The 105,746-nt window shown below is 36.7% G+C and overlaps 2 protein-coding genes across 2 annotated transcripts; both read right to left on the bottom strand.

Annotated features, from left to right (window-relative positions):
• Nucleotides 1-256: 256 nt before the first annotated feature.
• Nucleotides 257-53,632, bottom strand: tmem164 (transmembrane protein 164). Its single transcript, XM_088648964.1, has 6 exons — nt 52,419-53,632; nt 34,004-34,053; nt 29,248-29,314; nt 18,453-18,531; nt 2,392-2,492; nt 257-1,718 (listed from the first exon to the last, which is right to left on the bottom strand). Exons 1-6 carry the CDS (start codon nt 52,854-52,856, stop codon nt 1,512-1,514), a joined length of 942 nt encoding a protein of 313 aa, XP_088505090.1. The 5' UTR covers nt 52,857-53,632; the 3' UTR covers nt 257-1,511.
• Nucleotides 53,633-62,554: 8,922 nt separating this feature from the next.
• f8 (coagulation factor VIII, procoagulant component) lies at nt 62,555-92,612 on the bottom strand. Its single transcript, XM_088648966.1, has 25 exons — nt 92,327-92,612; nt 90,563-90,678; nt 89,807-89,929; nt 88,459-88,671; nt 87,301-87,483; nt 85,948-86,169; nt 83,803-84,052; nt 82,497-82,668; nt 82,075-82,168; nt 80,949-81,160; nt 80,603-80,753; nt 79,570-79,779; nt 77,608-79,159; nt 76,726-76,891; nt 72,853-73,074; nt 72,172-72,400; nt 70,554-70,736; nt 70,211-70,327; nt 69,893-69,964; nt 69,402-69,487; nt 68,927-69,082; nt 67,954-68,098; nt 67,380-67,528; nt 65,233-65,415; nt 62,555-63,413 (listed from the first exon to the last, which is right to left on the bottom strand). Exons 1-25 carry the CDS (start codon nt 92,497-92,499, stop codon nt 63,264-63,266), a joined length of 5,529 nt encoding a protein of 1,842 aa, XP_088505092.1. The 5' UTR covers nt 92,500-92,612; the 3' UTR covers nt 62,555-63,263.
• Between the last annotated feature and the right edge of the window lie 13,134 nt (nt 92,613-105,746).

Below are 105,746 nucleotides of genomic sequence, written 5' to 3' on the forward strand. Positions count from 1 at the left end.
TTACAAAATGTTCAGCTCTTGCCTAGTTCAGAGAAAGTGAAAATGACAGTTCTTTTAATTGTTTTTCAAGGTTGCATATGAAGAAATATAAAGAAAAGACCTCTGGGAAATCATCATCATCTGGGAAAAATATAAAAGCTTTTAGAATTTCAATTCAAGTGAAAACAGTGTGTTCTTCAGCAAGGCCATCAGAATGAGTTGATGAGCAGAGGGCAGGCTTTTGTAAAGGAAGAAGTGTAAACAGAACTGCACCATATTAGAAAAAAAATCAAAACACCACATTTTAATAGCATTTCATTACAGCAGCATACAGATTCACTTGATGTACAAACAAATTGCCATCTTAATTTTTTTTTGTAAACAAGCTGTATATACTGTTCCACTAGCAAAATCTCTTACCCTTTTCAAAAGATTTGTTTTAAAAATACCAAATGGATAACAGGTATTATGTTCACAATGTATTAAAAAGAAAATTGGAGAGCCCTGAGTTTGACCTTTGACACTTTTAACTTGGGATTTTGGTCTGGTTGAACACTCAAGTAAATGCAGCTTTCAATGGGCTGAAATAACAGCTCAATGGCAGTGGATTCAGTCACTTCTCCTTTTTTACATCCATTTCCTTTCAAAGACAGTAGTAGAAATAACCGGATGTGCTTTCTTCCACCTTGGCTTTTGCAATTACTTCATTAAATCAACATTTTCACTTCCTTGGTCAAAATAAATGTCTTTTCCAGGAATGTAGCAGTTGTTTTATTTGAAGTGACCTGTAAACCTTACGTGTGACATTGAGAACCAGGTCAGGACATTGGTGACCTATTAGGGAAACTCAGCTGCAGACAGGCTGCTTCACGGCCATTCATTAAAATCAGCAAGCCTTCAAACTCTCTCAGTAAATAAGATTATCTAATACAGTACATATAAAACAACTTCTTGTCAACACTAAATGTTACAGACATCTCATTTTGTACAAATTTCAAAAACTGGCTCTGACAGCATTTCCTTTTTTTCTTCCTTTCATTTTTTTTAAATAACTCCAATAGACAAGCTGGACAAAGAGCATTATTTACAGTAACAAAAATGCAAGTATATATATATATCGCCTAAAAGCTAGGTTGGCCCCCTTTTCATTGCCTGGTACAAGAAACTAATAAATTATAGGCTTCCTGAGATGTGAGGAGCCATTTCTTTTGTCTTCAATGAAATTCACTAAAGGAAACAAAAACTGCACAGTCGGTTCCTATTTTATCCCTTTTTCTATTGGATTAAAAATACCTGCCTTACTATTGCACCACCCACAATTCCTACAACTCCCACGTAAAACAAGTACATCTTCAAGTGTCACACCTGTGTTTGTCCACTACAACACTACAGGCATTTACGCATTAACTTTATTGATCCTGAAATAAATTAGAAATAAATAAGAACTAAAGTAATATGTTAGAATTCAAATAAATAAACAGAGATCGAGGGTTAAATGGTGGTTTTTTGTTTTCCTGTTTGCAGCTGATCGCTCAGTCGACTTTCTTTGTTCGCAGTCGGGCCAAGTCCAGGATGTACTTGCAGGTGGGGACAGCAGTGTAGAACAGAAGAGTGAGCAGTTTGCCGTGCGCCATCGTCAGCAGGGTCTGGTGGCCGGTTGCCCACACACGGTACCAGGGCCCATAGAAAGGATCCGACACCGCTGGGCACAGCATGTTGTTGAGATTCACCTCTGTGACCTGCAGGTGACACCAGAAGCGTCTGGATTAGACTGTGAGAGATACTGGACTTTCTACAACTCCGAAGGGACAAAAGCAAAACGGTTTCCAGCATTAAAGCATTCTGTCACAGCTTACCATTTTCCAACATAATTATTCTATTCCAGCATCATTTCATTTTGAAAGATCTCAGCCTATTAACTGAAACAACATGGCTTGTTCATTTTTACAGACATCAATTATTCACGGTCTAAAAGGTTTTTGTGTCAAACATTAGATTATAGCTCTGACATGGAGGTAATATACCGTGTAGCAGATCCTCCAGTCAGGTGATGTATTTTGGAGGACCTACTGTTCATACATTCACCGTATTACTTTCTATTTATGGGAAATTAAGAGTTTAGGTTGGAACAACCCAATATTAATTTCCCTAACCTTCCTGATTTTGGTTTGTCTACCTACAGCTATTTTCTAGTTATTGTGTCTTATTCAATTCCTGGTTTGGCCCGAGGTCTAGACTTAACCTTGGTTATTAGACTCTGACACAGTAATCATCTTTCCATGTTGGACATTCATGGAGAGCACTAAGCATCAGATTTTTTTTGCAAGCCAAGTCTGTTGCTGAGTTTTAAGGGACATTTGTGCTAGGTTGGAGTATGATGATGAAGTGTTCTAAATTGATCAATGGTCTTACCAGTCCCAGTGCCTGAAGAAAGGTGAAATGATAGAAGAACAGGATGCCAGTGGAGAGAAGAGCCCACCAGAAATCCCCCAAAGGCTCTGGCGTGTAGACACCTGTAAGAGATTAAAGCACATGCATATACAGTATGAATGTGTATTTATAGGTACATACTGAGCCAGCAAATATACACAAACATACTCTCATGTGTCACAAGTATAAACTCTCAAAGCTTTCAGTGGTCTCAGTAGTTTTTATTAAGGTAATTGTCTTTGTGTCCTATACACAAAATCCCCATACCTTTGCTGCAACCAGGGAGTTTTCACATAACCAGCCTCTCCTGGGAATTATACTGTATATGCTTGTATTCAAAGCACTTTGGCACATTATTTTTCTATGGGGATTAAATTACCCAAGTGTGTGGAATATAGGGCTCAAAGTTGTCATTGAGGACACTGCCTTAAAAACACACACACAAAGCAAAAGTAAAACTATTACCCTAGACCAAAGAAAGAGTATTATTTAAATTTCAAACATCTAACAAAAGGAACAAATATTTAATATGTCATTCTTCTGTCTTCCACTCAGTGTCTCTCATGCCTCATGCTTTGCAGCTACACATTATGAATGCAGGGATGATAAAACAGGGAAATATTAATGTGACAGATAATGGCGATAGACTAGAAAAACAGTGGATGGAAAGCAATGGAGAATATTCTGTAAAATTGTTCTCTATTTCTTCTGCACTTTTTACACTCATTGTTACATGCAAACATTCCAAATTGTAAAACACTGTTTCACTGTCTGCCCAGTATTCATTTGGAGAAAGCTTTTATCTCAACAATTCATGAGTAGGGATACAGAATAAAAATAATGCAAGATCATACAGCTGTATTTTACTAAATTACTCTATCAACAAGTACATCTGAAAAATATTACATATATACTACAGTACATACAATACCACAACAACTTCAATTATGTGATTTCCAGAACTGTGTATAAATTAAATCATGTATAGTTTATTGACATATAAAAATTTTAATGCACTGATGATGGATTCAGATCTGACTGATTTTATCACACCTTTTAATTTTCCAAGTTTCAGACTTTTGTTAACCAAGGATTTGATCAACTCCAAATTTCCATTGATGGCAGAGACATTGATATGACATGTGATATGTGAAAAATATTTCAAAATTTTCCTCTTAGGAAACTATATCAGTAAATAGATTTAATTGTTACTACGATAGTTTTTTATGTCCACATCACATCATAAAAGTCTTATTGAGATACGGCCTGTTTTGCAAACCGCTCTTGTTCAAATACAGTTTGGCAAGTTAACTCAAAACTTGTTAGGCTTCAAGGATATTGAAGTAACAGAATACAATTTAAATATATTGAAATGGGGTTCCTGTATAGACATACTGTAGAGATGGCTGCTTGCCTTCCATTTTCTTCCCAAACAAAATATTTTGAAGCTACTGCTAGGGCAAATAACATTGCACCAACATCAACCTAGTGCCCTGAGCTGCATTTTCAAAAACATGTCAAACTTTTACTACTTCAGAAGGACTAAACCATGTATTTAAAACTTCATCAGTGTGGCTCAGCATTAGATGTTGTGAAAAATTTGAAATTAACTGCAACATCAGAGTGATTTTCACTATGGGCTAGTTTGTTCTGTTATCCGATGAAAAGCCCAAAGAACTGTAAAACAATAAAAAAAACAAAGGTCGTGGGAATTCAGGAGAAACTAGCAGCAGTAAAGCAGCATCAAGGACACTAGTACACTCAAAATTGAGTGATTAAAAGATTTCTAAAAAATGCTTTCCAATAGCCATAAAACACAAATTCACTTTTCCAGTTTCTAACTGTTGAAGTGTTACATTACTACAGTATTGTCTACAGATCTTTATTTGAACCAAATTCTGACTAAAACATTGATAAGGTCCTTAGCGATTCTATTTTTCCCCTGCAGCATCAATGTAGACTTCGTCTTTTGCCAAACTGACAAATTGCATTGCTCAAGGGTTCCAAAGCTATATACAGTAGTGTCTCAACATTCATAAGGGTTTGTCACAGAGAACAATTGTGAACAGCCAAATTTGCAAATAATCAAATCCACCCCTATAACATTGCGTAATATAATTTAATATAGTCTACAGTACAGTATGTATGGTTAAAATACATAAGTAACATTCCCTTATATGATAATTAAAGTACTAATGCACTGGCTTTATATCAATTAAAATAACTAAAACACACAACAGTAATCACAATCTTATAGTAATCATTTAAAGTAAACAACATGAATCCCTTCTCTGCGTCCAGCGGATGCCTGCACTTTCTCAGTCTTCCCTGCTCCATGTTTAGTATGCCCCACTGTAATGGAAAGGGCAATAACTCTGTCAGCAAGCCTATAAACTGATTTCCAGTCTGTTATTGCCTACACCACTGAGACAACAGAGAGCCTTTGTTACAATACAAAAACAAGACCACACTGAGATATGGATGCTGAGTAGACAGGGGACTCAGGGGACAGGGAGAAGCTCATTCATTTGCTAGATTTACCTCACGATTCCAATCTGTTGCGCAAATAATTTGAAAGGTTTGCTTATTTGAAAGGTGCGTTTTGGCTCAGTTTCATCCCCCATTGTTCTTCTTCTACACAAAACCCCCTCTACCAGACTGAATTGCAAAAAATTTGCTAATGTAAAATCTGGTGATGTTAAGATTCTAATGTATATTATTTCAATATGACTTTCTGCTACCATGCTCAGCCAATAGTATGTTTCTTTCCATATAAGGCATGCTTTGTGTATGACTATACATACTGCATTGATAATCTCAACAGTTGTAGCTGCCAGTGTTACTCTGAGTTGAGTATACTTCTTAACCAAAAACACCCACTAATTGTACCGGGAGCTTTATTTAATTGTTGTACGTGGGTAGCAACATCCTTTAAACATTAGCATTACTTTTAAAATTGACAAGGTTAGGGAAAACTTATTTTTTTTAAATGATCAGTTGCATTGACTTACTGTACACAACTTTAAAGGTTGCTTTTGAAAAAATAACTTTCCCCCTAACACTGGTTATAGGACCTACAGTAAAGTACTTTGCAACCTCAGAGGTTTTAGGTTTTGATTCATACTCCAGAAGGAATTTTTAAACACTGATTAAAAACTCACTGACTACTACATTCTTGGATTTTCATAACTGGCTTAACAGAATTCTAATTTAAGGTTTACAACTGATTATTCCCAACATGCTACCCATGTTTTTGGATATATACTGTACAGTGCTCTTGAAAGATATTGGGACAACAAAGTCAAAACTGTTATTTTTGCTTTACAGGTACACAAGTGTTATTTGTGATTATTACATCAATATGAATGATAATTAAAGTATATGTTTTATTATATGATGTCAATGATGAGTTAATGAGGGCAGCAGCAGAATATGTTATGATGCTTGCAGAAACATTTTGTCTGTTTATGTAGAAGAAAAGGTCGGTACAACAGTACAGTGGTTAGCACTGCTGGGGCTCTGGGTTCGATTCAGGACCTGGAGTGCTATCTGCATGGAGTTAGCGGGAAAAAAAAGCGGAAAAGGTTAGACTACCCAAGTAAATCACCAAATTTAAATCCAATTGAGCATACATTTTACATGCTGGAAAAAATAAAGGCAGAACTCCCCAAAAACAAGCAGGAAAGTGGTTAAGGCAAAGCCTTGGTGAAGTATCTCAAAATATTACATAAAGATTTTAGTGAGCTCAGTGGGTCACAGACTTCATGCAGCTATTTTCTCAGAGGGATATGCAACCTAATATTGTTATAGTCTGTAATTTACTTAAATCACATGTTTCCCCATACTTACAGAGCAGTCTTGTGAAATCACTACATAGAACACAAAGTATTGTATTGTATTTGACATTCATATTAATCGCAAAAATCACAATGACAAATTCCTTGATTATCAAGCACAGAACAGTTTTGACTACTGTTCTCATATTTTTGGAGGGCATTTTATATGACAAATACTGGTGATCAAGTGGAAACAACTTAAAAAACCAACAAATTGAAATTAACGGATTTAAAATGTCCCCATAATTTTTAGTTATTTTAAAAGAATTTACAGTTTGGAGAAAGACTCCAAGCAAATACCCTAGCAGAACACTTCACATACAGGGGGACACTCTGATCTCATCATTGAATTTACAATGAAAAGTCAGGAGTATATAACACATTTATTGAAACATTTAAAAAATCTATCCTCATTAGGTATATAACTACCTTCTCAGGTGGGTAGCTATCCACCTGAACTACTACAGCCTACACCTGCTGCGACCCACTATGTCTTCCTCCAAATCTTTTTCTAGATCTCTTCATCATACCTTTTCTTCCTCCCTGGGCCACTTGCCCCCTTCTCTCACTAAACCAACATTCCGTCTCTTCACAGCTATCTGTTCCAAGACCAGGCTTTCTAACCACCTTCTATTCCTTTACAGATGTTGTCAACATAATATCATATCATCCCTAAAGGATTTTGCCTGAAATTTAATACCTTTTCTTTTGATTCTGATACCACCCAGAGTAACACTCAGAGACTTCTAAAACAATTTTCTAGGAAACTAATGCTTTCTACCATTTTCTCCTTCAAAAAACAGATTATCCTTTCCGACAACAACATCAAAGAGGCTAAGGAATTTTTACGGTAGACAGCTTCACATCATCTTCCTTTTTCAACTAACCTCATTATATCTCTCAACTCTACCAGTTTCTCACTACAGAGAAGGACAAAAAACTCAGTCATCTTCTACACCCCAAACACCTTCACTAATCCTAACCTTGTTGTCACTATACCTTCTGATCTTTCCCTTTCACAGGATGAGTGATCCCTCCTCAGCAAAGGCCTCAGTTTTGTACCAGTTCCCAGGAAGCTTGACATCCCCCAGACCAATGTCGACCTTAATCGCTTGTACCGCAGGACCCATCTCAGAGCACAATTTGCTGACAATTCCTCTTCACAGGCAGCTGACAACAATCCGGTTATTGATGTTATTAACAACATTAATCACAAACAGAGCTGTTGGACTCCCCCCTCTGGCCGTTTTTCACCAGTCGATTATTCCATTAACCAATGCACCAGTCAAGCTCCCAAGACACTCTATACCCAGTAAACACAGGTCCAACCTCACCCAAGGAGAAATTCAGGTGCTCCAGTCTCTCCGCAACAGAGATGATATCGTCATCAAACCAGCGGACAAAGGAGGCGCTGTTGTGGTGTGGCGTAAGGACCTATATATCTTTGAAGCCTCTAGACAACTAACTGACACTTCTGTCTACCTCCCTCTTCAACAGGACCATACCACTGACTATCAAAAGGAAGTGGTATCCACCATCTCCCTTCTTATCAGCAGTAAGGAGCTCCCCCAGGAGGCGAACCATCTCATTATTGAACATCCGCAGGTATCTCAATTTTACCTCCTCCCCAAAATCCACAAATCGGAACACCCCTGGACGCCTCATCGTATCAGCAAGCAACTGTCTGACTACTTACATCTCGGCCTTTCTCGACAGCCTCATGAGACTGCTGGTTGAAGGTCTTCCCTCATACATCAAGGATACCAACCACGCGCTCCAACTTTTTAATGATTTCCAATTTCAGGGAACATCACATCTCTTTACACCGTCATACCCTATAATGACGGCCTTACAGCCCTCAAGTACACACTGGGCAAACGCACAGTGCTTGATCCACCCACCCACACCCTGGTACACCCTGCAGAATTGGTCCTCACACTGAATGCATTCTCATTTACCAACAGGTGAGTGGAGTTGCCATGGGCACCAGAATGGGACCCAGCTATGCCAATATTTTTGTCGGCTCGGTAGAAGAACACTTCTTTGCTTCCTACACTGGCTATGTCCCTGACCTCTACAAGTGATACATTGACGACTGCGTCGGTGTTGCCACATGCTCCAACGACCAGCTTGAGTGCATCATTTCACCAACTTCCACCCGTCCCTCAAATATACGGTTAACATATCTTCCACTACTCTTTTGTTTCTAGACGTCAACTTCTCCATCAACTAACCCCGACTCTCCACTTCGGTTTATTACAAATCCACGGATTCACACAACTATCTCCTGTTTAGCTCATTTCACCCCAAACACACTAAAAACTCTCTCTCTTTTTCGCAGTTCCTTCGGCTACAACGATTATGCAGCGACAACATCGACTTCCAGAACCAAGCCCTCAAAATGTACTCCTTTTTCATCAACCGAGGATACCCCAGCAGTGTTACTGACAGTGCCCTTGCCCGAGCCAAAAACACCCCTCGGACCAATAACTCAATCAGGAACCCCCACCATTACAACTGCATTCCTTTGGTGCTTCCCTACCACCCCAACACACTTCCTATCCCCAGGACTATTAACGACAACTTTTCCATCCTACAGGATGATCCCTCCATCGGGGCCCTCTTTTCTGACCGCCCCATCATCTCATGTCGCCGACCACCTAATCTGCGCAACCTTCTTGTTCACAGCTCCCTTGACCGCCCTCAGCAACCATCCACACCAGGCACTTTCCCTTGCAACAGAGCTCGCTGTATCACCTGCAAGTACACATCTAACACCACACTCATTCAAGGCTCCTCAGGACAATTCCGGATCACCCAGATGGCATCCTGTACCTCCAGCAACCTTATTTACTGTATCTCTTGCAGTAAATGCCCAGCCATCTACATTGGAGAAACAGGAAGGAGACTCGGAGACCGCTTCAGAGAACATGTTAGGGCTGTGAAGATTAAAGATCTCTCCAAGCCCATTGTTTCCCATTTCACCTCTGACGGCCATGACCACTCTAATCTCTCCGTCTGTGTTCTCAAAGATGGTTTTCCGCACTCATACATCAGAAAGACTACAGAAACCAAAATGATCCTGCAGCTAGGATCACACCTTCTAAATTTCTTCTACATTTTCTCCATTCATTGGAGGTTTCATTTTACACCACTCTACACCTATTCTGACTTCACACCTCTTGATTGGCCTCTCTTTCTGTCTTCTGCTCCCGCCTCTCGCTCCTCCTCTCTCCCAGCCTTTGTTCTTCTGCTACATTACCTTTGCTTACTGCCTTGTCTTTCTCACACCAGAAGAAGGCTCCACGGACGAAATGTGTTTTCTTTCTTCTTTTTTTCAGCATGGAATAAACCTATTACTTGTTCCTTTGCTAACTACCTTCTCTATTATTTCTCATACAATTAATCTAGTTACTCCAAAATAATAGGAAAAGTTGCAGATTGATCTCGCACAATATAAGGTTTTCAAAACTCTGTAGTACTCATTAAAGAAATGTAAGTCATGATTTAGAAAATAGTTGTTTTTTAAGAATAACTAAGCTTCCTTACATCAGGAAGGGAAAGACGGGGCAATTGTTTGATGCAATAATATTTACAAAATATTTACTAATCCTGCTCTACTGATCTATTTATTTCTTTAAATATCCAAATAAATTTGCTTATGTTGATAAAATGAGTCATACTACTGAACAATGCAGTAGTAAGCATAAAAGAAGATAAAACTTAAGTTTTTCATTCATAATACTATTTCACTTAAATAGTTAATAATTAACTTAATAATCCACTTTGTGGATTTGGGTGGTAGTATTTCATTAATGCATTTTATTGATATTCAGCATAATAAAGCACCTTTAAGATGAGGTTACAGATAAACAGTAATTCTGTGATGTTTTATAAAGGCACTTAAAGTGTAAAACACAAGATTTATTTTTCATAGTCTAGCTAAGTTGTAATTAATTGATAACAGTGAAGCAATATTAGCATTTGCTGTAAATCAATCATAACTGGTTTCTTGCAAAGGATGATAATGCGCCCTTTTACTTGCTAACAAGATAACGGAGATAATTAAAATAAAATGCTTTATTAAAAAGTAAAGATGCAATTTTACTTTATCAATGTTACTTTTGTGAATAATTGTATTTACTGCTGACCATATTTGTGCGCATGGTAATTGTTTCTGTTATCATCTTTAGAATAAGTCCTGAGGTAAATATAGATAGAACAGAAAGGTTAATATAATTACTGGTACATCTTAGTACCTCATAGACTTGTATAAATCAATTTTAAAAACTAATTGCACTTTGGGAATGGAATGAATTATCCTGTTAATCCTCATTTGGTGGTTTTTGATTACTGTGGTAACAGATTATAATATATTTGTTACTGTAAGCTAGGAAATATGGAAAAGGAGCCACTCTGGGTTGTGAATTATTTTTATTGCTCTTTGAAGTTCATTTGTATCTCACATGTTACAGCTTCAGGATGTACTTTACTACTTTTTTCTGTTACAAAGAGCTAAAAGTAGGCGTGTCATGGCTAGCAAGATTGGACTACCTTAATAACTCTTAAGAATCAATCTGTACTAGTGTGAGTGAGTTAATCTTTTGTTCATTGTTCTGGGATTTTACAGTGGTGCTTATACACTCAGAGATACCTTCACACCTAGGCTGCCATATGTGTTGATTTAACCTCAAAGATTCCAAGGTAAGATGTTAGCTTTATTTGATTGAATTTGTATAACACATGGACACTCAAAGGACTCCAAAGCTTCACATATAGGGAATCACCCACTTTACACCCATAATGACCCTGCAATGTCACCACAGTTCAGGTATAGAACTTAGCAACTGCTTCACCAACCCAATTCAATCAAGGGGGACTTTAGTTAGCTCATATTGTATAATACCAGACTGGAATGTAACCAGGCTACTGGGATGTTGAAAAGTGCCATGGAATATTTAATGATCAAACAGTCAAGACCTTGGTTTGACATCTTATCTGAAGAACAGCACCACAAACAGCACTACGTCCCTTAGTCAGCAAACTGGAAAGCTGTTTTTTTGTTTTGAAAAAGTTCTGGTCCAGAGGTAAGACTTACTAATCTTGCAGAGGGAAATTTTTCTTGGAGCTCTCACACCCCAGTACTGACCAGGCTTAGCTTCTTAAATTTGACAAGATCCAGCTACAAAGTAGCTACAAACTTTCAGATTGAACATTGATAATTACAGTATAAAGTTACAGATCTTAAGCTCCTAATATTTTTTATTGCTTTTAATAAACTATTAAACCACTTCCAGAAACTGAATTTAGATTATTATAGAACAAAAATACAATTCATAACTAATTTTTAATAGTAATTAGAAGAAAACATCCAACAAGGGGTCAAACTACCAGCCCAGTGTTGGTGTGGAGGATGCGATCATCTACATGCTGCAAAGGGCCTACTCACACCTGGACAGGGCTGGCAACACTGTAAGGATCATGTTTTTCGACTTCTCCAGTGCCTTCAATACCATCCAGCCCTTACTTCTAAGGAGGAAGCTGGAGGAGATGCAAGTCGATGCCTCCACGACCTCGTGGATCACTGACTACCTGACAGGCAGACCACAGTCTGTGAGACTTCAGAACTGTGTGTCTGAACAGGAAGTGAGTAACACAGGGGCACCTCAAGGGACAGTTCTTTCTCCATTCCTCTTCACCCTCTATACTTCGGACTTTAAGTACAACTCAAAGTCATGCCACCTGCAGAAGTTCTCAGATGACTCTGCAATTGTGGGATGTATCAAGGGTGAGCAGGAGGAGGAGTACAGAGGACTGGTCAGCAGCTTTGTGGAGTGGTGTGGGGTGAACCACTTGGGACTGAATGTTACAAAGACAAAGGAACTGGTGGTAGATTTCAGGAGGAAAAAGGTCAAACCTACTCCTGTCTACATCCATGGGAGTGGCGTGGAGATGGTGGACTCGTACAAGTACCTGGGAGTGCACATCGACGATAGACTGGAATGGTCTAAGAACATCGAGGCCATCTATAAGAAGGGACAGAGCCGACTTTACTTCTTGAGGAGGCTCAGGTCCTTCAATGTGTGCAGTAAGATGCTACACATGTTTTATCAGTCGGTGGTAGCGAGTGCCATTTCCTACGCAGTGGTGTGCTGGGGCTCTGGGATTAGAGCAGTAGATTCCAAAAGACTGAACAAGCTCATCAGGAGAGCAAGCTCTGTCATTGGGTCTGACCTGGACCCCTTGGAGGTAGTGGCTGAGAGGAGAATGATGTCCAAACTAGAGGCCATCATGGACAACTTCTCCCATCCCCTCTATGACAGGCTTGCAGGAATGAAGAGCACGTTCAGCAATAGACTGATTCATCCACGGTGCGACAGGGAGCACTACAGGAGGTCATTCTTGCCGTCTGCCATAAGACTGTACAACGCATCCACCTTGCGTCTTGGCAGAGGCAACATCGACAGTGACCTGTTTCTGGACTAAACGCATATACACATCTACTGCTACATCTGTTCTCTTTCTTTTTCTTTTTCCCGTTTACAACCACTTTTGTGCAATATATGCCAGGGACCTGTGCAATACATTTATATTTATATCTATGGTTACATCTTGTCACGGAACCGATACGTGGAATAGAAGGATCCTTGTGCGTGACCGGAATCCCACAGGACACAGAGTAGCAAAGGGACAAACCAAAAGACGAAATCCAAAGGCTGGGTCGATAAGGGAGGCAGAGGGTCCGGTAACGAGAGAAATCCAAAACAATTCAAAGGCAAAATCCAGAAGGCGAGGTCAAGAGGCAGAAGCAGAAGATTCGTAACAGGAGATCAGTCAAAAGGTTTGGAAACGCGCACTGGAGAATACTAAGAAAGGCTTCTCAATAGTGAGCGTGGGAAGGTGTGCGAAGGGGGTTTAAATACCGAAAGGAAAGGGGTGTGATTGGATGATTGGTTAGGGAGTGAGAATTTGAGGAATCTGATGCATGTGAGAATGTGCTGGGTTCAATCAGGGATGAGATTGGGAAGCAGAGGTTCCGGGAATGTAACGTCGTTTGCGAGGGAGAGTGTGGGGCGTGACACATCTATATTTATATTCATATGTGTGATACGATTTTTCTGTGTACTGTTCTGTTCTAGTTTGCTCTTGTGTGTCCGGACTGTGAGTAACTCTTGTATTGTATTGTATGTATTGTACTATTATTATATAATTCGTTACACTGTGGCTGTGTTGTGTGTGTTAAGCTGCTGTTGCACTGCAATTTCCCTCACGGGATCAATAAAGTATCTATCTATCTAACTTGAATTCTTTAGATTATGAAGCAAGGGCAATACTGAAAGAGCCACTGCCTTGTACAATACTGATAGAGCAACCTTTATCATGTGCAATACTGAAAGCTATCTTTTACAATGCACAATACTAACAGAGCTTTCTACTGCCTTGTGTAATACCGATAGTGCTATCTTTTACCATGTGCAATACTGTCAGAGCTATCTTCTGCCATGTGCAATACTGATAGTGCAGTCTTTTATCACATGCAATACAGACAAAGCTATCTACTGCCATGTGCAATACTGATAGTGCAGTCTTTTATCACATGCAATACAGACAAAGCTATCTTTTACCCTGTGCAATACTAACAGAGCTTTCTACTGCCTTGTGTAATACTGTCAGGGCTATCTTCTGCCATGTGCAATACTGTCAGGGCTATCTTCTGCCATGTGCAATACTGTCAGGGCTATCTTCTGCCATGTGCAATACTGATAGAGCTATCTATTGCCATGTGCAATACTGATAGAGCTATCTATTGCCATGTGCAATACTGATAGTACTATACTTTATCATGTGCAATACTGACAGAGCTATCTACTGCCATGTGCAACATCTCCCACTCACTTAAAAGAAGGTGTATCTGTGATCAAATTGTCAAAGTCATCAAAGTCCGTGTATAGTTACTAATAATCAGAAAATCTGTGATGATTTAGATTTAGGAAAAAATGTTCATGGTGTATACTGGGTTCCCTTTATTTTTTTGTGAGCACAACAATAGCACACCAAGATAAGTATTCATATTTAACTAGCTCCTATACAAAGCACCATCCAAAATGCATGTACTGTAGGAGTTGAGTCTGTTGAATTTTTACAACAATCTGTGACTTTGGATATGTACCAGTACTACCCGTAGCAAGGGAACATCATAGGTAGAAAGATGTACTTTCTGTTCTCTGCCTTAAATGCTTCTTAATTTCTGGTAAGTCCTTAGTGCCTTTTTTTACTGCTAGACCTCAAGCAGTCCACTAAGCTGGCTCTGCAAACAATTTTTAGGAATCTGAATGTCAGACAAAACTCTTGTGTTAACTCAGCAGTTTGTAATCAAGCAGACAGGATACTGAATTTGTGTTTTGTACTCTGGGATAACTTTCTAAAGTTGTAATTTATAAAGCATTTTATTAAGTTAAATAAATGCTTTTTATGTGTGTCACTACAAAAGCACCTTCTGTGTCACCCTGATGTACTGTACGCCTTTATTTAGCTTACTTCATATTTGAAGCACTTCTACATTTTCTCATGCTTACCTGCAAAATCACACTTGTTTAATACTTGGAAGCAGTTAATTCCAGTTATAATACAGTATATAGCAGTGAAAATAATAATGAATCTTCCTTAAAGTTTATTCTAATACATCAATGGCAAACAACATGAGTTTCATTTTCCATTTCTTAGGCCTTTCTTTTCCATAATTATGTATGAGTAGCCCTTTAATGACAACTTGCGGTGGTTAATGTTTCTAAATTATATTTAATGCATCTGAGATCGATACTTAATCACTAGAATAGAGAAACAAATGCAACCTATCATGCTGTACAAAATAACTGCTCACTGCAAGATAGCTTGACACACCTACTAAATCAGATAACTCCCTATGGTACAGCACTTACTAAAAGGATGGGGAAAATCTATTAACTAGTGCCTCTTTTTCAATAATCAAGACAAACAGGACATTACATTCCATATAAATGTCTGCTATAATTGTCACATAAATGAAACATCAGGCAGTCCCAAATATATACGGCTATTAACATTACAAAATTATTCCTTTATGGTGACCTACAGCCGCATATTCAACAGAATAAGTAGATACATAAAATAGAAAAGAAAATACAGTGAATCACAAATTATGATGTTAAAAATACAGAAACAAGTACAGTTGGTTAATGGTAGGGTAAATAAATGCACTGGGTAGAAGAGGAACAGGTGAAAAGTGGATAAAAACATTCAGGACAGCAACAACATGCCTTTCCTTTGTGTCCAAAATAACCGACCTCACTGCAACGAGACTTGGTTCTAGGTTTGGGTTATTAAGCCCACTGTACATGTGTATTTTTGTCCATGTGTCCATCCATTTATTTTCTAACTGCTTCTTCCAATTCAGGGTCGCAAGGGAGCCAGAGCCTATCCCAGCCGGCAATGGGTTCAAGGCAGGGTGCAGTATACCTTGGACAGGACACCGGTCACACACACTAGGGCCAATTTTCTAAGAAGCCAATTATCCTACCAGTCTTTGGACTGTGGGAGGAAACCAGAGCACCCAGAGGAAACCCATGCGTATCCTTTACAAATATGCAAAGAACACTGCGTCACTTTGTATCAATCAATCGTAACAATATTAGCAAGTCTTAATATTTTCTATATTTTACTTATCTTTTACTTTATCTTATTTTACTTAGTAATAGCTATTCTTATTTTAGAAAACTGTTTTCTGTGGCAGTATTAGATTTTCTCTGGTAGTTTCCCCATATAAAGAGTTCTTTATCTTAATATAAGATTGAAAATCAAAAAGTCATTAATATTGCAGTTGATGTGCATATAGTAAACTATTAAGTACACTCAAATAACTCAGCCCTAATATTCAAACTTGACTTTCTCCTAGGTTTTGCTTTGTTTTATGTCCCGAAATATCTCTACTATGAATTCCAAAAATAACAAAAATACATTTTGCATCTTCACATTTGTGATGAATTTGTGATTTCTAGATGTACATACCTATAGGATACAGAGCATTCAAATACTTTCATTTAAAATACTTTGAAACACAGCATGCAACCTAAACTTACAGGTGGCACTGAATTTACAGACGAACAGGCAAATGCCTTGAATAATCTGTGTTTCTCCTCTTGTGGAGAAACAGTTGCACACCGCCAGTCACACATAAAAATCATGACAGATTGTGATCTTAATCATGGAGACCAAGACAACTATAGGCCTTTTTCTACTGCAGGCCTTTGTTATTCTCAGTCATCAAACATGTGGCAGTCAGATTCTTGTTTGCTGAGTATGGAAGATGCAGGAACCCTTACAGGCCTTCATGGTAACTGAAGAGTCTCAGACTGAAGGTGTCTGTGACAGACCCTACCCTTAAATAAGATGGCTCTGAACACATACAGAAACATAAAGGTGACACTGTGCACTCTCTTACAAGTTTTTATATACATTTTCATCAGAAAGGACTCTAAAGAAGCCCTCGCAAATACTACTAATCACTAAGCTACCAGCTACCACAGTGAAACCCTTTGTATATCCAAACATACCACTAATTAACCCCATGTGAGAATGTGAAATTAAGCATCACCAATAATCCAATTCATTGACTAAGTGTCATCCAGTGTGTCTATTGATAGAAGCCTTTGTCAACCTCTAGAGGCAGGTCTGCTGTTATGACAGTCTCTTCAAAGACCGGCTTGCCAGAGAGTTCTTTCATACTTCACCTTGTCAATGCAAACCCCACATTCATCAGATACTCACTACCCGAGTCTATGGAAACTGAGAAAACTAGCTGTGAGATGATAGGATCCGTCAGAGTACTGAAGAAAATATGGCCTTTTCATAAAGCTATTAAGGAAGTTATACTGCACGTGGTACTGTAGATATTGACTACAGATGTCTGGAACTAGGAGAGAATGATAAAAAGACCACTTTGGAAGTTGTTGACCAAGAGGCTCACAGGCAGACAAAGGAGCCAGTGATAAGGCATTGACTGGCAGCTGGCAGGCAGTGCAGCTGGAATGGGAGGTGTATTTAGCTGTGAGGAAGACAGCGAGTTTAAGCAGAATAGCAGAGAAAATGCCTCACTTTTCTAATTGTCAAAGCATAAGAGGCTAGCTAAGGAAACAGAGCTAAGGGAAATCAAAGAAGAGATAAAAAAAAACATCACCCTAAGAAATACTTAACATCCTAAGAAATCCTAAGAAGAGATGGCTAAGATTTTGCTTAACCCTAATTTCCCTAAACTACAAAAATTGTTTTCAAACTTTATGCCTAAAGTTTTTATAACTTACAAATCGGGACATGAACGTATTCACACCTCATAATAACAGACTGAGCTACACTTTATGATAGCTAATAGTACATAACATTCAGGTTTTTTTGGTGTTTGAGCTAACATATATAAAAAAATAAGGTCAGGCAGGACTGTGAATGTTTTCAGGATTATTTTCTCATGTCCTCATTTTAATACTGTGCTCTGAGAATTCAGTATTTAACTATTGAAGAAGACATTCCCAAAGAGACTTTTAAAAAGACAGAAATTAACAGGAATGCCTTGGATTCAAATCCCAGATGAGGCTCTGCTGTTGTATCCTTGAGCAAGGAATTTCACTCAGACTGCTGCAGTAAAATGCCCAGCTGTGTAAACAGTTAAAAAAGCAGCTTTGGATAAAAGCACCAGTTAAATACATCAATAACAGTAAATAAAGTAAAAAAAAATAAATTACTGAAATAACTCATCAAAAGTGAAAACTGGCAGGCAACATAGATAACTAAGTCTTTGACACACCTTTTACACTAGATGGCAGCACTGTATCATATTTTATTGATATAGTATAAAGAACACCACACAGCGAAGAGATTTTCAATCCAAGTGTGTTTTACTACTGTAGATCTATTGTTTACCGCATACACTCAAAATGAATCTCATTATATCAGCAAAAATACCTCTTTGGACTTCACCTAAGCAGGTAATGATTTGGCATGTTCACCATTAAATGTGGATTTAAGTGATCAACGATTAGTTAAAAAAAAGATGGATATTTGAGCAGTGATGTCCTAGGAGTAACAATTAGGCTTGAGCTACTCTTTTACACTTCTATGACCAATTACATATAGAGTTAAGCTGGGCACATGACACAAGCAGAAGAAGAATAGACGTACCTCCTTTTCTAAACAGGTAGATGGGAACCATATAAAGTATGATGTGCTGGATATAGTAGACCTCCATTTCAAAGGGGAGCTGTAAGGAGACAAGAAAAAGAAGCATTTTACTAAAGAGTGAAGTGACAACTACTTCTTGAAAAGTTACTACTGGTGCACTACAATTGTAGTGAATGTTGGAGCCAGTAACACACATTGAACATGCAATCAAAAAACTCCCAAGTGCCCAAGGCCTACCGAGGTATTGTAAGCCTTTTATATTGCTTCATTTGAGGCATTATTTTGTATATAATGGGTTTACTGCTTCACTTTGCATCAAGGGCATGCGTCTCTAAATTTCTCCTAGAGCAACTACTGAAGTGATTTTGGACAAGACCTAGGCTCTTGACCATCAGCAGTGAACAAACTGGGATGTAACCAGAGAGTACAAGTCATTGACAAATGCAAAGAAAATGTAACACATATTAATTAGCAACATGTCAAATAAATATCCAATTTTACAACATACATCCTGTGTCACCAGTATGGATAATGAAAGAGGGAAAAGGTCTAGAATATCATTACTTCAGAACTTAACGTAATGTGTGATAAGCTGTATAAAACAAAAGGGATATTGCATGCAATGTGATTTTAAGAAAGAAATCATCTGTGGTAAAAAGGATTGCTTTTTTCCTGGGACTTCAGTTTGAAACATCAGTGTGTCGTTTGAAATGGCAGATTTACTAATCTCTTGCATGTCACAACCGAAAGCAGAGTGAAGCAGCCTAGCACAGATACAGAAGACCGTGCTTTATTTTGACTTAAATGATAAATAGTGGCTCCTCTCCTCAGCCACAAAGAAAATTATTACAATTTGATAAAGGCAAACACAAGAACCAGGAGGTGGGTTATGTTCTGAGAAAAGAAGAAACTCTGGTGAAAACTAAATAAACATCCCGTGGTTTTAATTTCCTAACCACCTCCCAAAAAGAAATCATTGTTGCTTAATGCAATGAGCAAAAAAAACATTGTCAGCAATCGTAAAAGGTATAAAATATTAATTAAATGAGATACAGAGAAATTAAATAAAACATTCAACATGGAGGTTCCTACAGTACATTGAACAATTCCTTATTATGAAAAAAAATGCTTCATTTATTTTAATTTGTATTTGTTATTGGCATAAAGATGAATGGTAGCTCTGTAGCTGTTAATTTTATGTTTACCTTTAAAAATCTTTACAAATTATCAAAAAAATTCAGTTAATAACTGCAAATAATGAATTTATTTGTACAATTGAGTGCACATGAAACACAATAAAAATACAGTACATCACTGTCCTAAGATGTACAAAAACAAGTGATTGAGTACATGGAGCAGTCAATCAAGTGTACAATGTGACAATTTGCTCTGAACCACTGTATTATTAGATGAAACAATAATTAGTAATAATTCCTATTAAAAAGCTTGTTGGCTTCTAACATTTAGATTTTTATTGCATACAGTATAACACAATACAACACAGAAGAAAACTTTGAAACCTGTTGATTGCTTTGTTGGTCTGATTGGGTGGTGGGAAGATGGTGTTAATTGCTGATTTTGTTTTCTAAATTATGAAAATTTAAACTGCTTGAAATAACTTCGCTATTTCACAATGAGAATGTTTTTTAAAATATGTAACTATACAAGATTTAGTGCATGATAGTTATGTTTTTAAAAGGTTGAAGACTTTAAATAGTTAAGCTCAGGTTCTGGCAAAACACATGTAAAAAGTAAGTAATCTTGCTTATTATTTTCTACCTGTTCCTGCAATGTTTAAATTTTATTTAACTTAAGATTGAGAAAGAAAGTGCACCAAAAAATGATTCTACAATCCATTCTCAGTCCATGTTTTGAGCACGAACACTGTAAAACTAATTTGGCGATCAAAGCTGTGGCATTTACTTCCTTCTCATTTTGCTTTAGATATCACGCATTTCTGGTTTAATGGAAATGACTCAGCAGAGTCATTCTTTTTTGTCTGGCTGTTTTCCTCTGCAAATGGTTCTGCAAACTATGAACTGTTAATTCGAATAAACTGACAAAGATCTATAACTCACCACCAACAAATGGGAGTTTGATTGTGTACTCAGATGAGAAAACATTCTTTAATGTCTTTACACAAGATAGCTTGTTAACAGCAGAAATTCTGAAATAAACAAATGAAACCCTACATTGGAAAAAAAGTCTAAGCTATTGTTTAACTGCATGTATTTTTTTCCTCTCTTGGATGGAGTTCCACTAAATAAACTTTAGACATGAACATGACACAAATGATGAACAGACGGACCATTAAACCACAAACCCAAATGACTCAAAAGCAAGAAAATACTGCCACAAGGAGTCAACTCAACTATACAAGATATCAAGCATAAAATGGAGCAGACCTTGTACATTAAGAAGTGCTTAAAAGAGAAAATGATGTAGAAGGCAGATATTTAATCCACGGAAATGGAGGATAATTTCATAACATTTGGACATGCTTATTTTAATTTCTTTATTAGAAAACACACAGATTGTATAATAGAAAAGAACAAGAGAAGGACATTCCAAATTTGACTGTTTGGTTGTTAGCTATTTGATTTAGCTACTGTAGTTGAGCCGAGGATTTTCTGAACGAAGCCAGAGCATTGGCTTTGACAACATATCTGGGAAGCTTGTTTCATGCTCCCACAACCCTTTGTGTGAAACCATGCCTCCTCTTTCCCATTTTAAATGGCCTTCTGTTAATGTCAATTGGTGCCTGCTGGCTCACATTTTCCCATGGATTCTGAAGAAGTCCATTAGATTGACCTTATAAACTTCCTTCGAAGGTTTTTAGTACAAGGTCCCTCACATAATTCTATTTCACAAATTTAAATAAAAAAACAGACATAAACCTCTCCTTAGTAGCAATATAAACACTAAAACCTTAACTTAAGAGAAATAAAAGAGCATATACAGGTACATACTTCAATAATGGCAGTAATTTACTAGCATTGTCTTGATATAGAAACCACAGGCGTCTGCTCGGCATGGTGCTGTGTTCTACACTTGATGTGTCTGGCACAATACAAGAAGATTATCCAGCACAAGGGCCCAGTCTGTATAACAAGACTGATAAACAGCTCATCTTTGTTTCCAGTGTAAGAGGCCATTCATCTATTACTACTATGGCTGTTGACATCTCAGCTGGAGTAAACACCTTAACTTGTTCCTTCTCTGCTACATGTTGTTTAACGATCTTAGTACTGTCAGAAATATTTTCTTTCTGAAATTCAAAAAAACATACCCAGAAATAATGCATCATCACCTTAACCATGAAATAGGTCTATAAGGACTATCTGAAACTTTTAAATTCCCTGAGCCACTTTTGTGTGAAACTAACAAATCATATCTTCATTACCATCTGAGACAAGAAATCTGTTTTTTTTTATTGCTGCAAATATTACAACGGAAACAAAATAACGTTTGTGGTAAGGGATCTATTAATGCATACCTCAGACATCCTCCATTAAAAACTGAATTCTCCTTGTTTTTTAAATTGTGTTGCTAAAGCCTTTCATGGCAGCTGAACTCTTTTTAAGGTCTATTACATCTTCACTATAAAAAAAGTTTCTGCAGTAAAACTTTTCTCATTAGTGGCTTGGGCAGCAGGTTCATATTGTGACAAGAAAAGGATGATTTGAATTACTTTTTGTTTTAAAAAAATGTTATTTGTTTGGCAAGCCTTCCTCCTCTACCAAGTGCTGTTTCTTCAGTGAATCCATGAAATATTCATCATCCCCTTGCTGGAACACTTGGGTGAAGACATGCTGAAGCCTTGGCTGCTGAGTCTGATCACCTGCACATGACAGGCAGCTAATTCAGAAGGGGGGATAATTGGAGCATGAACACCAAAATGAAACATATCAGGCCCGTGAAAGACTGAAAGGAAGAAAACTTTTAGAGATGCCACTGGGATGCCAGTGTAAGTGATTGGTTGTATATACGGGCATATAGTACTGGAATAAGTGGCACACTTTCCATCCAGAAAAAAAAATCTAACTTCATCTTCACCAAGAAACTGCAGAGCAGGAGTAAATTAGTCATTTTAAAATATTTTTTAAAAAATTAAAAACAGAACAACGACAGCAAAGAGTAGCTGTTTCACTGTTGTGTTGTTTTCAATGTCATATAGCTGAAAGGCTGCTTACCTTCACATGGTAAGGATCTGACAATCTCTTCAACCCTTCAAGTGAGTGATGCCACAGCAACCACAAACTTTGAACACTGAGTCTGCTTTCAAAATCAAAGCGGATCTAAGACACACAGGCCTCTTCCAGGGCTTGTTTCAGCAGTTCATGAGTTTAAACATTGTAAAATAGCTTCAACTTTATGTCCTTCATCATAAAAAGTGGAAATAAATCCAACAATAAATGCAGAATTGTTGTTAATTTTGCTAACTTAAATCATCATCTCCTTTGTCACGAACACAACCTGGTTTGTATCCGTCTTCTCGTGTGACGCAGCTGCCAGAATATCAGGTTTCAGGAAAGAGATGAAAGCACAATCTAAATCTCTGGAGGTGTAATAAAAACAGACAGCACTGCACCTGCAGTTTGCTTATGATCCGGCTGCAGATGGATATATATTAGAAGATAAGTTTCAGACGGTGAAACACAATTAATCTGTAGCCAAGCACCTATTAATAAAGGGCTCAACACATATGAGACACAGCATACTGTTTTTTGAAAGTAAAACATAAGGTGAATGCAGAAATGAAACGACATTTTCTGGAGATGCTTTTCAAACCAAGGTTTATCCTTGTAAACCTGTCCATCTCCAATAGTGGACTGGGGCAGCTAAGCTGAGGAAGCACAATTAAAACCCATTTTGGGAATCAGTTAGATGTAAAAGGAAAAAAATCCAAATTTTAACATTTCATCTTCAGTGAATTGTGTAATAGAACAGGGGAAGTAACCTTACTCTTCAAAGGAGTTTGTTGCTGCTGTTCAGTGTCCAAACAAAGTGTTTAATTACATAACCTAAAAGCCTCCTTCTTACTCCCACCGCTTTTTCCCTTACAGTTTTAGGCCCACATATTCGTAGCTTCCTTGTTGTAAAGAAGCCACAAGGAGTTGGGCCATAGTGATTGTAATGCAACTGCAATTTTGTGTTAATGCTGAACACTGGAAACTAGGAGGAAAGTCAGTTTAAGCTGAGAATCAAAGACATACTGTCTTCTAAAGTACTCATTCTCTCAGCAACTGCAAATATTATTTTATTGTGACCAGAATACCTAATTAAATCATTTATTTTCTCACAAAATACATAAGAAATTAAAGGGGCAAAAGTATTTTTATTATGTAATAAAAAATTATGAAAACTGAAATGTCTTGTTTAATGAAGCATTCACCTCTCTGAGTTAATAATTTGTATAATCATCTTTTGCTGCAATTACAGTCCTGAGACTGGGAATTCTTGGGAATGTCTGTACCAGCTTTTTGTGGGATTTTTGTACATTCCTCCTTGAAGATTTGCTAAAGCTCTGGTCAAGCTGGATGGGAAGAGTCGGTGAATCTTTGTGTCCATCCTCAGATTCTTAATGGGATTCGAGTTTGGGCTTTGAGCCTCTCAAGCACATTCACCTTCTTATTCTGAAGCCACTCTAGTGTCGCTTCAACTGTACGCTTCGGCTCAATAGCCTGTTGGAATATGAATCTTTTCCCCAGTCTTAGGTCTTTTGCCAACTGAAGCAGATTTTCCTCAAGGTTTTACCTGTATTTGTCTCCATTCATTTTTCACTCTATCCTGACAAGTTCCCCACTTCTGAAAAGCATCCCCCATAAGATGATACTACCACAGTGTGATTCATGGTAGGGATGATGTTACACGAATGATCAGCTGTGTTTAGCTTGCACCAGCCGTAGCACTGCCAAACTCAACTTTTGTTCAACAGACCAGACAATCTTTTGCCACATGGTCTAAGGGTCTACCATTTGTCTTTCTAAACTCTAGGCATGCTATTAGCTTCTGTCTAGCCAATCGACCATAGTAATGCCTCAGAGACTGTTGTGCTCTGGAATGGTTCTTAAATATTAGTCATGGAACTCTGTAGCTCACAAACAGGTGTTTTTCTTCTGAAATCCATCAATCCATTAATTTTCCAACTGCTTCACCCAATTTAGGGACATGAGTGAGCTGGAGCCTATCCCGGCAAGCAACAGAAGTAAGTCTGGAAACACCCTGGACAAGATGCCTGTCCATCGCAGGGACACACTCACACTCACACCTACGAGAACGTTTCCCAAAAGCCACTTAACCTACCAACCTATGTATTTGGACAGTGGAAGGAAACTCACACAAACACAGGAAGAACATACAAACCACATGCAGAACACATGCCACTGAGCCACCCTGCTCTGAAATCATATCAATCTATTGAACTGGCCACATGTATGGTCAGGTTTTAGATTTAGCTCACAAGGAAATAAGATGTACTGTACCTGGGCTCAATTTGCAAATTAAGTGAATACTTATCAAGTGAAAAGATTTCAGTGTTCTCTTTTAAATTATGTGCAAAAAGAATTCCAGAACCCTTGTACCTTTGACATTATAGATTTTTTTTTGCCAACCAGTGACAAAAAAAATCCCATATAAATGTATTTCTATTTGAGTCTGTAACATAAACTGTAAACAAATCCAAGGGGATGAATACTTTCTGAAGGCACGGTAATTTTTTCACTGGGTGTCATCGTAGGCTACATTGCAGAGCACACCACACTCACTGTTCAAGAACTGTCACACAACGTTCTCACTGTAACACTTGTGTTATATAGCACATTTTGCTACCTGCCCTTTCACATGTTTAATTTGATTACTCAGACTCCTGAAAAGTACAGATAAATAAACATCTAACTGAAATGACTATTTCAAGTTCCATAATAATGTGAGGACCAAAACATATCAATAAATTGTTGGAAAAGCACCAAAAAGGACCCCTCTACTTTGGTAAAATTATATTATCACTTCTACACCATTTTTAAATCACCCTGCAAGACAGTTTATATGCAAATACCACTGCTCCTTGAAAACAGAAAAACAAAAGCCTTCCTTACTCAAGAGAAACAAAAAAGACCTGAGTGGTATGTCAGATTCATGCCTGGTTAATGATACAAACATCTGAATCATGGCTGACCGCACTTTTCCCTCCTGCTGGAAAACTCAGTAACTAATTTGAGGGTCACATGCTACTGTGCACCAAAGAAGACTATGCCACTAAAAATGCAATAATTAAATAATTGACCAGGACCATAAACTAACTGGAAACCTACATCTATTCTGTGAACTGTTACAATTAATAATATCTGGTTCTGTAGGCATTTTCTCAGGGAATAATTTTGTTAAGGTTTCTTTTTACACAAGAGAGGTGTCCATGTCTACTACAGAAATATTTTGTCAGAGCAACAGAAACATAGCTTTTGATTGCATTTTCTCTCAACTGCTTTGAAGAACCATAGTTTTACCTAATCAACATGGGCTACTGAAGACAACACCACACAGTGTTTATCCAGAAAATAGTATACCTAAAAATGCTTGACCTACAAATACTGGATACAATAGAATATAGTGTGTGTGAGTTGTGTGTATCGTTCTTGATTGGCAATTGCAATTAATGTTACCTACTTAGCCAAAAGAAGAGAAAAAAATTTCTCACTTCAAAATGTACTAAATGTTGTCCTCAATCAGACCAGCCACAGGACAGAAAATTGCAGGTTTCTGTAATTTGCCACCTACATATACAGTGCCTTGCGAAAGTATTCGGCCCCCTTGAACTTTTCAACCTTTTGCCACATTTCAGGCTTCAAACATAAAGATATAAATTTTTTATTTTATGTGAAGAATCACCAACAAGTGGGACACAATTGTGAAGTGGAACGAAATCTATTGGATTTTTGAAACTTTTTTAACTAATAAAAAAATGAAAAGTGGGGCGTGCAAAATTATTCGGCCCCCTTGCGTTAATACTTTGTAGAGCCACCTTTTGCTGCGATTACAGCTGCAAGTCGCTTGGGGTATGTCTCTATCAGTTTTGCACATCGAGAGACTGAAATTCTTGCCCATTCTTCCTTGCAAAACAGCTCGAGCTCAGTGAGGTTGGATGGAGAGCGTTTGTGAACAGCAGTTTTCAGCTCTTTCCACAGATTCTCGATTGGATTCAGGTCTGGACTTTGACTTGGCCATTCAAACACCTGGATACGTTTATTTGTGAACCATTCCTTTGTAGATTTTGCTGTATGTTTGGGATCATTGTCTTGTTGGAAGATAAATCTCCGTCCCAGTTTCAGGTCTTTTGCAGACTCCAACAGGTTTTCATCCAGAATGGTCCTGTATTTGGCTGCATCCATCTTCCCCTCAATTTTAACCATCTTCCCTGTCCCTGCTGAAGAAAAGCAGGCCCAAACCATGATGCTGCCACCACCATGTTTGACAGTGGGGATGGTGTGTTGAGGGTGATGAGCTGTGTTGCTTTTACGCCAAACATATCGTTTTGCATTGTGGCCAAAAAGTTCGATTTTGGTTTCATCTGACCAGAGCACCTTCTTCCACATGTTTGGGGTGTCTCCCAGGTGGCTTGTGGCAAACTTTAGACGAGACTTTTTATGGATATCTTTGAGAAATGGCTTTCTTCTTGCCACTCTTCCATAAAGGCCAGAGTTGTGCAGTGTAAGACTGATTGTTGTCCTATGGACAGACTCTCCCACCTCAGCTGTAGTTCTCTGCAGTTCATCCATCTGATCAGTCTGCATCTCTGATCAGTCTTCTCCTTGTCTGAGCTGAAAGTTTAGAGGGACGGCCAGGTCTTGGTAGATTTGCAGTGGTCTGATACTCCTTCCATTTCAAGATGATCGCTTGCACAGTGCTCCTTGGGATGTTTGAAGCTTGGGAAATCTTTTTGTATCCAAATCCGGCTTTAAACTTCTCCACAACAGTATTACGGACCTGCCTGGTGTGTTCCTTGGTCTTCATGATGCTCTCTGCGCTTTCAACAGAACCTTGAGACTATCACAGAGCAGGTGCATTTATACAGAGACTTGATTACACACAGGTGGATTCTATTTATCACCATCAGTCATTTAGGACAACATTGGATCATTCAGAGATCCTCGCTGAACTTCTGGAGTGAGTTTGCTGCACTGAAAGTAAAGGGGCCGAATAATTTTGCACGCCCCACTTTTCATTTTTTTATTAGTTAAAAAAGTTTCAAAAATCCAATAGATTTCGTTCCACTTCACAATTGTGTCCCACTTGTTGGTGATTCTTCACATAAAATAAAAAATTTATATCTTTATGTTTGAAGCCTGAAATGTGGCAAAAGGTTGAAAAGTTCAAGGGGGCCGAATACTTTCGCAAGGCACTGTATAACAATCTTAACTATCCCAGCTAAGAAAATATTTAGTGTAATAAAATAATTATGAGCTCTACTGGCAAGACTAGAGTTTGCCAAGACTTTTGTAGTGGATCTTTGGCAGGCTGCTATTATTACTACTGGTGCTGTAAGAACCTCAAATACTGTTCTTCAAATTTTACTGTTCTTGACCTTAGTACTACTAAGAACATGACATTTTAAGTGACACCATGAGCTCTGAACATTTTTTATGTTCATATTACTGTAAACTTACAAACTGGATGTGCCTTCTCTTAAATTCCTAGTCACTAGTTTTATTACTTGTGGTTTGACAATGACTTGGCAAAATTCTTTCTTGTGTACTGTTACCACCAGGAACAGCCAATCACAATTTAGATAGTCAGCAAGTGGTTTATTTTCACAGCTACAAAAATGATGTTGCAAGTTTAGTTAAGGAAGCTAGGTTGTGTGTATTTCCTTTACACAATTATCTCAGCTTCTCAAAATCACCTTCCCAGCAGTACATGTAACTGTGATATTTTCTCTAATCAAACTACAACTTGTTTTTTCATTTCAGGACTTTCACAATACTAGAATGATAATGCAGCTGCCTAGTGTTTAAATTCTGATAAAACTTCCCATGCTTTCAATATTTATACAATTAGGTAGGGCACTGAAATGAAAAAATATTCTGTATAACTTATTCTGCTAGTTACATGTTGACTGTAAATGTAATTTTTATATGTGCTATCCTTTAATGTTTCTTTGCTTTTTGCAATTTTTTTTAAAACAAATAGCACTGAAGCATTTGCACTGCATGATTTCATGGACAACAATTAACAACAATAAGCAATAAACCACTTATGATTTAAACCACTCACTGAAATCTCATCAGAGCCTAAAACAAATTTGATGAACTCTGCTTTGGTTCATATTACTGTATATTTACTGTTACGAGGGAACTAGTACTATGAATTATAATCTGTACATATAATTAACATTTAACAGTATTTTTTATTTGCAAAACTAATATCATCACAAAAAAAGATAAGTAAGCCATGACTATCAGACAGTAGAATTCATTATCTATACTTTCCTTTATGGATCGGTCTCAGGAGGTTTAAAATGACCTTCAGCAACGTAGAAGAAAACAAAGTCTTTCTGTACACTTCAGTAGTTCTTTTTCTCATATACAGATTTATTTTTAGAATTTTAGGATTTTGTGACTGAATTTCTCTTACATTCATAAACAGCCATGTGTCTAGCTGAACAACTAAAGTACAGATGAATGGGGCGGGTTTTGTGACCTGTGACAAAGAATCTAGCGCACGTAAAAAGACAGCCTATCTTGGGTTCCATTCAACATGCTGAGTTTAGTAAATGCCCGTGAACTGAGGGAATACTCACCAGCCGGGTGTTGACAACAGGGAAGAGCAACGCCAACAGGGCCCCATTCAGCATGTGAACCTGCAGCCTGGATACCAAAGAAAAGAAGAACAGGTCAAGGTCAACCCAAACCACACAGCCACTACATGTTTTTAATGGCTTTTGGCCTCACTCACAGCCTCTGGTCATTAAGGGGTTTCCAGTATTACCTGTATATTGTTCACTCTCTGTCTATAATAGGGACTCCCAGCTTGGATTCTGGGTTCCAGTAGGTTTTCTATGTCTGGTTAATTTGTCAACAGCTCAAGTATGAGAAATGCTCTTTTCCATTCAAAGTATACTATCCTCTTTGGTGAAGAGCTGTTGGTCCCCAAGGACCAAGCTGAGAACCAGTGGTGTACAGTTACAAGTCTAGTGTCAGAAATTTGGAATTACCTGTGGTCATAACTAAGTTCTTGTCAAGGACTTCTCAGAGCCCCTGCAACATCAGAACAAATTAATAGCTCAGGATAACACTTTATTGCTCTTTTTAAGTTCCATTCCATGTATAACATACTCACTGAGGCTAACCTATTGAGCTTAAATAGCAATTTGAAACCAACTTAAAGAACTAAACTCAAAACCTAAAGAACTGCTTTAACATACACACCTAAAAAGTAGATAAATTTGGATTCAGTTTCGATGTGTAGGTCAATATGAAATATGAAAAATACGGTAATTTCTTCAGAAAGAAACTATTTAAATGCACTTTTTAGTTGTAAAAAGGTCCAAAAGTGACAGGTGATTTTAATTTCGACCTGCAATTAGTGACTAAGTGAAGTTTTAAATTGATATGATCTCTGTTATGGCTTTCAAAATAGTATTTATTATTTGAATGCAAAAAACCTTCTAACAATAAAATTTGTCATATTTGTTACATTATTTTAAAGCATGCAGGTTATATCTCTTGGAAGGTAGTAAGAAAACTACTTCTGTTTCCCTGATCTCTAGTTATGCAAACATTACTCACTTCAAGCTTGTTATTAGGTTAGAAATGTGACACCATCACTAGATGTGCAAGTGGAAATTTATATTTATATTTCCAGAAAACACCACTCAGCAGATGTAAAACTGGGAGGAGCTGACACCACACCCTAAGAGAATCCACCAGATTACACTGCCCTGTGCACTGCCAAAGTAAAAGTCAGACATCAATACAAACAACAGACCTCTTAAGAGGATTAGAATAGCTACATTACTTTTAATGAACAATTACCCGTTTCCCCTGCTGTTTCTGATTATTTTATTTTTTACCTTTGAACATGCTGTTTTCATGCCAAGCTTATGATTTTGTCCTTATTGAACTGACTGGAATGTTCTGTCGACAGCATTAGAGTACATGACTATTTTCAACTCTAGCATGTTCACACTGTTACTTGATAATTATTCTAGCACAGACATGAAACGTGTAATCATTCCAGAATATCTTTTTGAGGTGAAACATATCCAGAAAAACAAAACCTCTTTTTGTATGAATTTAAATGATCATGCTAATGTACGTGACCACGTTGGGGGGGAAGTGTAGAATAGGCGGTCTGTCTCTGGACTCAAACTAGTGGGTTCTGGGTGAGTCAACATTGCAGACTTTGTGATGGACTGATGTCTCATTCAGATGGTGAATCTTGTGCTCTCTGTTTGCTTAACAGCATAGAAAACAGAATAAGCTCTGGACCGATGGACCATTGTGGCTGGAATGCCATTCTCATTACGAGAAACAAAACATCTTTGACTGAAATTAAAAACATGATCATAATAGCCATAAGCATCACAGACAGGTATACAACATATACAAACAGGTATAACCTCTGTCAGGTCTGTAAACGCTTATTACTGTATATTGGTTGTGAAAGCCATGTAGGAACATTATTATATTTTTTTCATCCTCAGAGTGAGAATTGTAACTTGTGAATTACTTCATATTGCAATCTGTTGTCTTTATTTTTTATTGATTTTATTGTACTTTTCATATTATTTTTCAATATAAATTAATTATATGAATTATAATTCATATTTTTTCAACCTCATATAAAGCTGAATACAATTCTGTTTTTAGTTAACAGAATGCATTTGAGGTTAGTCTGGTTTCAAAGACATGCTGGTCCGTCTTATGATAAAGTTTTGTTTTCTTTTGATGGCATTGTCTTGAGCTCTTTTTCAGCCAAACCCAGTCTCCAATTGAGAAGACAACATTGGGAAACTTTCTCGCATACACTTTTTCTTTCAAACTGAAACTCACCAAAGAAGTAGTGTTTCTATTTCAATTACCATCTTCCTTACTCCATAATAAACTTTGTTAAAATCTGTTGCATGATTCTTGTCTATTGGGCGTGACTATCATGACCAACGACTATCCACAGAGCTTTTTTAATGTCCAAGACTAGAATCAAAACAGTTAATCTGTAACCTCCTAAATAAAAGATATATACTGTAGAAACATTATTTCAAGACATGGGTACCCTTATAAAAGGGTATGTTGGTAAAGGAGGCACAAAACACCTTGCAGTGAGGAAGCTATCCCGGTAGGTAAAAATACTGATAAACACAAAAGAAAAAGCTCATTAACTTTCAGTCAACAGACTGAAGCACTTTTACAGGTAATAACTAGGAGAGTGTACTGTACGATAAGCTATAAAAAATTAAACATTTATGATTTTTGAGCCATGTACTGTCTGATGGGGTAGGAACAGAGGCTTTTCCTCTCTTTGAAGATAGTTTAATTCAGTTCCCCAAAGAAAAGGACCAGCTGCTGGTTTTCATTATTTATAGCATACTGTGTATTCATGTGAGGCCACATTTCTCCTGGAACGCATAATAACTAGGAAACTAGAAAAATCTTCTGAACAATTTCAGGAGGGGATCAAGCAAATTAGTGAACAGCTTTGAATGCAGAAAAACAGATATGAATTTTGTGGTGAAAAGTGGGCTAGTTTTAAAAACAAAACCTGAAAATAAAGATACAGTATGGAGCATTAAAATCCCACAGATATATCCAGCAAGTAGCTAGATACATGTTTTTTCAGAGCTTGTTCAGCGCAATGTTCAATGGTGTTGAAATGAGATACTATGCATGCAAACCTTCTCAAGGAGAAAACAGTCCTACCAGTTGTTTTAAAGTTTAGTATTAGAAACGTCACACATAGTGGTTACAACTGAAAAACCTTAGCCTGAGAATAAAAATAACAACTGCATGTAGAACTTCATGACAAATAAAGGAATAAAAAAGGGAAGTCACATTAAATCACATTTGACCTACATGCTGGTCTATTCAAAGAGATTTACATCTAAACCTTTTAGTATTTATACTGCACAATGAGGTCAGGTTCTAAATACAGCTTGTCACAGAGAATCTGATTGGCCAACATTTCCTCTCAATACACTTATGTGTTCAAGCCAAACTGGCAAAATGTCACAAGAATTAATTATAACACGAATTAATTAACATAACTGCATATATTCCATTTTCATTTTTTAATCTTACTCTTTTTGTGTCATTTAAAGTCAGGTTTTTAAGATTTTGTAATAAGTCACTGTCAATGTCCAGTTAAATTTTGAATAAGATTATAGTCCAGCAATAGCTGGAACCTGTACATAAATTCTTAAGGAAGACAGAAGCTGGATTTCACACATTAGCGATACCTAGATGAGATTTTTATACTCGGCAAATTGTCACTGAACAGTGTGTGGAGTAACAATGTCGAGAAGGAGTTTGACAGTCTTCACAGGGACAGTCTGTAAAGGAACATACAGTATGGGTTGCTACTCTGCATCTGAATAGTAACAGTTTTTAACCCATCTTCTTTTGTAGTGTTGGTCTGGGTGACTTGAGCTTTAAAGTTATGGCAGCCATCCTTCTGAATATTGCCACTGACTAGGTAATGTAACGCACAATAAAGGACATGCAAAGAATAGTGAGAGGGTTTCTCTTCTATACACTTCACAATTGAACTTGCGGTCCTGTCACACTTCTTAGAATTCATGGGAAAAGAATTGAAATGCCTTTGGCTAGCAAACTAGATTAATGGTTCATGATGTTTCGTCCCCATCATCTATCTACAGACTGACAGACAGACTGTTGGTAACTGACTGAACAAAGCTTGAATTCCTTCATGAACTTGAAAGTCAGCCCAGTGCAATACTGAAAGAAAGCTTTGAATCCATAACAGCTGTGTGCCCTTATAAATCAGAGTGCTGGTAGATGAGTGAGCATGACCACAGAACTGTACTCCTTCCATACATCCAGTCTTAGAAAACAAATATCCTGGCCAAGATCCAACCCTCTAACCAAGAGACTCACTCAGAATGATCAAGACTTCATTCACACCATCATTAAAAGGGGCAGAAGGTTAGAGGAATGAAAGAGTCATCACAAAGACAACATGCTCAGTATGCCTGAGGGTGAAAAAAGATTATGTTTAACATAGCATAGAATCGAATGTCATCGAAAACCTGGAGAGACACATCAAACATCTTCATTCAGTAGCTGCCCTTAATGCCAATTGACATAAGAGGAGGTACTGTAAGTAAACAATTTCACAAGAAAAAAAAATGTCTCAGCGTTTGCTGTAAAGGCCAAAGTAAACAGACACCGTTTACAGTACATAAAACAGACAAAAATACTTAATATATCATCCTCAAGCATTGTTTTCACTGTGAAGATCACAGGCTCTACACAACCAAAAATAACGTTTCTTCAGACCTCCTTTGGCATTGTACTATTTCAAATTCTGCACTTACTCACCTGAAGATGATCATTGCAGTTTTACACGGTGGACAAGCGAGGAGGAAGATCTGTGAGGAGATAAAGGACAAGTTAAGGGAATGTGTCAGAGATGGAACTTAAATAAAAGGAATGATTCTGATAACAAACTGTCATGTTTGCTCCTGCTCGAGCACTGCGGAGCGAGCTAGCATCACTGCAGGAACTGGCAAAGCCTCTACTCACCTGTTCATCAGCCAGTTGCTGTGAGTATGGGCTCAGGTGTGACATCCATTCCACCTGTGCATAAGTTACCAACACACCTGTCTCAGCAGGAACACACTATATAAGATCTGCCTTGGAAGTGTCCTGTGCTCTTTTGTAGGGTTGTGCTCTGAGCCTACTTGTTCCCTTCCAAGTTCCCACTTGTTCTCGTGTTCCTTGCTTTGTGTTTTATCTGGATTCACAACTCTAGCTTCATCCTGACCTCGTCTACTGGATTTAGCCTTTGTGCCTTGAACTACTCGGCTGTGGACTTTGCTTGACCACAGATTTAGACCGTCAATCCTGGTTGTTTTTCTTCCATGCCTGGCTGTGCCTGCTCTCTTGTGTGCTCCTCTATACATGACCCACAGACATAAGCTGTGACAATACACAAACTACCCAAGGTTGTGAACAAATGTTCTGTGTGCTGCAGGTTTCCCAGCAAAACTAATCAATACTATCAAGGCAGGCCGCAAAGTACAGTAGGTCTGAATATTACTTTAAGCATGACAATTGTGTTTCCTCTTGTTCTTTAACCAGGGCACAAAGAAAGTGAAAGATAGTGACTCTTACTTTATTTCCTTTCTCTCAATATTGTTACAATATGTCCATATTTCTCCTCCAACAAAAATAATCTGAAAAGGACACAAATCTTTTAAAACTTACAATTACTTCTGAACTCATTTAAATCTAATTTTTACACATTTTCGCTGTACTGTCGTCTTATATTACATAGTATAAGTCTTAACGCAATTTTAATTAATTCAACTAAAGCAATACAACTAGCAAATACAACTAAGTCATTGTTAAAGTTTTCAGCAAGTTGTGGTAAAAGATACATAAAATATGGGATGTAAAATAACTTGATGTGCTATTACTACATTCAATAGTACCAAATTCGAGCAGAAATGTGTAAAATAAAAGTTTTTATGTGTCTTTCTAACTTCTACACTAGTTTATAAATAGTAATTATAGTCTAATACTGTTTAAGGTAACTGACAGAAAATAGTTTAGCAAATGTATTGTGGGTTTGAGATAGATTTGTAGTAGGTATACAATTACTTCCTTCTTAAGGACACTGCTAATTTCTTATCCTATATTTAATATTACAAAAACACATTCAATGTACATTTATCAAAACAAAGAGTTCACCAGTTTCAGAGACCATTATCTCAAGAATTTGACTAAAATACACTAAGACGTCAAGCTGCGTGAACACTATTCACTGTGTCAACAACACTCAACACTTGAACAGACACTGAAACATGTATGAACCAAAAATAAATGAAACAGCGGCAGACTTCTTCTTGAGTTTACCACATTCAAACATTACATTTTCAAGAAGAAATGTAGAAACAATACAAGAGCTATGTTTAAATACCAAGAGGTGACTAACTTCTAACACTGATCTCCGTTAACTGTTTTTTCTCAGCTGGAAAATTTTGCTGTCCTTCCCCTGGGTCTTAGTGTGAAGTCTTTAATCTGACAACTCACAGAGGATGTCATTGCATGACACAATCAAGCAAAACTTTAGTTGTCCATTTGTAGCTGCTGTCAGCACCAATGAATTAAGCCACGTGCAAGGCATTCTGTGAGCCAAAAGTAGCTACTGGCTCAATGGTACTTGGCAGGCCTTCACAAATGACCTTGTGAGCCCTACCCTTTTCCCATAAGGGGGATTTTGAGCCTTAATTGAGCACAATTAAAACAGTGTACATCTTAACCTAACAGCCCACTGGACACGTTCCAGTAATATTACTTGCATTTTAAATAGTGAGCAGACAGGTTTGCTAATCATTAGATTAGTACTCTTCCATGAAATGAGAGAATACTGAGTACAGGTTATGCGATTTCATACAAATAAAATGTATGTCTCCATTTGGTATTTGAACTGAGTCAATATGGCCAAAATTAATTGATTAAGTTCTTTTACAAATACATTTCTTTTTAAATTGCCTGCATTTTAATTCATATTTCACACACACACACAAAAGAACATACATAAACACCGAGACAGCTTATTACAGAAACAGGCCAGACAAAGGGGGCAACGAGAAATAAAAGAAAAAAGAACAAAGGAAAAAGAAAGGTGGAAGAAGGGCTCTAGGGAGATGAGGCTCCTGGAGCTAAGATTAGACTACTGAACACAAAAACTGCAGACATCCATTATAATGGCAGGAGCTTGGTGCAGTGCACTGTGGACTTATACAAAGCAATAATATCCACATGAAAGACTAGAAACTGTGAGGCCAAGGCAACAACTGTATAGTCCACTCTCCACCCAGTCCATCATAACAGAAAAAGATATGGTTTTAATTAAAGGAAGAACAGCAAAAGATATGATCGTCACTGCTTGAGTGAGAAAGATCACATGGCTGTCATCAGCATTATTGAGGACATACGTTGCATGGGGGATGAAACACTATGCAGTCAGATATCAGCCCAATTAAATCAGCTCTGTGAGAAACACGACCCATTGTGAAAGGCAAGAGGGCACTAGCCCCATCAATCCATTCTGAGCCATTGTTATAATCCTTTTTGGATCTCGGCATCTACGGCATCAGAATTTCCAGAAAGAAATATCTGTTGCATTAGCAGAATAAACGCAGCTTGACGTCTGCATGGAAATAATCAGCAGGCCCAGTAACCATTCAGAGTTAGCATGTTAACAGCTGAGAGATTATCGCCATCTTCTAAGGGCCAAAAATATCTGAGGTGGGGGCAGAGAGAGTGGTGGGGTGGATTTTGTCACTGTTGAATGACATTTTTCCTTTGACAGAACTGATGGAAGACCATGTTGTGATGTTGTAGTATATTAATGGTTGTGTTGCCCATGCCAACTGGTGGGGTTGTGGAATGCATGGAAAGGAATCTACCTTTAATATCAGAACGCCATTGGTGAGCGATACTATTCCGCATTATATTGACAATTACAAGCCATTACAGAAAAGTTTATTTTTCAGTAGAACAATATGCAGACTTTACAATGCAAAACCACACAGTACTAGTATTACAAATAGTTAGACTTCTCAAAAATAATATAATGGTCTTACCATGGCCAGCTTTTACTTCTGACCTAATTCCAATAGAACGGATAGAACGGAACGGAACTGTGATAATACCTAGGGAGATCATACCTGAAACTAACTCTGAATTTCATTTCATGATTAATATTTAACCTTACAATGATTCCTTGATCTGTATTTTGCACATTTATTCCACACTCCTAGGACAATACTTGATTAAAATTCCCAAGTCTCTAGTACTTTCCCAAGTCACCAGGAAACAATGAAAGTCTTGTTACTAATCAATTTAGCTGTAGTAAACTACCTACAGAAACCCATAATTTAGACTTTCAATGACTAATAACATGTTCTTTCAAGACAGACTAAGAAAAAATATTTCCCTTATGAGGAGGTGAACGGATTGGAATAATGTCAGTGTATGGAAATAGCACTCCGCATCACAGCTGGAGCTATTCCAGATTTGAAATAGAAGTACACTCACGCTTCTGTGTGTCTTTATTTATTAAGACCTGAAAAGCCTGTAAATGTAATACTATGCAATTAAAGCTTTTTTCCCCACTCATTAAGTTCTTCTTTAGCTCCATTTAAACAAGTATCCTAGTCAGGGTAAACAAGAATAAACCTTGAGGTGAGCATCAGTATTTCAGATCTTTGCATGATTTGCCTTTAGTATAAAATTGCAGTTAGACCATTTAATTTCAATATTTTAAAATAACTCCATTTTAGGTGCATTATTCTTGTGTATAGTTATAATAACTTACCACAAAACTAGAGAACACCTCTAGCACAATCCAGCCCTAGCTGTAATGATTACCTGCACCCCCACATATTAATGTTTGAATACATGTTCAGCGATGACTTGAGATACAGGAGCACGACATGCTCTTCTCACAAGACATCAAATCAAGCCATCTGTCCCTTTAGTTCAATAATTCCATGCAGTCTGAATTTATTTCCTGTTGGTGTTTTCTGTCTATAAACCCCTAAGACTCAATATGCCCCAGTGAAGCATGCAGAAAAACATGTACCTGAAGCATGCAGAGAAACATTTCAACACTTATGTTTTCCTTTACATCATCATTCTTTCTAACATTACAGCAGACTGAGTCTGATCTGCAAGTTCTTTACACATAGTATTCATGTGATTTGAAGTCTGGGTTACATTATTGTACATCTACTGCGTCCATAAAAGACAACTCAATCAAAAACTTAAATTCTAACATGCTATCAATTTTAGATGCTTCACAAATCAACAATAAGTCGGACATTTAGTAAGATAGACAGACAGATAGATAGATAAAACTGTATTAATCCCGTAGGGAAATTGATGTGTTACAGCAGTCCAGCCCAAGACAAGCAAAAACAGACATCAAAATAGTTATAAAACAAAAGACAACAAAATAAATATAAAATAAATACATAGGTGTGTGCAAAATGTGATGATCATAGTCACTGTAAAAACAATAAAATATGTGCAAAATGTGTATAGGTTTATACAGACTGATTGTCCAAAAAGTACAATGGAGCAAACATGCTGTCCATAGACGAGCAAATGAAGGGCAAATAGACGAGCTTGCTGAAGCAAGCACAGTGATGCCTTAATTGGTGCTTATCAGTGGGGTGTAGCTCTTGTATCTATTTTGTCTTTGGTGTGAACTGGCAGTTCCATTTCACAAAAGATGGTGTGAGATTGTAATCATAAACTATTTTAAATACTACGCCCAAAATGACTGCAGAACATACACCTAATATATTTTAATCTCAATTATAATATCAGGCTAGAGTAATGGCTTAACTGTTAAGCTTTAATGTTAAAAAAATAACTATTATGCAAGTATTTTCTTCTTAGGTCTCTGGATCTGTAATTACACACATAACTTAACACCCACAAAACATAGATTTTCAAATACTACACAAATGTTATAGTACATAAAAGACTTCCATTATTTCTGCTGCACACAGCCAACAACCAATTGCCAGATATTTGTGTGAAGTTTACATTTGTTTAAATAATAATTCTGTGAGCACATTAGCACTTCATAAGAAACAGGATGTTGACCAATATCGCTCTGCTATTTGTTCACAGTGCGGCCTGTTATTTCTTGTTTGGATTTGTAAATGCAAATTTTAAGCAGCTGAATCACAAAGCTTACTGTTCAGGTATAAAACAAAGCCAAACAAAATAGTTCATGAAGAAGCTTTAAAAACATGCACATGGTGCCTTGCAAAAGTATTCTTCAGACATTTCCTATGATGTCCCATTTGGTGAAAGTACAAAATGATGCAAAGTCTGAATACATACTTGTAAGACTTGTAAGAGTAAGAAACGTTACAGTAAATGTCAGCAAAACCCAAATATGTTGACTGCCTGTGAACTCAAAATGTGTGTAATCACATTTCGCGGTAAATTACAGCCACGAGTCTTTTAAGTCTCTATCAACTGCACACTGGCTTCATGCACTTGTTGCCCATTCTACTTGGCAGATTTGTTCAAGCTCTCTCAAGGTGTTTGGGGGATGCTTATGAAAAGCAGTTTTTCTCTCATATTCTCAGGATTCAAGTCGTGATTTTTACTGGGCCAGTCAAGGACAATCACTTTCTTAGTCTTAGGTACTCCTGTGTAGCTTTGGGATCATTGTTCAGCTGCAAGGAGAATTTTTGTCCCAGTTCAAGGCATGAAGCAGTTTATTCTCTAAGATTTGCCAGTAGTTTGCTCCATCTATGATCCCATGAGTATTGACAAGTATCCCATTCCCTGCCAATAAGAAGCAAAACTATAACATAATGCTGCCAGCAGCCATATCACCCTGCACCTCACAACTGACAACCCACTGAAGCTAAGCAGGTGTAAGCCTGGTCAGTCCCTGGATGGGACACTTCCTGGGAAAAACTAACTTTGTTGCTGGAAGAGGTGTTAGTGGGGCCAGCAAGGGGTGCTCACCCTGTGATCTACATGGGTTCTAATGCCCCAGTATAGTGAAGGACACTATACTGTAAAAAGGTGGCATCCTTTGGATGAGACGTAAAACCGAGGTCCTGACTCTCTGTGGTCATTAAAAATCTCAGGGCATTTCTCGAAAACAGTAAGGGTGTAACCCCGGCGTCCTGGCCAAATTTCCCATTGGCCCTTACCAATCATGGCCTCCTAATAATCCCCATCTATGAATTGGCTTCATTACTCTGTTCTCCTCCCCACCAATAGCTGATGTGTGGTGAGCATTCTGGCGCACTATAGATGCCGTCGCATCATCCAGGTGGATGCTGCACATTGGTGGTAGTGGAGGGGAGTCCCCATTACCTGTAAAGCACTTTGAGTGGAGTGTCTATATAAGTGTAAGCAATTAATTAGCACCATGCTTGATAGCACGAATGGTGCTGAGTGAGTGATGCACGATCCTGGGTTTGTGTTAGATTTAACACTTTGCATTCAGACCAAAAAGTTTCACTTACAGTATGTCTTGTCTGACCACAGAACCTTTTGCCACATGTTTGCAGTGCCACCTACTGTAGGTGCTTCATTGCAAACCCCATGTAAGATTTATGCTATTTTTTTCAGTTCCATACAAGCCCCAATAATGTAGAGACCAGGATATTGTTGATCCTTAGATGTTTTCTCCCATCTCAGCCATTGAACTGTTACTTTGTAACTTGTCATAAGAATGATACTTTGCATCCTTAACCATTTTTCTTCTTGTCCAGCTGCTCCATTTGGAGGGACAGCCTGATCAAGGCAGTGTCTGGGTACTCTTCACTTCTTAATAATCTTCACCATGCTAAAAAAACCACTTAGGATCTTTGAAATGTTTGTTTTTACCCCTTTTTCTGATCTGTGCCTTTTTACAACTCTAACGTTGATTTGTTTCAAAAACTGCCTGGCGTTCATAGTTGTATCTTTGACTGAAATTCACTACCTGAGTGAAGGACCTTCCAAAGATAGGTATCTAGAGATACTGTAGGTAAATTATGTGAACCACTATTATTGCACACAGACAGAGGCCACTCAACTAATTGTGTAACTAGTCAAATGAACTGAAAAAAAAATGAAATAACAAAGAAAATTAATACTTAAGCAGTCAAAATATTTTTTTTGTAGACTTTAATTTGCACATAGTCTTTAATTTACACTAAATTTCTTCAAGACATAAAAGTGTTCGGACAGTGAATTCGTGTTTTCAATAAAAATATTCATTTGAAAGATGTGTATACATCATTTATAATTTGGCACAGTGGGACATCATGGTATGGGGCTATATACTTTTGCAAAGCATTACAGGTGCATGTGACCATGAGCGGATCAAATACGTGTATTGAATTTAATATTGATACTTCTTAGAAATACATTAAATAGTAAAATCCAAGAAAAAAGGAAAGCCCGACTTATTTATCAAAGGGTGTTTATTTAGTTGTTTGAGCTTTACTTCAACAGACTGTCAGCGGGTGGTTCAGTCTGTGGTGGTTGTAATTTAATCTGGCTGGTTATGAACTTGCAGTGAGATGAAACAGGATTCTTTCTACAGAACCTCTTGCCAAGCCACTACAAAAGAATGCAGTCATTTGCAAGAGATACTTCTGTGCATCTAAAACCAGGTACAAGGGAAATGGTTTCAATTTAGTTTTAGCTTATAAAAATTACCACACCTATCCAAGTGGTATATATATATACATATTTTGTAATTATGGGATTAGCATGAGCTCAATTGCTAACAATTTTATTGATGGTGAAAAAGGCTTAAAAGGCTTATTTTCCATATATTCTTCCAACTAATATTTACTAAAGGTATACATATACAAAAAATATACTTTCTAGTACATCAAACCCTATTTAATACAGGTAAACTTTTCAGAATTAAAAAAAATAATTTATTATGTTGCTTTCCAGGTGGTTCACATGATACATCCCCCCCCGTATGAAAGCCGATTTCTATGCTACTCTACGGCAAAGAATAGCTTGCAGATACAGCATCCCAGGTACATAATGTGATTTTCATTAAGTAGCACTTCAACTTCTATGTCCTGTATAATCAGGACAACATGGCCCAGTTCTTAGTTTTTCACAGTAAAATGGGTCACCAGCTCATGGTCTATTTACCTTATGATCAAGGAAGCACAGGCAGTTCTTCTAGAAAAGGGATACAAGTACAGTACATTTTCCTTAAATAACAAAAAAACAATAAAGCTTTCAAAGAGAAAAGGTCTTTGGCAAATTGACAGAGGGAAAACACAACAGAATAAGAACACCTGAAAAATACTGCAGTTATTCCAAGAAACTTTTTAGTGTTACACATTTTCTTAAAAACAAAAACCAAAGAACTATAAACAAAAATTATACAAGATTGAAACAGTCCACATACCTGGAAATTGCTACTATAAATACCTTCATTTAAGACTGGATAGTTAAAACTATTTAAGGATGTAGTCAGGTGGCTTCTAATAAATGTTCTTCACCATGCACAAAGGCACTGCTTGCACCTATGAAATTTTAAATTATTCATCATATCCAACATCACAATCACAATTCTCACAAATGGAAAAAAGAATAAAAAGTGAGTGGGAGGAAAAAAGTACTGTATGCAAGGAGGTCTTGTATCTAAGATATTTTGGAGAACTGTCTGGCATCTACTATGTCAGCTTCAAATCCTTCATAAATTATTCTGAAGTGCTCCCAATGGAAGACTTTGAATTCAAAGCAGGATTATGCCTAAAAGGAGGTTTCACACTAACTCAGTGACTAACTCATAAAGAGGATATTATGAATTATGACAGCTGTTGGAGGAAGGTAAATGCTAATGACCTTACATACAGTATCTGTAAAAATGCAGCTTTGGAAATATATCACTGTTTTACTTATGTTTTAAATAATTGATATTCAATAAAAAAAACACATCTTAAGTTATAAACACCGCAGACTTATTTTTATTAAACAGCCAGGCCTGTTTTTTTGTTGTTGTGGTTCACTCCCATTCATTGTCAGAAATTATTCTCATTTGTTACTCCTAAAACACAAACCATTCACCAACCATTTACAGATGAGAGGAGGCCATGATCCAGAAACCACATGAAGACTCTACTCAAAATACTCCCAGTGGCTCACACTGGACAGTTTGTTCCACACACCCATAACCCCATGACCTTCTGAGGAAATGAGTTCCTCCTGTTCTCAGAATGTCCTTTCACTTCCATGAATTTACAATTATAACTCTCAGCTCTCATCCTTTTGAAATTTATGAGTCCGCTTTTGATTCATGAACAGCTCAAAATGCTCTTTCTTGGGCATTTTACAATCTGCAAACGCCAAGACTTGTCATTAGAATGATACTCAACAACTTGGAACTTTATTTTGTCTCACTTGTCAGCACTGAGATGGATGACTTTTAAGGAAAACCATGTTGGTGCTGTATGTGTTTTGGTGGGCTAGATGCTGACACTCCTTCCTTCCTTCTGGACAGCAGTTTTTATACCAATGCCACAGTATGACAGGGCAAATACTGTTGTAGGATACAAGCCACCAGATGAAATGTTAAACTGAGGTTCCGATTACTTGGTCATTATAGATCCCATGACAGAATGTGCAGAATACAAGAGGGGGTATTAAAACTGGCGTCCTAGCTAAATTCCACTTTAGCTCCCTTACTTCAATTTGCGAAGTAATTTCTCACTTCTCCACATACATACCCTATGTAGTGGGACTGTTGGACTTGCTTTCTTTGCTAAAACTACGCATTGTGAGACCATCAGTGTGTTGTCTTATAATTAATTTGGGATACTTTCAAATAAACAAATGCATTTCTTCTGGCCAACTCACAAGGTTACTTCTTCAATTCTTTAGTTTTAATTACTAAACCACACAGATTAACAAACTATTCATCCATCCATTTTCTAAGTGCTTCATCCACATTAGGGCTGCAGTGGAGCTGGAGAGTGTCCTGGCAAGCAATTGGTGCAAGGCAAGATACACCCTGGATGGGACGTCAGTCCACTGAAAGGAAAACCCACAAACACGCACATACTCACACCTACTGTACGGTTCATAAAATGCTGAGTTTAACTGATCATAATTTTCCCTCCAGTTTACATTTAAGCTCCACTGTATTGGCCTTCAATCTGCAGAAATTCTCTCCAATTCCCCCACAGATCAGACCTCTTTGTAACCCTACCTGCCTGGATTTCTCAATAAAAGTGTCAGAGGAAGTAAAGAGAAACGGCAAACTCGCAGTATCTCTGACCCACATCCTAAGGCCACATAAGGCTACTCTTGCAGCTCACTTGGAGAAGTCATGCCTTAGACACAAGCTTACCGCATAGCAAGAGATTTGACTTGATACAATACTTCAAGAAGCTGGTGGGTTTTTTTTTGCTTTCTCTAGTTTCCATTTGCATTATTAAAATGTTTTGAGATACCAGATAAATATATTTTTGCATATTAAACAAAGTCAAGTACAGGCAGCTTCATAAACACAGTTAATAACTGTAAACAAAAGGAAAAATAAAGGGATATTTGTGTATATTGTTACAAGAATAGAAATCGTGTTTCACTTTTAATTGCTCTGTCACCTCTCTGGTGGTAATTAGTAAATCACTAACACTTTGTAAGTCACCACTCTGTCAGCCATTTCTGTTCAGAAGGATTAAGAGAAAAAATATAATTTCCAGGCAGCTCCAGTGCCAGACAACAGCATAATTCTTAATCACTATGCCCCTACTAAAATTGCTTTAATTTCCAAAAATCAATTCAAAGCTCCAAGAAATTGCCAAGTACATTTCCAAGAACACTGATGTCTACTTGCCTCAAAACAATCTGCTTTATTAAAACTAGATTTCTAGATAAGATTACAGTGCATTATGAGACTGTAAAAAATGTTTTCTGATTACTTCCTTAAATATGCAGAAGAAGCCTTCCTGGACTACATGAAATTATTTGAGCAAACTATAAGTAGTTGCAACAGTCATGTTCTGATGTACAAGAAAAAATTCTTTCAAAACAAAATAGCACCCTCCCAACAGAGTGCTCTACTGTGGTTAGTTCTGTAGGTTTTTAAACTATTTCTATTAAACCAGCTTTTTATAATCTGATGTTTAGGTTCACCTGCCTTACAATTACTTAAAATACAGTGCTCAATTCAGTTTTAAAAAATTCAGCATCCCATCCAGTGTGTATCCTGCCTTGAACCATACAGTATAGGCTCTGGCTTCCTCACTACCTTGTAGTGGATAGAGTATTTAGAAAATGGATGGATATCATCTTAAAGCACTCATTAAAACAAGAATTATCGCTATATTTTTAAAGAAGTCTCTGGTTTCCTTCATTAAGGACTTCAACTCACCTAAAGATCAGGTATGTCATTTTATTTTTTTAAAACACTTTTTTAACAATGACAAATTGACAAATTATTTGTTACATCCAAAGGCCCAATTTAAAACCTATGTTTTGAAACAGTGCCAGAGCCATTGTTCCCATTCAGAAAAGGTCTTTAAATTACATTTAGCAAAAAAACAAATTCCATTAGCTATTGACCTGCACTAGACAAGCATCCGTTATTGAGTACCCATAGCCATCGGGAGCACTTCCAATCTGGAAACAGCAGGAAATACCATTTTAAAAAGTCAATTTGACTTCACCATATCTGCTCAGCAAGCCTGGGTAAAAAGATTAAAAACATATTTTAAAATGTAAGCCCTCAGTGAAATTTCAGACAACGTTCCTTTTATTTTTTATACTATATAATTATCTGGTCACTACACATTACCCACACCGAAACATTAATTATCCGTTTGTCATTGAAACAGTAGATTAAAAGTTTTCATTGACCCTTCATTTCACGTTCTTTGGCATTAACGCTGGTAACAACACATTTTGCGTACTGTTCCCATTGTGAGAGTCTAGCACGTAAATGTTTCCCCACTTCATTAGGTTGATGATAAAAATAAACTCTGAAAACATTAAGAGACTCAGGATGTGCTGGGTTTATTAAGCCGTTTTCGCTTTTTAAGTAGATGACAGTGATCAACTTGAGAACAAAAGCATATTGTGCTGCATCATTCACAGAAAAACCCATCAAAGCTTTCCACTAAGGAATTTTTGCCAGACTGAGTTCATAAGTAGTGTCAAGAATTTATATGCAATTGTTCAACTATTCCTTATTCCTGAAGGTCTGAACTTGAGCATTCTATTCTCACTGGGCGAGGTTCTGCATTTTGCAGCAACATGTCCCAGAAATAGCACAGATTACAACACAATTTGTGCAAGTACAGGATTTTCCCATGCCTCCTCTTGCATTTTCACTGAAAACGCAGTGTTTAATTTTAAACAAAACATACAAATACAGTGCTGAACTGCAGAGGAAGATACAGGCTTTTCTAAAAAGGTATACAGAGAGACATTAAAAATGCAACAAATGTGACTGAATTCAATACTCATTTGCTGTATTCTTAATGCTTCTCTGTATATTATCCAGAATGCAGACATTAGATCATAAAATGTGATATAGAGTGGGGCGACACTTAGCGCAGAAGACACACACGCATGCAAACTTTGTTATGCAGAACATAATTTAACCAAAACAAAAGCCTTAACTCTTATCTGAGCTATAAATGATTACTTCCAGCCTCTCCGTATCAACCACAGCAGCTAAGATGTTTACTGGTCCACATAATAAACAACAGAAACAACTCACAATCAAAACAGTTAAACCGAATGCTTCGCCAAGGTGCAATGCTAAACCTGTTCTCCAAAGTTAATTAATTATCCATGTGTCTTTGCCCACTAACACTCATTCTAGCTCCCAGTCCCTCTCTTGCTGTGGTGAAGCTCTGCTCCCTTTTCTAGAAAGCAGGTACAGATCTCTTACTCACCTGCCCAATTATTGTAATTGTGCTGGTCAGATGACAGCTCATCACCAGTGGTCATGCTGGTGAATGCGGTAGAGGAAAAGAGGAAAATTTCTTGCTCCCTCTTTCCAGATATACAAGATATGCAAGATATACTGAGCTTCAAAAGAACCTTATCGTTTATGACTGCAGTTATGAAAGCTATTTTGAAAATTACAGTAATAGTAGATGCACTGACATTTTTATTGTCCATTTACATCTGGTAAACTCATTACGTTGATTAACCTTCGTTATCAACATAAGCGATCAACTGAGGATTTACTATGAAAGTCACAAACTAGTAGACTTGCGTTGCCTCAGCTGGAAACAACTATACATCAGTGAAACATAATTTGCACAAGGCTGGAGATAAAATTCTGTTCCAATTCTCTTATGAGAAGCATGTATTATAAGAGCAGCATAAGGACTTGGTGGAATGTTGGAGTGAGCTCCCAAGACTCGATCCATGTAGCAGAACAGTGTATGTAATCACTCCAGAAGCAAAAGAAATGTCAGTGCACATTCTGCACATGATAGTGAGAAACCAGAAGACCCTGCGTTTGGCTGTAACACCATGCCGAGTTAGAAACTGCTGGCTGTGAACACCCCAGTCAGACAGCAAGAGAGCAAGCAGTGTGCGTTCACTCAGTCCAACATGCCATTGAGTTGTTCTCTTTTATAATCAAAATGACACCAAAAATGTTTAAATAAAACATTAAAAAAAACATTTTATTTTTAAATGTATTTAAAATCTATACTTTAATATTCAAAGAAAAGAAAATGTCTAAATAGCAAGAATGTACTTTTGATTCACTGGTCTATGAGCCATAGATGCCACTGTTATCCCAGCTCATCCCACAAATGTTTGATGAAAAGCAATTCTAGTACAATAATTAGGCTTTCCATAGGCTTATTTTGATTTGATTATTATAAAGAAGGTCTCATCGGTTCAATTGAATTTGAGGCAACAGAGCTGTATCTATGTAAATATATCATAATCCCCCAAATAACTTTATCTATTGGACCCTATCTTTTTTACATTTTAATTTAAAACAAATAGACTCAAAAAACAGCTCTAATATCTTGATCACTTGCAGCTTTAAGGAAGGAACTGAAAGAATGATAAGGTCTTCAAATGATACTTACACTACACATAGAGAGGTGTTTTGTTAGATAAACAACTGATTACACTCCTCCATGAACTGATTAGACTTGCACTGTGATATAGATAACATAAGATCAGCAACAGAGCCAGGCCCCATAACACAGTCACATCACTTAATCACTAGCTATTTTTTCTTGCAAAACCAATTCCAATACAATCTGATATATGCTGATGCAATTTCCACATCACTACTGTATGTCAAAGTATCTTGCACATGTACAGTTACAGCACATTGTGCTATATTGGAACTTCCATCTTTGTCATGTTCACTTGTATCCTTAAACAGTTAAACATTAACAACAGTCAATTTTATCGGCACCACATTAATTGAGCTAAACAGGAAGCAAAGACGCAGAAAAATTAAAAAAGCATGGAAAGAATAAGGCCTACTACACTACAATTTGAAATAAAGGGTTCCTATGAGAAGTAACCAATGGAAAAATCAAAATCTGAAATCAGTGTGCATCTGCTTTTGTTGGACATTATGTTTAGGCTAACTGTTATTGCTTTATACCACATTGATGCAGTCTACACTGGCAGTTCACAACAGAACAGCAATGCAGCTATGCAAATATGAGTGAGCTGCCACTTTCTACAAATTGTTGGCCTGTGCTCAGTTTACACACACCACCCACACCTTGTAGGTGGCTGCCATTAAACAAGACATCATTGTAAACCGAGCAGTTGGCCTGCAGTGAGGTCTGAGCTAGAAACCAAGATTCTGTACAACAGTCTGGCTAATATTAATATCTTTGTTCCAGATGTCTTTTAAAATCTTTTGAGTTTTTCTCAGCAAACACAAATTAGTTGCCTAATTGTATTTTATCTGATGAAAATCATCAAATTGAAATTTAGCTCTAGGCGGAGCAATATCACTTTTCTAAAGGTTTATGTAATCAACCAATTGCATTCACACTGTATCAAAAATGCATTATTCACATATTATAAGTGTAATCAATAATTCAGTAGGTTCTTTTGATATGCCAAAACACATTAAAACTGATGTCCTTTTACCATTACATAAACTACAGAACAGTATCACAAAGGTGTAGACATAATTTTAAATAATATAAAAGAGAAAAGTCAATTAATCTTAACATTTGTAGATTACGTTTTCCCCAAATGTATTCCTTGCTTTTAAAGAAGTAGAAAAAACACACTGAGGTTAATAGCTGATAGTATCTTAATTTAATACTTGAGGTACTGAAAACGTAAAATGTTACATGCAACCATGTGCAACTATGTATACAGTATTTGTACTGTAATACTGCTTATAAAGCAATTTTATTTTGTATTCTAAAAAAATCTTAAGAAAACAGAAAATGAGAGTTTAAATGTAAAGCAACCTTACCTACTTCTACTGTAGCTTGAGCTCATCAGACCTCAGACGCTAACTGAGGCTGGGTCTTCTCACTAGTGGGATAAACTGGAGACCTCTAAGGAAAACCAGGCTGCTTCTGTGGGTACTGTTGGTTGACCAGTTGGTGCCACTCTCCCCCACCCCAGAACGGAGTTTTCCTAAACCCCATTATAGTGCACAGAGGACAACAGCATGGTCATTAAAGATCCCAAGGCACTGTTTGTGGGAGAAGGTATTTCAGCTCTGGAGTCCTGGCTAAATTAGAATGACTGCCATGAGTCACCTGGATAGGGGTGAACAAAGTGAGTCCCTTCCTGTACAGAAAGGGCTTTGGGATCATTTGGGATGAAAAGCATTACATAAAGCAATCAAGAAATTAATTCCTCTTCAAGACAAGTCAATCAAGGCTACTTTTACCACACAACAACAGAACTCTGGCCTTTTTTCAGTTTCCAACACAAGACTCTGAACACTGCGATACGAGGCTGTAAGTGATCTCCCAGCCTAAATAATCTTTCAAACCCCATCTTAAAACATTTAGGCTCTAGTTTTTAAATTATTTACTGTATTAATTTAGGTACAGTGTAGTACCTCTCTCTTTGGTTTTATAATTTTATTGCAAAGTGCCTAGAAATAATGTACCATGAAAGTCACTACAAATTATTTTATTATTATTATTAAGTTATTATTACTTTCGCACAATTAAAATTTATTTTCCGTCATTTACTAACCAGGTCCACAGAAGGCTGGTAGCATGATCCAGTGTGCTATACGTGATTAGTACGCTATCATGATCTAAAAATAAAGAACTAACAATAACAATCCTGTCTTTGACTGATTAAAATAGTTCTGCTTGCTGTAAGGGCACACTGCTGCGACAGTGATAACTGCTCACTGGATTAAAAGGTAACAGAGGTAAAGCAAATTGAAGTCATATCCCATTTCCCATATTTGGTTGGGTTAGTTGCAATATTCCAGATCTTCAATGCAAGCCTTTTAAAAGCAGCTCTGATCTCTAAATTCATATGGTTTTTCAGATTCATGCTTTTTTATTAAGTGTGGTCAACCCCATATTCAAACTGCTTATTAATTCATTCACTGTTTCACACAGTTTCATAGTCACTTAATTTGTACAGTGTGTAAAAGGCAACTGCTGTTCACAAATGGCTCTGGGAAGTAAACCTTTTGCAAAAGCATTTATAATAAGTAAATATAATATATATTGCCATCTTTTTTATTCACATTAAAAGCATTTTTTTCCCTGATTATCTTGCACAACTTTTAAACGTGTTTGGATTACAGATTACATTCTTTTTCAGTTTTCACACATACTGAAGTGCTCCCTATATAATAAACCCAGACTAATAGCTACAGTATATAATGAATCCTTGAAACTGCTGTTCTTACTGCTTCTGTTTACTTTTGTATTAAAGGTTTTGTGGAAGGCTTGAGTAATGAACAGGTCATATGACTGCACAATATGCAACAAATGCCTTAGAATGCCAGAGTATTTTAATGGATCACTAGTATATGTGATAGAATAATACAATTAAGCCAATTAATGGATACTTGATAGCAGGAAAATGTTATTTATGCCTGCAAGTATTTATTTGGAAATAGAAGTAAAAACTGAGAGATCTTTCTTTTGCTGCTTAGTTGATTTACGGAATGTGGTTTCAAAATGTAACCAAATGCTCTGATTCAAAGCCAAGGAGATGTACCAGTGTGATCAAAAGAATCTAAAAGTAGTACAACTGATGGGAAAAAAAACCCTAATCTTTGACAGCAACTATTCAGGTTTGTTTTTTATTATGAATGTGTGCAGCACCGTTCCTCCAGAAAGAATCCCTAAAATGTAAGACAAACAAATGTAATGACATTCAGTAAAATTAGGGTGTGAAAGGAATACTACATAAGTACTCTATATTACTCATTCTTCCCATCTTCTGTAACAAAACAACTTTGATCTTGTCACCTAAGTAGATTTTTAAATACATTTTGCCGATTTATTCCGCAGTATTTGGAACTGTTCACATATTTCTATATTTCTATATTTTTCCATCTAAACCGAATATAACGTGAATTTGTGAAAGGTGTAGCAGCTTTGTGGGGGGTGTGGGATGTGGAGTGGCAAAGACACCTTTAACCAAATTTCTGTAGGTTGCTTTATTGGCAAACTCACAAAGCCTGAAATTTTACAAGTGTAGCCAACTAAATGCATACAGTACACAGCATACTTATTCTGTTATAGTCTAAAATGTTAAACAACTCAAGTACTTTAAACTTTCCTTAAATAATTGTTTCACTAACATATGGGCAACCTTGCTGTAAATTATGCTAAATTCAGTCTTTAACTCAACGTAATGCATAACGCTTTTAAAGAACACAAGCACTTGAAACTTCACCATCAAGAGCTATTGAATGTAACGTCAGTCACACGCAGTGGCACATCCTTCAAACATTGACCGTTTTTTTTAGATTACAATAGTAGTTGTAAGTAGGTTATTGGAAACCTTTATGAAAGTCACATCCGTAGAAATTCTATAGTCAAGAAATACTTTCAATAGTAATTATATGCTTAATTAATACTTTTATTCCAGCTATTCACGACACTTTACTGGACTAAACGCTTGTTGAAAACGGACGAATGGATTACGTCACGGGACAACTGGTCGTAAGCAATTGTTAACTTCAAATAAAACACGGCGAAATACACATTAACCTCCTGAAGATCGCCAAAATTAAACTGGGATAGAATAACACTGTTTATTACCATACCTGTATCACAGTGACAACATGACAGGGGTTGAGGAGATAGATGACCGTCTTGGTCGCAAACTTGAACCCGACCTCCACTCCGAAAGTCAGACACAGAGCTACGAGCAACAGGTTCTTGCCCCAACTGTCCTCCTTCATCTTCTCGCCTCTCTTTGCGATCTCCTTCAGTTCTTTCGAAAGGCTGATTTTCCTTAGAGCCACAGTAATTTCTATAATGGACACCAGAATAATTACCAAGCTCTCTCCCAGGCGCTGTTTCGGGGAGAGAAACGCCGCGCATTCGGGGCCCCCGTTGCCCTCAAATTTCGGGTCCACCCCACCGTAAATCCAGTCAAGGAGGCTGTATATGTTATACCTCGACATGTTCCGCTTATCGTATTGGAAAAGGTACGAACAAGACGGGATGAAAGCTAATACATTGACTTCTTGGCGAAACATCAAAAGCAAAGTTTCCTCTGTAAAAAAAGATTTTTAATTCCCAGTCAATATCACAACTGAGAAAAGAAGCTACAGGTGGAACGAAGTCAAAAGCTATACAACTGGGCAACCATCTAGTTCCGATTTAAATTTCATTGGTGACGACACAAAACGTGAGCAACTGCAGGGTTAATACTAGGTGTATCCTAATCCAAACGAATGCCACGACTAGCACTGCTCTTTATAGTAAATGACGATAGATTACGACATACGAACTCAGATTCATTTCCTTTTAAAAAATGCTCCAAAATATGCAAATGTGTATGTATAAGCAAAACAGTGAGAAAAATATCCAAGTGACTGAATAAAATCCTGCCAAATCGGTAAATAGCCGGTTTGTCGTAGAAATCTGCAGACCTGGCAAGAAAGCGTGTGCCACCGCGCAACCTGTCCGAGTCCCAAATTTAAAAAATGATGCTTCGAAACTCCAAAGCGGCTTTTTTATTTCACGAGCAACAGACAAAACAGGGGCCCTGCGAGTGAAATCCGATCGGAACCAGCAGGCAGCAGTTTATGTGCAACGAGGACCAGCGTGGAATTATGAGATCCAATTTAAAATGAAGAAATGGCCAACTGCAGTAAAAAAAAATAAAAATAAAAGAATGATTGAAGTTCAGTCTTTGTGATGCCCTGAAATCATTTTACATGTATCTCGGATTAACATGTAGACCATTTCCATTTGTCTTGACTACCGGAACACAATTTTCTGTTCAGTTTCTCTCTATCCATATTCATGAGCATCTCGGTCATGCCAAAAAGGACTCACTAGATTGGTTTACACCAGAGAGTGAATCCGCCCCTTTAAAACGTATTAACCCTTCAAACCCGAGTTTTACTGCCACTCGAGAAAGTGAAAGGGTTGTTCTTTTAATCTAGTTTGTGTGTCATGTGTTGCAATAGCTGGCTAGTACGATCAATTCTCTATGTGTGCACTGATATAATAAATTGAAAAAACCCTAAAAAGATTTAGGATTAGTTACACTTCACATGCCATATTTTCGTCATTTATTTTATTATCGCAAGCAATTCGTTTATCTTAAAAAAATATATTTAAAAAATCAGTAAAATGGTAAGTACTGCAAATTGTAAACAGTATTTGAACCATGTGATCATATAGCTATAGGAATGGTTTTACAGGTTTGATGAAGGAACGGTTTGCAGAAAAAAACAGGTTTATTTAATGAGATTTGTTTCACGTTATGAAAGTGAATTGATATCCAAACATTACTAAATTGATGATAGTCTTGACATCACTAATTTAACACAAACCTGTTGTCTTATTATACAACAGACAACGTTGACATTAGGAAACAGACAACTGGGGCCCTCTTTTCTGACCACCCCATCACCTCATATCGCTGACCATCTAATCTGCGTAACCTTCTTGTTCACAGTTCCCTTGACTGCCCTCAATAATTATCCACACTTTCCCCTGCAACAGAGCCTGCTATATCACCCGCAAATGCATATATAACGCCACACTCATTCAAGGCCCCTCAGGACAATTTCAGATCACCCAGGCGACCTCTTGTACCTCCAGTTACCTCATTTACTGTATCTCTTGCAGGAAATGCCCAGCTATCTACGTTGGAGAAACTGGAAGGAGACTCGGAGACCGCTTCAGAGAGCATGTTAGGGCTGTGAAGATCAAAGATTTCTCCAAGCCTATAGTTTCTCATTTCACCTCAGACGGCCATGATCACACTGGTCTCTCCATCTGCGTTCTCAAAGAAGGGTTTCTCAACTCCCATAGCAGAAAGACATCAGAAACAAAAAATATCCTGAAACTTGGTTCACACCTTCCCCCATCTCTCAATGACAGACTTGTTTTGTGTCATCTTCTCTGTTCACATGGAGGTTTCGACTTCACACCTCTCTTCACCTCTCTCCACTTCGCACCACCTGAGTGGCCTCTCTGCTTCTCCCCTGCTCCCGCCTCCTCCACTCTCCCAGATTTTGTTCTCCTACACTATTTAATCTTCGCTGTCTGCCCTGTCTCTCTCCTATTGTGTTTTCTTTCTTCTCTTTCAGCATGGAATAAACCTATTGCTTGTGTCTTATTAGAATGTTGATCAGAAGGTCAGCTGTCGCTGGCGAGTTGCGAAATGAATGTGTTTTTCACAAGGAAAAGTTAAATGACATAGAACCTACTATTGTGACTGCTATCTTTTCTTTAAAATGTCCACTGAAGTAACCTTTTTGCAAAAGCAGTGTAACCCCTTACTAAATGCCCCACCTTGACTGTTAAAGAAGGAGATTATTAAATGTCATTAATACAAGTAGCACACTGACTATATTTATACCGGATGCACCACTTTGACAGAGTGGAAAATAAGGACTATAATTCTAAAATGAGCCTTGGTTGTGAAGTGTTTTATAGCCATTCATCCAAGAACATGTGTACTAAACATTTTCTTCATTGTTTATAAAATGTATTACATAAAGGTAGAATAAAGTAGGTCATTCCCAGATTCACTAAAACAAAATCTTCAGTGTATATGTATCTCAGAAAAATTTAGCTGATATTTCTGTCCTATATCATCTGGAGATACTCTTAGCAGGAAAGCTAGGACAGCTGTAGAATTATGAAATATGTCTGTTTTGGAAACCATAGCTCATAATTAAATTTTCCAAATCCATTTGTTTGTTTTTCAAGTCCATCTTAATGACTGGTATTTATGTACTGCATTCAGTTTACAGAAAAACATGAAAGTGTTGATGAAGATGATGATGCTAGGTAAATAGGAAAAAGATAAGGTGTGAGGAGTTTTTTGCAATGGAATCTTGCGTATCAATTTATAGCATTGGCGCCGAACATTTTTTTGTAATTGGAAACAAATCTCTCATATACAAATTTGCAAGTGTTGGGTATAACACACTGCAGTTGACAATTGATTAATTGGTTTTATTAGGTTTAAATGATAATGATTTCTTGATAGAGTTTCCTTCCTTTCTGAGGCAGCAGACGGAAACAAGGTGTTTTCATGTCCTGGGAGACAGACAAGTGAACGAAGTTGAACAGATGTACTCACACACTAGTGTGTCCCCTTGTCTGAAGCAGATACCAAGTTATTTAATTGCCTCTGCAAGGATTGTTTAAATAATTTATAGCTTATGCTTAGGTGAAATATCATGTGGCTATAATGTAGACTATACCAAATGTCCAGATGTCATAACACACTCATTTGCTTCAGACACAGAAGAGCAGTTCCTTTTTGATTCATTCGTTCATTCAATCCTAAGTATTCACACTGAGTCCTAGATAGATGGGAAGTGCAATTTAAGTCTTTAATTAGGCTTCAGGCTGGAAAAACAAGGTAATCTGCTACCCTGACAATCTGTTTGATGTTGGGACCATGGAATTGAGCAACGTTATTATAATTTCAGACATGGCCGAAAGAAAATACGGAGGAATCCCACTTCTGTCAAAACATTTATTTAGATTTTAAATAAATGTGGGTGAAGAAGAAATGTTGAGAAAGATAGTTTTATAATATTACAAAAGTGCTGCTTTTCTAACGTCTGCAGTGAACAGGTTGAGTTGTGAAGCTCTGAAGTTGTCTTCATGTATATGTTAAGGGTTATGACAACTGCACCACCTGGTGATGAATCTTCAGTAAAGCTACTATTCCACAAAATTCCAGAATGAGCAATTAAGCAGCTAAATTGACTTACAATGACTGAATTTACAACACTGGCAATTGCTAAGAGCTTATTTGAGAAAAGATTCCCTCGCAAAAATGTCCAGACTTTACAGTTTATGTTTGGTTCTAAGAAATAATGAAAAAGAAAAGAGATGGCCACCCTGTATTAATTAACATTTTTAATTATATATAAACATGTACATAATTCTCTATTCATTTACAGGTTTCGACTTCACACCTCTCTTCACGTCTTTCATCTTTGCACCACCTGAGTGCCCACTCTGCTTCCTCCTGCTCCTGCCTGCTTCCCGCCTCCTCTACACTCCCAGCTTTTGTTCTCCAGTGCTATCAGCTGCTGACTTCCCTCTCTCTCACACCCAAAAAAGGCTCCACAGCCAAAACGTTGTGTTTCTTTTCTTCTCTTTTCAGCATGGAATGAATCTGTACTTGTTCCTTTGCAGCCTTCGCATGCTGACGTAGTTAACTACTTGAACAATGTATAAACATGGTTAACATTTTTAACAATATGCTTATTATTTTTCCTTTTCCTTTTTTCTGAAGCAAACTGACAAGTCAGGCAATGTGTACTGGTTTGAATGAGAAACGTGGATTCTGGTAGATGTGAGTTGTTCTTCACATATGATATGAAGACAAAAACATGTGTGAGTGGGAATTAGCAATTAATTCATTTGAAAGTTTGAAGAAAACAGTTTTGTAGAATGTGGTAGATTAAAATTAGAACTGAAGTAAAAGGGTTTTATCAATGAGGTCAATTCAACAGCCCTACACCGTTTGTGACACCTACTGTGGTGAGAGTGATTCTTCATTTGAAGAGCAATAATTGAGAGATCACTCTCTTCTGGTCCATGGGTTCTATTTTTATCCTTTTAGATCTGGAGATATTCAAGCTAAAGCCCAAACAGTTAAGTCTTTGTGTAAACAGAGAAAAATCAAGTGCAGCACATCAGGTATATTAGGCGGACAGAATCTTTGTTTCATCTACTAAATAATTCAGACAACTATTTTTCTAATGTTATTAGTGCGTGCCTTGCACTCCTTTTTTATTACAGGGATTAGTGTTTTTGGCTCCATCTGTTGGTTTGTTTTAATCTAAGTTAAAAATATAATACAATTGCAAAGCTTAAATAGGGCACAAGCCAGTGTATTGGGTCACAATAGCTCAGATCCTGTTACGGAAGGTGATGTCAGCCCCATGGAATGTAGATAGCACTGAAAAGCCATGTGGAGAGAAACCCATGACAGTTTGCATAGATTAACTATGACAATTTCCACCAGTTCTATGCTCAAAATATTCTGAATGTTTAAAATACATGGAACAAAAGAATTTAAGAGAATTCCCCAAAGGTTGAAGACTGAAATAGACTACTTAAGTATTTCCCCTAAGCTAGTTAAGGTTGCATAAAATAGCTTAAGGGGAAACTTAAATGAAATCACTTACAGGTTCACCTGATATCCTTCAGACCCTGTAAAAAAACAAAACAAAGACCTATGCTTCTTTAGCAGCGGCAGTGCTTAAATTTAAGAGCAGAATGGCGTCACACTTCATTAAAGGAGCTTCAGAAACAGAGAAAATCATCTGGGTACAATGGATTATGAGATATACAATACAATGAAATCATATTAGCACATATTTTTGTAATAATTAGAGAATAAAAGTAAAACAAATTCCTGGGAATGAAATATGTTTTATTGAAGAGAAGTTCTTTTATCTAGGAAGTAATTTGACTCTTAATAGTTTTGCAAGTCCAAAGAACAGCATCAAATCGCTCCTTATGTGACTGAAACTGAAGCATAGCCTTAGTTCGGTGGTCTGTCAAACAAGAACCTAACCAAAGAAAAAGGAGAACATATGTCATTACAAGATTTAAGACAAAACTGAAAGCAATATTAGCTCTCATAAAATGGCAACACAAAGACTTATAAGTAGTATAATTATTAGTGACTACTACTACTCAGTACTAGGCTATTACAAAATACTTATATATGAAGGTGAGTTAATAATTACTATAAATTTGTGTTTACAGTAATAAATTATCCATAAATATACTTCAAATGCCGGAAATACAGCCTTCTTCTGTATTTGTGAAGTGTATGAGTCAGAAAATTTATTGACTTGCACTCGTTCAATTATTTGTACAACTGCATGGTGATAAATGTGCACCCTGCAAAGTTTAAATTTGGTAAAGAGAAGTTCAAGGTTAGTTCTATGCTGAAAAGGTAAAAGAAAGAATAAAGAACCATATTTCTGTTCAGGTGCCATTTCAAGTGTGTGGAGGCAGGAGGGCGAGAGTAGGAATGTCAGAGCTGTGGAGTAAGAAGACAAAATAAAGAAAGTTTTAAAAAGGGCTAGGTTAGGTGATACTTTATCCATAAAGTATGGATACGAATGAAAACATTGTTAACGTTGCCGTGCAGTAACACCAGAGGGCACTAACAACACTGGTGTCTTGCACGTTTTCTATACTAGAAGGTACAGTGATACAATGCTTTCTGGTGTGTTTCATTTCATACCTAAACATAGCACCCTGAATAGTGCATATACTGTATGTATAAAATCAGAAAATCTGATGAAGGACAGCAAGATTCACGCAACATATTGATCCATATTTCAAAGTATGAGGGCACGACTGCAAATATGATAAAAAGCCCATTTTACTACAATACAAGTGGAGGGAAGATAGTGGGATCGTCAAGTATTGGCTTAATGCTTAATTGCTTCATATATCAAAAAAGGATTAGCACTGATGGGCTGAGTGGCTTGTCTTTGTCATTAACATTTCTTTAATGTTCTTAAAAAAATTGAAGTCTTGAAAAAAAGTCCTAATTTTTGGTCCTCAGATGATAACAATATTTACACAGCACAAAATACAATTTATAGATTCATACTAGATATGTATTAACCGTGTTTATGATGGTGGTTGCATCTTGCCTTATGTTTGTAAGTGTTTGCTCAACCGTATAAGTTTAAGAGGATTCTAAAGTATTCCAAAGCAAATTGAAAGGGCTCTGGAATTTCCTACAAAATAGACTACAGCTATTAGCTCCACCCTAAGTGCTCCTGGAAACCCATAATAAACAAATTTAGTACAAAGCTTCCGGATCTAAAGCCAAGGTCCACACTGGATCAAAACAAAACTGGGAATGAGAGGATTAACGAGTGTTCTTTTATATTATAGTGGAAATTGTACCACATTCCCACTGGACTTGTATCTTTGTTATGAGCTAGTACAAAAGTATTCAAAAATAAGGTGATAAAACAGGTCTGTTTTGACAGATATCATGCTGGTAAAAAAAACACATTTTAATTCATCACAAAAAAACCCCAATGGGAACAAGCTGTGAAAACATTGTCCAAAACTTTGACAGCGAGCAGAGTGGAAAAAAGAAATCACAAAAACAAGGCTGCTGCCAAATTCAATATACTCTCAAAATGTACTGTATAACGGTACACAAAGAACTCGTCTGGTTTTTGTGTAAGGAAACATCAGGCTTCTCCTTTTGGTGAAAGAGATGCTCAGTAAAGTAAATATTGACCTCTTAGCGAAGGGGAAAGTGGAGCTCACTGGTTCAACTAAAATAGTGAATATGCACATTGACATCTTGACATGATTCCCCATTAATTTTTATATTACACTTAAAACAGATTTGAATTTCAACTATTCTGTAACCACAAAATTAGGGAACCTAGTGTGTTTGGAACTGCATTGAGTTGATGTTGGCCAATTAATGTTGTCTGGAAAAGAGAAAGCAATAAAACAGTAGTCCTTAATGTTTTGTGCCAAAACAGCCAGAGAGTGCTTTAAAAAATTATATAGCAGACACAAGGGAAATCTAGTAAGGACAGATACTTTTAAGTATATTAACACAAATTGGTTCTCTTTCTCACATTTATATTGGTTCTGTAAATGCTTATTTTAGGCCAGCCGGAGCATGATGCTGACCACATCACCTCCACTTCCAGTGTCGGATGGTCAAGAAAAATGGTGGCCCTTGCCCCCCATTCACCATGGGCCTTCATGACCTGAAATGGGACCTACCTACCTAAATGCTTATTTTAATTTGACAAAAGTTATATAGACAGCATTTAGAGAATCCCCATTTCACTTAAAAAATGTAAAAATATTATCATGGTCAGCATTGAATAGTTACCACTTACGTTAGGCAGCATAGCCCTGTGATTACTACGAAGTAGACTGGAACTGCAAAAACAGCAGCTCGTGGAATATGAAGACGAAAATGATTAAACATGTCAACCAGGAATTCTGTTAGTCCCCTTTTCTGTCTGTGATGATGAGCTAGCAAAAAATAAAGGTAAAAAATGAAAAATAAATCACACTTGTCCGCTACCTTTAACAATTCACTCTTCATTGTGTTAAAATGAAGGTAATTAATCTGATTTGGTATACATTTCCCAGTGTAGATTGAAATTAATTAATGGAGATTTTTCTTTTCACTTGAGTTGCGTCTTGGTGTCAATTCTGTCTTGAAGTCACTGTGTGTGTGTGAAGTTTAAATGTTTTAACTACAGACAGACCCCATTCTTACATCCAAGAAGGTGGCTCCAGAAATGTGAAACATAAAATTGCTGTACAGAATAATACAGAAGGCTTTATTTCAGAGAACCTATAGAACTTTAGTACAAGTAGGCTATTCAGAAACCTCCCTCCAATTAATTAACTAAATAGTACCCAGTGTGTCTCTTAATAAATGATAGAGGCATGATAGCTCTGAACAGTCCCATTAAAGACCCGGACTGCTACACTGGGTCTGTGTGGGTTTTAACCTGGTGTCCCAGCTTCCTGCCACCTCCCAAAGACATTCAGGTTAGGAGGTCCTGGCGATTCAAACTTGATTGCCTCTTTTCATTGGTGACCTTTCTGATGTTCTATATAATATACATTAAATAATACAATAAGTGAGTTTGTATGTTCTCCCAGTGTTTGTGTGGGTTTCCTCAAGGAGCTCCAGTTTCCTTATAATCTCACGGTCCAAAGACTGTCCAAATACTGGGAGGTTAATTGGCTTCTGGAAAAATTGGTCATGGTGTGAGTTTGTCTGTGTCCGTGTGTGCCCTGTGATAGACTTGCGTCCCAGTGTCTCCTGCCTTGTGTGGATTGATTACCAGGCTAGGCTCCAGTTCATCTGTGACCCTGATTTAATAAAGCGGTTAGAAAATGGATGGACAATAATAATTAAGGTCTGTGTCCCTGCCTTACCTGAGCGTTGACTATCGTTGTTTATGCCCTCATTAATGAAGTGAAATTTTTCTCCTGAAGCTACCTGTGCTGTTATCCCAGGTCCCTCTGCCTGTGAGGCTGTGCAGAGGATGGCATTCCGCTTGGACACATTTTCATCTCTTCTTAAGGCCAACAGTTTTGGAAGGAAACAGGGTTTTGAAAAGTGCTTTTTAAGCAAGCCTTCAGGCCTTGAGCATTCAGCAACAGGTAGTGTTAAAAGGGCAATAAGCCACAGAAATCTTCCAAAATAATGCATTTTTAAAAAATGTCTTGAAACTCTGATTGTCAGAAAAATACTTGATTAGCTTTGTTAAGAAGAAATAGAAAAAGACAGTCTTAACATAATACCGACACAAAGCTGTAGTTTTTGTATTATGCAGAATTTGCATAATAGATTTCCAGTTTGTGACATCAGCAGTTTGATTTGTGACATCATTTACTTTGGAATGCAATAAACATACTCTATCCTGTGGCCAGTTGCATTAGCCACTTCCTGTATTAATCTACTGTAAGCTTCTCAATTTAATCTCTCTTTAGCACCTGAAAGCATACAATTAAAACATTCAAATGTACTTTTTAATTAATTATATACAATTATTATCATTAATAATATGTAGTGAAGCCATAGCATCTACTGGTTTCAAATTCATTTAAATTCCCTGCATACATATGCTTTATTTAAGCTGGTGATACTACACAGGATATACCTGTAGATCTAAATGTAGTTATCCCCCTATGAAATGAAGATTAGAAGCAATGCATTTTTAGTTTTTCATTTACTGAGTGCAGCAGGTTATAAAATATGTACTTAATACAGCCAAACTTGTAAAAATGCTCAAGAAATATTCCCCACTATATGAACAAAACCATTTTAAGAAGAAGGAAAGAAATTACAAAGGATCCAATAGCCGAAGAACATGTTTGTGTCACTTTACATATTAACATATTGTTGCTCATACAGCAGAAAGCAGCTGGGAGTTTGGCTAAAAATGTTCTTCTGAGTATATTGTTTATAAATTAAATAAAATATGAAAAACAGAAACCTGTTCTTAAGCCCGTCTATTATCAAATACAACATTCAGCTTAATGAACAAATACTAGGAGATCAAAATGGAAAAAAACAAACAAACAAACAAACAAACAAACAAACAAACAAACAAACAAACAAACAAACACATTATTGAATTAAAGCATTGTGAAAATAAACAGATACACAAATATATCAATATATGGGCAACATTTTCCTTGAAGTAAACCTTTGTAACACACTAATGTTTTGTCATAGAAAATGATATTTTTGGAGGTTTTAGCTTTCTTTTTGTGAAGAACAAGAAGATTATTTGTTTCTTCCATTATAACATTGATCTGACAGATCTGAGCAGTACTGTGTTAAGTTATAAAGATTGTACACTAGATAGTATGCAGCTTCAAAAAACATGTTTTCGTTGTTGTAGTAAATGAAAAAGTCACTGTTGTGTGTCACATCCCAGGAACTCCACTCTTAAGGCAATATCATTATACCAGCCTTTAGGATGAATCCTTATGTATCTGGTAAACAATGGGGGATCGAAAGTGTTCAGGACTTTATCTTGGTTTTTGGTATTCCCTTGGAACACCTAGACAAAAAAACAGAAAGAAGCACACAATATTATATCACTCAGCAGCTACTCTGATTACAAATTTCACCCTTTTAAATATAAAATATAGGACACAGATCTCTGACATAATCCTGTATCAAATGTACATTAGGGAAAAATTACTTTCCTCAAGTTCATTCGATTCATACTCTTCTGCAACTTTACAATGTTTGTATTACCATTAGAACACTGAATCTACATTTCACAATCATTCAAAACTCCCCAAACCAAACAATTCTTATTCCTCCTAAGCAGAATATAACATTATAGAATTAAAATGACATTTTAAAAAAATGCCCTGCTTCCTGAGAATCAGCCTCTAGGATCTGATTGGTGAAGATTTGTTAATTCCAAGATTAGATTCCCCTAGTTTACCTATAATCCAATTACACATTGCTTTATTTGTGTTTTTTCATTACGGGAAAGACATAGTTTGACAAATGGAACTGTGTTTTTACGAGAAAGACTGTCATTGTTTCCTTGTGATAAACGTGACTGGTAGCTGTTTCTCTTTCTCCATTTATGGTGCTGATAAAAAAGCATATCTACAGACATGAGCTGTCAATGTCTGATTCAAATCGTGAAAAGGAAACAGACCATTCCAACACAATTCAAAATGATGGAAAAGGCAGCAGGAGAACTATCTTATATTAGCAAGATTTTTTTAACATGCTCTATGTTGTTTTAATTGATATCACACAGGCTAAAAATTGCAAGTGTCAAAGCAAATCCCAGCACTGTGATATGATTGGTGCAGAGCTAATCTTTGCCAAATTGCATACGTATTTGAGTCTTATACCACTGGAGGTGTCATGAGTATCACAGGAATTGTGAGGAATAGAAATTTGATTTAGTAATCGAGTAGACACAGAGAAACAGACACTGCACTCTTCTAAACAGAATAGACAAAAATACAACAGGTTGCATTATCTGTATGGATTATATACTTTATAATTACATTAATGTAAATGTTTTATTTATTCAAATTAGTTTTTTATTTACATGAATGTTGTCTACAGGCTAATGGACTCCAGAACACAGAGTTATGAGAAAAGTACAAAGATATAATAAATAAAGCAGGATAGTTTATCTACATGTGGCCATTATAACCTGTATTCTGTTTTTCAGTTACACTGTTCTGGTTGCAATTACTAGTGCTAGTCAGGCTTTCTAAATCAATAGTTCTTTCCCACAGGCTTATGTTTAATGTACATATGAAATGAATAAAAACCACAAAAAAACAGAAATTCAATTCAAGTTGCCAAATGTTGAAATCTGGGGAATAGTTCTGAAAAGCAACTACTTAGAAAAGACAACTATTTGTTTTTCTAACAAAAACAAATTGTTTAAACATATCTGATGGGGTAGTGGAAGCCTAGTTAATTGAATAATTACTGTACATACAGTATATGGGGGCGGAGCGATGGCACTATGGCTAAGGATCTACTGGCAGGTTGCCAGTTCAAATCCCACGGCCAGCCAGAGGAATCCTACTCTGTTGGGCCCCTGAGCAAGGCCTTTAACCTCAGCTGCTCCAGGGGTGCTGTACAATGACTGACCCTGCTCTCTGACCCCAAGCTACTCTCCCTGTCTGTGTGTCTCATAAAGAGAGCAAGCTGGGGTATGCGAAAAGACGAATTCCTAATGCAAGAAATTGTATATGACCAATTATCTTATATGTTATTGTATAAGTTACACACCTTTGTGGATATATACAAATATCTCATATAAGGGGATGTTATATACTGTATATATAAAACACATGTAGTAGAAGAAGCTAGGGACTGGATAACAGCACCTTTTCTTTTGAGCTCATCTCTTCCTGAACAGCCGACCAGGCTGCCCCATCCAAACTGATTGAAATCGTGAACTCCGTCACCATCATGTGGCTTAAAAAAGACTTGGCCCCCTGGGTGATGATTCCTGTGATCCTCTTCATCTCAGCAAAGTCCACCTGCAGCCATTCGTGTGGGTTATTGGCCTGTTTCAAAGACATATTCTGTGTTACTGAAACAACTGGAACAGCATACTCTGTGTTCCTGTAAGTAAACAAACGATCACAGAGATATCTGATGGACATCAGCCATCAAAGGAGTAAGGGCCACACGGCTTCCTGCTGTTTGTAAGCTAAAAAGCTAGGAAGCGATTTTTTTTAATAAAAGGGCTCCTGGGTATTATATCAGACCACTTTAAATACAAACTAACCACTATTTCTTTATATGTAATGACACAATGATTCTGTATGTAATGATATCTAGTACCACTTGTTTGCTTTATTGCTATCTATATCTCAGTTTTGAATGTATAGTATTTTGTTTGTATAGCACATCGTATGTTCAATGATTCAATTCAATTCAGTGATTAGGAATACTATTCCTAATACTACACCTGTAAATAATAACACAGAGCACTAAGTGGTTCACTAAGTGAGCGTTTTAGATTTTATTCGTCCATCCATTTTCTAACCACTACATCCCAGTCGGGGTGGTGGGGGAGCAGGAACCTATCCCAGCAAGCAATGGGTGCAAAGCAGGATACAAACTGGAAGGGGCGTCAGTCCTTCACAGGGAGCACACACACACACACACACACACACACACACACACACACACACACACACACACACACACACACACACACACACCAGGGCCACGTTTTCTAGAAGCCAGCATATCTACCAGTATGTCTGTGGACTGTGGGAATAAACCAGAGCACCCGGCAAAAAGCCCCTTGAACATGGGGAGCACATACTCCATGAAGACAGCACTCACACCAGGGCACATTTTTACAGAAGTCAATTAACCTACCAGTATGACTTTGGATTTGTCCTCGGTAACAGGGCAGTTGGATGTGGAGTGTCAGATAATGGGGTTAAGCCGCCAGAGGGCGGTGGTGAGACACTTCAGATACAGGCAGAAATGATCAAATACGCAAGACGATATGAGGAGATTGGTGTCGTCTGCATGTGAAGCCAGTGTTCTGTATTTAAGTGTTTAGTGAGCGAACAGTCCTGGTTGGCTAAGGGGAGCTAGACCCTCGCTGTTAGGTGTGGCAGCAAGACAAAAAGATCAAACTGGTTCCAGCAGCAGCTCTGGAGGGGAATGAGAAATTGTATCACTTAATAAGCATATCACTATAATGAGAGATTATATCTCTCTGAGGGAGAGAGAGAACAGGGCTGTCTGAGTCAAATGTCTCTATCTGGTATCTTCTCTGGATTAAGTGAGCCAGCCAGTGGTGTTTCAGGGAAAACTCAATCTCACTGTGAGACATTATTTAGTAGCGAAAGGCTCCATGGTTATGGAGGAAGTAGTCTAGGAGCAGGGAATCTCCTAGACAAAATGGTTAATCAGAAGAGGGAAGTCTCTCACAGAGCAGCAGCTCTCTGGAAAGAAGGAAGACAGGTAGGGCTGACTGGCCTCAATGAGATTGACCAGGTGAGGTATTCCACTGGTACTCATTTTTAAGATATAACAGAGTTAAGGGAGGCATGGAGTAATGGCCATATTTAGCATAAAAATGGTTAAATACAGCAATAGTGGTTTGGGAGCTGCCTTATTAAGGTAAACACAGGGGTTAGTTGCAGATTCCCCATGCTTGGCTACCATCCAAGGGGATCTGTCACAGGATGGAGAACACACAAACTCCAACTCAGAAACTGACCCCAGAACTTCAGCACTGAGAGGCAGTAATGATAAACAGTGTGTTACCAGCTGAAATAGTTGGGATTTGGTTTCCAATGGTCAGTACTCTGGAAACTACCCTCTAAGGGTAAGTCAGGGAGTAAGCCAAAAGTGGACGAACAGGAGTCAATTTTGTTTTGCCAGTAGCTCTTTTGGCCAGCAACACACATGCAGATCTGACAGAGTAAAGAGCAGCTGGCAGTGTATTGTGAAGAAAAGACGAAACAGCCGAGATGGTAATAAAAACAAAGAAATATAGTACCTTGGGTCTCCAAGCATTGACTCTTGCATTTAAATTCAAACGAGCCAAAGAAGGCTTCCAAGATGAAAATGTGGCATCTAAAAATGACGAAGCAGTGATTTGATTTGCAGGAATCAGGCCTTTCTCCATCCCCAAGGGCAATGAACAGCCTAATGAAGTAAAAAAAAGACATGATGTCCACCTCTCTCAGACACACAAAATAAAATACTGCTAAATGTGCTGTATAACAAAACCTTTGGTAGAAAGCAGACAAATAACAACAACAACACTGCATTTAAAGGAAAAAAACAAGTATGAATTATTCTTGTAATTAGTGAGAAAATTTCATTTCACTCACAAAATGGGACCTAAAATCGGCAGTAGATTACCAAGAACAGAACTCCCTAATTTCAGAAATGCAAATATATTTAGAAATTAAAATAGAGTGAAAAGTGTATTGGCTACCATGACACACTTGAACCTGAGGCAGCAAGTAGATAAGTATGTTGTCCTTTCAACTCAAGAAGCAATTACGGCTTTAAGTAAATATTCTTTACAACTCTTCCATCTTTGCAGAGTTATTTTCAGGTCTTACTGTTCAGGTCACAGCCAATTAATTCCATGCGAAGTGTGGGACGCTTCTGAAAGTTCACAGGATGCAGTTTGATAAAGCGGCCTATTATAGGAGGGGAAAAATAGTTCTCCTTTATACTTGAGGAATCAAAATTTCCTCCAAATATCTGAAAGAAGCACACAAAAATGAGGAATTACAAAAAAGGAGGGAGTTTGACAGCTGCATACTTGATGTTTCTTGTTATGCTTTAAAAGGCTACTGACCTCTTTATATTTAACCTATTTCTGTTATTTTTTTGGACTCACAAAGAGGAATTCACAGTTCACATGCTGCACATGCATAGAGAGAGTTAGTTCTGAGAGCGTTAAAATGCCGTGTACACAATTTTGTGTTCTGAGTGTGATATCGCGGAAGAAGGCAAACCCTGCTTCACATACAGTCTCTACACATTTCTATATTTCTATATGACTAAAAACTGAATACTCAAATGTGATAAAGTGAGGAAATGGCAAAAGAAATTAACACTAACAAGGAAATGGTGTTCATTAAAAAGTGTTCATTGTTATTCATTGAAAAATCACTGCCTGTGATTTAAGAATCATGTGTCACATTTATGTGTTTGTTTCATTTACGTACACTTTCTTTGTTAAATATGCACATTATATGCTTTTAGTAGAGACTAGGTTATAAGCACCAGAAACTGCAGTTTATCTTTACATTAAACATTAAAGAACAGCTTTAAATTAAAAGGATAAATATAAATATACAGTATACTGTATACCATAAATACAAGAGTGCAATATAAAAACTAAATGTACATTACATAAGACACATGCCACATAAAACATACTTAATTTACCAATTATTTTAGAACAATAACTAAATGTGGAAGTATGAACACATTTATATACCTCTTCAAAATTTGAATCTGGGTCTGTTCCTTCACAGAATATCATGCATGAACTGTGTGTACATTGCCTTTTGGAAAATTCACCTGTTCTGAAATTGTGCTGTTCCCTTTGTAGGTTTTCCACACTTCACCATCCAAGCTGTGAGATATGACAAACTGAGAAATGAAACTCTCTGAGAAACGTTGTCTTGCACCCTGGGTTCTGATTCCATGTATTATTGTTGGTTTCAAGAGGTCAACCTAAAATGACAGTAATAAATTTAAACATTCGATTTGCATAAACTGGGCTTTTCCATCATGTTTCAGTAGCCAGATCACTTGAATAGTAGAGACTCCATATTCTAAGGTGATGAATTTCTTTCCTTTCTACTAATCATTTTCATTCTGATGCTTGCTGTTGTTTCTTATACTGCTTGAAAGAAACTAAAGTTACATATTGTAATTATGTTTGCTTCAAGGTTTCTGTTAGAAAAAAAAGTCTGATGAATGGGCATAGCTTTATTTTTCTTAATTTGTCATACTGATTTTAAAGAAGATCTTCTCTCTTTTACTGCTTTACCTGAATCCATGACGTCTTGTCCACTCCACTCCAAGCATTAACCGAGCCAGACAATTCCAGTCTCGCCAACCCGGGCTTCCAATCATCTGTAAGAATCGAAATGAAAGGCACTTACAAAAATTTAAGAGGCTAATTATTGTGTAAGATCTCATAGTCTGTAAGCCTTCAAATTAAGTAATTTCTTATTACTTAAGATTTAGGGAAAAATCTTAAGACGAATCTAGGGAAGACTTCAACAAAACACAACTTGTTCTACAAAACAACTTTTTGGAATGTGCACTTCATTCTGTTGACAGATTTGTATGCTTGCCACATAACTATTGCTGCATTATATGTCCTTTACAAAAAGTCAAAATATTAATTACTTTATATGAAAAACCCACTGGAAAAATCAAGAGGAGCTTCCTGCTTTCTTAAGATGTGTTCCAGAACACCGATGCACATCCTTTCTCTGTGCTTATCTCCCCTGTGACCTGATCAACTACCCCTACCATAATTTCCAGAGGAGATGATCTGAGAGTCAGTTATCCTCCTGGTCTCCATCCCCAGAGGTTGGGCACATCCTGAAGCGAGACACCTTCAGGTAAACCTTGGAAGAAACTGCCTCAACAACAGTATATTTTGTCTTACAATGTCATTTTAAAAATCCAATTACAAATACAATTACCCTGCAGATGGAATTTAAAGCAAAATACAATCTCCCTTCAGCCAACTCTTTCAAAATACTATGATTATCCCCTTTCTTAATTTACTACCCTTATTTCACAGGAATGTGGAAACACATGGGAGTTATAGCAAGGATTACATACTTGGATTGTAGACAAGGACCTTTGCTCTCATTCCTGACAGCTGGTATTCACCAATCATGCACTCTACCAGCCAGGTTCCCACCATTGCTGGCCTCATTTCGATTGTTCCAAAGACACCTGGGAAGAAAAAGGCATTCTGAGATAAAGCATGAGTTGAGTCTGACTCTGGTTTCCAATCCATACTTATACACAAATGGAATGAATGAAACATTAGCTGTAAGTAGTACAAGTTCAATAACATAAAAAAAGATGCAGAATATTAAATTGAATCACAATCGTGATTAATTTATATATTTCCATTCTTACTTTAATGTACTTCTATTTTTTGTGAAAGTATCCTCACCAGGATATAGGGTGTAGACTCCCATCCTGTGTTCCTGGTCAGTTCGTTCTGTGAAGGGGTTCCCGTGAAAGTGTACAGCATGAACTTCACCACTGCTGCCCATGTTAAGCAGATGCCAACGGACAGTGTGATACTGTGCCACTACGAGGCCTGGGAGAGTCTCTGCAACATACCCATTGATCGCTGAGGGAAGAGGATTGGATTGACAGATTGGATTTGGTCAGTGAAGATCAGACAAAAAATCCACCCCCTTAAACCATTATATTTCTGTGTATGATTAATATTAACACAAAGGGTAATTATTTTTAGATTAAACTAAAAGCACAAAAGAGTGCTTGGTTCTAGTCAATGCCTTATTGACACATGAAAGGTATTTTTTACAGCCTTTATATCTGAGAACAGGAGCCACCTGTTGGTTGAGGCAATCTGGAATAAGTTGCTCAGCCATGTTGTCAAAGTTCATACTTCTTTTCTCAGGAAATGTCTGGATGAGATCCTCAGATCAATTAGCAACTAGTAACCAAAAGAGTTACATTGCCCATTGTTGTTTTGCACTTTGCCTGTTGTCTCTGTCTTTCTTTTCTTATACAATTGTATTGTTTTTTTTGTACTACTTACTGTCTCAGAGCTAGCTAAATAGCATTTGGTTATACCATATACCTGTGTATGAGTATAATGACAATAAACTTGAACTTGATATGGGCCAAATAATCTCTCATTTACAAACTTCATATTAATGATGTAATTAATAATTTACCAAAGGCTAATAAGAATCTAGTCAACATTCATAGAGGGATTGTTCGGTGTTCAGTGCCAGTATGCTGTTCATGCCTAACATTCTTTAGAGGAATTTCCTATTCTAAAAGGTAAGCTAAAATACTTTAATTTAGACATATATTCAACAAACTGCAACAGACTCTACATTATAACTGATGGCACCAGGTGTCTGATCACATAAAAACTAACAATGACATTACTGGGCAGTGCAGGAGGCTTTATTGAAGATCTGCAAGTCCTTACTGCAAAAAAAACCTAGCAGCCTGCTACTTAACCAAAAACAATCACCAGCTATTACTCTAAGGCCCTTCATATTCCCAAACATACCAATAATTAACCCCATGTAAGAATGTGGAATTAAACACCACCAATGATCAAACATGAACTAATTACAACCCTGTGTGTCTATGTAATAAAGGACATGAGTCTTTGGCTGCCTCTAGCAGGTCGACAGGTCTGTTGTACTCATCCAAATAAGTAATAAAAGGTCATAAATATTTCCTATATTGATCACTCTTGATCGATTACTTCCTTTGATCTCCATATTTTAAAGCTGTAATATACAAATGACTTGTATAGAACGGTACCAGTTAACTAAGCCTGAATGAAACCTTACAATAAGAATGTTGTTTTATTTTTCCTCATGTAAATTGAATCTACTAATGTAAATAAAAAATGTTGGAATACATTTTCCTACATTGGTGGGAATTGGTGAAAAACATAGTTTCTTTTTAAAACTCTGACACAAAAACCTTCCGATATAAAACTGCCTTCTGCATTGTGAACCATTCATCTCGCTGAAATTAGGCTTTTACTGTAATGACTGTAACTATCATCTTACCAGAAAATGTGTTGGTCTTTTGAAAAAGGGGATCGTTTCTTTTAGCCTTGCAGGGTGGCAAACAGAAATTCTTGATGTTCTCATCCATGTACCAGCTCTTGGTTTCATCGAACATAGTGAAGAGAAGGGTGAACTCCTGAATACCTAGTTGACGCTCATAAACCCTGCTGAGGGTATTGGGTTTGCAGATCAACAGAGGACCAATCAGGCCAGAGTTGATATCTTTCTCCTGTCACACAAAAATACACAAGTATATGGGTGCCAGAAAACCAACTCCAAAACCAACAATATCTTTCAAATCAACTTCAGAGCTTTATGGTCGTCCAATTCAGGGTTTGGGATGGGGGGCAGCTGGAGCTTTGTGAAGTTTCCAGAGTTTCCAAAGAGTCAAAAGTTTTATCATTAATCATATTTTCTATTCCAGATTATTTTTATTTTGTCTTCAGAAAACAGAGCCTAGTGTTTTATAAATGTGGTAAAATAAAAAAGGATAAAGCTTCAAAGGCTAATGGAAAGCAAAACAATTATTCCCATTTTGAAATTTCTGAAGAAGGCTCCCCTAGAACATATGTAATTTTGGCCAGAAAATCTTGAACAACTTCTTTCAATGTTTAGGACATCATGGTTTCCATGGTCTAGCCATGTTCTTCGATACTTGGAAAAAGCCGTAAGCAAACCTACCATATTGAGGTTGGAGTAATATGCCCAGGCTTTGCAGTCAAACTCCTTTGCAGAAGGACCCTGTGTCCTGGTGACTTTCCAGCTGTATGTTTGTATCTCATTCGGCTGCACAGCCTCTTCATTGTCTCCTCCAGCCTTCCCATGAAGCTCATTTTGCATTTTATCATAAACACCATGAAGATGGAAAGAATAGGGTCTGGAAGCCAGATTCTTAAACGTGACCTTAAAAAAACAATATCTAAAATAAAAAGCTGAAACTTCATGCTGGTAAATGCAAAGGTGTGTATACATGCTATACACTGTAGCCCTACAGTATTTTGCCGAAACTGAATCTCATAGAAATGTTGTGAGTTGGCTTTATTGGTTGCTGCTGCAGCAAGGAAGTCAAGTTCAATAGATGAACATAAAGTACAGCTTTGATGAATGTGAAAAGACCCACATGACCTATGTGTTTGATCAGTGCTAATGCTTTCATAAAAGTCAGTAAGAATAATAATAACAGTAAGCTGTCTTAAAATTTATTTTAAGGAAATCGATTGTGCAATTGCTTATGTAGGGCCAACGTTACAGAGGGGTGACAGCCCAAGGTCTATAACCAGGGGGGCACAGAGTTCAAGAGGGTGTGTACCCAACCTTCTATTATCAGAAAGCCTCTTACTCCAAAATAGAGTAGAGGCAACCTGGAGACTATCCTGGAAGCATAGGGGTGGACTACACCCTGGACACAAACACACAGAAGGACAATATAGAGACATCAGTTAACCAAACCAGCACATCTATGGATGGAAATTGGAGCACCAGGTAAACAAAGAGAGAGGATGTAGACTCCGCAGAGAAGGTGCCCTGGTTCGTGTTCGAAAAGAGGGGCAATTAATGAAAAACAAATCTTGGGAAGAGGTGAAGAACGCCAGTCCATCTCTGATAATTTGGCTTTACATCAAATTATCAGTCGGTAAACAGGAATGCAAAGAATAAATAGGTCTGGAGTAGAAACATCCTGTTTAGGAGATACAGGCAGTCCTCAATTTAAATGCACAGATGCCGAAAGATGCCATGTAACTGAAAAATGAGAAAATTCTAAACTAATTTCCCATAAGAATGTATGTTAATAGAGTGTATTTGTTAAAGTTTCACTCTCAACTGGAGACTTAAAATCCCCCCAAAATTAGACATTTTTAAACATGTCAAATGTTTATATATTTGTAGTTTTTAGACACATAAATGCGAGTTAATGTTTACCAATTTTATGTAAAATGTGAAAGGAAAATTGCTGTTAGTGGTGGGTAGTGCACAGTGTGGAAAATGCATGAGTCATGTTCCCATAGACGCAACTGAACTGCAGTAAATTGTGTTCCTTTGACTTTTTTCCTTATTTAGATTTCCTGATGGTTATTCATTGTACAGTGTTTTGTTTAATTGGTTAATTTATTCATTGTTATGGCTGACAGATTTTTGGCTTCATTGTTGTTTTGTTGTTTCTTTGTTTTTTAAATGACATTAAATTAACAGCATTTTATTTACAAATTCAATGCATTGAAAATTCATTTTAAAGATTTTTCTTCACTCATTAATTTACCTGTACGGTTTAACAGATTTTTATTTGAGATTTTCTAGAATAAAAATATAAGGTACAGACTAGACAATAAAGTCTCTAATTACTGCCAAAGATGCTTCCACCAGTGTTAAGTTAATGGGTTTCCATACTTATGAAATCAACATATTTAAGTTTTAGCTCTGTAGTTTTACCCTTAGAAATCTTCAGTTTGAGCAGTCAGGTTTGAATAAAATATTAAGTTTAAAAAATGTGTATGCATCATTTTGTAATGTCACAAAACAGGACACCATGGGAGAGGAATATTTTGCAAGACACTATATTTTGTTAATATAATCATAATATTTATCTATTTCCAGCTTGAGTTTTACAACTGGTATTGTATGTATATTACTTTTTTTAATATACATTACAAACTGGATTGAGGTGTAAATATCAACTTGAAATTCTGGAAACAGTTGGAAGGTTGCATTTTAAGTCATAAATATGATTAGATTATGAAAATATTCATAAAAGTATAAAGTATTCACAAAAACAAACTAGCAAATATAATTGAATTTGCATCGTAGTCTGGGCTTGCTCTAGGGAAGAGCTCTATCTCCTCTTTCTGTGAGCACTAACAGGCCTTGGGCTAAATAATAATAATAATAATAATAATAATAATAATAATAATAATAATAATAATAATAATAATGATTATGTAATTTTTTAAGTCTGGAAAGTGTACATCAAGAAATTAGGGAAAGAAAATGCAGTCGTGATCAGTGCTGCTTTGCAGTGTTGGAACCCTGTCATCAATTCTGGACCTGGGGTGCTATCTGTGTGGAGTTTGCATGTTCTCCCCTATGTTAGTGTGGGTTGTTTGCCCAGTGCTCTAGCTTCCTCCCACAGCCCAAAGCTTTACTGGTAGGTTAATTGGATTCTGGGAAAACTGGCCCTGGTGTGAGCATGTGCATATCTGTGTTCTGTCTGCCCTGCAATGGAATGGAGTCCAACTTTGTACACTGATTTGGTGCAATCCTTTTTGGCAGATTTCCTTAAGTTGCCTCACATTGCTCATTGACAGCAGTTTTCATGTCTTTCCTCAGATTCTCAGTAGGACTCAGGTAAGGACTTTGACTTGGCCACTCAAGGACAATCACTGTCCAGTTCTTAAGCACTTCTTTGACTCTGTGCTTTGGGTCATTGTCCTGATGAAAGGTAAATTTTGTCCCAGTTTTAGGTCTGAAGAGGTTTTCCTCTAACATTACTAGCATCTAACCTCTAACATTAGTCTACCTATTCTCCCATTAGTTTTGACAAACATCCCAGGCCCTGATGATGAGAAGCATAACTATAATATAATGCTGCCACCACCACACTTGACAGCAAGGATGGTGTGGAGTGAGTGATGCACTATGTTGGGATTGCATCAGATGTAATGCTTTGACAAAAAAGCTCTGATTTGGTTTGGTCTGACCACAAAACCCTTTGCCACATGGATCATTTGCAGTATCATTTAAGTGCTTGGTTGGAAACTCCAAGAGGGGCTTGTAGTTGGTTTTCCACTCTTCTACACAGGCAAGCTTTGTAGAGTAACAGTGATATTGTTGACTGATCCGCATTTTCTCCCATCTCTGCCATTGAACTATCTTTCAGAGCTCTTTCAAAGCCACCACTGGTCTCATAGTTTCATCCCTCACCTGTTTCCTCCTTGGGTGTTCAGTTTGGAAGGACAATCTGATCTTGTTGGTGCTTGGCTATTATAATACACCTTCCAATTCTTAATTATTGACTTCATGGTGCTCAAAGGGATGTTTAGTTTGCCCATATTTTGATCTGTGCCAACTTTATCCCTGAGTTATATTGAAAACCCCGTAGTCTTCATTGATTCTTTGCTTGAAATTCACTGCCTTGTTGATGGAACTTATAGAGACAGATGTATTTATTCTGAAATCATGTGAACAATTATTATTACTGTGGCTCATTAAGGTAAATTTGTGCATTTAAATTAATTGAAATTTACAACAGCCAAGGGTTTGAATACTTATGTAATTATAATTATATAGTTTCTTATTTTTGTCTTTTTGTTTTTAATGAGTGGAGTAGATTGTGTATATAACAATTATCAGTACTTTAAAGTGTCAAGACTTTTTGTTTAAAACAACAAACATGTCCAGGATTATTGCTAATCTTGTTGTGTGAGTCCATTCTTAGGAGCTTATTATCAAGAGATTTGTTAAATATTTTGCTTTTGTTTTTGTTTTCTGACAAAAAGTCAGATGTCTTGCAGTGATTTCCCAATGTACTTTCTTCTGGCTTAACATATTATCTGTACTTACAGTTATGATGTCATTGATTTCAGCTCTGATAACTGGCCCTAAAATTCCAAGGTGCTCTTCCAATTCCCCACGAGTCGCTTGCTGTTTGAAACTGCTGTCTACATATTTCCTGAACACCACTTTTTTGTATTCTGGGAAAAACTTCTGCCATCCCATTCTCATCTCTCTGTTGATGAAGATCAAAGATATTTATTATTGTCCACTGCACATGTATCAAGATTCCTACATGCCAAACCAAAGACTTATACAATAGATTTCTTTTTGATCAACATCATATTATCAAGTCTTGCAATTCCTGCATATTTGATATTATCTTAAATCCATGCAGGTACAATATATTTTATGAAATTATGTTTCACCTTGAAGCAGTGGGTTGTAAAATTGACAATTAAGGGTACCTATGGGGTGTTTGTTCTTGCAGTACTTCCAAGACATCTTTCTCATGTGTTATATAAAATTGGGAACTTTCTTCAGTAGAATGTATGATGTTTTTAATACAGTTAAATAAAGTCTTCTGTTTATACCTGAAGTAGTGTTAAAGTATAATTAAGTTTACATGTTATAAAATTGTTTTAAATGCACTTTATGTCCTGTATCTGGAAGAATTTTATACACAGGCCTCATGTTAAATAAATATAAAACAAGCAATCATTCATTTTTGCATTATGTTTTGGAAAGCTTCAAATCGTGTAGCTACTTACATTCAGTTTTAAAAATACTGTGTATTTTATGTTTCACCATTTGAACATTTTAACCTGGTGGTGTTATACAGTATCACTATCTTTAGAAAAGAAATGTTTCTTTGTAGGTAGATCAATAAATCACACATTTGGATGTTAAAAACAAAAAGTAGCGGAACAATTATAAAATACAGTGACATACCTGGGTTTTATAAGTTGCTGCGGTTTTTTGATGCCATAATCCCACATCACTTCGACAGCAGCAATGAAAAAATTCCGTGATATCCCATCTGAAGAACGTACATCTATACCTTCATCATCATTGCTATCAAAGTCATTCATTGTATCGTTTTCCCCTTCATTATAATCATCATAATCAGAGACAATGCTTATGTTGGAATAGTTGAGATTTGGTTTCTCCTGTGTATGTTTTTGTGTGTCGTGGGAACTGTTAGTGCTTTTTTGCATTTTACCGGACATGCTGAAATTTTCCGGCTTGTGAGAGGGCTTGACTTCTAAGACCTGATTCTCATGTGGCTGCTCTGTAGTTTTTTTTACCTCAGATTTGTCCTCTTCTCCGGTGTCTCGTTTCAGCAAGTGCTTTCCACTTAACAACTTATATAGCTTAGCACCCACAGATGACTCTTCAATCGTGTTGTACCTAGCCTGGCTGTTGTCTTTACTCAGGTAAGTAGTAGAAACTTTACTTGCATTGCTATGTGGGGGAGCAGTGGTGATGTTCAGACTTTCTGACTGATCCGTTGTATCTCCTTCTCTTTTAATCTTTCTTCTGCTGTTCAGTAGCATTAGATTTTCATCAAGTGATGATTTCCCAATATCTTGCACCTTTATAGTGGGCGGCATGGTTACATTAGTGTGTTTTTTTAAGAGCTCTGTATTTTCTAACACCTCATCAGATTCTATGTGATGTATCGCTAGAATCCTAGACCTATTGATGTGAATCTCATCAGAAAAAGGCAAAGACATATTCTTTGGATTCTCTTGGAATTCTGCACTGCTTGGCCGGATTTGATAAGGCTTCTCTTCTGGTCTGTTGGCATTTGGGCCTTGCTTAGAATCTGTTGAACTAACTGCAGTAAAAACCTGGTCCTTCTCAGAAGATGACACATTTTTTGTTAGCTCATCAGATCCAAATCTGTCCCATGAACCAGACCCTAGTTTTTCTTTAGCGACCACCTCACCCAGATCAGTCGGCAGAAGGTTAGGGGTTCTAATTTTGGTTATGCCTGTCTCATGCATTTGACTGTGGATGGATGTTAGAGGCAATGCAAAGTCTTCATCCATTGAAAAAGACTCTTCCATCTCTTCCAGGTTAACAGTACTGGTTGTACTCTCTTCTGGTGTGTCCCTTTTTTTCACTTTTTGTTGAGCTGCATTGGCATTACTTAGCTTTTGTATGATCTCTGAAGGAATATCCATTTGTTCTTTTAAAGTCCCTAGACGATTCCCTTTAAGTGTCACAATGTACTTTTTTATTTCACAATTTGGCTTACTGGTCACTGCTGTGCTATCTATTGCTTGTTGTGATTTATCGCTGCGGGCTTTTTTGCACACTTTGATGGACAATGTCTTGTTTCTCCTGCCAGCTCCTCTGGGGGAAATGTCTTCATCAATGTAATACTCCAGGTCATAATCGTAATCTCCTACAGGAGGATCACATTTCTTAACGATATATTTGGCACTCATACCTCGTTTTTTAAAATTGTCATTAAAAGCTCCTATCTCCCATTCACCTGCAAACACAAAAATTATAACCCCATTAGTATTAGTGCTAATGTAAGCAATTTGATTCTACACCTTATTGAAGGATTTCTAACAGTACAGTTGGTACTGTAATATCTGATTTTCTACATGTAACATATACTAGATGAGCAATCAGCAACAAAGTACTTTAGAGGCATATAGAATCAGTTTTTTTAAATACATGATTCTGACATGACGTCCGACAGTTAAACCTCAAAGATGATTAGAACTCGATGGAACTGAAACACTTAGGGTGAAGCTGGGGCTTCAACAAGGAAACTCCTGGTAATTGTATCTGTCATTAAATACTGGAACACTTAGATAGAGCTTCATTATCTTTGCATTCGAATCCTTCATAAAGTTTAGAAAAGGACAGGATCGTGTTTAATTGGAATCTTACCTAATGTCTCAGGTTCCATGCTGACAGTTTCCCCTGTCATGGGGAAAAGGGTTAAAACTGTTTTATACACCTTGTCTTGTTCAAAAGTGTTTCCAGTGAAATAGACTGAGAGAAAATCACTCTCGGTTCCTACATTTATTGCATGCCAGAATGCAACATCTTTCAGACAAACTGTGAAACGAAGGTTGTTGTACATATAACCGTTCACACCTGCAAGAAAAACATGATCATATTTCTGTTGGCTTTTTTCATGCTGTGCCTCAAAAACCACTTAAATATTTCAAAGTGAAACAGGATATTACGCTTTAATGATTTATATCTTAATCATAGGTGGCAGCTCTTCAGGTTTTGGGGAATCCCCAAGATGTGTATCATTCCCAGTGCTGCTAAACACCCACGTTATAACATTAAAAAATATTAACTTAACATCAGTCATTTCAAAATTATTAGTAGTGAACTAATGACAACATGTCAGCAGTAAAAAGACTGTAGTAATAAACCAACAAATTGAAACAATTTTTTCTTGTTTACAACATATAAGCAGTAGTCTAACTATTCAAAAAACCAATTGCAAACTACTGTACATTATTAGATACCACATCATAAAAATAAAACTCTTGCACAATGATAAGCCTGCACAGCAGGCCCAATTGCTAGTCTGGTATGGTACTAGAAACAGTTTTTGATATTTAATATCTGTTAAGTTGGTTGAACTGACACTTTTACTTCTCTTGAAATATTTCTAATTTACTCCTAAGTGAAAATCTCACATACTGTAGCTTTCTGGACATGACTCAGAAAGGAAATGTATCATTGAACCACTGAGCAACACAGGCAGCACACTGGCCTATGAGATGATGAATAAGAAAAAAATTAATACTGAAACATGTGTTGTATAACATGTTGCATGTGGAATTCTTATTTTAATTTTGAGTGAAATATTAGTAAATCGCAAATGAAACCAATCTTTATATCAATCTGAACAAGTTTTAAGAAATATTTTAGTCAAAAATAATTACTAAATTATACCTACTGTACATCACATTAGAGTTATAAAACTCTGGATCTGTTAGATCAGTACTGGAAGGCGACTTGCAGAATTTCTGAATGTTTTCATTGATATACCAGCTCTTGTTTTCATCGAAAATGGAAAACATCAAGTGTCTCTCTCGATCTGTTGATATCTGGCAAAAAGCAACACAGAAAAAATTCTGTCACATTTTCAGATTTTCACATTTTCACATTCACGCCAAAATATTCTTAGATCTTTTCGTCCAGTAGCCTGTGCCTTCAGAAAGAAGATATTATGCATTTCAAAATTCACTTTGAAAGGACATGCATTCTGGTCTATGTGTAGGAGAATCATAATTACTCCTCACCACATTGCCTCGCATGTCAAGGGTTTTCTTGGAGCAGATGATCAGTGGTCCCAAGAGCCCTGATGCTGTGTCCCGGTTGGGGTCAATGGTGCTTTGGTAGAACCGGGTTAGGCACTGAGGGTCTGCCTTGGTTGGCCCATCTTCAGGGGTTATTTTCCACACGTAGGCGAATGTTTCATTAGGCTGTACGGCATAACTCCTAAGGTCCTTTCCTTTAATGTTTACCAGAACCTCAGTCAACATACAGTATGATGTTCTCTTCAAAATTACATCCAATATATTTTTACTTCAACCAGCCATGATAAATTATTTCTTTTGGAGAAAAGAATTACACTGGAAAAGGAAGCAGCTCCACCAGTTCTTATTACTCAAAATGGCCCCTGTGGAACTGAGTTGTCTGCTTTTTGCTGACATTCTTGATAAACAATTAACAGAGAATACAATATTATCTACTGCATTTTGTCACATAGGATCCCAAATTGCTTCACAAACAGTAGAGAACACACCATTGAAATGTAGTATCCACTTGGATAAAACATGTAAGGCATTCTGTGTTAAAAATCTCACTTCAGAATTGGTCACATAGAGAAATTAGAAATTAGACTGGATTTAGGTCACTTATAATAAACCAGAGCAAAGCTGGCTTTATCCAGAACAATGGTGTTTAATGTCCCTACTCTTACAAACAGTGTCATCGGATCTTTCATGACCAGGTAGTGAAAATGTTGGTTTTATGTCTCATCAAAGGTCAGCACCTTCTATAGGACAGAGTGTCTTTAACCTATAGAGGTCCTATAGGACCTATAGGTCCTATAGGTCCTATAGTCCTATGTGAATGTTTACTTGCACATTGTCTATTGTTTGTTTGTACATTGTCTTGATGCACTGTTTGCACTTTGTTTTGTTTTTTACACTTGTTTTCGAGAGACTTTCTGTAAGTAAGAATTCCATTGTACCAGTACCGGTTACATATGGCAATAAAGTTCAAGTTCAAGTTCAAGTGAAAAGCTGAAAATATCAGAGGTCCTGCCCTCTGATTTTTTATTTTAGTTTAATAAATATTTTCAATTCAAGACAAGTAGAGTAATAACTGCTGGCCTTGGCTTCTGAACAGAAAGGGTCCTACCCTTAAGCGACTCCTTTTCCACACGTGGATGGATGCTGATGAGCCCTTGAGGGTAGATGTTGAAAGGGCGACTGGCTAGGTTCTTAAAAATGATCTGAAAGTTATTCAGCAAATGAAATTACACTTTGGAAACAAGGTAAAACATGTAGAAGTATGTAATTTATTAGCTTTTTTCTATCTCTTTCAGGTTCATAGAATAGAATAATGTCTGCCAAGTACAGTATGTATGCCTATATAGTTGATTATTTATGCTAGGTTTACAATACTTAGTACAATCTATATGAAGTCAGACTGAAAATAAATGAAGTTTTTATGGTTGATAATATAGTGGTAGAGTGTGCTTGAAGTATGCTATACAATAAAGTATACATTTATCTTCTGTATGCTATAATTAGAATTTAAAATGACAAATTATAATTTACCTCAAATTCATCTTCAACTTCTCCTCGTAAAACAGGCCCCACAATTCCCTTTTCTCCTCCTGTAGCTTTAAGCTTACTGAAAGTTTTATCTTCATATTCAAAATAAGCAGCTTTCTTATACTGTTTTCCTATGCGATGTGGACCTCTCTCTAAATACTCAGATGACAAAATTCTGGAACACACAAACAGACTTTTACTGTAGAATCCTACAGTATGTGCCAAATAATAATAATAAAAGACAAACACATTGCTGCTGCTCTGAGTGCACCCAGTAAATTTAAAAGTTTGAGAATAAGAACATCTTTTTCAACAAAATATGAGGGAGTTTCAATAAGTAAGGTAATAATCATTCTTACGGCAATGCATTAATTCATATAAAGCTGAAAATAACATATATTTTTTTGTTATACCAATAATTTTATCAAAAGTATAATGAGTCCATGATACAAGTTGCACATTTTCATATAGTTTCCGAACCTTTCTATGACTGTAGAAATATTGTATTTCTGCAAAAATCTATGCCAAATTCCTAAAGTCAAGACTCTAATATCTGCTTTACTTCCTGATTCTCTTGCTAGACAGGTGCTTTATTGAGAAGCCAAATAAAAGGAAATTGTTGGAATAAGTAAACTTGGTGTTCAGAAAGAGTATAATAATCTTCGTGTTGCCTTCATTGTAAAATAATGAAGTACAGATTAGCTCCTGTGAGTTATTTTCTAAGGAAAGCTGGTAAAATGGGCCCGTAGTAAGCAGAAAGCAAAAATTGAGTCAATATGTCACCTGCAGTGATGAACTGTTTATATTGGTGCCAAGAGGCAGGTATCTGGATTCAGAATCTTAGCTGAAGGTCACCTGTCAATAATCGTCTGACAAAACTAAGCCACCAATGAGAAACCTGCTAGGTGGGGATGTACATTATGCTACACCTGATCATGACCAGTCACCATTCATGATGTCTTGGCTTAGAAGATACTGTACAACAGCTGGGGATCTCTCTTTCTTGCTAAAAATCTAGCAACATGACTCACATGACAGCATCTGCTACTTCCAACTTGCAACTGATCCAGATAAGCTGGATATAAGCTGACAGACTGCAGGAAACTGTATATAAACTAGAATTCTGCTCAAGACTTTTCCTGCAAAGAGATGTTTTGGGCAACCCAATAGTAATTTTGTCTGATGAATTAAAGAAACTGGACTTTTGCAGACATCACTGAATATCAACTGATAATACGGTTATAACCAGTAATAATTTTTTTCAGAACAAAGTAGACTGGTATCAGTATCAATTCCACAACGTGCCTACCTGTCTTTTTCACTGGGGGTCTGTGGAGCATAATCCCAAATTACTTCTTCAGCTGCTATGTAATGCACCCATTTCTTGGGTTTTAGTTTTGCTGAAGATCGTATTTTTGCCTGTGGATTTGTGACGTCTATGATAATAACATTAGACAGACTTTCTATGTCAAATTCATCTTCATCAAAATCATGGCTCAATTTTCTCACCATCTTCTCCTCAGGACAGTTCTCCACACTGAAGTATGCACTCATGCCAGCTTTAAAGAAAGCAAGTTGAAAAAAAGGGTGGTTATGTACAGGTAATATCAAATACTCAGGGCTTTAGTCAAGATATTCATATTGGACACAGATGTAAACACACTGAACCCACAACTCTAGTGCCACAACTCTCTCTCTCTGTACTGATGTCATTTTGAAAAATTCATTTGAAAATCCTCACTACTTCACTGTGTGATTCAAACAGTCCTCAGTGTAATTCAGGATGTAATGAAGATCTTCATCTAAACCAGTGGTCTCTAAGCCCAGTCTGGGAGAGTCCCAATCCAAGTCCCAAACCTTGTATGTTGTTATCTTATCTCCTATTTTGAAGATTAAAAAATATTTTAAGTTATTGATTAATTAAGCAGCTTTTTGAAGGGAATGTTGGTCCTTAAGGGCTGTAGGGTATTCAGATTTGTGTTTAAAAGTAAATCTACACCGGTGGCACAGTGGCACAGCAGTTAGCAGTGCTGGGTTTTTTGGTTCATCTCCAAACCTAGGGTTCTATCGGTGTGGGGTTTCTATGTTCTCCCCCTGTTTTTGTGGATTTTTTCTTGGTGCTCTTTTTTCCTCCCATAATCTAAAAAAACAAGTGGTAGGTTAATTGGCTTTTTGGACACTAGTCCCAGGTGTGAATGTGTGCTTGTATGTGCTTTGCAATGGACTTATGTCCTGTCCAGGGTGTACCCTGGTTGTGGCTGTTTTTGCAGAGATAGGCTCTCGCCCCCTGTGACCTGGAAGCAGATCGAAAATGGATATATGGAAAGGATAGTTCATATTACTTAATTTAATACTTTAGCTAATTAAGCATTTACAATTATTTTGTATCAATGATTTTTAAAAATTAATGAGTTTATAGGAACCTAAAGAACATGCTTGACTGTAGTTTTCCTGATCTCAGACATCAAGGCACTTATCTTTCATCACAGTAAAGAATCTTTTTATCTAGCTACAGTAGGTCTTTTAGTAACAGTATCATTTCTTGCTTTTTTGTTTTGGTCTACGGTATCTTTCAGCAATACAAAATATAGTGTTTGAAAAGGTTTCTTAGTGTTGACGGCCAGGAAATGTGAAGTGTTGCACAATGTTGAGAACAGCCAGTAACTTTCAGATCTTTTGATCTTGAACGCTTTTATGTCAGTGCGTTTTTTGTCATCAGATGCTTTTAACATTTTAACATCACAGATGCATAGGATCGATGTTGCACAACAAGAATTTGGTAAGATTGTGATGTCATGGGTCATGGACCAATCTTTTGTCTTTCTTGCCCAAATGTCCTGTATAAGGTGGGGCAATAGTGTGGTTGTTTTTCAGTATTACAATATTGGGGGGAATCCCAAGTGACTTATCCAGTAGAAGGCACTTCTACCTAAGTGCAGGTGATCCAGACATTGCAAGATTAGGTCATGTCATGTAGATCATGACTCACATTCACCATATGGGCTCAGGCTTTCTTGGTTCCAATGGAATTGTGACCCCTGTGAGTTCCTGTGTGCCTGCAGGCTTCTGCTGACACATCTATAAGGCATGCCTCTTAACACATTGAACCACTTATACATCATTGAAGGGCTTGGAGCATGTCCAAAAATAAATAGTTTAAGGGGTGGGCACACCAGAGGAGCAGGGAAGCATTTTTTAATTCTCCCCATGTGGGTACAGTTGTCATTGCTGTCCTTCTGAGCCAAGATGTAAAGACACAACAGGCAAGTCCAAACTAAAAAAAAAGGCAATTCTACATTTTTCCAAAAGAAAAAATAAGGTTCTTCTGTAACACATCAGTGTGATCTCACTGTTTTACTATTTTAATAACAGCACACATTATATTATTGATATGATATTATTATTTTCCATAGTGTGTGTTTCCCAAGCCTGGGTGAATCCCAATGTACTGTACCTTGTTGGTGAGAGTGTATCTGACAGTATATAAGGAACTTCCCAATAGCCATAGGTTTCATCTCTGCTGTGGTGAAAGTCAAGGATGTGACATCCAAGGTCATTTTCCTGTGGTTATTCACTTGCAACGTGTGATCCTGGAATCGAATTGAATGGATTCCTGGTGTGGTACCCATGCCAATAAAATGCCAAACGATTTTCTTTTTTAGGCATGCTTTAAGACCTAAAAAATAAGAAGGTAAAGCATTTTGCATGAAAAAAACAGTATTAATATTTTAGAGATTTATGTGAATACAGTACTTCACATTTTGCAGATGGTTTGAAACACCATTTGTAAAGATTCCAGGGGAGAGGACAGGACTGTTCATTCTTCTTCACTATAATCCTTTGATTCATTAATATCTTTGCACCACTGAACTGCTGGAAATAGAAATGTAAAATGTATTAATCCCTTAAGCCTTAGAAAAGCATAATTAATAAAGAAAATGAGTTTGAATGCCTTTAGAAGACTAATTTGAATAATAGAGCCATAATATCTATATACAATAAATAATAATTTATACATAAATTAAGAACATTAAAATTCTCTGTGAATAAGAAGTGGCCATTTGCCCTATCATGCTCATTTCATTCAGCCTTATTCATATAATCATCAGTGGTCATGCTAGAAAGAAACTCACACAAGAAATTGACTATTTAGTGTAACCAATCAAACCTACTTTGCATGTGAAACCATTACAGACAATATTACAATAATGGAAGTGGATCCATTGTTAATATATTGTATATATTGGTTTTGCATGTAGAATCATCTCAGATATCATCTTATTCATATAACTGACTGAGATGTTAATGACAGATTTAAAGAAAATAAATAAATATGACCCTCTGACAAGTGGGCACTGAACACCTAACAGCCCACGCATGAGTGCAGAAAATGGTAAGAAATTTATTTCACAAGACCCACAACAAAAGAACCACAACAGGTTGAAAGCAGTTATAAAGGTGAAGGAAGGGCAAACAGACCATTGAAAAATTTTTTAGGATAACCTTTACTCTACAACAGTGCCATTTTCTACTCCAGGAAAACTTGTTTATTATATTATCATTACAGTCTATTTATATTTGTACAGTCACTGTGAATAGTGAATACTGTTGGAGAGTATTTGAATACTTAATACCCTTTGCAACATATATGCTCTCACATGAGTGAGTAAATGTTGGACAAATTGTATGTCTGCATATAGATATTTTTTCTCATATGGGAATCCATTCTTTAAAAATCCTAAAGTGTACCTAAGGAAATAATTGTAATCATAAGCTTTCAATGGCATGGAAAATTCACATACAGTACCAGGCAAGGAAGCGTTGACATATCCATTGATAGTGTGATACTGTTTTTGAACTCTGGGTCTTAGATTCTGGATTTTTTCCTTGAAGGTCTCTCCATCTCCATACCAGCTTTTTGTTTCATCAAATACAGATAAAAGCACAATGAACTCCTGGATGTTTTGGTGTCGATCAGTGTTTAGTGTCCCTGTATGTCAATATTGAATAAGCGAAGAAACAATTAAAAAAGGAACAAACTGACATTTTCCAATCAAAGTCGAGAATAGTTTTGTTTACATTTGATCATTTAAGAAAACCTAACATACCATCAGAAAAAGAAAGAGTAAAAATATTTGTCTAGATTGTGAGCTACAAGACACTATCATCATAGTAAACATAAATGTGATGATCTCATTAGGCCTTTTCAATTTCTAAAATTCAGCTTTTCCACCAGCAATTGTTGTTTTGTGCAATGAAATTTAAAATATATATCATTTATATAAAATGTTTAAGTTCAACAATGTAATAATGATGAACCTGCAAGTCTCCAATTATCCAGAAGTGCCAATATGTAGGCATTTCATTCTACACAGTAAAAAAAAAATGGGTAAGAGAAAATCTCAGTCATGTCTTTGCTACATTATTTCAATTTACAGTTTTACAGAGCCAGCCATTCACACCACCAGCTACACAAACAGAGAATTGTACAAAAATGCTACCATCCAAAAAAGATTGAGATTCAATCACATCATGATTAAGTACAGTTTTTATTCTTTGGTTCACTTTTTTTCATCACATTTGTTACAAATGCATTGTCCAAAGAGCATATCAAATGCATTGTCCAAAGAGCATATCAAAAGATGAATACATTTCTTGAAATTTGATTAGTGTTGTTTTCAGAAACAAACCCACCATCTGGGTTTTAATTGGCTTTTTATAAAACAAACCAATCGTAGTAATGAGAAAAATAAATTATGTTCTCTGTGGTGAGTTATTTCCTGCTGTGACAGATGACTTTCTGTCAAAAGACCTTTTAGAATAATAGGTGATTGCTCATTTTCTCTCACGGGGCTGGTTCTGGTGTAGATGGTCCTGAACATCATTGCCCAATACTGTCACACATGGTGGATGTCAGTCCCTCAGTTTTGAGAACCTTAATAGTATTTAGCTTACAGCAGCTTACCTGATTTGCAGATGAGTAAGGCTCCGATGAGACCAGAATTGAAGTCCTTCACAATGTCTACATGTGAAGAGTAGGAGTAAGTTAGACAATCTGGATCCTCTGGTGTGGGACCAATGGTAGGTGCAATATCCCAAACATAACGGTAATAGGCCCCAGGAGCTACAATGTCATCCTCTTTCTCCTGTGTGGATGTCTCATCATTATAACCTGCACCTGGATGATAATGACAAACAAGGCAAGGACAAAGATTACTTACATTAGGCATCATTGGTTCGTTTGAACACTGGAGTTCATGTGTGGTTTACCAATGTTCAAAGAATTTTCCACACATTTTCTTTTTCTGAACACATTTTCTTCCTGAAGCAGTGCATTTTTTACAAAGCCATATAAATATTGCAACATGAGTGACTGGGGTTGACACTGTGACATACAGCGCAAATAAATAATTTTTAATGTACAGAAATGGCTATTGCCAACCGAACTGGAAACTCAAAAAATAAAAGAAAGGAGAGCAGAACAATCTATTTTGCTGCTGTTCAATTTGGCGCGAATGGCACGAATGCTGGCACGAATACACACGCATCAATACTTCACTTCATTTCTTGGGTGACCGCACAGTGCCCCCTCTCCTTCCTGGAGATATAGCAGCCCTAACCCCAGGGTGCCTCCCTGCCAAATGTTGGGTGAAGAAATGACGATTGCTACAATATACAGTAAATGATATATGTTGAAAAATAAAAAAAAATCTGTTATTATCTCAAAATATCATAAACAGGGCTGTAACATGTTTTGGAAGTTTCAGTCCCAAACACAGCAAAAGTCACATGGTTTTCCTAAGAAAATGACATTGTGGGCCAGTGTCCATTCTTAAAGACCTATATGATACAACTGAACACATACCTGTTCCTGTAAACGACATTTCTGGTAAATCACATTGTTTATGCTGAAACAAGAGTGCACTTGCTGAATGTACAGTAAGTTAAAAAAATGAACAGGTGGCTTGAGCCTTATGGCCCAGGAGTGTTGATTTGAGCCTGCTTTAGTTGTTAAATTGTGGTGAATAATTGTCTGGGAGTGGGTGTGTTAGATTCTTTCCAGGATTTCTTCATTTGGTTCATTGACTCTTGAGACTTGCTGAGTCTTTGCAATTTTGCAGCAGTACCAAGGAACTGTCCAGCTCTTCTAACTCTCACATAGAACCCTATGAAGCTTGGATTTGGTCAAATGGGTAATGTCTCTGACAAGTGGGCACTGAACACCTAACAGCCCATGTATGAGTCTTGTAGCAGGTGCTATCTTAAAAGAAAGAGAATGACTACAGAAGAGATAAGTGGTCTAAAGAGCTCACCCTCTGATTGCTTCCAATAGGAGATCCCAATGGGATGAACACTGTAGGGACGGGAAGCAAAATTCTTAAAGTGAACTACAACTTTGTCCATGACTTCAGCAGCTATCACTGGACCTTGAATTCCTATGAAAAAGCACAGTTTGAGAATACATATGTCACTTAGTCTCATCTTCTCTTTTCTGCTAATGTGCATGAAGAAATGTAATTCTACTTCTTCTTAACTGCCAGTTTGTTAAAGGCCTATATGATACAGCTGAACATGTAAATGACATTTCTCGTAAATCACATTGATAATGATGATGTAACAAGAGTGCTCTTGCTGAATGTAAGTGTTAAATCATATGTTGCTAATTACTAATTTACTTTTAATTTGATCTAGCAAATTATTTAATTCCAGATTTAACATCTCTTTTTACCCATTGCAGTTTATTTTCATTTTGCTTTTGCCTCAGCAAGACACAATAATATTTGATTACAAAGGGCATTTAGTATTGTATTATAAATTACCATATATAAGACTATATCTGGAGTGTAAAATGTCTTTCAAGATCTGCAAGGCTACAATGTCTTTCAAAGTTCCAGAAAATGTCTTGGGAAAGATAACTATGCCCTGTTTTATTAGAAATGGAAACATTCAATCAAACTTGTTTCTTTCATGAACGTTCCTACTACAACGTATGCAGTATATTATTATTAATATGCAGTATATTATAATATGTAGTTTCTCTCAGATTGCTCTTTTATTAAAGTACTGACCCATCCATGACGGCTTTGCTTTTGGTGTTGAGAATGTGGAATCTGTATATTCCCAATAAGTGGCTTTCTTGTACTGCTGTGATCCCTCTTTGGAAAAACGTATCGTTTTTTGGTTCCTAACAAAGTATAAAAAGACACAAATTTCACTACTAATTTTCTTAAGCAAGAACATAAAGCATATAACTTTGAAGCTATAACACTTATCAACCTTTTGCATTCCCTGTCTGATACAGTAATACTAATAAAGGAAGACTTTAGACAAATTAGACATTTGTAAATGGGTTAGCACTCTCTTTTTGATTTTTTGAAGTGCAGTAATGCTGTAATGTAAAGCAGTAACACTGAAAATACTTGAGTAATTGTACAAGTGACTATGCTTAAAAGCAAGCAAAATGAGCTCATTAATGCCTGGAGAGGGTTTTTTATATTCTAGTTGTGGAACTAAGGCAACTGAATTTGAGAATAAATTATAGCTGTCTGTTAAGACCAGAAACATAATAGTCTAATAATGTGTTAAAAATGATATAATATATATAAAAAATATATATGTAAGGAACTATGCTTCTACACCAACAGCAGAGATAGCAGAAATGATGCCACTAGTGAAGAAACATCCAAGATTTTCTGAATGCAACTGAAATTTTAAAGGTACTGTAGTTATCCTAAATGCTAGGTATGTATTATGAAAGCATTTTCTTTTTTCTGTTAGAATAATCTTTACAAAGTAATAAAACACACTACTGATCAAACAAAAATCCAAATAAATTAGTTATTACTGTGTTTGATATGTAAAAAGGTAAATTGTTTATTCAAACAGCTGATTAAATCATAAGATATGTGTATCTTCTAGAAAACAAATGGACTTTTCATAATTCAGATAAATTAAAATTAATGATTAGATAAAGAATACTACCTGGGACACAGAGGTAAAGTAAATTTCTTTAAGGGTAATATTACATAGGTTTGACTAATCTGTTGTCAGATTTGAAATTGACTCTCCAATCAATAAACCATTAATCATAATAAAATTGCTATTACTTTAGCAAGCTTTAGTAATTGCTATTACTTTAACTATCACAGCTATAGCTACCAAGGGTGCTATTGTTGATACCATTATAATGCTCTTCTAATGCTAGTGCTACTACTGTATTATTGCTACTATGACTACCACTATCAATAATACTGTTCCTAATATTACTGTTATTCAAATTTATAAGCAATATACTCAAATTAAAGTTGAATAAAAATTAAAACAGTAGCTTTTTAAAGACTATGTGCAGTCCTAAAAAAAGAAACTCCTTGGTATATACAGTAAAACACCATTTTTAACATTAAGTATTAAAACATTACAGTGCTAGCTACTGTGGTGGTTAAAAATCAATTTTATCCTCTGTAGTTACGGAATTCAATTTTAAAATACATTTATAGTACAGGATATCAGATAATAAAAAATATTAAATCACTTGCCTCAATACAGTATCTTGTCATCTGGAGAACAAAAAGGTTTTCTACATATTTTATTAAGACAGAAATTGGAAATAGAGTAAATAAGTTAAAAAAGTTACAAACTATTGCTAACAAGAAGAAACACCTGAATGTTTGTGTTCACCTATTTTCTTTATTATTTTGTGACTGAACCTGCAGAACTATTGAAATTGACCTTTTAAGACAGAATATACGATACTGGAAAAATATCTTTCCCTCATCTTGGCACCCTTTAAAATATTTTAAGAGTATTGTAAGAAAAAAACATACTGTACATACTTGCTTTGTGATGGGAAAGAATCCAAATATTCGCTGTGCAGGTAATCCCATTCAAACTCCACTGCTGCAATGTAGAATTCCCTGATTTGAGTGTGGGGCTCTACAGCAATGCTGAAGAACATGAGAAAGGAGAACAGCAACAAATTTGCTGGAACTTTTTTTAGCACTTCCATCTTCACCTTTGAAGTCACGCAGTGCTCCACCGATTTTTAAACGTATTTAATAGCTCTGGACATCTTACGCAAGAAGAAAACACTGCTCTAATTACTCAAGAGTAACTCACAGAAAGAAAAAAGCAAGATTAGGAAATGGGGGAGGAAAAAACAGAAATGGAACACTGACTGAACTCTTCACCTTCCCGCAACTTCAAACAAGCAAAGGAAATTCAGCAGGGAGCACAAATCCAGATTTCGGCATATGCCATGTTACAGATTGCAGAATCTTATCTCGGCCGCATTTTCGAGAAGAAGGCATGATTTTTTTTGGCTCCATGAAACAAAGAAAAACTAAGAGTAAAAACAGCAAACACCTCTTCTGTTTCGTGTGACCTGGTCGGTGGCTGGCTTCTAGAGAGGCAGGGGTTGGACAAACCAAAAAAGATGCCAGAGAGCAATTGTCAGTTGCAACACAAGAAGTCTTTATTAACTCAGAAATGAAGGTGCAAGAGGGCCTTTTATAAAAAAAAAAGAATCAATGGCAAAAGACCATATAACCAAGAAGGGTACAGAACTATGACCTACACAGGAGCTCACAATACATTGTCTCACAATACACTGTCAGTCTGATGGATAGTGCACTGAGGACACTCTGGGGCAACAACATTCTCATGCCAATCAATTGGTCAAGCAGCTTTCCAAGAGCCTTTAGTTCCAGTACAGGGCAGTGTTCACGCTAACACATCACTACATTGAGGAAAGCAAACCTATTCTATTCTGCCCTCTCCAGGTTGTCAATCCACATAAAGGAACATAACCCTCAGTACACATACAGTAGGCCTGAATGGCAATTTCAGGTGCCACAAACACTACCAGCTAAGACCTGATGAGATCATCCCTTGCATCAGGTGTGCAATTTGACTGTTAACACAAACCACTACAACACAGAAAATGGCACCATTCGAGAGATCATTTAGTACATTTCATGTTCAATGTGTTTAATTTAATTCCTATGTTATTAAATGTAGATACTGTATAAGTCATTCCAAAACAGTCATGGCTTTTTCTGGGGTGGTATGATAGCAGAGTGTCTGAGCTTCACACAGCAAATGGGCGTTATTCCAGCAGTCTAGCACAACCAACTGTGTGAATTGTAGCTCAATATGTTTCAAGCATGAGCTGAGAGTGACGGTACTCCCTGCTGCACTAATTCACCCATTAGATTTCCAGTGCAGGTGCTATCTCCCCTGAGGACAGCCCAACCCAGTTATTGGAAATGATGTGGTGTTACAATGACACATGTTGGTAGGGGCCAATGTAGATTTCTCAAGATGAGGTATAGTACTTCTAGTACTTCTATTAGGCAGCAGTCACTTATAAGAATGTTGGAGACCTACAGCTGACATACTGTATATAGTTATTACAACACCACTTTTTACATGTTTAAACAAGCTTTTTAACTGTGAGAACTATTTGCATGTTGTGAGGCCAGGTGCTGTTTATTGAACAAAATCTGATTCTGAAATTACTGAAGCAGTAGAATTGCTGAAAAAGCCTTGATCAGGTATCACGAGTGTTCGTTTAATCAAGTCATTAAATATTAAAAATGAAATTGTTTATCTGTTGCCATGAATCAGCAGAGTTTTTTTTCTCAGTAAACTAATAAGCACTAACTTCAATTATACAAATTTGGATCCACATACTGTACAGTACATCTTATACTTTCACAAATTTCCCTAAAAAAGTCAATCTTTTAGACTCTGAATATTTCTAATTTATGCAGAAAGCTATATAAATGAATGTCTTTTAAGTTTTTCAGTAAGTTATTCTCGGTGAACACTGATATATTTATGTAACACACTGCATTTACTGTAATTGCAAAAGTGAAGAGTCATTAATTCACCAAAAAAGTACAAACTGAAGCCTTTTTTTTCTTTACTTTCATTTTGTACTCCACTTCTGCTGATTATTGAGCTTTTCAATCCAGTAATAATTTATCAGGATGTCAAAAGTCAGCAAAAACATGACATTTAAACAGCTTTAAAAAATCAGGTAGGGCTGGCAGAAAAAATGCTTACCAATGCAATTAAGCACTGAAACTTAAGGATGGCTTAAGTAAAATACATAAGGTTCTCTTTCTCATCATGCTGTGTCACTGATTATGGCACAAAAGTAATACAGGGAATTCAATTTGGTTTAAATCTACAGTAGCTAAGGGTGTCAACTGAGGAAGTGTCAGAGGACTGAATGTATCAATAACTGCAGCATCTGTATTTCCCTTGGCTCTGTAATTATTCTTCTGCTAAACAAAACTGATCAGTCTGGCTTTCTTATTGAATATTTTACAACAATTCACTAAATCTCTGCAATTCTGTTAGGTATTTGGAGAAGAGTGGTGAAAAGGTTTTTTTATACATTTGTGAACATTTCTACATGGTGGCATAGTGGTTAGCATAGTTCTGGACCTGGGGTGCTCTCTTTGTGGAGTTTGAATGTTCTCCATATGTTTTGCAAGGTTTTCCTTGTATAGGTTAATTGACTTCTGCTTAACTGGCCCTAGGTGTGAGTGTGTGCATGTTTGTATGTCTGCCCTGAGATACCCTGCTTTTCTCAAACTTTCCTGTGACCCTGAGTTGGAAGAAACGGTTATAAAATGGATGGATTCATGAAAATTTCTAATTACAGTAGGCATAAAAGAGAGGCTGTTACTAATTCAAAATGAAAAAAAAAACATAAATGTAAAGCTTAAAATGATAAGGGAAAAAATAATTAGATTAAAAATTATTGCCATTTAAAAGGAAAGCTAAACTATACAGGATTCGTTTTATGACAGCTATGATCAATTTGTATTTAAAAGTATTCAAGCTAATAATCATTTTTTCCTTCCCCTAACCAAAATCATTCACAGAAAGAAGAAATATTGTATCTGAACATTGCTTTGAAACTTTAGCCACACACTTTATAAAGGTGTGTTGTATAATTATTTTATTAATATTTAATAAATACATTTTTCTTTGTGCACTTCATTTCAGTTTCATGTTATCCTAATATGCGACCCTGATATGGGCTACTAGCACTTTTCAGACAATCACCATCATAAATCAGTTCATAAATACTTACAAAATCCATGTAAAGAACAAATTACGTCTTTGAATAGATTCAGTTGAATGTGAGTAAAATAGTGTTAAATTTGCATAAATATATGCATAATCTATTATTAAAACATTTAAGATCTTAAAATAATACGCTGAAAGTAAATGCAAAGTGTTACCAAAGATGTGAAATGAAAAACATTTTTCATATGAAAATCATTGTGATAGATTTCCATTTTTCTTTTGCAGGACTGAAGATTTTTCTTCATCTTGATCAACGTCCAAAAGCTGTCAGACCTGGGGAGGTGAGACATTCCAGGGATAGCACATACTGAAAAAACAGGATCAAAAAGACTAAAGAGTACTGCACAGAAAACCAAAAGACAGCAGGTGCCTCATTTTAAAAACAGAAGACTAACTTGACCTGACTGGTATGAATTGTTTTGAAGCATTTTCCCTAACATTGACTTTGGTACAGAATGGTACTTAAAAAATAGGTCCTTCTAAAACAAAATGAAAAATGCAAGATTTTTCTTTTCAAATGTAGAGTGTCTCAGGTCTGTTTCAGTGAATTAATGTGATGAAGTGGTGAGGAGCTGGGCAAGAGTTTTAAACTTTTTTTAAAGAGTTTAGAAGAAATCCACACAAACACGGAGAGGACATACAAACTTCTCATCTACAGCACCACAGAAACTGACCCAAGGGCCACAGTGCTCCAAGGCAGCAATGCTAATCACTGTGTCACCATGCTGGCCTGCTTTGGAATCATTTGGGATTAAAAACTGCTATATAAATATATTTGCACAGTTACAAAACATCAATTTCAATTCAATTCAAGCTTTATTGTCCCATTTGGGGAAATCAAGAAACAATTAAAATAGCAATTGAGACAACATACTAGATAATACTTACAAAAAAGTTTGTTTTTAACTAGTTGTCCACATCTGAGAATATTTTAGTAATATACTTATTACATGTTTTTGAGCATGAGTTTATGGGAGATTGTCATATTCTTCCAGAAATGAATTTGATCCTCGTTTTATGTAACTATATCACAGGACGGAAATGTAAGGTGTCATCATGATGTTTTCATCCTTCACACACACACCCTGGAAAAGCTGGTGACAGGAACATGTCAGTATTAATTTGTAAGGGTATCTATCCACCTTCACTTGAATCCAGCAATGCTACCAACTAACAGAGAGAAAATTGATTGATGTAGATCTTGCTAACACACTGAGAAGCATGGACAACCATAACTGAATTTAAGTCAGATGATTCAGAGCTTCCGGTATCTGATGCAGGTGCTTCACACTGGTAAAAACATTGCCATGACTCACTGTCACCAGGATGCTCAGCTGGATTTTGTTAGAAGGTGTGTTCTGGTGAATCCCCTATGCTCCGTGTTTTATTTTGGCAGTGTGTATTTAGGAAAGGCTATTAAATGTGCTCCTCTAAAACCAACAGGTGTTTGAACCTCCAGAAGCAGGGTTGGAAACAATATTGGTATAAATGTGACCAAAACTGATTTATTGAGCTTAAAGATGAAGGAGACTATTAATGTCAACTCTAAGCATTTCTTAAGATCATTGCTGTCCAATGATCTGCATTATGTTGACAGAATTCAGCACTCACAGCTGTAAAAGAGCTGTGCTTTACCTGTTTTTACGATAACATGAGTTAGCACAACAGTGAATTCATTTGCTTTTCTTCTATGGTGATTTGCTAGTATAGGAACATATTCAGCAAAAAGGAGTTGGAAACGATGCTACAATTAATTAAGAATATGAGTACTTATATACCCTAAATGTATGCCTTGAAACATATTACCTGAGGCTTTGTTTTGCATAAGTGCACACCATAGTATACAGTATGTATCTAAATTGACAAATCCAGAGTGAGGTGTGAGGTGTTGTTTTAATTGCATAACTCAGTAAATCATGTTTCCTGCACTTAGTTTGTGTCAGATTTATTGCATCCTGCTTTGGTAAGTAATCTTTCTAAATTTATTGCTTCATTGTTACTGTTTGTAAATGGAATGGACTTCCTTTTGGATTCAGAGCTGCTGATGGAGAGATAGGATTAATTTGATTCAAACTGGTTGACTCGTGAGTCCTGCTTTGTAAATCCAAGTACACACTGTATAAGAGGACAGGGGCTCTACCCAGGATTTTCCACAGTGTAGTTCCCAAACCGATTCTCCTCCTCCCAAAGTCAGACCAATACTGTTCACATGCTGCATTGTTTTGTCTTTGTGTGTGGGGAGGTGGTGGAGGGGTAGGGGGCACAACATCTTTGCATTGAACATGTTTCACAGTTTACTGGTATGTTCTCATAGAAATGAGGGGGGTAGCATACAGGAAACATATTGCAATTTGGAAAGGGTGAAGTCTTTACAAGGAAAGCAACGTTCACTTTCATATGTTAAGGGAAACAGCCTCTTCTGTTGTTCTACACACTCATAAATCTGGACTGGTGTCCCTACAAATTAAAATGATGAAATATCACAGGCCTGTAAAAACACTTTCAGGAATAAATGACCATCACACTGATAAAAGCCATTATTTCATCAAGTTATTAATAATACTCAGGATAATTAATACAGCAATTGCAAATATAAACACATGTGGTGCCATACACGTTATTAATAAAGTTTCCCCACCTACCTTATCATTCAAATAATTACAAATGCAGCAGACAAATGGATCTATATTGTTTGTCAAGCGCAGCAGTAGCCAAGTCTGCATTTTGATGTCTATGGCATGACATACTTGTTGAATTGTGACCTGTTTTATGTATGCAGCTTTGTATGCTCAGGTCTTGAAACGTGGTGTTGCAGTTTGTCTTATATCACCCCTCTTACTCTCTGAGAAACAATAAAAACTGGAGATGCACTTCAGAGTGGGGGCCATTATTTACTCTCGTGTTTTTGTTAATAATGTAGTGTGAAAAACAAAACAAGTTTTCTAATACATTGCATTCTGCACTCAAAAACAGACAAGTGCTTCATTTGAACATCAAAGGCAATGCAAGAGTAAGCAGAAAAGGTCCCACCCACTTACAGGGGAAAGAGGAGACTTCCTGTACAATTGCTACATAAACTTCCCCCTCCTCAGAGGGCAAAGTAATATGATTCACCAAAATTTTTATGCAAATGAAGGGATTTTAAATGGTTCAAAGTGGCAGATCTATTTATGTGTTTCTTTCTTTCAGTCAAAGCAGAATGTTTCTCACTTATGATGTCATTAGACAAAAGAACAAAAATGAAGATAACATGATGTCATGCTTTTCCAGCAATACACATGCACAGAAACAGATACAACCTTTTTAAGGTGTCTTGTATTATAAAGGTTTAGGCTTACTAGTTAACCTTACTTCGGATTAACCAGAAAAAGGAAAACACAAGTACTTTTAAAAAGTTAAAATGTATTCACCTACTTAAGCAAAATAGTAACTTTATCGTGTACCATCTCATTTCAGGTTCTATCTGGATGTTACAGCATCAGGAAAATACTGCCATCTAGTGATGAACACTTGAACAATGAGTGATAATCTAATAGTCTATTGACGATTTCTTTCTGCGTTCAAACGATTGTGACTTGATGCAAAAAGCTTGTTAACAAAACAAACCATTCTACTGTGCTTAGAAATTAATTACTAAGTTTATGTAACTAACAGTGGATATTATTTGTAAATAAAAAGGTTGTCAAAACTGAACTAAGTACATACAGTATAGGCAAGTCATACTTCTATTACTAAATTCTATCCTTAAGGTTATGGAAATTTTATTTAGAACTACAGGATCAGTGAAATGCAATTAGGATCTTAGTGAAGAGTTAAAGGGATTTAAAAAAACTGGTAACTTATTAGTTATTTAAGAAAACAACAGTAATAAACACAGAACATACAACATGATACAGTATGTTTAGATTTTCTAAAGTATATTGATTGATTCTGAAATTACAGGTAGTAGGCATTCAAGGTAATGCATAAATTTGGTTTGTGCGCTGGTTAATAGAAAACAGTACAGATGATAGGTGAATTCTCCCATTGGGGTGATGTACATAATAGAGTACTTATATACAGTATCCTAAAGGTATGTCACCATATATAAAACTATAAGATTGAATATGTGATTGAAGTAAGAAGCTTATAAAATCTTTAAAAAAAGACTGAAATTTCCCAGAACTGCATACTCATGCACAAGGTAATCATCAAAATGGATGAAAGTTGTTATCTTATGTTTCTTGACAGTGACATTATTTCATCTTACAAAAAATCTGATGAGAAACTTCAAAAGTCACATACGGTATGAATAAAGACAGATGCCCCCATGTAAGTGATCAGGACCTGACAGGCCACCGCTATCTTGAACACAAGAGTGCAATTAACATTATATACAGGGATTTTCCTTCACTCACTATTGTGATGACATTCCCATATGCAGACCTCAGCAAAGTTGTTATCTGTTATATGTACATTACTTAGCCAAAGAGTTTGGACTAATCAGAAAACACCATTGCAGGCCAGTGAGGTTGAGCCATTATATTTTTCTTAAAACATAATATAAAAATTCACATCAAGTTGTGAGATAATACAACATTATATAGATGGGGATGATCTGTTTTGTTGATGAGCATTTTATTTATCAGTAGTAGAAATTACTTTGATAGGTAATAAATGCTGTGTTAATGACCTGTGGATTAACTATGAATTATGAAGAGCTAAAATAAGAAGTGTCACTGATATCTGTATAAGACAGTGGATCCCAAACCTGGTCCTTGTGGAGTATTGTGTCTGCTAATGTTCTTTCCAACTGAGCTGTTAAACACAAGCTCAAATTGACGCCTTTGGTCAATCTGCTTATTTAGGCTTTTGTTTACTTGTCAAAAGTACCAAAATACTCTACTTCAAGTGTAATGTTCCAGCTGATCCCCCCCCTTATTTCTGACTAAAAAGGACTTCATAGGTACCAATTTATGATGAATAGTCACAGGTGGGAATGACAATGTATCAATCTTTTTCCTTTTTCCAGGTGTCCAATTAGTCATGTCAGCTAACACACCTGAATGAAATTAGTTCTGAAACTCAGAGACTGAACCCAATTAATTAAATACCAATTTCCAACTCCATTCAACTCTTTAATAGATTAATGTAGTGCATACAAAAGTGCCCCAGATCTAAAACTGAAATAAATTAGCCCGCACTTAAGAACTTTGTTTGAAAAAAAGCAGAAGACACAGAGGTCCCCATAGACCAGGACTGAGAAACACTACTATAAGTTATGTCCGTCCCAAACACCCCCTTTATTTAGTGTTATGTTATGTGTTCATGTTATGAACTGTCTGATGAAAAAGGGAATGATATTAACCTTCTCTTGGAGCTTCATACTGTGGCAGACAACAAAGAGGGTGCTCATCCCAAGACTTGTGCCACACATAGGTTTCACAAAAAATGTAACAAAAAAGTCTGTATGTCTTTGAGGATTGAACTTGGGTTTCTTTGTTGATTTGAAAAGCTGTTCAATGAAATCAAAGAATAGTTTATCCAAGGTCAGTTTAATGTGCTTGTAACAAAGACAAAACCATTCCAGTTGAAAAGTTCGATAATTCACTGTCAACCTGTTTTATTGAAACTGGTCATCATAACACCAGGTAAAAGGCAGATTTAAATACAAAAACATTCATCGCTCATTTTAAAGGAAACAGATCTAATGCACACCCTTAGAATCAACAGCCGGCATCACAAATTCAGACACAGCAGTCTGGAAGTACTGGCAGAAAGAGATCATGCACTCAGCAGACACTTCCCAGAGAAATGTCAAAAATCTGTGCTTAAAATTAAATGTTTTATGGTACTGTGTGAATTCCCATTATTAATAATTTTTGAGAACATTTTGTCTTACTTTTTCTTTTCAGAGGATAAATGAGCAGTTTCAATAAAACTAGTGAGATGGGTACTACACATTTGAGATGTGTATATTAATTTGAATTTGGCACAGCTAACTTTTGAATGCAGTTGAGTATCATTTGAATTTGGTAAATCTACTTTCAGTGAATAGTATAATCTGCTGTGGCTTGGTTAATTCTCAACTTTCTTTAATATCAAAAAGTGAAACACATTTCTTGTCACAAAGGAGATGAAAGTTGCATGATGTGCGAGGGACTCCAAAACCCAGTCTTGGGTGAAAATGGAGGCCTGAAAATGAAAACAGGAGAACCCCCTTTTTACGAATCCTGCTATGTTGTTTTCTTGGAAAAAGGTCAGGCAAAGATAATGCAATTCATAAAGGAAAGTACTTTTTTTGCTTTTGGGAAACCGACACAGTCACTTTCACAAAATAAGGTCATAAAAAATTCCAAATAATGAGGAGAGAGACAAGTTAAGTGTGTTTCCCCCCCACCCTCCAGCAGTGAATGACCATGCTATGTGCACGGTGTATTGGTGGGTCCTACATATTGCCATGTGGGGAGAGAGTTTAAATTATTCAGAATTGAATATGTATTTTCTGTTTATACAAAACATACAACTAATTATAATAAATGCACGTACAGTAAGCCAGGAGATAAATGATATGACGTTCCTCATGGGGACTGCCCCTGAAGTGATTAACGTTCACCATAATTCCCACAGAGGTGTAGGGAGAGACCCAGGGGAATTCAGAGCATGCAACAGTACTAAAACCAAAGCTCACACTCCTAACTCTGCCACAGCAGCACTGGCCAGTTGTCGGAGCAATCCATTTTTGACAATGGCTTCCAGTTTTTGCTTGTTTTTCAGCATGCTGCCAGAGCAGCTAATGTGTGTCAGTTGAGGAAGTTACTTTACATATTCTTAGAATTTTGTGTCGCGTGAAGCAGGAAGGATGTGATAGCCCACAGTCTTTTGAAGCGCTGGAGAGAAGTAAGTTAAAACAGGTATTGTATAAACCCAGGTAAGTTTTGTACAAAATTATTAAGTGTTATTATTGCTAGCTTGCGTCTTCAAAAACCCTAAGCGACATGGTTAAAATGACAATAATGTTTGACATGCTGTACAGTGGTTGTGGCATTTTGAGTCGTTTAATTGGATATTTTCTTTAGCCTGATGTGTGCATGTGCAGTAAGTTCTATTTTTTTGCAGGTCAGTCTATTTAAAATGTCTTCTATTAATTTCCTGAAATAATTACATATATTTTGTATAGATAAATAAATATACAGCATTAGAAAAACAAAGCTCAGATGACTTCTAAGAATTTCAGTATGTGTTGAATGTGAATGCTCACAGGTTGTTAAGTGTCACGTTATAATTCACATTCAAGATATTTTTCTGTACTGTGCGGCTTGTTGCTTTTGTAAGAAACTGAAAGATATGAATTTCTTCCTAACAGTGTTGTGCAGAGAACTGACAAACACAGTGTATTGAAGAACTAGAATGCCACTTTTCAAATTGTTGCAAATTTTGCAGTGGCATGAAAATCCCTTCTGTTGAGCAGATATACATCAAAGGACAGAAAATGCAATTTATGTGAAATGCTAAAAGGTTTCAGTTATCATTATCAATAGGAAAATCATATCTTCTTGAAAACAAATTAATTTAAACAAGTTACTAAATGGTAACTGTATATGTATATATAACTTTTAAAATTCAGGGTATTAAAAAAGAGGATTGCTTTGCAGGAATATTTTTAGGCTGTAACATTTCAGAAGTACATTTTCTAGGCAGAAAAAAATAAAATCCAATCTAAAGCAGATTTGGATTGCCAGATATTTTTTCAATAATATGCTTTGTGAAAGCCTTAACTTTTTAGCAGGGCAATACTCCACTTGATAATCAAATGTGTGGGAATGTGTAGGGTTGTTAAAAAGTGAAGTTGGAAACAGGAGTTCTTTAATTCTTAATCCTTATATTCGTTAATCATCAAACAAAGTAATGGTAGTCAGACTGCACAAAATATAATTTATCAGTTTCTCTTTTCTAACTTGAGCACCTGAAATTAGTACTTTGCTGCTCTAACTGTGCTGTGAGAGCAGATTGGCTTAAATCCAGGTCATGTGGGCTCTGTGAGGAAACAGCCATGTCAAATTCATGCATGATAATAAGGGTATGGTATTCCCCTTTGATTTAGAAAAAAAAAACCTTTGCAGCATGAGAAGTCTTTCTTTTATCAGTAAGAGAGTCATTTCACAATGAATGTAATCAGACAATTTTTCAAGGCATAGGATTAAAAATGACTAAATATTACCAGAACAAGCCTCATGAAGACTGATGTAGCAGCCAGATTACCACATAGATCTGAAAGTTACTTTTTTAAAACTTAAATGTCCAGTTTTAAATTCAACCAACAGCTCAGAGAAATGTCCTTGAAAAGGTTGTGAAGGGACATCTGAGAAGCCATTCAGATTATATTGCGCTAAAATAGAAAGTAAGTGCACATTATTTTTCATTGTTGGGTTGGAATGGAAATGTAGTGATTTTGTAAAATTAACTTTAATATTTCCAAAAGGGCCTTTCTTTTGTCATATTTTGGTATGTTTAATAATGGTCACTGTTTTGATTTTTTGCTTTTCTGGTTATTGTAAGGTTTTATTTGACAGATCGTTGCAGAACAGCAGTCACCTGATCCAGATGATCTGTGATGTCCATTGCTAGCTCAGTATTCAGTGTAGAGTCTGTGTGATATTCATACACAGCTACATCTGATTACTGGGTCAATAATGACATCATAAGCAACCTCTAAAGACAGAAAAGGCTGAATGTCAAAAATTGTCAATGTTTTCTATTTTTCTCCTTAATAAACTACTATAGAAGACTTTTGGTTTATTGCCTTTTATTTTCACAAAGCACATAAATTACATTTCTACTTATAGTGTGTAAATCCTGACATTTGTACATGCAGTAATTCTGTGAGATTTTCTCATGTTTTCTGAACCCAGTGCAATATTTTTTACTTTTTCTTATGAGAGAATACAAGCATCTGAAGAAAGATGCAAGCTACTTCATTGTAACAGGTACCGATAAAATGAACAATAACCAATAAACTGGCCTGGTTTATTATTATTTGCCACACAAACGTAGGCTTGTTTTTTCATGAGAAAGCTTTTACACTGGAGTTATATAACCATTCTGTGAAAAACACAGTTCTATTCAAATATTAAGCGTTTAGCTGCATTTTTAGTTAGGGGATGCAAAACTACACTTTAGAAATGGATAATAAGCCATATATTAAGAAACTATACATGACTACATGACTTGTTATAGCTGGAACAAAATTACCTTCTGCAACTAGGGTTAGGGTTAGGAGTAAGGTTCAGGCTAACGTAGAGATTCGTTATAACAATTTGTTATGTAAAACATTCTACTAAAACTTAACCAACACATTCTATTCATTAAACACTCATGAATGGCACTTTCAACCTTTATTCGAAGTGGTGCCAGAAAAAAGGAATGGAATGTCTATGGAATGTCTCATTACATTCCTCCCTTTTAGAAGTCCAATTGCTTTTTTCAGATGAGTTCAGATTTTTTCTTTATTTGACAAATCCAATTTTGTAAAAGTCTCTCTTCTTAAAAATATACTTTTAATATCACCACCTTTACTGGAGACGTCTACTTTTTTAACACCAACATTTCTTCAACAAAGTGATCCACGATGGGATATGTCAAATCCTGACATCTAATGGAACTTCAATGCTCAGAAAATAGAATTTTTTTCCATCAATATATGCCTTACCGTAGGGCCAAGTTATCATATAGATTACACCTTGTGTGAGACAGGGCCCTTTATCTTCTTACCCGTATGGGGATAGTTGAAAAAGTTACCCTTCACAGTACTGCTACATTGTGCACAAGTTCCACATCGATAATTGCCATCTGGTCGAAGTTTCAATAAAGATTTTTAAGATTAAGGTAACAATCATTGAAGTTTAATCCATGCTTAAAAACAACCATGAGTAACTCCAAGAGCATATCTTCTAATGTTCTATCAGTTTGCAAAATGTACCTACTATGTGTTTATATATTATCAATAAGTATCTTATTGATACTTTCTCAGCCTTAGGTATATTTGGAACTGAATATGGTGTTATCCATTTCGTTTTTCTGTTTTGGTTGTAAAACTTCTTACATCATTTTTAATTTTATTAACTTCTTCTATAGTTTTAAGAGATTTTTTTATTGCTCATTAAATGACCT

Source organism: Lepisosteus platostomus, chromosome 10, assembly GCF_059453375.1.
Source record: "Lepisosteus platostomus isolate fLepPlt1 chromosome 10, fLepPlt1.hap1, whole genome shotgun sequence".
In the NCBI taxonomy this organism is placed as follows: Eukaryota; Metazoa; Chordata; class Actinopteri; order Semionotiformes; family Lepisosteidae; genus Lepisosteus; species Lepisosteus platostomus.

What these genes read in the sequence shown, in the direction of transcription:
- f8 (XM_088648966.1), bottom strand. Translation starts at nt 92,499, where the DNA reads ATGGAAGTGCTAAAAAAAGTTCCAGCAAATTTGTTGCTGTTCTCCTTT. An exon ending in AGTCTACACCCTATATCCTG is followed by an intron (nt 70,328 to 70,553) that starts GTGAGGATACTT and finishes TTTTCTTCCCAG; the next exon opens with GTGTCTTTGGAACAATCGAA. An exon ending in GGTCCTTGTCTACAATCCAA is followed by an intron (nt 69,965 to 70,210) that starts GTATGTAATCCT and finishes GTCTCGCTTCAG; the next exon opens with GATGTGCCCAACCTCTGGGG.
- tmem164 (XM_088648964.1), bottom strand. Translation starts at nt 52,856, where the DNA reads ATGTTTCGCCAAGAAGTCAATGTATTAGCTTTCATCCCGTCTTGTTCG. An exon ending in ATGTTGTCACTGTGATACAG is followed by an intron (nt 34,054 to 52,418) that starts GTATGGTAATAA and finishes ATCTCCTCACAG; the next exon opens with ATCTTCCTCCTCGCTTGTCC. An exon ending in TTCTTCAGGCACTGGGACTG is followed by an intron (nt 1,719 to 2,391) that starts GTAAGACCATTG and finishes TGTCACCTGCAG; the next exon opens with GTCACAGAGGTGAATCTCAA.